The sequence below is a fragment of the Corvus hawaiiensis genome, chromosome 6, assembly GCF_020740725.1.
Source record: "Corvus hawaiiensis isolate bCorHaw1 chromosome 6, bCorHaw1.pri.cur, whole genome shotgun sequence".
In the NCBI taxonomy this organism is placed as follows: Eukaryota; Metazoa; Chordata; class Aves; order Passeriformes; family Corvidae; genus Corvus; species Corvus hawaiiensis.
In genome coordinates, this window is record NC_063218.1 from 63925696 (window position 1) to 64068913 (window position 143218).

At 42.9% G+C, this 143218-nt stretch overlaps 5 protein-coding genes across 18 annotated transcripts in view; all 5 read right to left on the reverse strand.

Moving 5' to 3' along the window:
- SHANK2 (SH3 and multiple ankyrin repeat domains 2) overlaps positions 1-23030 on the reverse strand; it is a 279072-nt gene extending 256042 nt beyond the window's left edge. For 5 of the 8 annotated variants that reach the window (XM_048308457.1, XM_048308455.1, XM_048308456.1 and 2 more), the window contains exons 1-3: positions 22927-23030; positions 15664-15781; positions 3982-4051 (exon numbers count right to left, since the gene is read on the reverse strand). The gene's annotated coding sequence lies outside the window, so the exon portion shown is untranslated. Of the gene's footprint in view, positions 1-3981; positions 4052-10192; positions 10349-15663; positions 15782-22926 lie in introns of all 8 variants that reach the window. The other 3 variants (XM_048308459.1, XM_048308458.1, XM_048308453.1) reach the window with 2 other exon arrangements.
- A 33131-nt stretch (positions 23031-56161) lies between these two features.
- Positions 56162-90354, reverse strand: LOC125326909 (golgin subfamily B member 1-like). Of its 5 annotated transcripts, none has more exons than XM_048305550.1 (29): positions 90306-90354; positions 87897-87954; positions 87095-87238; positions 86252-86398; positions 85048-85170; positions 84296-84463; positions 83879-84064; positions 83456-83578; positions 83199-83312; positions 82784-83105; positions 82321-82430; positions 81867-81984; positions 81682-81773; positions 81057-81207; positions 77470-77579; positions 76534-76657; positions 75553-75683; positions 74245-74354; positions 73810-73978; positions 73352-73456; positions 62367-73079; positions 61841-61992; positions 61602-61761; positions 60159-60311; positions 59455-59622; positions 58457-58554; positions 57967-58101; positions 57246-57360; positions 56162-56769 (listed from the first exon to the last, which is right to left on the reverse strand). In XM_048305550.1, the coding sequence occupies exons 2-29, from the start codon at positions 87939-87941 to the stop codon at positions 56611-56613; spliced, it is 14445 nt and encodes a 4814-aa protein (XP_048161507.1). In that variant the 5' UTR covers positions 87942-87954; positions 90306-90354; the 3' UTR covers positions 56162-56610. The 5 variants fall into 5 exon arrangements, with proteins under 5 accessions (XP_048161507.1, XP_048161505.1, XP_048161504.1 ...); XM_048305548.1 differs by having other exon boundaries at positions 62250-73079; XM_048305547.1 differs by having other exon boundaries at positions 62250-73079; positions 76567-76657; positions 77470-77623; positions 81056-81207.
- Positions 90355-94399: 4045 nt separating this feature from the next.
- On the reverse strand, positions 94400-100732 carry CD59 (CD59 molecule (CD59 blood group)). Of its 2 annotated transcripts, none has more exons than XM_048306473.1 (4): positions 100621-100732; positions 98325-98397; positions 97526-97627; positions 94400-96008 (listed from the first exon to the last, which is right to left on the reverse strand). In XM_048306473.1, the coding sequence occupies exons 2-4, from the start codon at positions 98386-98388 to the stop codon at positions 95815-95817; spliced, it is 360 nt and encodes a 119-aa protein (XP_048162430.1). In that variant the 5' UTR covers positions 98389-98397; positions 100621-100732; the 3' UTR covers positions 94400-95814. The 2 variants fall into 2 exon arrangements, with proteins under 2 accessions (XP_048162430.1, XP_048162429.1); XM_048306472.1 differs by lacking the exon at positions 100621-100732 and adding an exon at positions 98887-100191.
- A 3913-nt stretch (positions 100733-104645) lies between these two features.
- Positions 104646-115480, reverse strand: FBXO3 (F-box protein 3). Its single transcript, XM_048306471.1, has 11 exons — positions 115317-115480; positions 113312-113401; positions 112691-112854; positions 111011-111125; positions 109185-109389; positions 108850-108895; positions 107694-107778; positions 106910-107032; positions 106390-106505; positions 105867-106057; positions 104646-104793 (listed from the first exon to the last, which is right to left on the reverse strand). The coding sequence occupies exons 1-10, from the start codon at positions 115424-115426 to the stop codon at positions 105870-105872; spliced, it is 1242 nt and encodes a 413-aa protein (XP_048162428.1). The 5' UTR covers positions 115427-115480; the 3' UTR covers positions 104646-104793; positions 105867-105869.
- An 8641-nt stretch (positions 115481-124121) lies between these two features.
- LMO2 (LIM domain only 2) lies at positions 124122-131433 on the reverse strand. 2 transcript variants are annotated; one of them, XM_048308140.1, is made up of 4 exons: positions 131382-131433; positions 130802-130979; positions 127953-128168; positions 124122-125097 (listed from the first exon to the last, which is right to left on the reverse strand). In XM_048308140.1, the coding sequence occupies exons 1-4, from the start codon at positions 131416-131418 to the stop codon at positions 124878-124880; spliced, it is 651 nt and encodes a 216-aa protein (XP_048164097.1). In that variant the 5' UTR covers positions 131419-131433; the 3' UTR covers positions 124122-124877. The 2 variants fall into 2 exon arrangements, with proteins under 2 accessions (XP_048164097.1, XP_048164098.1); XM_048308141.1 differs by lacking the exon at positions 131382-131433 and adding an exon at positions 131077-131267.
- Positions 131434-143218: the final 11785 nt, after the last annotated feature.

Here is a 143218-nt window from a genome sequence, read left to right on the forward strand (position 1 = left end):
CCCAGCTATTTTCCAACCCAAGGTAAGCATATCTTGGGCTTTAATTTATACTCCAACCTGTGCTCATGGCACAACCAAGGACATTCTTTAGGGTTTTTTAGGTGAAGGATGGTGATGGCAGACCGGAGAAAATATCTACAGGCTTAAAAAGGTTATCTGCCAAACTGTGCCAAAAAGTGATCTGCCAAACTGACCCAGGCAGCACAGTAACTCTGCAGAATAACTGAGAAATACATTATTTTCTTGACCTCTGAGATTTTTGATTGAATTTATCACACAGATAAGAAACTCATTCTTATCAAATTATAGCCAACCAAAAATTAGGCAATCAACCCAATTAAACTGATTAAAAGAGCCAGTTTCCTCACTGAGTACCAAGGTTTAATTATTACCTTCAGTAAACAGCTTGAGAAATAAAATATCACTTCTTAGGCAAGAAGAAAACAGAATGAGATCCATCTTTGTGACCATTAGGAAAAAGAAGGGAAACAAAAAATAGAAAGTATGTTGTTGCCTGAAAATACAGATTCATAAACTCTTCCAGCTTTTGCTATTTAAATGCCAGGTTTAGTTTGGAATTTAATAGTAAAAATAAATAGCATGCTAAATCACCCTGGGTTATCTGCTCACAGTATTTTTGATTTAGAGAGAGTTTAGGATACCCACAAGGCTGTTTTTCCGAAGTATCCCTCTCTCAATGCAGAATCGAGATAAAATCAGCCTCCCTGAACACAGTGACCTGGAATCTTTGCTGTGCCTTAGACTCAGAGAATCACCAAGTCATGTTGGTACCAGGGGGCTCCAGCAGCCTTTATTTCAACCTCTTGCTCAGAGCAGGTCCAGCAATCTGCACAAGATCTGCTTGGGTTTCCCATGCTTTCATCCAGGCCTGCCTGGAAAATCTCCATGAAGCCAGCTCTTTTCCAGGCTTACCTCACCCCCTCCTTGCAGCATCACAAGTACTCCAGTCCCCTTTTTCCTGGTGGCCCTCCACAGAACCTGCTCCAGTTTGTCCATATCTTTCCTGTACTGCGATAGGTCCAAAACTGGACACGACGTGCGAGATGTGGTCTGCAGCCTGCCAAGTTACAGCTGGTACCATACCTTTTCTCCATCTGGTGACTTAGTTTATAAGGGAGATTAAGCCAAACCTCAGCATCACCAGAATTTCTGGATTCATTTATAGCCCTTACAGTGATTTCCTTACAAAGTGTATTTTCTACCTGTCTGCATAGGTCTCTAACTCAGTCCCAGGTAACATAAGGCCTCAAATGAGGCTGTTGGAGAACCAGAAATATTTTAAACAGATTTCTTTCTAATTGACTAGATTTCATGTTGATTGTACTCCTGGAAGTCCTGATTAAGTGAATTCATTACCATTTATAATTTCTTGACAGCACACTTAGGAGATTCCAGCCATGGAAATTATCACAGTCTAATCAAGATATGCAAACTGAATATAAAAGCACTTAAAAATACATATATCTTGATTGAATCAGGATAGAAAATAATCCTAATAAGAAAACCAGCATCACTTGCACTCCAGGCATACTACTATCAGTTTGTGCCACAGAGAAAGTATTCAGGAAAAGATCTTATTAAATGTTCCAAGAGAGCAGCTGCCAGTACAGGATTTGACAGAACCTTTGTGAAGGACACCCAGGTGTGACCGTGACTTCCTAGGAATGACAAGCAGTGATCCCGGAACACTGTGCCTGGAAGGCCTCCTGGGTTTCTATAAAACTGGGGGCTGGGGTGACCCTGTAAGAGGCACCCTCACGTTGCTGCTCCAGTGCCTCCAGGTGCACTGCTGCTGTGAACAATTGTGATGCAAAGCTCATTTCCCGATGCTGCTGCTGATGCCGCCAGAGCTACCTGTGCCTGTGCCTCGTCAGAGGGGAGGAACAGCATCCAGGCAGCTCTGCTTTCCCTGTAATGCAGCTGAGCAGGGAAGGCAATAATTAAGCCCATCATATGAACCAAATCCTTCAGGACATACCCATCAATGAGATTTACAAAACCCTCTCTCTGCTTTGGTGTTTGCAGGAACGAAGGAGGCAGAGCTGGCACGAGAAAAGCCCTTTTCAGCATTAACATAAAACTAGAAATACTTTTTTAAAAGAGATTTTCTGTTAGGCTTTATGTCTACTTAATGTTCTCCCACACCTTTTATTTAGTCTCCCTCACAGTTGGTTTTGGGGTTTTTTTCACACTTGCCATCATTAGCTGCCTCACCTCAAAAGTTTTCTGCAGTTCTTAATAAACCCAAACTTCTCTTCTCCCCTTGGTTTTTCAGTCACATGGAGAGTGACCATTTCTGCATATCAGCTGAATTTTCTTACATGCTTCTTAAAGGGGGCTTATATAAAAGAAGGGAGAGTGACTTTTTCCACAGGCAGCTACTGACAGGACGAGGGGGAACGGCTTTAAACTGAAAGAGGAGAGATTTAGATCAAGAAGAAATTCTTTACTCAGGAGGTGCTGAGGCCCTGGCACAGGGTGCCCAGAGAAGCTGTGGCTGACCCTGGATCCCTGGAAGTGTTCCAGGCCAGGTTGGACAGGGCTTGGAACACCCTGGGATAGTGGAAGGTGTCTCTGCAAACTTAAACCTTTCAGCCAATAGAACACAGTTATTCCCACCAACTCAACACATTGTCAAACACAACACTTAAAACCCAAATTTGCACACCTGTTTCTGCACCTCTCTCTTCAGATTGGTGTGTTTATCTTTGATAGTGGCCCTACCACAGAGGCAAACAGTCAATTATTAAATGCCCCGATAAGAGAGAAATTTGTTGGACTGAGCTTTGAGGCACACACATTTTTTACATCTCCTTCTCCTTTTTCCATTTTTACAGACTACTGCTCCAAATTATACTGCTCCATGTCACCACACACTTTACAGCAGTCCATCTTATGCATTTTACATAATTTTTGTATTTTCACTCTCCTTCCAGTGCTCATCCAAAGGCACTGCTAGGGTTCACTATCTAATCCTTGACCTGTGTTCATAAATGAACATTGACACAGGCACTTGCAGCAGCCAGTGCAAGAAAAGGCACCTTCAGTTCCTCTTATCACAGAGAAAATGAGGTTTTTAGTTTTCAGATCATACAGAAGCATCAGGCTTTACCAAAGGAAACCTAATTTTCAACCAGTGTCCTTTTTGTTCTAGTTTTCTGATTTCTGAGTTTCATGTTTCAATTAATTATTTTGTAATGATTGAACTGGAAGCCAAGAAAAAAACCTTACTTCAAGAAATTGTTTTGCATAAGAAGTTCTAAATCATCTCCAGGGTGCTGCCAAAACTTTTTGAACAGTGTTTTGAAACAATCAGAGAAAAGCAAAGATAAAGACATTTATAATAAATGTAGAGACTAGAAGTCTTTATTAACAGGAAACACTGAAAATGCAGCATTTAGGTAAGGTAAAAGAGATAAAAGAAGCATGATTGTGCTGTATCACAAGAGGCTCGAGTCCATCAGTTCTCACCTAACTGTGTGACAGTACAAAAGCCAAGAAATTCTTCATCCAGTTCTAATATCAGCTGCAAATTTGCAGGGACCTCATTAATAAATTGCTCCTAGATAAAAACAGGGGGGTTGTCACGTCTAACACAAGATGACTTCAGTCTACCTGCTAGTTCATATTTCAGCTACTTTGGGGAGGAGGAGGAGGATGATAAAAGTCAACAAGAGCTTCCAGCCACCTTCACTCCAGGCTGCAGTTCAGCTGCAAATTCCTCTGCTCGGAGATCATTTTTGTAACCCACCCAACACCATAAAGCAGAAGGAGGAACATTTTCCTTGCTGGAGATCAAGCAGATTTTTGAAGCATTTTTGACCATCTGTTTGTTGAAACACTCACCTTGCAGAATCCAGCACAACCGAGCACTGAGGTCCTGGGTTGTAACTGTAGGTTTGCCCACCTGACACAAATAATTTAAACATTTTCTCTCCAAAACCAGCTTGGCACACTTACTTGTCAACACAGGTGACAGTAACAATGTCAAGATGATCATCAGAATCTAGTTCTCTTTCATCTCAGATTCCTGAAAAAAACACAGAAAGATGTAAAGATTTAGAGAGGAAGAAAGAAATTAAGTGACCCAATGCCCAGCCTATTTAAATTCTATAAAGCAGAAACACTCAAGGAGATTTTTTTTTTTTTTTTTTTTTTTCACAAAGGAGATTTTGCTAGGAGAAGAAGAGAGGAAGTTTACTACGTTGCAAATTGGATTCCAAAGTATTCCTCATACTGTAACCTAAATATTATGCATATATTTGCACGGGCAGAGCCTGCCATGGCTTCACTCTCTCCAGAGTGCTTCTGGCAGCATGAAGTCAGTACTGAGACAAAAATAGGCTCTTCTGGTTATCAAGAACGACATCATTTCAGGCCAGATCTGACAGAAGGTGAAAGGTGCTCCTCGCTGTTTCCCACAAACATCTCCTTGATTTAAGTCTTGCCAAAGCTCTGAGCATCCCAGGAATGTGCATCTGCTGAACAGCCCAAGTACGAGCAGCAAGATGCTTGGTTTTGCTCCCCACAAGTCCAGCTGAGATCCTGAAATTAGGGTCTGCTGTCTGCAGGCCCCCAAAGGGATTCCCAAACCAGCAAACATGTGCTGAGCACCACAGTCCATCTCTGGGCATAGCATGGATCCAGGCATCCATATCCAGCTGTGCTCCCAAGTGTGCATGACTGGATTCGAATCTCCTTGCCTTTTTTGATGGCTAGAAGCTCATGCTGAACAAAATTCTTTCCTGTTCTGTATTTTCCTCTTTATGGAGATATAAATGGAAGGGAAAATCCAGGTATTTCCACTGCAACAGCAAGTTTGACAAACTCTTCTTCTTGTTGTGCTCTGCTGTATGGGTCTCCATCAGAAAATACTGCTGGATTGTTATACTTTCAGTGTATTTAAGCCCATTCGTTATTTTAAAGATAGACTTCAACATACTTCACTAAAAATAAACGTTCCTATCCAAAATGTTCCGAGTAGGAAGAAAATACTTGCAAATTTGTCTCCAGCACCTGGGTGATTCTGCTCCTTCAGCAGCAACAAAAGAACTATTGAAGGACATTTCCCACACTGAATTACTGTATTTTGTACCAGTGCCAGCTGCATTTGAGATTAAACCTGGTAGGTTTGGCATTTTTAGGGTGGGAGATAAAAATGTGATCTCCATGACCACTGGGGCTGCAGGAAAGGTAGGTAAAAAATTCAACAGCTGTTTCTCACAACGCAAAAACCAGAATCTGTGCAAGAAAAGAAGTCAGCAGACTGAAAGTAAAGCAAAATAAACTGACCTAACAGGTTTCTTAATCTCTGAGATGGGTTAAACTGCTTCTACTTTTGAACTCTCTTACACACACCAGCTTTCAGTTTCTAAATGGAACCAGAGAGAGGAAGAATAACCTGGGAGTGGATATATCAGAGATAAAACTTTCCAAATTTGCTCTCAAATGCTGACACATCAGCTCAACATATTCCAAGACCAGGCTTTGCTACATTTAAGGAAGATTTACAGCTTGGTCAATTTGGGACAGATATTGCTAAGACTGAATAAAGGTAAGGCCACAGCAACAGCTTGCACCTTAGGCAAATATTTTGGACATTGTTGGTAAACAACAAAAATAATGGAGGGAACATAAATGTTAAGTATTCAGCTACTAAATACCCTACACAAATAAATTCCTTGCACGGAATCTTTGCACTTGATTGTGGAAGAGAGGGAAATGCCAGCTGTTTCTTCTGAGTGGAGGCCAAACTCTTCTATTTACAAAAACTTACCCAGCTGCATGATTCCACTTTGCATTTTGGATGTTGACTTGTTTTTCACTGTGCTGTCCAGAGCTAACCCTAAGGATAAGCAAATCAACTTGTAAACCCATGTCTTGCCAAGAGCTGGGAAAAGCTCTTTAAATGAGAGTATTTACATACTGCAAATTCATAGGAAAAAATAAATTATGCCAATCCTGGCTTCTTAATGAGACTGGGTATGTTACACAGTGGAGAAAGACACTGCCACTGGAAGAGTGAGCAACTGCCCTCTCTGTTTCTGCAAAAGGATTCTCTTAACACCCATTGGCAGACAAAAACCAAGTCCCCTCCCAGATCCTGCTTTTCCCTCTCATCAAGCAAAGGATCAGCTGAGCAGAAGCTCCTCTTTGTCTCAGAGCCTCTGATGCATCCCTAAATAAATCTCTGTGCTGTGAAATCCTCAGTCACTGCACATCCCCAGCACTTCCTACTGCAGGAGGTTTCCCTTCCAGACATCGCTTCCATGTGTGGCTGGGCAAGGCAGCAGGGCCCATGCACAGGCTCATCCCTCAGGAAAAACACCAACCACGAAAGGCAACGTGCTTTTCCCTCCATGGGAGCTGCAGTGGGGTTCTCTCCTACACCTCATCACTCATTTCTAACATGTTTGTAGGAACAAACTTCAGGGATTTCTGATCCTTTAAAAACTTTGGCTGAAGTTCAGTAGTAAATTCCAGAGCCATTGGAAAGTGGAAGGAGATGGATAAGGAAGGGAGGAAAGGCTGACAGCACACTCCCACAAGCCGTTTTCCTGATCAAATCAATCGATAAAAAGCCAGGGTAACTCCAAGCCAACCCCAAAAAAGTGCAGTTGGTGATTTCCACACGGTTCAGTGCTGAGCAGTGAAGGGATGTGGCATTTTTGCAGAGTGCACTGTAGCAGTGGTAGCTTGGTTCAGGGAGCAGCAGAGCTGCAGCCGTGCCGTATTTATACGCCTCCCTCCTCAGCTCCTTGTCCCTGCTCTCTTCCCCCCGGCGAATCAGCCGGGACGCTGCCTCCCAAGCCCAGCTGCTGCCACTGCTGGAGGAAAGCCCGTGCTGTACCACTGCGGTGCAGAGGGAACATTCCCAAAAGATCTGACACAGGGCAAACCTTCCCCCAGATCTGGCAAATTGACAAAACGTTCCAAGAATTGGATGAATTTTAGCAAGCGGAATGAAAATGTCAAGATTTTCCCGTTCCTTTTTTCACAGTTCAAGGAATTTCCCGTGCAGGAAGGTAGCCCTGTTTGGGGGTGTTTCTCTAGGCCCAGGTGCACACCTAGGAAAGTAAAAGTTACTAACCAAAAATAAATTCAACTACATCATGCATTTATTCTGACTCACACAAGCCAAGAAAAATCATCATCGAAGAAAAATCACCTATCAGCAATCTCGAGTGGATATTTCTGCCTAACTTCTTAATTCCCTTCCAATGCCAGAGAATTCCCAGTTTCTGTTTCTGAGCTGGCTCCCAGCTGACCAGCCAGCTTATCAGCACAGATGCCTGCACAGCCACAGAGAAACATCCATCCCTGCTAATTTATGACGACGGCACAGAAAAGGGATACACTGTAACACTCAAAAATGAAGCTCTTGGGAGCATTCAGTGACAGGATGAGCACGCCTAAATTAATACAACTTCAAATGGCACATTTCATTCATTTAACCCTAACCTTTCTGAACACAAACACTATCAGAGCATCCTGTTTTCTCTGTCGTCAGGTACATAAAAATGCCATCCACCTTGAGGACCCTCTTAGTAGCACATTGGCTCATATTTTTCCTAGCAGCCTCTGAAATCAAAGGTAATTTATACCTGATGTCTGCAGAACATGAATACCAGCAGAGCTCATTGGACTACAGAACCCTTAACATGACCCATTTTAGCTAAAAACCTGCTAAAGCCAGGCCAGTTATGCTGCATGGAAGTCCTGACTGCTGCTCTAACAGAAAACTCATGTAATTTATAGGGAGCTGAAGGCACTTTGCACTGTCAGGCTGCAGGCAGTCCATTAGCTTAGCAATTCTCAGAGACTCCCAGATGTCTTTAGCACTAATAGACCCCCCACACACACACACACACTGAATTCTGCCCTTTCCCCCGAGTTAAACTGAGAGCTCAAATACTGAGGGAAGCACTAGACCAAGTCTTGTGTCTCCAGCACAAATCCTGCCTGGGAGAGCTGTAATAACCAAACCTGATTTGATTCCAGCTCAGCAAAGAACAAGGCAATGAGCTGAAAAATGAGCATAGCAAGGGAAGAGCTACCTGAGATTTTGGGAGGCTACCATCAGCTAATCCGGCCATTATGTAAAGCCAGAGCAAACAAAGACTGGTCACAAGGTGGAAATGCGAACAGAAACAGGAAAACTGTTCAAGGAAGTGGAAAAATAGTTATTGTATTCATCAGGAGACACCATATTTGGCCACATATTTAAAATTCCGAATAGAATTCCACACGGACCTTTTCAGAACTAAATATGAAGTCTACAGCTGCTCAAACACTTGCTGGAATGAACTCACATATTTGTGTCTCTCTTGGTGTTTTTGCTATGCTCCACTACTCTCATCTTTTTTTCCTCAGCAGCCTAAACATAATGGCCCAAATGCTTGTATATTGTGTGGTAGCAAAGAATGATCTTCAGAAGCGCCAGATGCTTTGTGCCTTCAGATTATTCACTGCTTATGGCAGCAAGCTCACGCTAGCAGCAAAAAACTAAATCCCAGAATGTAATTCCAGTCCAAATCCCAACAATATAAATATGCACTGCTAATTTTATATACATTAAAGACAGAGAATCTCCACAGTCCTCCACATTGCCTCTTTGAAGGCACTTAAAGACACAACATATAACTAATAATATAATTCCAGATAGGTTTAACATCAGATCTTGCATTTTGGCTGCCTGATCATAGTAGGTTAAACAAATATTCAGCTATGGAATGAAAAACCCCTCCTTCCTATGCTTATCTAAACATAAAATGGCAATATATTTAAAGTAGTAAGGACTACTGCAAATTATCAGCAATCAGTGATGAAAGAAAAATGTGGCCTCAATTCATGGCTCATAATTATTTCATTTCCCAAATACTGCAGAAATCCCTGATAACTGCTAAATAATAAAAGCTCTCCAAGGAGCCTGCAGGTGCTCGCCTTGGATGTAATTTTTCATGTAACTCCTCAGTTCTGTCCAACTCAATGAATTCAATCCTAATTTTTGCACTGAACATTTTCTGGTCTCTTGTTCTATGAGAAGGTGGAGAACTTTGAAACTCAGATTCACAGGAAAACTTGTACCCATTTCCTACCTATCCTGAAACTGGATGTTGAGCCTTAGCTCAAAGGAAAACCTGTTGACTATATGTACCCAAAAAAGGCGGGCTGGTAGTTTTTTAGACTTCAGCACTTTCCAAGGGTTGTAAATGTTACCAGCTGTTAACCAAAAGAAAAAATACCTCCAAGAAGTGAAAGAAATCCACAGATTCCAATTACCTAAAAGGGAGAAACAGCCTGAATCCACTCCCAGTAGCAGAATTCTGTTGTTTGCTGTGTTTTTAGCAGTCCAGATGGCTCTGTTTTATTTACATGTCCCATCTAAACAATCACTGCTGCGTTGTGGCAACACTTGTCACTGTTGTGACAACAGGAGGGAGATCTCTCCCCTCAGTTATAAATCACAAATCACTGAGGGCAGCTGCAGCCTCTGCTTCTTTATCATCCCCTTCAAGACAGGAATTTTAGTGAAAGATGGGAATCTATTAACTTTGCTGGCTGAGCTATGCTAAGTGGAGAGAGATGAAAGATGAAGTAATGAAAGGGGGAGAGAGCCCAGCATCGTGACTGACCTGTGCAAGGACAGCCCTGGTGACCTGCTCACAAATGAATTATTCAGCTGCCACGTCTTGCCTGCAGCTCCACTGGAGTGAACACACAGGTCAACCCAACCCCATCCTGTTCAGTTCCTTGGCAGCCCATTCAGGTTGGTGAAAGTGGACAGGATTGTTAGTATTTGGGGGCATTGGGTTAAAAAAGGGTTTATATCACTAGCAGTATTTAAGTGAAAGAGAAATGCAAGGTACTTTAAAGTGCAATATTTCAAATAATTTTCAAATAAGTGTATCAGTCTCTCCTGGAAGATTGAACCATTCTTACTAAAACTACGAGAGTCATCTCAGTAATAAAGAAAACATCTCTGCTAATCTAAAATTTGGTGAAGGTCTAGCAAGGAGAACACCACACACATAACAAGCCACAAAGGTTAAGAGCTGCAGCCGTGTGATCTCAAGAAAATCATCAGGCCTAATTAAGGTGATGGCACACAGGTTTTCCATGGAGAAAATTATAAGCAAAACGAGTAACACAAAGGGAAAAGCACACACACCTTAAAAATTGTAGGTTGCTTGTCAAAATACAGGTTGTTCAGCTTCTTTCAGATCAAAAGGATCTGGGACCTGGACTCCTAACCCAGTCCTAGATGAGATAGGATTCTGTTCTTTCCCTCAGGAGCACAGATAGCAACAACCAAGATTCAAGGAAGCTGGAAGCACAACAAATGGAAGAACATAGAAGCTTTCACAACTTAGAAATTAATAAGCGTATGTGCATTTTGGACAGCCACATTCAAGCAATGCATTAAGATAACAATCTTGGTTCAAAACAAGCAGGTACAAATTTTGAGTCTCCTTAACAACCCAGCATCCCCAGGGAAGCCACTGCTCCCAGGCAAATACATCCCTGGTAAAGGGGTGGGAGAAAAGAGAATAAAACTGACAGATGTACCCAAATCTCAAGGGAGAGCTCAAGCTGGACCAATAAAACCCATGCCAATCAAGCAAACTATGCACTACTTATTTACCTTTGCTGAAATGCTCATTACAGGAGAATTACAGCTGGAAAAGAAACGCCCAAGAAGGCAGCTCCTGACATTTCATGTAAAGGACACTTGAGTCCAGCTGTCTCCAGTGGAGCAGCCGTGAGACAGGGCCGTGTCACGCACACTGCCCCCCGCTGAGCACATCATCCCCCGAGAGTGTCACCTGCGCTGCTGTGACACCCCCAGTGCTGCGAGATGAGCTTGGCTCTGGTGTGCCAGCCCTGCCCTGGCTTCGCTCTGCACTGAGGCTCCTTGTTGTACTGGCTCTGGGTGCTGAATCAAAGTGCTGAATTTAAGGTCTGGGGAGAAGTGAAAAACGCTGTCCCTTCTCTGAATCACCACAGAGTGAGATTTCATTTACTAATACCAGCAGAGCATCTGAGCCACAGATATAAATTCCTTGCTCACATAACATATTGCAGCAGAGTTATGCCAGGCATCAATTTATTTGTTTGGATTTTCCAATAAGTATCTACTGCACAGAGCACCACCTATTCTTTCCACAGGGGGTTTATTTAGCACTGCATCCCTTCTCATCTGATCAATGCAATTTAAGGTCTTCCATTTGTACAAAGTTGGCACTGCCTAGAGTACACAAAGTACAATTAAAGAAAGCACATAGATTTTTCTGTCACTTTCAAATATGGGCCACTCTGTCTTTCGTCATGTGTTTCTTCTATTCAGTTTGTTCCCTTCCCTGGCACAGGTTAGTCAGTCTTGCCCACGTGACTTAGTTTTGTTATCCACAGAGTTGTTTGCTTAACCCCATAAAAACTGTGAAATAATGTAATACTAAGAAAATTTATGCCCCAAAAGTAAGGTATTGAAGAAGTCATACACACCTATAAAAAGACACTCAGCTATTAAAGATCACTAGAGCAGCTCTACAAACGTGGAGATTGCTGTGTGCAGAACTGACCTTCCATGCTGCAAAAATGTATGTTAATATGCCCCTAAGCAGTATATGGCCATGCAGCCTGGCAAGTGAACTCAAAAATTCAATATACAAAGGGTAGCTGCAGCCTCTGAGTGATCACTACCTTGAGAAACAGAGTATTTTTATTCAAATGCAACCTCAGAGAGAAACAGCCCTTCCTTTCCTCGCCCTGAAAAGACAAGGTGTGTGACTGTGAGGAACAAAGCAAAAGTAATGTGCACCATGTCACCCTGACCTGAGACACAATTCTAAGGTGCACCACAGAAAAAAAAATAAAAGAGAGAGAAAGTCCCTGGAACTTCAAAGAGCACATTTGTGTGTGTGAAATACAAAGACACTCATTTGCTGGAAGATGTATAAGGCTTCCATTAAGCAATTCTTTAATCTCCAGGTGACAGAGAATGCTTTCCTGGTTATGTGAAAGAAAGAAAGAACAGCAGGGAGCACAGAACAGTTGCAAAAGCCACTATTGGCAATAATCCAGAGTAAGATCTGAGCAGCCCAACCATCCTGAGCTATCCCAGGGGATTCCCACGAGTGCTCTTCCTCCAAAGAACAGCTCTGGGTCCCATTTCCTACAGGGAAGGAACCAGGGGTTGTCTGTGGAGCTGCAGCAAATAGCAAAGCTTAGGTCACTCTCCAAGTGTTTCCAGCTTAACTTTTGACAAGGTTTGGGAGAAAGCTGAAGGGAGGAGAGAAGCTGGTCACAGGCAGCAGCAGGAGAGAGAGGACTGGGAAAGGAAAAGGCATTTTGAATAGGAGGTTGATTAACATGAAGTGACATGGGCAAAACCAATTCCAAACACACAGCATTGGAAATGGAGCTAATTATTCCCAATCCAGAAAGACAGTGTTGTGCAAATGTCAGTTTTCCATGCTGCATTCACAAGAATAACTGGGATGTCGGGAAAGAAATAAAAACCAAAGTCAAATATATTAAATCATGCTATAAATATGTGAAACTCAGGCCCAGCCCTTTTCTTTTCCTGCCTGGACAGCAGCGTGGTGTGAGTGGCTGCATCTCCACAGCATCTCAGCTCCAACCAGCCCTATCTTTATAATTTTCCTATTGGCATCATGAACATGATGGCATTACCAACCCCAGACAAACTGGGAGATCCTTCAGAGGACAAATCACATGAGCATCTCGTGTGCCTCATTAATACTGCTAAACACAATAGGAAGCAACCTGAAACAAGTATCATCACTTAGCGCAAACAGGATCAGCTGTTAATAACCTGTTAGCAGCACAATTAGCAAATTGGTTATTCATGCTCATTATCCATCGTTCAATTTGCAAACAATGTTGTGAACAGATTAGAACACAACCTTATCAGTGGAAGTCCTACCTGAGATGTAATGTTTTCTATTAAGAGCTTACCAAGTTTCCCCACAATGCACTGAGGTTTATTTTTGGACTTCCTAGAAGCTCTGAAAACCTGGCATCCATCAAGGCATCATTTCATAGAGAGAAAATACAAAAAAAGTCAATTTCTCTTTCTCCCAAATAAAGCACAATTCCTAAGAGCCTTCCAACAGCCATTGTGCTGGCAGTGCTTTGTTGCCAGCTTTGCTGAGGTTTTCCTTCCACACTGAGCAGAGAACAGCAAGGCTGAGGTGGACACACTCCTCAGTTCAGCAGCTCTCAGGTGCAGCAGTCTGAGCTTACCCTGGTCCTGCTCAGAGAGCAGCAGTGGAAATCTCCTTGCACTGCTCCCAGAAGACTCTTACCCTTATCAAAAGCTTTGTCTTTGTAGTCACATTCTGCAAAGCCCACACAGTACAACATCCACTGTGCAAAAATGTACTTTATCCATTCTAAACCAAACCTTAAACCCAAATTCCAACTACAAATTCCAGCTTTCAGCTCTCATGGTGCAGAGCTCAATGAACAACGGTTCCCAACTTAATCCACGACCTCCGTGATATTGCAGCATATTTGCCCTGTTGGGAAAGTCCTTCCTTAAGCATCAGATACTCATCCAGTATAGACTTTAAAAAATAAAATCAGACCAATTTTCATTCATATTGACTGCACTTTATAAACTGCTTTATAAAGACCACTTAAAGTGGGTTGGGGTTTTTTCACTTGGGATAAATTGCATGTCAGTCCTGTGGGTAAGACAAACTAAAGCCTAACTTAAATATATATTTTTTTGCCATAATAAAATTTATCATTTATAGTTACTTACTGAGAGAGTACAGTAGAATAAACTGTTTACAAACAAATAAAAAAAAATCCAAATTTCAAACTGAAAAGCTAAAACTACCATGTAGTTCAAGCAGGTTTTTAATCTTAAAAAGAGACTAAGTAATTTTCAAAGCAGAAGCTGGCAGACTGGAGACAAGCTGAACCACTAAACAGCAATTTCATAAACAATTCAGCTGCAGCCAAATGCTGAGAGGGCTAAGAAGAAAACAAATGAAAACAGAAATTGCAACAACATTGTGGAGCAAGGCTTGGGTTAATGATTACACTCATACGGAGCATAAATTATGAAGTTTTTATTTAGATTACACTTCATAGGACCATTTCACACTTCTGGATGACCAGTAAGGGAATGTTGATATCTGAAGATCTCAGCAGGATATTCTTTTCAGTTTAGGTTAAAAATGATAGACTTTTAATACCAACAAATAGCAATTAAATGAATATACTACTGCACATGTCATTTTGGACTACACAATATTCTGCCACTCTGAATAAAAGACATAAACATGAGCAAACTGTACCAAAAAATTCAATATGTATTTTCTCCTAAAAGGGTATTAGTGAGAGCCAAGCTGCTGCATTCAGCATAATTTGCACTGTATTTTTATCCCATCTGGTTTGGCAAGTAAGGGAGCTTTGCAAAAAAAAGGGAAGCAATAAATAGTTTGATGAGTTTAATTTAATGAAGTTTTATATCTTCTTTGTCAATCTGAAGTCTCATGGGAGGAAAGTTTCAGAGTAATCCTCAAAGTTTTAGCCCAGCTTTGTTAACAAAAGAGAAAGCCATATCAAACAGGTGGGTTACCACAGGAGAGAAAATTTCAAGGAGATGTTCAAGTTTTCAGCTGAACTTTGAAAAGGCTCCTTTTTCTCTTTTCTGCTTTGAGACAGAAGAAGGTGTTTATTTCGGGAACTCATTAAAAATGAAGATCACGTCCTCTATAGAAGGGGAAGTGCAAAAGCCACCAGTCACCAACAGTGTGACATACACACATTTGGGATTAAAAATATCATCCCCTGGAAAACAAAGAAACAGAGTCCCATGACCCAGCTCCATGGGATATCAGGCACTGCACTGACATCACACAGCTGTGTGGGAAATACCACTCTCCTCAGGAGAAAAATGGGGAATACAGTGTAATTGGGATATCATAGGGAGGGAACAGAAAAAAGGAGAATAAAAAAGCAAAATACTACCTTGGACTACTTTTTTTTGGTTTGAATCTTTCGGGGACCTTGACATATTTTCTTCCATGTGGCATTTAAGGGCTGCTCTCTGCATTAACACTTGCAGTTTTGAAGTCTGAATATTGGCATAAATAACCAACTTCAGCAGAACTGCTGACACCAGCTGAGGGCCTCCAAGTAGGGAAAACAAACACTTTCATTCCTCAAGTGTTCTCCCTGGATTTTGAAGTGTAGAAATTTCACTTGGCTTTATCCTGAACATTCAGTTTCCTTGACTGACAGGGGAAGCAGCATTCACAGTGACACAATTTTCAGACCTGACTGTACAAGTGCAAAGGCCAGAGGAGAAAAGCAAAGTTTGCCAAAAGTTAAGCTGCTCCGTGATAACATTTTCAAATATTCATTTAGGGTGATCCTTACTACCAGGTAAACGTGACCCTGATGGCAAAGTGGTGCATGTTTGCCTTCCCTAACACCACGAAAAATGGTGAGCTCAGTTCAGTTTTGCAGAAAACAGGGAAAAACCAGCATCCACAGGTGTGAGACAGCTCCTGTGGGGTGAAAGGCCAGGAGCAATATGCAGTGCTGACCCTGAGATGGCTTTTTCCCCATGAGAAGCCTCTGTGCCCCCTGTGACCTCACCTTGTGTCCACAAGCGGAGCGGTTCCAAAGGCACCCACGAGCACGAGCCTGCTCCTCTGTCCTGGTGAGACGGTGCCTTCCAACAGTGAGAGAATGGATCCAAGGAGATGGAACAGAGCTGGAAGCAAAAAGCAGGAAAAGCATTACATTTCTGTGAAGTGGTGTCTTCCCAAGCAGCTTTCAGGCCCATTTCAGAGATATGATGATGGCAAGTGGAACAGTTCCATTTCTTCCCTCAGGATCCCACGGCTGGCACATCCTGCTTGTCCCAATAGGAATTACATCCTTGTAACCTGCAGCAGAGAGGCAGACAAGCCTGTCTACCAAAAAGCATTGCCATTCCACTTGAAACTTTTCATCTCTGCCAGGTCTAACCTGAAGAGGGTAACAAGGGTAGGTGAGCAGCAGCAGTAGGAATGGGTATCATCTGGCTTATGTTTTTCAGGCTGTAACAAGCTTCAGAAAACCATATCCCAGTATTTCCTGGAGAAGACAGAAATTGTCCGCTCCACCGCACTGATGGCAGCATCATTGAAGTAATGCACAGAAACAAAACTAACAGCAATGTACTACACCCAGTCAGGTCCTAGGAGAATGTTATCTACTTGGATAGAGATCATCTCAGAAGTCAGGATGTTTTTGTACAGCCAGAATCATTCGGATTGGGCTTCCAAAACTGCTGTCAGAAGCAATGGCCACAGACACGAACACATGCCAGGCTAAATTAAGGGGCCAAACTGCTGAGCTTGCTCCAGCAATGCCATGCTCTGAGGGGCATCCTAGAGGAAAGCAGCTGCTCTGAAGGACCTACTGGAAGATTTCCACAGGCCAGGCCACTTACCTGCCTGGTTAAAAATTACTCTCTCTGGAAATATCTAAGCTGTAAGGACATGCCCTGGGAGTAATCCAGAGGCTGGCACGTGGCACAGGTTTTATTACGCTTCCTTTTTGATCAGATCAGATCTTTTGAAAGTCCCTCTCTGGAGAGGAGGTGACCAGTAGGAGCAGGTGTCCCATTCTTCCCCATCTGCAGCGTGGCAGTGGGAAAGACTCAGGTGGGAATGTTCTGTGGCAGAGGAACTCAGTACACTGGGTTTTGATCAACTGAAAAACATCTCCCTGTGTGACAGTAAAACATCTGAAAATAGCAGGGAGACGAGAAAGTGTTGATACACATCAATTTTGATCAAAATGTGACTTAATCAAAACTCAGCATGGTTCTCAGTGACACACTCTATTCACATCACTTTCCTTCCCTGGAAAAGTTGCTTTCAAAATATATGAGGAACATCAACATAATTCACTACCAGGCCACTGCACATCACAGTTTCTGCCACCAGCCCTCATTTAATATTGGTTTCGTGGGATCTGTGCACAGGCTTTTCTCATTACTAAAACTTCTCCATGTACCCAGAAAAGTCTTATTTCAAATTCTTTCATTGCATGCTTTGCTTAATTGAAGATTTTGGTTAAAACATTCAGTTGGAGCTGGTGTATAAACACACCATCAGTGACACCTCAAGCTACCAAGACTTAGGTCCAGCTTTCTTACTAAAAAATTCTGAGACAAGACATTTAAATGCTCCCCAAGAAGGGGAGAATCCTTTACATCTAAGTCAACATCATAGATTTTCAGGGGCAAAACTGACTAACTGTGACTTTTACAGCTTAATGAAGAAACAGAGTACCAGTTCAATCAGAAATGCAGGAAGCCAAAGGGTGTATTGGGAGTAAAGCTAAATTTGGGAAAGCATTTTATATTTGCTACACGGTTGGGAAACCGAGACATCAGTTTTCACTAGAAACAGAGATTCTTTTACCAGCAGGATTAAATAAGTGGCATTTTAAGGACTTCTTCTAACACTTGTTGCCTTTTCCACTGCAAACACTTTCTCCCTGGTTATGACTAACTCTTGGTCATTTCTCTCCATCTCTACTTCTCTTTTTCTTTAACATCTGCCCTCTTTCTTCCTTTTCCGCCCCTACATTTTTCTGTCAGTACTCCAGTTGGGCTTCTTTCCAGCTGCTACAACCCATCAGACCACCAGCTATGAGAAATGACCCAGGAACAGACCCCACCCCTACCAGACACAGCAATGTGAAAGTATCAACTGCAGAATTCAAACTACTCAAGATGCACAGTCTCTTCTCACATCCCCAGGTAAAATTCATTAGAGTGGAATGGTTGGATGATTTGAAATATTTATATTGAAGCGATAACAGAAATTAAAGGAGGAATATCTTGATAATCTGATTAAGGACTAATGAATATATTCTCTGTTACACTCTGGTGATTGAACTCTAAATTTGAAGCTGCTGGTTTCACAGCTTCAGAGTTTAACTAACTGGTTTTCTGAGTTCACTTTCAAAATTTACTCAGACAGAGCAAACATCCCCTGTTTGTAACTGAAAGGATGTTAGTCCCAGAAGTGTACTTCCAACTGCCTCCTCATTACAATTCTCACATGTTGTCACCGCTGATATTTTGTCAGCAAAGTTTAATTAAACAAAAGCACTCGTGCACTGTGAGTCTGAAATGGCAGTGATGAGCTGGTGAAGTGCAATGGTGCTATCAAAACCCAAATCAGCGATATTTAGAATCCAAATATAGGAATTTAAAGGCTCCATTTCTGACAGTGAGTCTGGTCACTCCCACTCTTTTTTTTGGAGCCAGCCTGGTCAGTCCCACTCTGTTTTGGAGAGGAGCGAGCTCAGCACGTGGGAGGGAGCTGTGCCTTTTGGCCCTGGGGATGGAGCAGAGCCACTGGCCTATTTTACTGAATTGTGGAGGCAGTCACAGTCTCTGGTGCCTGTGAGGTGGTGCTGGCACAGCGCTGACTGCACAGCTCAGCACCCCCTCATTAGGCATCCCATTGCTCAACCATGCACAGCTACCAAGATCCTCCCCGGTGCTCCCAGTGTCCTGAGCACAATGCACATTCCTCACGCGCTACAGCAGGAGAATCCATGCTCCGGAGCGAACATGGGCACACCGCCCTCTCCTGCTTCTTCTCATCACAGTGTCCTAAGTGGTTTCTTAAAAAAGCATTGTTTGGGGTTGTTTTCAACATACACCTTTGACTTTTAATACAGAAATTCCTTAGAAGCAGTGTTGAGTGTGAACTTCATCTCAGGCATCAGACGGCTGTTTGTGTCCTAGCACAGAAACCAAAATCCTTTTCCAGATATCCCTGGAACTTCAGTCCAATCCACAGTTTGTCTTCCGTTTCATCTTGCTATTTAGCAGCAGATCTTTTATTTGTGTCACCAGAACTGCTGCACACTGGTTTGCCCTCCTTCCTGAAGAAGGGACACGTTAAAGCTGCTACACTGAGTAGCAGCGGCACTTTTGGTTCGCTCCCAAGGGGTCCCGACTTTGCGTTTGTAACCACGGTGTAGCACATCCAGCAGCACACGGGCCTTGCAGCACTGCTGCTAATCCTGTTTCCAAAGCTTTTCCAGAGAGGGAGAGCTGTTACACGCTCTGGCATCTGATGCAGGGCAACCCTGTGCTGGCTCCCAGACTCACTGACTTGAAGGCAGCCTATTAAAACAAGCCCCGAGTTCCGGGCAAGCCATGCATAGCAAAGGCACATTCCAGGCCCTGGCTTTTTAACGTGAGTTCAACCTCATCTGCTTATCCTTAAACGTGCAGCGGCTCCTCCGCCAAACACGCACACTCAGCCTCTCTGAGACGGCAGTGACAGCCCCTCCACAGCCGCGCCAGAACCCGGGAATTCTCATTCCCAGCACTCCTGTAAACTGCTGGCAAAGCGCCCGCGCCGTATCCCGGGCTGCTGACTGCTCCACACAGACACTCCCAGCCGGATCCTTCAGCTAACACACAAAGCTCTGTGCCAGGGAAACCGAAATCCCGGGGCAGCTACACTGCCAGCTGAGCTCAAAAGGACGTTATTTTCTCCCGGTTTCCCTGTATTCCTCGAAATCTGCAGGCTCCCATCCACATTTCCCTGGAATTTCTGGAATGTGTTAGACGCTCTGTTCACAAATGATCACGATGAGTTCAGTGCTGGCAAAACGACTCTGTAGTGAGAATATACCACGCCAACTTTGTTCATGTTTAATTTTGAAACTTTCTGTTGAAGTATGAAGACTGAAGAGAGAAAAATGGTTAGAAAAATCACTGTCATCATATTTTTCATTTATTGTTCTTCTCTGGATGAACTGGGGGGAAAAAAATAAAGCAAAAAGCAAAGAGCAGTGCTGAAAGCAGTTTATGTTCTCAGAATTCGTGGTTTGCTAATTCCAGGTGTAACTTCTCAGGCAGGCAGGAAAATTGGGTTTCAAAAATCATTGATTTTAGCATGAGGGTGTTTTTTGAAAGTTAATGACATGCAAATCATTATGCATAGATTTACATTTTTGATTAGGACGAGATTGAGAAGTTAGAAAATAGAGCAGTGATCCTCCTGCAGGTCTCAGCAAAGCTGTTTCAGGTCTGCCAGGGACATGAATAACTAACACAGAAAAAATAAGCAAAGGTCACAAAAAGAAAAGGATTAAAAGGCTGAAGATAAATAACTTGTCTCCACTATCCTCACCAAGGAGTTCAGGCTATCTAGGATGCCTACTTTTTTAATTAATGGAAAACTAGTTTGACGGGAAGACCTACGTCACGCTGGGGCTCTGAGGGGCTTCTCTGGAAACTCAGAGTTCTCTTACACTGAGAACACTCCTCCAGCCCCCAGCGGAACAGGCTGGCCTCAGGAGCCGTGAAACTCAAGTCTGCCACTGAAACCGGAGTCAGAAACTTGATCGAGCCAATGGAGTCTCTTGCATAATTCACTTTCTCTGGAGCGCTCCAGGCTGGGCTGGGAAGGAGCACCACAGTTCCCAGCCTTCCCCCAACAGACACTTCCTAAAGCTGCAGGACCTCTCCTCCAGGAGCACAGTGCAAGCAGCAGACCCTCAGATGTATTTTCATGGGCTCTTAATCCTAGTTTACTGCAGGACACCTAGAAAAGGTGTGCAGGAGTAACGCTGCATTGGGCCAGTCTTCGAGCCTCCCTACCTGAATTCAGCTGCTTTTTGCAGCTTTAATTCTTCTTCTGGGCCAACCCACTGCGGCTAGAGAAGAAACACCAAAGCTGTGCTGTAGGTTGGAGGGGCTGCAGAAAATTACTGCAAATACCTGATATATGTAAGTGCTTCTACCTGATAGATGTAAGAGCATATGGGCCATCAAATTTGGGACTGGGAACAAGTGGTGGCATGCAGCAACAAATCCAAAACCTTTACCAGCAGGTACTCCAGCTCACTGAGTGTAGCTGCAACTTTTAAACAGCACAGGAACTTGGAAAGAAAGGGTGGATCCATATTTCACCCTTTTCTTGCTGTCTTGTCATCTAAACCTGCGCATCATAGAATTATAGAATGGTCTGGCTTGAAAAGGACTTTAAAGATCATAGCTATATGCCTCAGGAAGAAAGTGGGAGAGATTGAAAACATTATCAGTTACCACCTCTACCCTGAAGAATTTCTTCAAATAACACACAAAAAGAAAAGCCCCACCACTAATTCCCTATTTGTTCGCCAGAGAGATGAGGTACTGTAAAATCTACATTAAGGTCTCACTCTGCTGAATTGCATTTCAGCCCAGTTACCTCCCCAGACTCGGATTGTTTTAATGTGTTATTGTGCTTTTAATGTAAGCAAAGGAGAGCCATTCTCTTTCACAGTTAAGTCACAACCTTGATCCACAAATAGCTTTAAACAAAGGTAGCATTTGTTTTTGAAGACTTTTTTTTTCCTCCCCTGACAGAAAGTCCCTTCAACAAGGCAGGTTATTCTGAGAGGACTTAAACAGAGCCAAGACCACAGGAAGAAGGGAAGATGTAAAAAAGGCAAGGATGTAAAAACTTTCAGGAGAAGAATCCATTCACCGGTGCATTCAGTCACGTGCAGGGAGGCTGTGTGACTTCTTCTGTGTTAAAAAGCAAGGCCTGATTCTATTTCCCACTGCTTTTACTACTGCGGGAAGCCCTTAGAAAGCACTTTGCCACTATCCACATTTATATTTCCCTCTCCTACATCATCCTGCCGCTCGCGGCCCTACGAACAGCGTGAGGGCAGCTCGCTCTGCGTTTGAGCGAGGATTTAGCCTTCCTCACATCCTCGCTTACTTCCTGCACTCTTCCCTCCTTGTGAAGAAGCCACGATGCCCTTGTGCCCCCCTCAGCCTTCCTGCCCTCCCCCCCCCCACCGTGAGCACCGGGTCCCCCGGCACCGGCCCGTCCGGCCCTCACCGCGCCCTCCTTCCCTCAGTATCCCCTGCCCATCCCCTCACCGCCCCATCCTCATCCCCTCACCGCCCCATCCTCATCCCCTCACCGCGCCCTCCTTCCCTCAGTATCCCCTGCCCATCCCCTCACCGCCCCATCCTCATCCCCTCACCGCGCCCTCCTTCCCTCAGTATCCCCTGCTCATCCCCTCAGCGCCTCATCCTCATCCCCTCACTGCCTCATCCTCATCCCCTCACTGCCTCATCCTCATCCCCTCACTGCCCCATCCTCCTTCCCTCAGCGCCCCCTGCCCATCCCCTCACCGCCCCATCCTCGTCCCCTCACTGCCTCATCCTCATCCCCTCACCGCTCCATCCCCATCTCCTCACCGCCCCCTTCCCATCCCCTCACCGCCCCATCCTCATCCCCTCACCGCCACCTGCCCATCCCCTCACCGCTCCATCCCCATCTCCTCACCGCCCCCTCCCACTCCTCTCACCGCCCCCTCCCCATCCCCTCACCGCCCCATCCCCATCCCCTCACCGCTCCATCCCCATCTCCTCACCGCCCCATCCCCACCCGGCAGCCGGAGCAGGAGGTGCCGCTCGCCTGGAAGGAGTAGCCGGACCTCCCGCCTCAGCCGCGGGCTGGGGATGCGCCTCCGAAACTCCGCCACCGAGCTCAGCGGAGCCCTTCAGGGGGTCCCGCGGCCGCGCCCCCTCCCCTCACGCCCCGGTTCACCTGCAAGAGGAGCACAGCGCCGGTCCCTCGGACGGGGCAGCGCCGCGATGCCCCCGGCACCAGCAGCCGCCGCCGCCGCCGCCTCCTCCGGCTCGCCGGGGCTCGCCGGGGCCGCGTTTCCCGGGGGGCCGGTCCGGGGAGCCGCCCCCCGGCTCGCCCGGCAGCGCCCGCCTCGCCGCCCGGGCCGCCCCCTGCGCCCGCCGCCCTCAGCGGCCGCTCCCGCCCAGGGCCGCGTCCCCGCCCCGGCTGTGCCCCCTCAGCGCCGCGGGGCCGGGGGTACCTGCGCGTCCGCGGGGCGCCGAGGGCTGTCCCCAGCTCGGCCCCTCAGCCAGCGCTGCTCCCCGCGTGCTCCATTTTCTGGCTTTTCTCTAATCCTGCTGCCCCGGGACCGGCCTGAGCACCCTCAGCTGGGCGGGAGCGTCCCGCGCATCCCGGCACGGGGCGGCTGTCCAGAGGCTCCGCTGGCAGCCCCGCACTCCGCTGCTGCTGCTGCGGCTGCTGGGGGTGAACGGCTCCGGCAGAAACTTCTCCCGACACGCCGGTTTCCTAAGGAGTGGAAGGCGCCAGGCTCAACGCAAGCGTGCGGAGGGCGCGGGGAGCACAGGTGTGGAGCTGGGGGCAATCCCGGCTGCAGATGTGGGCAGGGATGTGCTGGTCCCACGCGCTCCGACTGCGCCGCTGCTGCCGCTGCTGCCGCTGCTGCCGTCTCCTCACATCTTCCCAGCCATCCCGCACCTGCTTCCGGGGGCAGCCAGGGCTCGGCAGGGCATCCCAAAAGCACCGCACGCTGTCACGGCACACGCTGGATCTCGCACACTCATTCCGAGCTACGATCTCTGCCCAGGCACTGGAAGGACTGGGAGACGTGAGAACCACGGTCCGAGTCCTTGGTGGATGCAACAAAGTTGGGACCACGGTAAAATGTCATCCTCAAAACATCTTGGACTCTTTTATCTCCATATGACACCAGCTTTGAATCAATAATGCCATTTAGAGCAAATCTCAAGTTACTCCACACAACAATATGGATTTTAGACTACTTGAAGGTGCCAACCTGTAGGCACAATGACCCTCACGACATTTTTTTCTATAGAAGCCATTTCGAACTGCACAGAACAGAAAATGCACATAAATATTTTCAGTAACTCACTTTTGGACTTCCTGAACTGCTTTGTACAGCTACCAAACTTTTTACCACGGTAGCTGTTTTTCAAATAAGAAATGTCCTTGAAAAGGAGAGTATTGTTTAATATATCCAGAGCAACTCTGTTACCTCATGAATATTAATGAACACTCAACGGCGTGCCATGAAAATAATTTTCATGCAGGAGGACCTGTGCACATAGGTGCGTTCACTGGCAAAGTTCACACATCATTCTCCCTTCTGGTTGCAGCTCCCTGGTGAAACATGGACGTTTTAGATATAGTGAAGGATATTGGGAATGCCAACCTCTCAAAATGCAACATCCTGATGGGAAATTAAAAGCAAACAAAACCGAGGAGAATTAAGCAAGCAAACAAAGCAAAAGAAGACTATTTGGCTTCAATGGGAATTTCTTACCTCTTCTGAGCTAATTTATCCATCCCTACATTTTGCTCTTTAAATTTTAAAGCATCTGAACATTTGCTCTGTCAGTCGAGAAAAAATGGACTTACTTAAACTCATGTTAGATCCCCCGGGGATATCACGGGGAAAATAGGACAGCAGTGCTTAGGAGAAAAACTTCATCTACAGCATCTTTTACAATTAAAAACTTGCAAACAGTGAACAGCAACAAAAGAGAAAAAAAAAACATAAAAACCTAGAGTTTTTCATTCATTTTTATGCTTTATTTCAAAACTCAATATTGTAGTCAATGACCAGTGTACAAAAAGGGGAAACAAAAAATATTTTTATTGACATCTAATTCATCAAATTCCACATGAAAAGCCTCAAAGTATGGCCAAATTAAACAGCACATATTTTTGCCATGCCTGAGATGGAAGAGAAACTCAGCATCCTTCAAGTATGTTCTAAATACTGTTGGAAGCACAAATTTACATCCTCTAAATTTGGACTGTGATGTCGAAAACTTTTCCTCGTTAAGTCCTGCCAAAGCTTTATCCATAATTAAATAAATTTTCAGTTTCCAGATGTTTAGGTTTAGTCCTTTAAAAAAACATTAGGGTGACCCTCAGGAGCTTCTTGAGCCAAGAAAACCAGAGCAAAGCAGCTACTCCCAACTACGACCAGTTGCCTGAAAAACTTGGAAAGCTGGGACATGGTATTAGGAAATTTTGTCTGTGACATTTCATCCTTCAAAAATAGGAGGTGGAGCAAGAGCAAATCTCCATATTTCACAGAAATTACACAACTGTGCAGCTCCAGGGAACTTCCTTCCATGGGTACAGTTGATTATTAATTATACCAGAGAATGAACATTTTGTAGGCTGAGAGGGGCAGGTGAGATGAAACCCATGGTTCTTATTCATAGCAAAGGAAGTTTCAAGGACTTTTTAACCTCTCATTGTTTCAGATAAAGACCTGGTTTCAGTGCATTCTGGTAATTCTGAAGGCAAGCCCAGCATTTGGCTTATTATAAGATTTTTAAAACTCTGTCAAACAGAGCCTGCATCAGCTGAATGACAAGAAGTTGAGGTAGGACTAAAGCAATAATGTGCCTGACTCCAAATCCAGATTTCTTGTACAGGAGGTAAAAAGTGAAATATTTTGTTAAAAAAGAAATACCCCCTACATATTCCTTCGCATTTCATAAGTTCCCAAAATGCTCTAGTTGTATAAATTAGCTGGGAATTTTATTTAGCATTTTTTGCACCTTTTCTAAACCCTGTAAGAAGTACTCTCATGGCCAAATTAAATCTTTCAAATCATTATGAAGAATGCTTTTGCTTACAGACAAGGTCTCAACCCTCTCACTCGTAGGGCCCATATGACCTTGACCCCCGAATTCCCAATCCTTTTCTATGCTCTGTTCAGTACTCTGTGACCTCCTAAACTCTTTTTAGGTGGGATGTTTTGACATCTTTATCCCATTATTGTACTTTGCTTCCATACTTCTTCAGTAACTATTTTCCCCCTTCTATTCAGACATGGTTTATCAGTTGGCCTTAATAAGCCAGCTTGTTAAGCTTAAACCAATATAAAGTTAAATTAATGCAGAATTTTTTTTTCTTGGGTCTGTGAATAGATTCCTCCAGCAGTTCTTTATGTTCTTCAAGAATAATAGGAGTCATTAAAAGCACCAGTTAGACACAGAGCTGGAAGAGGTGTAAAATACACGACTGTCTGCTGATGTAAGATTATTGTGCCCTTTAAGATAATAAGGCATTTAAATATAAAAAACTTTGTGTCAATTTTTACTAGGTTCCTTGCGCTCCAAGATAAAATGCTTTTTTAAATTAATGACTGACAAGGAAAGAAATCTGTTCCCCTTCCATTACAGATAAAATACCATGGAGTCATTTGGTGCAAGTTTCTTGCTGTTTAAAAAAGAGAATAAAAGGCTTCCCTAACTTCTCCTCCTTACTTCATTCATGTTGAAGAAAACAATTCTTCTACAAATTAGTATAAAAGCAAAAACTGTTATTATGCAGCAAAAATTAAGCAATAAGCCATCTAAATTTCCTGTACCAAAAGTTTGGGTGCCTTTCTTTTTTCTTCTGATGGTTTTGTGATTTGGCTTTGCTGATTTCCTTGGTTAATTCGTTTCCTCCTCAGGTTACAAACACAATGACACAGTGACACAATGGTTTAAGAGCTTGTCTCTACTTGGCCTGCTGTGTTGGACATCACCACGACCCCCCAGACCACTGGTGCCTCTCCAGTGCCCACAGGGCTTTGATTGCTCCACTGCCACTCCTTTTCCAGGGACAACAAGCAACGGGAATTGGATTGGCTTTGCAATGTGTGTAAACTGGGAAAAAATGGGTTTTACACATCCGTATCAAAGGCATCTTGCTTAATGTGAAGCCCTGGAGGAGAAGTGTGGTTGAATCCAGAGCTGGGTCTCCCTCCTTCTCCTCCTCCTCTTCCCTGGAGCTCCCTCCTGAGCACGGGCCAGAGCAGCTGCACCCCAACCATCCCAACCATCCCTCCACATGAGCACAGCTTCCTCCAGCTCTAAACGCAGCTGTAAAATAATCTCCTCACTTTTATTGTTGTGTGCAGCAGATGTTGTGCTTCTGTGCCTCTGCATCGCTCGGAGCCCACGTTCCCTGAATGCCTCTAATCAACGGGATTTACTGTCTGAACTAATTGAAATCAATGAGAACAATAAAACAGAACACAGCAACGGAAAACTGGAATTTAAATATGGTACCTCTGGCTTTTGCTGAATGTTCCCCAACTTACCTCTGTTCTTTACAGTATCTGGGTACTAATAAAACTGGAAGCCAGCAGTCATCCACGCACTCAGAAATAATCAAAGCAGCTCATTTACCACATTTTTTGCTGAGGACAAAGCTGAGTGAGTGCAGTGAAAGAAGATTCATCAGAGGTGTGTGTCAGTCACAAATACAGTGGAAAACAAGTGTTGCTCACCCTGTTCAAACGCATAGAGTTTCCCTCCCTATAAAAATATTTTTTAAAAGTACATTCCTCTCAAGAGAATTTAGCATTTAACTCTCACAGGAGCTATGCCAAAATGAAGCATCTTACACAAAGTATAAATTACAGACTTGGACTGCAGGTATCTGAAGAAAAGAGTGAAACATACTGGAAGTTCTTCCTGTTTCCACACATTAGCAGGCCTGTCTTAGGAATTAACATAACAGACATGCAAGGTTAATTATGTTGGCACCCACAATTACCTCACCCTTACACCAAAGCCAACTGCAGATATCTGAGATTCAAAGGTGCTGGAAAGGACAGATCCCTTTTGAATCTGAGACATCCCTGCACAAGGTGAGTTCAGGAAAAAAGCAGGAGAGGTGTTTGGAGGCTATGGTCCCAAATTCAGACTGGCTCTGCAGCTCTCAAGACCAGACCTACAACAAAAGCTTAAAAGAATGCAAATTCCGTATTCTGGCTGATCTCGGCATTGCCTCAGCATAACCTGGGAAAATCTGTGTTTAAATTTGAGTTTGGGAGATGTGCTCAGTGCTCTGCATGGGCTTCTGTGCAAATTTCTGGGTAGGAATGGACAAGTGCTCACTGAAATGCTTTAATGAAAACCAGATCAAAGCAGGACATTTCATACACAGAGGTTTCAGTGGGGGTCTGTACTCATAGCTAAGCAGTCTCATGGCAGCAATTTCCAAAGATACCACGGAAAGACTCAAAAAGGAAAGTCAAGTGTCATGTTTTTGATGCTTTTAGAGGGATTTCAAACAACTTCAGATGACAAACATTTCTATCCACTGCACTCCTGTTCTCCTATCAAGCCATAGCTAATTAGCTGTAGGCTGCCCTGCTGCTAACTCAGGCGACAAACCACTCGTGACTTGAGCAGATGTTCTCCTTTTCCTGCCAGTAGGAATATTTACTAACTTTTTTGTGTGTGTGTTAAGGTTTTCTGTCTCAAAACTTACTCCTCAGGATCAGGAATGTGCCACATTTAACCACTCACAGCCATAAATCCCCATTTGCTAAGGCTGGTGTTTGCTTCAAAGTTACACAACGAGATTTTGACAGAGCTGAGTTATACAAAGCGGGGATTACATAGACCCCACGTCTTTAAAAATTAGAGTTTATTGAAGTTTGTTGTTAAAAGATGGAGTTCATCAAACCCATGAGGGCTCTGCTGTCAAGCTGAACATGCACTTGATCTTTATGGAGCTTGTCTCTGCCAAAAGAGGAGGCTGCTCAACAAGGGGAAGAGATGCTCGCTGCTAAAACCAGCTTTTATTATGCAGGAGTATCATCTCCAGTTTGTAAACAAAGCAAAGCACTGCCCTCTTCTACTCAGCAGTCACCAACCAGCACCTCAGGGACATCTCAGCAACCTTTGGTAAACAGGAGCAGGTAAATTACTTTCTTTAAGGTTAAATGTATTTACCAATCATTGATTACTTGGGTTTATTTACCTAGAATTTCCAAAGTTCATAAATACCTTCAGTGCCAAGTTCATTTTCCACACAGGTCTGGTAAAATAGAGAAGGAGAAACTTTCCCAAGGGCATGAGTTAGTCACAGTGAATGAAGAATTCATAAATCCTGCTTCTTGCTAAATCCAAATTATGTTCCCTCTTATTAGTTGGAAGTTTCTGAACTGTAGTTAATGCTACCAGGTGTTAGGTAAGCTTAGACTTTATTGCTTCTCAGCCTCTTGAAAACTGCAAATCAATTTCGAAAAGTGAAATATATGTGACTACTATCTGATGGCTGCCATGTCACAGGGACTCAGGGCAAAAAGAAAGGACACGAAACAGACATTTTTTTTCTCTCTTGATTTTTCTTTTGTCCTTCATTTGAATTGACAACACAGGCCACAGTGGCTGGTAGCAAGTCACTGAGCAAGAGTTCTGCCTGTGGATTACAAGGGTTAGGAGATCACAGGAACCTGTTTTCCTTCTCGTTGCAGTGGTGGAGGAATTCACACATGCTTACACACCTCACTTGAGGGGCAGGAAAACTCATTAATTTAAATAGCCATGTATTAAATATATAATTAGAACTTTATGGCTCGTCTGTTTCATTCGTTGCTGGGCAAGACTGGATGTGTGTAACCATAACTGGGCAGCAAGTCCCCCGAATTTGCTGATTTGTCACTTTGACTATCTGACTACAGACTGTTGCATAGATAAAAGTGCAAAACAGTGATACATTCAACAGCTGGGGATAAAAACACTCCACCTGTAGTCTCACATCTCTCAGAAGGCAAACAGAGCAGTCATTTCCAAGCCTTGTCATTTTTAGAAACTCAGATATAGCATCAGTACATCAGGCTGTCATCCAGTTCATGCAAATTTTACTGAAATCTAGAGGATTTTGTGTAGAAAGACATGATTGGTGCTGTGACCTGATTTTGAAAGACAGCGAGCACCCAGAGCTGCCTTTGGCTCCACAAACAGCTGTAGATGTTCATCATGTCAGAGAGGGAAGCCATCAGCCTTTCAGCATCCTGGTATTTCGGATCATTTAGACAGATTTACCCAGAGGAAATTACTGTAGCTATGAATTTATGTTCACTTCCTCACACGTAGGGAGAACAGATGAAAGTCAAGTCGTGTCTGCTGCTGACAATAAAAGCCATGCATTCAAAGATCAAGTACCTTGTGGTCTTGCTGGCCCGAGTCCTTCATGCCTTGTCAGCTCCCTGTCCTCAGTGGAAGACCACCAGTTAATGGATTTAACCTTTCCATCAGTGAAAAATAACAGATCAGCTTGTCAAAGATAAGTTACACTGAGGCCGTGGATGTCCCCTTTCTCCTTCACTTCTTTTTACAGTCATTACATCTAATTCCCTTCACCACTGCTTTCTTTGGTTTCATCAAAACCACAGTTATTCAAGCAAGTAAAAGGCAGCTTAAAGGAGCAAAGTTGCAGCTGCTCACAAGGCTCTCTGCCCTCTGAAACTGAGCTCCCACACATGCCAGCTTCAAAATGTCACCAACCATCTCCTGGAGACACCTTGACAACCTCTGCCAGCTCCTGGCTCCAGCAGCAGGTTAAGCCAAATGATCATTTAGTAACTTATTTTCCCAAGGTAATGTAAAGAAAGAGCAAAATCACTTGCTGTCAAGATAAATCTCTGGGCGTGAAATGACTGCAAAAAAAAAAAGGAAGGTGATTTCTCTGCATTCCATGCATTTCCTGCAATTCCAAGTGTTTGTACATAACATGAACAGTCCTATACTGGCAGAAAATATGGAGGTGTCAAAAGAGAGTCAGAGGTCTGCACTGAAAAATTCCAGGAGCAACAGCTCCACAATTTCAGCTTGGCTCAATTTCCAGGAAAACACCCAAAACAGTTCAGTGACAAAACAAAACCCCAACTGTAGGCAGTGAGAAACTAAAATATTTAGGAATTGAAGAAGTCAGAACAAGAAACTGCTAAAAACTTCCTTTTCCATGACACTCAGGCTCCAGGGACTATCCTAAACAGATGAAATTGTGAAATCTGAAATACAGGCAAGGCCAACTCAGTCAATGATTTCTGTAGGTTCAACAGTAGAAACACTGACATGAAATGAAGTATTTTATTTACAAACAAGTTTCCCCTGGAACAAGCAGAGTAGGAGTAGAAGTTTTCAGGTCCCTACACAGCATTCTGCTCCTGGTATTGTCAGCTGAGTTTCAGAGCTATGAAACAGAAACCCAGATGTCACAGGCTCCAGCCCTGCTCTGGGAATGGGACAATTCTCCACATCTAACAGAAGCTGAAGGCATTTGCCATAGCAGGCAAAAGTTTGATGCCACAACTGGCTGTAGAGTGGATTTGTATCCAGTTCAGCGACCCCTCCACAGACCCAAAGGTTTTGTTTAGTTGTTTATAGAGAATATTTCTCCTTTTCAGGAAAAGAAAGTCCCAGAGGAGGCTGGAAGGACAAACAATGCTAAAACCAAGGTTATGATGGGACTGCTAAGGATGTTATTCCATAATACAGCGAAGTAATGGACCTGTGTAAGAATTTTTCCAAAAGGGCAAACTGTAAATGAACTGACCTCTTAATGTTTATTTTACAGTCCTAAAGAGTGATTTACTACTGTTTAAAAAACCACATAGGAGCAGAGCCAGCACAGGATGAACCCGAAACTACCAAACCATCAGAACACCAATTCAATACTGCACATATTCAACAGAACAGAATCAGAGAATGGTTTGGGTGTCACTGAACTCCTTGGAATTAGTACAAGAAAAAGGAGCATGCTAGTGTTTCATGGATTTATTTTTTACCTAGTTTTGCACATCAGTTTTGTTGATCAGCCACTGCAGAGTCTCCATTTTTCATAGAATTCAACACTGACTCGCAGGAACCTGTTACGTTTTAGCCTCTTTGGTGGAAAATGCCAATATTAATTAGTACTTTGATACTAATTAGCATTTAAACTAAACTGCAAGTATTATGATACTAAAGGCAAGGTAGATTATTACAGTGTTTGTTTCAGGGATAGGGAAAGGCCTCAAGTTTAGTTTGGCTTTTAATTTTCCATAGGAGGTGACTTCAGTGCTAGGAAAAACATTCCTTCAGTCAGAGGCTGTCTGAGGACAAACTGATCCTCCCCTCATTTAGAGAACACCATCCTCCTCAACTGATGCAGAGCAGAGTAATATTTACAGCTTCCCATGGGGATTTCTTTACCTGACATCAATCCTTGGAGCCAGTGGTGCAGCAAATTCTTTGTGGGGTTTTGTTTTTACCACAAATCCTGTTATTTAAATTTTTTTTTGGGGGGGGGGGAGGTAGAAGTTGATTGGCTCTTAACTTTTCTATGTTTTGCATGATCACACATTCCACTCCTGGCTCTTCCCTGATTTAAAATGGTTTTTTTTCAAAGGCAATAAAATTGACCCTAGCTTCAGGGAGGACAGGAGTCAATCCAGGCTTCAGGAAACAGGGAAGGAGCAGTTGACAGAAGATTTCTCAGCACCAAAAGCCTACCAGTCTTCCAGAAGAATTGGGAACTGGAAAGCTGCCTGCTATCAAAACATGTCTACACTTATCAGCAACACCTTGAATTTTCTAATCTGAGATGCACAACATCTTCTCACAGAAAAAAAACATGCACAAAGCATGGGCAGCCCCAGCATTTTGCAAATCCTTTCACTATTCCTTTAAAAAAATGTATGTCAGCTCTCCCTAGCAATGTTTCCAGCAAGAAGCCAAACAAAACACAAAACACACGACCAGCACATTCAGAGGAATTCAACTTTTTGCTTTTCCACCACTCATCCACAATGGCAGTGACATGCAACTTGCAGAACTCCATCTGAATCACGGCATGTCATCTCTGGGCTTGTCACCGAGCATCTTCAGAGTGTCATTTTACATTCCATGGCAGTGCTGGGTTAGCAGCTGGACTTGGTGACCTTAGAGGTCTTTTCCAACCTGAACTGTTCTATGATTGCTGAAAATCCCACTGTCCTGGAAATAAGATGGAGTGAGTGAGTGGTGGAACACACCCAGGGAAACCTGGGAATGAGCAGCCTTTGACTTCAGTGAATTCCACCAGATATTTTACATCTTGAGTTTCCTGCTTGATTAGGGGATCTGAATGGGAGACCTTCTGCATTAACATTCCTAACCTCCTATTTGTTTGATTTAAAACATTTACAACCTGCTTAATGCCACTGCATAAATACATAACATTACTGCTAATTTTTTTCCCTGAGTCATGTTCTGAAGCTGAAGAACCTCCTCCTGGCCTGACTTCACAGTAATATGGTCTGAAAGCAGAAAGGGAGCATGAAAGAGGAAAACAATGTAGCTTTGCTCTAATGGTTGCTCCTGCTATAAAACATACATAAACCTTTTGCAATCTCATACAGTTTTTATTGCCCCCAGAAAAAAAAATCAACCTGTTACACATATTGGCTGTACTAGAACTGACAGTGCATGGAGCAGGCTGATTTCCCTTCCCCTTTAGGAATGCACTTGGTTGCTAGGAAAAGAAGGAAAACTAAGGAAGAAAACTTGAACTTGAGCACAGGATCATTTTACATCACACTGAGAGCAACCTGGCTTGTAACAAACTGCATAAGCCACGAATATTCTGTGATGCTGAGCATTCATCAGGTTTTTTGGGGAGCCTCGGCCCCCTGCTAGGCTCATTGGAGCAGGACAGCCAAGGGATTGCTGCAGAGACAGCTTCCCTGAAGCGCAGAGATCCCTACGTGGATCTGCCCCGGTGTGTGGCGAGCACAGGCACGGCCAAACACAGCCTGTGCACCACCCCTACTCTGCCCTCCAGGGACCAAGAGATGGCTGGGACAGCTCCACAGAGATTCTGGAGGACAGCAGAAAGCCCACAAGCGTCCCCCACACTGCTGGAGGCGAGGATCGTTAAGGGCAGGAACACGATCTCGCCTGGAGAGAGGATGGGAAATTCTGGTGGCACTGGCAGGACTTAATCCAAGTGTGACTAATGAAGTGGCAGGTGATTTCCAGTGCCATTTCACCTCCTGAGCCCGTGAATTTCCCCTTCTCAGCTCATCCAAGCTGAAACTGCAGCCTTGTCCCTAACTGAGGAGCCACAAACAGCCTGTCACACTCAGTGGGTGCTCCTTCCCTCCGTACAAAACCCCACGCACAGGCTGGCAGCAAGGCCAAAATATCCAGGCAAGAACAAAATGAAGCCTCAAAACAGCTCCTGAAACAAAAAGTTGCCCTGAATCTTCAATATTAGAGAAGGAAGAAATAAAGGAAGAGCAGGCCCCACCTCTGCAAGGCCAGCACTGCATGCATACATAGACATAGGGCATTTTTTAGGGGATTTCTTATTTTGCTTTGGGAGTCTTGGCGTGGGCAGAACTTCTCTGCCATGTTCTCCATAGGCACTGATCTTATTCCTGCTTTCCCCTTTCATGCTTCCAGGAATTTCTTGATCAAGAGGCTAGTCCAGCCCTGGCACAGCTGCCCAGGGCAGCGGTAGTCACCATTCCTGGAGGGAACTAAAATCCCTGTGGATGTGGCCCTTGGGGACGTGGCTTAAAGGTGGCCTTGGCAGTGCTGGGTTGGTGGTTGGATTTGATAATCTTAGAGGTCTTTTCCAACCTCAATGATTCCATGAATTCTGAGCTTAAAGACAAACCAGACACTGCAACTCATCAGCCATATTTGTGCCACTCATAAATCTGCTCTGCAAGTTCAACACTCTGTTAGCCCTCCAGGGAATTTTACTCCTGACTGGGTATCAGGCTATGTCATTACCACTTGAAATTCAAATGTATGAAGATTGTTTAAAAACAAATGGAAAATGTGTGGATGCAAATATTTGAACACAGAATCGCTCTGTTTTTCTCCAATCAAGAAGCAGGCACTACATGCAATGTATCTGGCCAAGTGCATTCAAATAATAGCTCAAGTCTTGAATATTCATGGCTAATGAATAATCAGCATGTTGGGAAAAAAATGATAGAATCCATTTCAGAGCAGTTCTGTAAAGTAAGAGCAAGAAAATTCAGCAGGGAGAAATTATATGTAACTTCCAGAGTTAGAGTTTTCTACACTGCAGCATTTCTCTGATTTGCTATTTGCAATCCAATTTAACAACTAACTGCCCTTTCCCTCACTTCAGGTTCCCAAGCAGTGGAATTTCCCGCTTTCCCTGTACTGTCCCCAGGGATCACTACCTTAATTAAAAGTAACTTGCACTATCTTCTCAGCAAAGGACAGTAATAGGTCAGTAAATAAAAGTACAGAGTTATATATAAGAACATACACAGCTTTTACAGCTTTCCCCTCTTTAGGGGATGCCTAAAACTGAGTACAGATTCACAAGGATTCCATTTCCATTACAAAATTATAAATAATAATTTAAAAATACCAGGGTTTCTGTTTTCATAAATAATATAATAATAAATAATATAATTCATAATTTCCATTCAGCTTCCTTCAGAACAAACTGAGTTTTAGCAACATCCTTTATTTTAAATTTAGTTCTGTTTTTCACTCCTAATCAGGGGGTTTTTGTGTCATTGCCCACTGCAGTTTGTTGTGAACAGCTTGAAAATGTGCTTTGACTTATTGCAGGGATATAGAAGATAAAACTAATTTAGCCATTAAAAAAACAATTATAACAATTCAATGTTGCTTTTGATCGTAAAGATTTTAACTGACTGACTGACCCTTGAAATCTCCAGCTGGAATCTGTAAGGGAGGCAGTGAAGAAGGGAAATCTGGTGATCAAGCAAATATCTCAGCATCAACAGGCAGCTAAATCAACCAGAAATTAACTCTGTTAAAGCTAATGAAGCATCTTCCTTGCAGTCTTTGAGGGTCTAAAACCAGATTTTAAAGACAACTTGCAGTTCACATTCAAACTGCCCTGTAGGTAACAAACTGAGAAACATCCTGAAAACCCAGCTCTGAGTATTTCTGTGTCTCATCAGATGTTCATCTGCACAAGTACTTGCCCAAGTAAAATATGGCAATGTTCAGGCATGTAAAAATATTCCATTAGTCAATTTAATCCAGCTGTCTTGCACATTTTCCCTAGTTACACATATTCCTTTATAAATCATGTTGGTATCATCTTGCACAACTATTTCATCCCAACTGGCAGACACAGCATTTAATTGAGAATATTTATGGGATGGTCAATGCTGGGTCTCAGATAATCAGGCAGCAGCAAAGCAGGGCATTTTTGTCTTAAGCCCAAGTTTTTTCTTGGAGGTCTTCACACAAAACCCCAGGATAAAACTTGTACAGTTGTCCCAACTAAGAAAGTAAATGCACTTTAATTTACTGTGGCGTTCATTCTGTGCAGGTGGCAGGTCCTTGAAGGGTCTAGGAGAGTCTGGCTCATACCAGCTGGGGCTTTTAGGGTCAGGATTCCAATGGGAACAGGACATATCCATCTCCTCCATCACCAAAGTTACTCAAGCTTCAGATCGAAAGCCTCATCTTAGTTATGATCTCATGTCAGAGTTTTCCTTCATCACCAGCACAGCAGAGTCCAGTTTTCTGGCTGTTTTAAAGCAATCATTTCTTGTTTGAAATGGTGCTGTAAAGACAAGGCCTGCATGGGAGGCTTTGCTTGCATGCTGCTCATAAAGTTTTACTTTTGGTAAAAGAAGCAAAAGCAGCAGAAAAAATAATTCCCAAAGAGTGCTGTTTGTTTCTGTAATTCACAATTTGTTGTACAGCACATCAACTCATGAAGTCAAACTGAATTGTATCTGTTCATTAATTTTACACGTTAGATCCAACTGTGGTTTCAAGTTCTATAGTTAAATTTGGTTACAAAGGCAGGATGTGTGACACCATTAAAACTGACACTAAATTCCTGTCAGCCCAACAGAAAATTTAAAATCTTGTCTAAATCTCATCAACATTGTCCTTGCAGTAAATTATACTGACGAGAGAAATGCAATCATATGGTTTGATTGCTAGAAGGCTCAGAGTACCTTTTTTCAATTTGTTGCTTTTTTAATAGCTGCATTTACTGCTAAAAATGTCAATAAATTGTCTTTTTGCTTAAAGAAAAAATCACAGTTAAAAAGATTAGAGCTTTCTCCCTACTGTAAAATTCTTACTGCCTGTCACAAAGAAGTTTTGAAGGCAGCCAACAAGACTGTTCTAATTCTTTTGTCCCCATTTCTCAAAATATCAAAATGATGTTACGTGCCTTGTTGTCCCAGATTGTCTGTCTGCAGATTGCAGGGCAGAAAAGCTCATTTTCTGATAACCCAGAAATAAGGAGCTAAACCCTCCCCTTGCTGTGATCCCCACGCTCCTGAGAGCAGCTGGGTTGTACTACCGTGACAGGGCCTGGGCTGGATGAGCTTTGGAGGAAATATGGGAAACATTTGCTGCACCTTTGATACTCACAGTGCCCCAAGAGTGCTGAGTATCACCCATCAGCATTAAGGATGAAGTGAATTCATGAGCAGTGGCACAGAAGTCTCTGGAAGGGCTGTACCAGACTGGGTTTCCTCAGGGTCTGACACAGCCCTGGCTATGTACAAGAACATCATTGTGTGTTATCTGTGCTTACCACAGCCTGCAGTGGAGTCACCCCTTCTGTCCTAATGCTGGGATTTTAAACCAGGTTTTGATTGTTTCAAGTGTCCTCTGCACGACAGCACACTGTCCAGCCACCTGCAGGTACTGAAATGCCATAGGTATATTCTATATTTTATATATATATTTAAATATCTGGATAGCCAGGCATTGGAGCAGGCTGCCCAAAGGAGTGGTGGAGTCCCCATGCCTGGTGGGATTTCAAATCCATGGGGATGTGGCACCTGGGGACATGGATTAGTGGTGGGCTTGGCAGTGCTGTGGGAATGCCTGGACTTGTTGATTTTAGAGGGTTTTTCCAACCTAAATGATTCTGTGAATATATCTGTAATATGTATTATGTTGTATTATGCTTTCCTATGCATTGCACCTATTTGAAAACAAACAAGGAAAGGCTTTTTACTGCCAGGCTGGATCCCTGGAACGTCTCACACCCTTAAATAATTCAGGGTCTCCACTTTCACATCCTCAGAGAGAGGGTTGGGATGTGGGTATCAGTTGCTTCATTGTGCTGTGAAACGTGAGCAGTGGAAAAGGGGGAGTTCAGACTCAGCCACCCATCCTCGGGTAAGAACTGAGCAATTTGGGCAGTCTGCCCCCAAATAAAAGCCTCTCCTGTAGGCACAACTCCTCCGTGCAAATTAAGAAGTTGAAGCCTGGTGACCCAGCACTTCTGACTTAAAGTTAAGTTTCCCCCAAGGCATAAAAGCAACAGAGGCAGGATAAGGCCGCAGACTTTGAGGGAAAGCATGACACAGTTATTTCCTGCAATGCCCCGAGTCAATGTGCTGCAAATGCCAACATCTGCTGAGCTGGTGACACTTGTGGAGCATGACCACACGTTATGTGCTTGGAGGCTTCCAAAGGGAACAAAAATTGAAGTAGAAGTGCCTTAAAAGTGCCATCAGGACCCCTACACTGCCCACTCCTCCCAGAAGCAAAGCCATAAACAAGGATCAATAAACAGGCTCATTTTAGAGCAGATTAAGTCACTACGAAGTATTTTTCAACCAAATTACCAACCATGTTTTTAAAGACTTCAAAGGGCCCAGTTAATTATTCCCTATCTCCTAGTGTCCCTTCACCCATCAAGTAACCTTTTAAGTGAGACACCCTTCCATTTGGCCACAGGGCCTCTGGGGATCCCTTTCCCATCTGTCCAAATCTTTTCCATGCTCCTGGGCTGGAAGTGTAGCTTGTTCTACTCTGATTTCTTCCACCACTCATCGGAATGCTAAACTTGCCTGCTGTGAGGAGGCCTGCTGATTCCAACCTTCCTTATTCCAGGGACACAGATGCATGTCCCCACCTCTGTGCTGCTCTTCCCCATTGATGTGAAGGGGGTACCACTCTTCTCACTTCCTAAGTATCAGAAAACAAATGCCCACGTGGCACTGGCTTGCTGAAGCAGCACAGTGATGGCACAAGTGCTGCAGCTCGCTTGACTCCCCGTTATTAGCGTGCCAAAGGATCAGTTCAGCAGGGATGATGCAGGCAGAAGAAGGGAAATCAGGCACCTCCCGCGGCTTTAAACTGAAACACGAGCGTAACACACAGGAAAGCATCAGTCTTAAAGTGCCTCTCTGTGGCTGGCACAGACAACAAGGAAGGGGATGCAAATGGGCTTAAATAGCTGCATCTAAAGCCAGAGTTGCTTTGATGTGGTTGAAACAAGCCAGTATTTTAAAGCTCATTCACACATCAAGTGGCAGGTGTGTGTTGCTGCTGCTTATTAGAAAAGCCCCCAGCTGCTTTCTGTGAATTCAGCCTGGGGAGCCGGCGCGTTCCAGTTCCAATCTGCTTCTGGGACAGGTAGCAGAGACCAATTAATCATGAGAACTCCCTCGGATGGTCTCACCTTCTTTTGTCTTTGAGCAGCACGAGGGAAAATAAAAATGGGTCATCAGTGCCTTAGCAAGAGGCTACAACATCCTTCCCTTGAAGAGATGTTACACTTTCAGCACAGACGTGAGGCGCAGGGAAAAGCAACCAGCTGCTCAGTGCCAGAGCACTTCATCTGTGGGTGGGCATTGCTTGTCTGTACAGGCAGCACCAAAACACCAGGACACTGGAGAAAAGGGGATTTGGGCAATCAAAGGTGAAGGCCAAACGTGACACAGCATGTGCTTCCAGGCTGGGAGCAACAGGTAGATGACAAAAGCAGGTTTGTGGATAAATAAATCATAAAAAAAGAGGTAGAAGTGGAAGAAAGTTGTCATAAGAGGCATAAAACTTCATTATCCTTCACTTGGTTGACATGAGGAGAGTGAGGAGTGGCTGCACACAAAACCAAGGGGGAGGAGAGGCAAAGAAATGACAACTCAAGTTTCTGAGTTGGCAGAAATCAGCCAAAGCTGTGCAGCTGGAACAGCAGGAACAGATTCCTTGGGATTGACAGAACAGTAGGATGCAGCCTGTGTTACATTTATTACAGAGATCAAGAAGAATGGGGGGGGGGGGGGGGGGGGGGTGGGGAAAGAGAGAGAAACCAGACAGCTCTACAAGCACGATTTGAATAATACAAATAGCAGGAAATAGTTGGCATGGAACACTTAGCAAATGATACCTAAATTGCAGCATGGATTTACTCACAGAGAGCTGGCCTAACAAATCTCCCACTGCCTCACTGAGGAAGCAGCAATAACAGGAAAGGTTTGGCAGAGAGAAAATCTGCAGGTATAATTACATGGCCTGCAGGAAACATTTTTATTTCTGTACATATTTATATCTATATGTGTATAAAACCAGCTGGAAATGAAACGTGAATAGGGGAGCAACCACCACAAACAAACTCCAGCCAGTACAATGGCAAAGAACAGGAACAAATTAAAAGAGATTTTTACATTACAGGACAGGAGTAAAGAGTCTTGAATGACAAGGCATACTCTGCACTATTCACAGGAAAACAGTGTGTGGGCAAGAATCCCAAGAGAGGAGATGTTTTGTGTTTCCCTCCAAACACTTAGAAGGAAAAAAAATAAAATAAAACGAGGTTTTGAGCAGATGACATTTGGAGCTTTAAATGTCAAGGCTGAAAGAGTATGTGATGAATTATCCTGACTTCAGACAGGAGGCAGTGCCAAGGAGTCTCACCCAGCAATTCCTGGATGAGCAACCACATATCTAGGAAAAATACTTGGTCTCAATTTAAATACTCCAACAAATTCACTATGTCCATAGGTTAATTGTTCTGATGGTTAATTACTTTCAGCCAGTCTTAAATGTACCCTGAACTGCTCTGTCTCCACTTCCCAAACTCTGGGGTTTGTTGCATTTTGCTTGATTTCAGAGCTCTCTGCAATCCTCTCCCTGAAGGTTCTGCAGCTTTTCTCCAAGTTCCCTTGTCTTGGAGTAGGTTGAACTTCTTTAGTTTCTCATTACTGACCATGATTTTGAGATTCCAAATCATTCCTGGAATCTCTTTTTTTTAATCTTTCCAAGTTTCTAATATTTCTTTTCTCTCCACATAAACTAGGTCTAATTTACTAGCAAATACCTAATCACACACAGTGATAAATCTTATTTAAAATAAATACAAATCAAAGTAATTGCATCTTAATATGGACCAGAAGTCAGGTCTGGATTCTACAGTCTGACTTCTAGTAGAGTTAACCCTGATTCAGGGGTTTTTTCCTGATTTTTGACGCTTAATCAGAAGAGAATCTGGGGCAACTACACAGTTCTGGTTAGAGCAAGGCAAAAAACAACACAGGAGGTTCAGGAGAGGATAACGGAGATGATAATGCCTCTAAATGACAGCAAAAGAAGGTTAAACGTGCTGTGGGAAAGAGAAAGTTAACAGAAGACCTCACTGAAATATCAAATACCCTTAGGGAACAGAAAGGATGAATTTTAGTAGACTGGCAATTTAATAGAGAACTATGCAAGCATGATTAATTAATTAACATCTGTATTAGTTAATGACGACCAAAAGCTCTGTGTTCATGCTGAGCTGTAGGAGGAGGGAAAACAAAAACAGCAGAGAACTTCCTATGTTTTAATGCAGAGGTTTAACAAGGGAGATTGATTTTTGATATAATAAAAGCAGGAGAGATAAAAAAGTTTAGTCTGACTAAACCTAGCAATTAATTAATATAACCATTATATATATATTAATATAACCATAATGACACCATTATGATTGATAAATGATGCATAATTGAGTAGACTTTAGCAGGATACCTCAGCAGGAAAGAAAGGTTGCTGCCAACCGTTTTTATTCCAATTCTACTGACCAAGACAAATCCCAGGGCTTTAGATACGATGCCAGTCTAATTTTAGCTTCTGAGAATCAGTTTCCAAGTGAGTGTCTTGGACAGCAAAGTCAATAGAAGTCATTTAGCCACAAATTCTTTTGTGTTTGAGGCTTTTCGGGTTTTTTGGCTTTTTTTTTTTTTTTTTTTAATCCATGCGATTTCAGCAATGACATTTAAAAAAATTTAAGAAAGAAAAATGGCTCAGTTTTCCTGGCAGCAGCCCAGGGTTCTCACAATGAACTCCTGCAGCTTTTGGTTAAGCCTCTTAAGTTTCCTGTGCCTCAGGGAATGGCAATAATCTCTCCAGCACTCAGAACTGTCTTTGGAAGCTACTTTTCGACACTTCACTTTTTGTAGGGAGTTCCATTTGAAGCAGTGCTCGTTCTGAAATGCTTCCCAGTTTAAGTACAACTCCCACAAGAACCTTGCCACCACTTTTGCCAGGGCACAGAAGTCCAGGAGCAGCAGCACCTCACTGCCTCGATGTTTTGCTGGGACAGAGCACAGAAAGTCACAATGAAAAGAATTAGAAGCAAATGCCAAGAGTGCATTGTCCTGATAATAAAATCATGATGAAACTGTTACTGTGACACCCATTTTTAGCTCTATTTACAACAGAATTGCCTTGCATGGATACAGCTCACTAATAAAACCAGGGAGAAAGCTTTTCTCACGGAGATTTGACAATTCCTCCCAGTAAAATCTCTCTCATCTGTTAGGAAGCTTTCAGTCCGGGTTCATAAAGCACAAAAGAAATCCTCACTGCATACACAGTCTGGGCTGAATTTTGTTCCCTTCCTCAGGCTACCCTCCTGCTGAACTCAAAGTTTTCCTGGAGAAGATTGTAAAGATTTAATGCAAGAGCACTTTTTTAGTGCAAGAAGTAGAAATTTGGCTCATTTATTGCTCCATTTTTGTGTAAGTGTGACATCCACTGGCAGGTAGTGGAGAGGAAAATTGATCCAGCAAGCAGCTCAATAAACTGCAGTGTCCCAGAGCTCTGAGTTTATGTAACCTCTTATTCCACCAAACTTTACCAATATATTTGCCCAACGTGAGCCTCAGAGTGATATTTGCCTAAGAAATAGTTTTGAGAGAGAAAAAGGTGTAATTCAAAGCAAGCAATAGTCAGAGGTGTTTACTGCTATTCCTTCTTCTCCTCATAAGCAGAACTGAAAGCAGCACTGGTCAAAGTCACCTTGCACTTGTAAAAGAGGCAAAGCAACCACAGATGAGGAAAAAAATTAGACTGGAAGAGACCTTTGGAGTTCATGTTCCTCGTGTGCCAGTGAAGAGTTTTCACGAGGAACTGCTCCATAATCTTCCTAAGGACTGGAGCAAGGCTTGGCTGACATGTGGTTCCCTTCCTCCTTTTTCCTGGCATATCAGTTAATTCATGAGAATTTATTGTAAAAGGTTATAAAATCCTCAGGTGGATGATGCAAGAGTCCCAGTCCAAGACTACAGAAAGAGGGGCTACTGAATTTTGGCCACAGATGAGAACTCCTGGTTCTCAGCACACACCGAATCCCCTCCCTTGATGCTGAAGCTCCGTGAAGCAGAAGGGCAATGCAATAAAATCCTGCCAGTGGAAGGGGCAGCCAACTCCCCCCTGGTCTCCCACTTTGCTTGGCATCAGCCTTGACGGTTGCCAGGACCATCCCTGAGACAATTCCACTCACTAACCCATCTGGAAGCTAATTAGTTAACGTGAAACAAAAGCAGAGCTTTTGTTTGGCCAGAGCAGGCCGAAGGAATGGCAGGGGAGCTGCTGAAGGGGGAGGAAAAGCCCCTGCCTTGCTGATGGCAGCAAGCCAACAGATCAGCTTGGAAGTCTGGGAAACTGCAGCCTCAAGACCTTTAGGATCCTAAAATAGTTCTCTAAAGCAATGGTTAGCCCAAAGGGCTATTGTTTTAAGCACAGAAAAATAATCTTTTACATCATTTAAAAATGGTCAGATGAGGGAAATTTAATCCTCCTCGAGCTGCTGATGCAGATGAATGATGCATCCAAGTTTTTAACCTGTTCTTCAGATGTGAACCACAGGGCTAGACACAAGCTGGTTTGTCAAGCTGATGCACAGAACTCTGTTGTCAGGAATGCAACTTAAATATTAACCAGAAGTCTGCAGCAGCCCTCCCACCGTGAGCACATCCAGAGCAGAGGAGAGATGGTTTATTTATCCTGCATGGAATTTGAAGTGAAACTTCACCCAAATGAAATTGTGTGTGTGGTGCCATCTGGGTTTATTCCAGCAGGATTCTCATTGTGGATTGTTTTATTTTGGGGAAAAAAGCTCGATAAGGCTTTAGCATGTAGAGACTTCAGGAGGTGGTGTACTTGTGTTTAAACTGCATTTCTTTACAAGGGATTTTTATTTCTGATACCCCAAGAGCTCTTTCCCAGACTTCAGAAGCAGGTCTCTCTGTTGAGTTTTATATTTTGTAAAAAACCTATAATTTTACTACTCAGATTTTTTTTCCCCTAAATTGATCCCTGCTCTTCATAAACTCCCCTTTCAGCCTCTCTACTTTCTCCCAGTTGCCAGTGACATCAGCTGTTGTCTAGGAAACCCATCTTTGTGTTCTCCCAAGCATCCCGGCCCCGATAATGAAAGAAATCCCTTTGCATCCCTGGGTCACATCATGTTAATTCAGCAGCTCTGGGGGAGAGCCAAGCAGCTGATTTAGGGAGCAACCTGCACAGCAAAATGCTCTTTACAGAACAACCAGAGTGAAGGAGCTTCCAGAAGGAAAACCTTCCTGACAATCCCCAGCAGAGGTTGGCTGGACAGGGAATTGCACACATTCAAGCTGATCTCTCATCTTGAGCATTTCACAGAGCAGTGGAAGCCAGGGCTGCTTGAAATTCTTCTCTGATTTAATTAGAGGCTTCCAAGTCCTTTAAGAACATCGTTTTCTCTGGGCCAGAGGGGAAATTGATTAAGAGTAAACCTGCTAAATCCAGAGCCTGATCACGAACAGCTCTCTAGAAAACTGCTCAATATCGGTGTCAGCTTCACTGAAACCACATGTTTCTTCATGACTAAGAAGGGTTATTTGCCAACAGAAATTTTGGTTTTGGCTGCAGGGCTGCAACAGTGCAGCAATCTAAGGTTTATACATATACATATATATGTATTTATATTACACACACGCACACACAAAATGTACAGGAGACACAGCTGGAAGAAGTCATGAGGAATAATCCGGCTACTCCCATCTCAAGGAATAATCAGCTTTGGTTCTGTCTCAGCCTGCTCTGAAAAATGGCCTTTAGGGGGGATGCTCTGTGAGGATCAGAAGTGGATTGTGTAAAAGCTAAAGGGGAACTGTTCATTCTATCCCAAAAGAGAGCAGATATCTGAAAAACATGGCAACAGAGAGCAGGAATGAATGGATTTCAAAGAACTCCTTTTAGCACAAGTAGATTATTTGTTGTCCATACCCACTGACACATCTCCATGATTTTTTAACGATCTAACACACTCCTGGTCCCTTGCTCCAGGGAAAGCAAGCCTGCATTAAAATGATAATAAAAAAAGCCCTAATCAAGCCCTAATCCTGGTGATTTATAGTCTCTTACTGAGCTGTGCAAATGATCCACTGTCCTCAGAATATTAAAGCCATTTGCCATTCAAACCCAGACTGGATTTTCACAGAGGACCTCTCCCATTACCTGAAGGTTAGATCAATATCACTATTTGTAGTGTGTTTGAAATACATGCCAGGAGACATTTCCATATTAAAATTCAACAACATATTACACTGACAAACTCCTTCTTGCCCAAGGCCAACCTCAAACAGGAGATATTTTACCCTGTTCATCTCATTCTCCTCCACAGCACCTTCTCACATCGCTGGGCTCGGCTTCTGCCTTCACAAATTTACTTCACCTCAAAGCTTGCAACTTTGGTTGCTTGTTGCCACCACGTCACAGTTCTGGCCTTCTTTGAGTCAGGACTGCTGTTTTCTGGACTGTCCTGTTAAACCAGCACAAAGGGATGTGGAATTTGGGTGGTTTTCTCTACTCTGTGCTTTGCACACTGGTCAATGTGATGGAGACTCGGCCACACTGTCACACTCTAGACAAGGCTCAGCAGCTCTCCCCAGAGTTTCTGGCTGTAGATTCGCAGAGAAATCAAAAGCTTTACCTAAAACCAAAGCAGGCAAACCAGAATTTTACCAATTTAGAGTTACAGCAAGTGCTAATCAATTAACTGGGACCCAAAGCTTGCTCTCACCTTGCCATTCACTGCAGTCAGCCACGTGTCTCAGCCAGCAGTGGGAGGGAAGACAGCCTGGATGACCTCAGCGGCCTTTTCTATCCCTCTTGGGAAGGGAAGTGCATTAGGAGTGGAATCAGAAATGTGAATGCTGGCCGCTATAACCTTTTAATTGTGTCAAGTGTATTTTCCACTCCTCTTGTTGGATGGGAATGCACAATCAGGAGGCCCAGGTAATGAGATCTGCAGGCTTTGCTTTTTACATGAAATCCTCATCAGGATCACCTATTATTAACCTCTGCAGCAAAAAGGTCACCAGGTCCTTTTCCTCTTTCATTAAAAGTTTGCCAGACAGGAAAAAGGGTCAGTTCATCCCAAGCATGGTGTCCTCAGTGACCTCAGGAAGTTTTCTACCAAGGTGATTTGCTTTCACCTTTATATATTTATCTCTCTTCCCTCCCTTTTCTGCACACATGAGGTAAAGCAGATGTCATTTGCCCATAACCCCCAATTAACATGACCAACAACCATTTTAATGCATGGCTAATGATTAGTTTCAGGATTTTCCATTTCCATCTTGTATCTCCAAGACACTGCTGTTTTTTGTAAAACGTGTTTTCCTGTATTTAGAGATTCTTACAATGTCAGCAAAGCCCTACTATAGAGTTCACCAATTCCAAGAAAATATTGCTTCACCACAGATGGAACATCTAACTTTGAAGCAAAAATGGAGGCAAACCCCCTCAAAAGAAACCTTCAAAATGCTCTTTGTATTTTGTGAGTGACCATCAAGATCTGTGACATAACTGATGACAAGTGTCTCCCTCAGATCTCGTATCACTTACCAGGAACACATCTCTGATGGGAAATGCAGACTTGAATTGCAGAGTTAGAGGAGGCTGAAGGCTCAGCAGTCCCTTTCAAGACTCCCATTTCAAATCTGACTGTCAAATATTCAGTGGATTTAATAAATTGCACCCACAGGAGCTGTTGCAGCTGGGCTGGTTTACATGTGAGGGAACCCTCATGTGGATGAATGTTTTCCCCTACAATTTACTCCTAAGAAAAGAAGGTGCTCCCCCTTGGAAAAAAAATGTCTGAGGGGAAATGCCTGCTTCTTCTAGTATGGGATAGATTTTTCTTCCATTTAGAAGGAGTAACATTTAAATGATGGTGACAATTTTTCTTTGTTAAAGCAATTCTGAGAATTCATGGAAGCTCATTACCAAACTAGAAAGAAGCAATGGTGGAAGTAAAAAAAAAAAGTTTGTATTAAACAAAAATTAAAAATTGAAAACCTAAAGAACATCCTTCACCTTTAATAGTCAAACAAGGACAAGTAAGTTCTTAGCAAATTGAATGGAATTTTGCTTTGATCCTACAGGGGACTGCAAATGCAACTCAGTTGCAGAGATCTGAGCTCCAGGGTTGGTGCTCTTCACCATCACACCTACGAGAGGTCAAGATTGAAATGTGTCTTATGTTGCTCAGGCAGGTGATAGGGCCAGTGAATAGTGCTATTCCTACATGTAAGGTAATTTATTATCAACCTGAGAAGTCACACAAACTGAAACCAGAATAATAAAGTCAAATTCATTCAGAGGCTGAGGAATTTATGGTTTCCACTGGCTTGACAAGACATGGATACTGGGAATTGGAACTGCCTGCTGTTCTAAAGTGGGAGTGAAGGTAAGATCAACCCCTCTCACTTTTATGTAGCTAGACAGAACTTTGAAAAGTCTCTTTTGACAGATTTTGCAGCTTTTACCATTAAGAGACCATTTGAATAAGGAAAAAATCACTTTAAGATGGAACTGGCAGCAGTAAAGTTGTTAAAAATCACCTTCATCTTCATTGTGCTTGGAGGCAAAGCTGTCCTCTCCTTCTGCAGATGACCCCAAATCCCAGGACACACTGTGGTTCCTCCAGAGACAACGTTTTTCCCACAGAGATCCTCATGGAACAACAACATGTTTGAAGTGGTTTCGTGGACACCTGCAGATTCCAGCCTTGAGTGGAAAGAAGTTTCAACACATTATCTCTCTCTTCATCCCCTTCTTCTTCCTACTGTGAAAATGAGAGGAAGGCTCACTAGTCCAAGCTGTCTCCCTAAGAAAATCCCAGGAAAAAAACAGCTGTGTGAGGCTAGGAGAGCAAGGACAAGGACAGAACCTGCCACTCACCTCCTTTGTAACCTCAGCATAGTCATTATACAAGCAAAATACTCCTGGGCATCAGCACCACTCATTCCCAATGGCAAATTCCTTCCCCTGTCCATCAGGAAGCTCCAAGCTCTTTCCAAGAGAGGAGGAGGAGGAAGAGGAGGCAGCAGTTGCTGTTTCCTGTTGCAAATCCAATGCCACATAGCATGAAGGACCCATTTTCCACTCAAAATGAATAAGGCATTTATGATACCAAACCTGCACACAAACAGCCAGATTTTAGACATAAACCAAGTATTTATGACAGTCATAATTCCTGTAAGGTGCCTATCTTTTTAGATGGGATTATGCAGTGCCATCAGGCTACAAAGGCAGGGGGTATTTTAATTTTCTTTCAAAGTATGTGAAGACTTGAGGGTTGCTAAGGAGTAATTTATGAGAGACCTCCATGCTCAGTCTACTGCTCCCTTACTGGCAGACAGCACCATGAGACTGAAATCCAGCACTTCAGTGAAATATTTTATTAGGGATTAAATGGGTTGGGTTGCAGAGGCACAGAGACAGCACTGCCTCAGCTGCTACACACACAGCTGGAACATGGAACATCTCCAACAGGATCTGGAACAAAGAGTTGGAAAAAACTTCAGGATCTACACTTAACACGATCTGAAGGGACAGCCAAATTTATTTTATTTAAATGAATACTGACAGTTACTGCTCCTGAGTCCCCTCTGAACCGTGGCTCTTCCGTGCACGGCCTGTCATGCTCTCTTTGAGATTTCATTTAAAAGGAAAATCACCAAGGCCAGTAGATATTTTTCCATTAACCCAGGTCAGGTTTTTACTGACAATATTAATTGGAGATGGCACCCTGGAATAATTTTTTTTACACTGATGGCAGGGCTGCAACAGTGCAGCAGTCTAAGGTTTATACATAAGCACATACACACAAAATGTACAGAAGACACAGCTGGAAGAAGCCAGGAGGAACAATCTGGCTACTCCCATCTCAAGGACTAGTCAGCTTTGGTTCTGCCTCAGAAATTCCTCTGCTGGAGCACCCACAGATTCCTCCAGGAAACAAACCCAGTGACAGACTATTAATACCATTTTCAGGGCTTTCTTGTCTGACCAAAACCTCACTTGGTCCAAGCTTCAATTCGTTCCATCTCATTCGTCTGCCACCCTCAGCAAAGACAAGAGTTTATCTCCTCTCTTCATGGCAACTTCAGACCACATTTCATGGAATCATTTAGCCTGGAAAAGCCCTCTAAGATCATTGAGCCCAACTGTAAACCCAGCACTGCCAAGGCCATGACTAAATCATGTCCCCCAGTGCCACATCCACACAGCTTCTAAATCCCTACAGCCTCTGACATGAGGGGGTTAAACTCCAGTTTTGAATTTCAGCAGTTAATGCCTTCACCAATAAAGTCAACTTGTAATGAAAAGTGTGCTTTCAATTAAAGAACACACGAATTACCAATAGTTCATAATCACTGTAATGAATTTAATGCCATCAGTAATAAACAGCAAGCCTTTAAACAGTCTGAAAACCCAGATTTATCATTCCAGTGTAATGACAGAGAAACAGCCCTAGGCACGTCTACTGTAGGAGCTCTACCTCCTGGTTGGTAGAGACTGGGCTGTTCTGATGGTCTGCTGGTGGTTTTTATCTCCCAGTTGAATTCTCTCCCAGTCATTCCTGCTGGCAAGCTCACAACTTAATTAATTTATTTACACTGTTGCTAAATGGATGCATAATCTTCCCACTAAATATATGCCAAAAGTGGGCACCAAGGGAAGTGCAGAGCCACATCTCCTTTTCCCCAGGTGATTCTACACCTATATTCTGCATTTAAATCACACTTACTTCTAGCCCTGGCTAAATTTACCATGTGGGCTTTTGGCCAAAAGCCGTAAGTTTTATTTTTTTAATACATTACAGCCTGAGTAATATATTTTTAACATATTACTTTCAGTAAGTCATATATTAAATTACATTAAACAATAATATATTTTAAATGCATGGAATATATTTCATAAAAATAATTACTTTAAAAAATTTTATTAGTATTTTTTCAGCCATATTAAAATGGACAGAAAGCATGCAACAGCAAATCTGCCAAATTCACATCTATTCACCAAATTTGACCAAATTCACTGGGTTGGGGGTTTATTCTCTTTTTAGCTCATTTTTTTTCTGACCCAACACACTTACTTCTGAAGCACAAAACATCAGGATAGTTTTACAGGTAAGTTTATTTGAGGAATATCCTAAAAGCAAGTATTATATCCTAGAAACAAGTATTATTATGCTCCAAAATGAACTTAAGTGGAAAAGAGATCCTCTCTAAATCTGAAGCACCTACAATGTTAACAGCTGTCCAGAGCTGGAGTTATTCATTAAAATCATCAGCTGTTTAAAAAAACTCAATTCTGCATCAATCCTCTAAGAAAAAGAAATAATCAGATGTTTCCAGAACTAGGCTTTGGGATGCCAGGCTGTCATTCATTTGAAGGTCTGGAATACAAATGCAGGGAGAAGTTGAATAAGCCAGAAAGGAATTGTGTAAAAGTTAAAAAAAAAAAAAAAAAAAGCAGATGTAAGAAGAAAATTACTGCTATTTCAGACAGGAAAGAAATAAGAGAAGGAAACCTCTGTGTTTGTATAATTCCCAAAGTACTGGTGGTTTCAGCAGTGAGGAGCAAACCTGGACTCATAAAGCAGGAGCCTGCCTAAATCTCTGGCAGTTTCCAGGTTTTCCCTCAAAACCAGGCACAACCAGGCCCTGCACAGCCCACGAAATTTGACCTAATGATAACCAGAATGTTAATGGATAGGGATACTCCACAAGAACCAAAACAATCCAGTGCTGATTTTACAGGTCACGAGAATTAAATGTGAGCAGCAAGCACACGAGCAAAGAGAAATTGCTGAGGAGGACTTATCCCAAATTATCCCAGCACTTATATGAAACATTAACGGTGTCACCAGAGCCAGAAAATGCTCGGTCCCGACGCCGTCCCTCCCATACATTGTCAGGTCAGCTCCTGGGAACAAAGGACCCGGGATGGACAATGGCTTTTGTGTTATTTTCCAGTCTGAATACTGTGACTTGAAGCACAGGAGAGCAGGAATGCTCCATTCCATGGCCTGCCTGGGCTCCTCCTCCACTGCCAGGCCCCCCGTGCATCCCGCACCATTCCTGCTCCCACTCCCCCTCACACACCCGGCCTCAGCCTTTGGGGACTCCCCCCTTTGGTACCCTGTGGATGGCTGGGCACTGCACTGCTGTGCCTTTGTCCCGATTTTGGCACATTACCCAGGAATTCTCTTGTTTCCTCTACACCCTGGTGCTTTCCGGAGTGGGATTTCCAAGCACTGGGAAGAAATTTGTGGCTCGGATCAAAATCACCCTTTTTTTCTTATTTGTAGGAATCACAACAGTTATCAACTCTGTTTCTTGTCTCTTCCCTACCAGTCTGGGCTTCGGAGCCACCTCCACAAGTAATTCCTGCACCCATCTAAGTGACAAAAAGAAGGGAAGCTCAAGCTGCAAGAACCCATTTAGTACCTGAGCGTTATTTGAGCCCTGCCTGAGGCCTCCATCATGTTATACCCTAAAATAATCACTCCAGCCAGGAGTTCACACTACAGGAAAGCACATCCCACCTTTTTAAGCTTCCCTAATTCCTTCTTCTAACTCAATTTTAGATGGTCTGCTCTTGCATGCAGCATGACCCAGGGAAGGAACACACACCAGTGTGTGCTGTGCACAGGACAACTGCCAGATGTGGATGAGGGAACATAAAATATGGGCCTACAATTTTAATTTTTTTTTTTTCCTACAGGAAAATGTTGTTTCTTGCTGAATGCAGACAGCAGGAAAATTACCAGGAAGAAAAACATAATAGGATGTACTTAGAAAAGTGTGCTTGCAGCAAGCAGGGAGAGAATGAAATCCAAGTACTGTGCTTCCATCTAGAGGAGCAGGTGGGCAATTTATTTCCAAATATCCACTGAGGAACTCCCACTGCTCCTGGATCAGCTTTGGTCTGTTCCTTTGGAACAGTCTGGGTCCATGGACATGGCACAGTAACTGAGTTCAGATATATGGGTTCTAACTGCCCCTCCTCCTACCAAGCAGAGTGCAGAACAATCCCAGCCCTGTATCTCCCTTTCAGCAGCATTTTCCTCAGGAAAACAGTACCAGGAGCATTTCCCTGTGGAGCTTCCCCCCAGACAGTACAGTATTTTCCACATACAGACCCAGATACTTCCCAAAGAGACCAGGACACATGGGATATTAAAGATACTTAGCAGCTTCTCCCATGAACACACCCTGTTGCCTGCACCTGGAACATGCTGGAACTGGCATTTCCCACAGAGCTCACTGCACAATGCCAAGGAAGTCGTGATGGATGGGGAATAGAGATGCCTTCTGACCACCCAGACATGAAAAGATAATTTTGCCAACAGAAAAAACATGCTGCAAGAAAAAAAAAATTAAAACCCCCTCTGAAAGGATCAGCATAGGGATAGGAAAGCCCAGTCTGTCCTTTCCTCTGGAACTGACAGCGAGAATGTCACATGGAATGAGAGATGTGGGCACCACCCATCCTCTTGCTCATGTAGGTCAGTTCTGAGGAGAGAAAATAACCCTCCCCTGCACCTCACAGCTTTTGTCCCCAGTTTCAATAATTTAGTATTTCTCCAATTCACCTCTGATGAGGTGCAACCTGTGGGGTTTTTTTAACTTTAGCTCCTTTCTGTCATTGTCAAATGTTTTGCTTCAAATGTTTTGCTTCAGTAGGAACTTCATGACTGATGAATGAGTGTGAAGAATAAAATAAAACAAAACAAAACAAAATAAAACAAAATAAACCACCCACCTTTCTCATGTCATCCCAGTTAGGGATGATTCCATGCTCAGTGGGATGTTCCAGTGCCAGGATCCCTCTTTTACTCTGTGCTTCATCCTCTGCATTGCTGTGTTTTTAACCCATTCCAACCCTGCAAAGGATATTATTCCAATATTAGTGCAGTTTGTCAGGAACTTCAGGGACAAAATACCATTTTTAAGTTAAAACTTCCTGGGAAATACTGTTCCTGCTGCTGCCCTCACAGAATGCACCCCCAAAACATGGAAGGAACTAAAATGTGAATTTGTGGGTAACCACTTTGTACCAACTCCTTCTATAAACCCCCCCAGAAAGACCAAGGCAGCTTCAGAAATGAAGGAAGTGCTGCTTATACCCACACAGGAGCCCAGCCAAGGTGGGCATCAGCAAACTCATGGTTCTCCACAAGGAATGGGTCCTTTGCCATTGCACAGAGGAATAAAGGGAAGGAAACAGGTAGAAAAGATACAATCTCTCCAGATTTACTCACTTGGTTGCTCTCTCTGTCTAAGCAGTTCCATTATTTTGCCTTTAAACAGTGAGGTTTCCCCCTTGCTGGAAGTCAAATGGTTGTGAAAAACATGTATTTTGCAACAACTCATTCATTAACATAAAGCAGAGACAGATTTTCTAGAAGAAAAATCACTTATTAAATACTGATTTTACTAAGTTTATCACTTTTGCATTAGGAAGCCTGTCATGATTGCCCCAAATAGTATCACAGCATATAAGGCAAAACATTATTCATCACACAGAACTTCAGGGGAAAGTTTTGACAGCCCAGAAAAAAAATCAAAATCTGACTCATGACATGAATAAAATCCAACAAGTAGGGCTTTTTTCTCATAAGACACCTTCATATCATTAAAACACAGCAATTTTGGGAAAGAATAAACCTAACCAGCAAAGTCAATGCTAAAACCCCGATTTTACCAAGCATGGGAAGTACCCACATAAATTCCCACTTGAATAGGATTGAACCAAGCAAATTAATCAGGACATTGGCAGCCTTTTGTTTCCTTTAAAGGGGAAAGAAATCTCCTGCTGCAGCCTCCAGGGCGCTGGGATACTCTGTTAATTGGCCTCGTGACCGTGGGCAAGCTCAGCTACAGGACACACACTTTGGCTCTCTACTGGGATGTAAGCAGAAATCCCACCTCTTCCAAGGGGGAATTGCCACCTGGAAAGTTCCTTTGTTTAAAATTAACTGCTTCTATGCACGTAGCAGCTGCAACATCAGTAGTTAATATAAATTAAACATCCATTACTTCAAAGTTTTTCCCTCCTGGAACGTTCAAATTAGCCCCTTTTTTTTTTTTTTTTTAGAGGGGGATCATCAATCTCAAATAAATGACTAAAAATAACCCGCAGCAAAAGTTCCAGGGAAGCATTTGCTGTGTTTCTTTAAGCCACTCTGTAATGTGGAGAGCTCACTCCAGGACCTATTCCATATTTGTAGGTGGCAAGCACTTCATGGAAGTGGTTATTCTGGGAAAAAGAACAAGGGGCAGCTGGCACAACTTCCCAGGAACACCTCAGCTTCAGGAGCTGGCCAACACCTCAAAGTCCTGCTCTGCCCAAAATTCATGGCAAAGCTCTCACCAAGGGCAGGCCTGATTTTGGGTCCCTGGGTTATTTTTAGGACTGGAAAAGTGCGTCTTCAGGCAGTCGAGGGAAGGATTTTATTTTTCCTTCTTTGGCATCTTCACTCAGTAAGGAATGGTTCTTCAGAAATGGGAAAGGAACGAAAAACAGCACTTGTCCAGCAAAGTTCTTGTCCCTGACAAGGCAAAAATGGATTATTTTATCGGGTAAATTTGGAAAGAGCTTTAATGTGGGAATGTTTATCCCTTAGTTCTAGTAGCTGGTGGTTTTGAACATTCATGCACATTGCCACGAATTGGTATTTTCTTCCAAAACCCTCAGGAAAAGGCTTTGGACTGCAATAAACCAATTATTTACCAGCAGTATCCAAGATTACAGCACTGCACCCAGCTTCTGGCTCCAACACCACAAACCAGAGGGAAACTCAGTTCTTAAATACATCAGGAATTACATCAGCTGAGACACTGGAATTTGAGGGTAGAGAATTTTAAACAATTTTCCTCAATTTCTCAGGCCAAGTGAAGCCAAGCATTTAAAGCATGAACACTCTCAGGGCAATACTCACCCAGGAAAAGCTGCTTCATTTTAAATGACATGAGCTCACCTCCCAATACATTTTGATCAGCTTCTGGAATGGACTTCACAGGATATCTACAATCAAACCATTTGGCTCCTTTTTTTCCAGTTTGTGCTTCTCACAGTGACAGCACGGAGGCCTAGATAAAGCAGGACAGAATTTCTAACGCCTCTGGATCCTTTCCCACTCACTAAGCCTCAGGACAGAGGGCTGTTTTCTCTCCCCTGAAGACAAAAATCCCTCACACTGGATGGACTGAAGGTCGTCCACTGTTGCCTTTGGAAAACATTCTGCTTCGTTATAACATAATTAGCTAAGAACAGCTCGTTACCATCCTGCTAACACCCATCTTCAGGCTGGGAAGGGAAAAGTCAGCCTGTTCAGTACTGGTGTTCCCACTGTACCTGGTGTTTAGGAGTTACCTCAGTACTTGGGTGACACCAGGGCTGAACACAGGGGCTGAATCAACCCCGCAAAGGAGATGAGCCATCGTTTAAAGAAAAAAAAAAACCAATTATAGCAGAATATATTGGATTTACATAAAAATCCAGACCTTTACCAGACTAAGAAATATGAAGGACCATCATAAGAAGGTGGTTTACAGTATTTACCTGCAGCAGTAACTACCTCTGAAGCAGATAAACCACTTCACTAAAATATCTCCAAGTCAACCTTGTTTCTGCTCATCAGTAAAACCGATGGAATCCTTCCTTTTCCGTATTCACTGGGGTCTCCTTTTCCCACAAGATTCTTTGTTGAATTTATTGATTTGTACCTTGTAGCTGAAACATGTAAAATACAGAAGGTTGTGTCTTGAGAAGCTTGAATTTTACGTGTTCTGCAGCTGAGGAATGTTTTGCCTCCAAGACAGGCAGTAACTAAACCCCACCAAGAAAAATGCAAGTAAATTTAAAAAAATACCAAACCCCCACAAGTTACAGAAAGAAAAAAATCACAAAAAAATGTAAGAAGTTGGAGATATTTCTGTCATCTCAATTGTGAATCTTTACTGAATCTTTAATCGTCAGCTTACCTCATTAACACACACAGACCTGTGCACCTTGATTTCTTTACAAACTGAATGGGAAAGAAGAAACTTCTTAATTCTTTTATTTTCAGAAAAAAAAAAAACCACCAAACCAACCAAAGAAAATCAAAAATCCAGTAGTTCTTCCTTTATTGCACTCTATAAAACTTCTTGTTATAATCAAGAAGCCAATATACAATAATAGCTTGATATTCCTTTAGAATTTATAGTTTAACTCTTAAAATAAAATTTGTATAGAAAAGATATCATTTACAACCCATTCAGTAGTAATCAACCATTATGTACCCACAAACAATATTAAATAACTTGTATGCAGCAGTTTCCTTCTAGGGCAGAGGGGAATATTTTCTCCTTAGCAAATATAATATCCCACTGCTAAAGGGTGATTCAAGTCAACTTTGGAGCAAGTGTGATATGCACAGATTTCACTGGAGAAGCTCAGGATTCCGTGTTTTGTACGACCGTGTCCAGTGCATAGCGGAACAGCAGCATGTGGGGAGTCTCCAGGCTGGGATTGGCACTGCCCACAGGCAAAGGAGCCCCCCAGGGAATACAGTGGATTCAGAGCACACCAGTGAGGCACAGGAGAACAACGAGGTGTAGTGTGACCAGGTAGGTGAGGAATAAATAGCGGGATTTGGCTCGGGCCGTCAGCAGCTTGGAGCAGTAAAGGCTTCGCCCTCGGAGCCAGCGGCGCACGGAAAGGGCTCCTCCTTTCATCTGGGGAAGAGACAGAAATTATCAGATGAAGAATCAGGAATACAAATCAAAACCAGCTCCACTGCAGCCTGGATTTGTGAGCTTCTACAAGCCTTCTGCCTCTAACACAGCAACTGACCCCAAAACACAACCCTGTTTGGCGATCCCAAACGCCAAAGCATAAATGATTTAAAGGCCCCAAACCCAGCATTAGTAAGAGGGGAAAGGAATGAATGCAAGCTGTGTATTATGCAACTCCACGCACATAAATATGCATTACTTCATTTTGGGCACGCACAATTAAATGCAGACACAGTTTATTTAACGGCCACATGTGCAGCATAAATTTGACTACATGCATTTTTTAATCTGGACATATACAGGGTGTTTTCTGACACAGTTTACACAGCTGCTGGTCTTGGACTCACAGCCCCCGAAAGGAATGAAGGGTGTTTCTCCACCACTTTTAAGGACCTTAAAGGCTTTCATTGCCTTACCTTTCTCACAACGATGTGTTCACTGGGATTGATGATTAAGGCTTCCCTCTCCTCCTCAGCTTCCATCTGGACAGCGTAGTCGCTGGGGACAGACCTGTAACTGCCTACTTCAAATCTAGAGAAAAATGCAAGGCACACAGACATGCAACTGCTGAATTACCTTCTCTTTTAAGTACTGCACTGACACAAAAACCATTATTTTGCATACTTATATTACTGAGAGAAGGTCCCCACAAAAAGCAGACTCACTTTGTGTTGCCCGGTCTTTTTCAGTCCCTATTTACAATCTACTCTCAAGGTGTTTCATTTATTCAGAATTAACCCCCACCATCACCAGCTGACTGAACAGTGATTTTCAGGTGATGGTAATGAGGGACACTTTATTTAGGCAGGTGGATAATGATATTTTCAATCTAACCAGTGGCTCTGCTAAAGCTGTTATATGGGAGATTTGTTTTCTAAAAAAGAAATAGCACTGACTACTGAGTCTAACAAATGAAATTAAACATAGAAAAAAAAAAATCCCAAAGCCTGTAACACTTTCTTGATCCAGAGTGTAACTTAGCTTTTTAACACATGGATTTTCATCATTTCAGGCACTGTGGGCTCACGAACAGGTTTGTTTATTATCAGTATTACTATCTCAAAAAAATCTAAGACCCACAGGAAAACTTCTCAATCTCACTAAAAATAAAAGGCAAATAAATAATCTGTGTTTTACCTGTTACTTCTCTCCTCAGAGAGTCCAAGAGCCTCTTCTGCAGCTTCTCTCCTCCTCTTCTCCTCTGCCAGTGTTTCTGTGAGCTGGGAGAGAGCCTGCTGCACTGACTCATGTTGCTGCTCAGTCTCTGCAAGCCTGGGACAAAATCAAACCTGAAATCAGTATTTAATGGACTCAAAGAACTACTTACTTGTTCTTTTTTTATTAGGAAATCTTCCCTTTTGTGACACACTTAATTATAATGAGATGCTTTAGCTTAAATATTGAGATAAAGTCACCAATTAGTATATTTATGTACAGAGACAAACCACAAGCATTACCAGATGATAACAATTCAAGAATATGGCTTATGATTCATTTAATCCACTGTAAATCCACTCCTTCCCCTTCTCCACACAAATGCCTCAGAGGGATAGAAAAGCATTACTTTCACACTCACAACACAGCTGTCAGGAAACCAATATTGCTAATACATGCTCTGAGTCCTGACCTTTTCCTGAGCTCATTTAGCTCCATATTGTCTATCTCCACAATAATCCCAGATCTCTCCCGTGGCGCTCCGGGGGGAACTTCTGCTCTGGTTTCATCCTAGAAAATATTAAGGGGGGAAAAAAACAAACCACCAAACAAGTGACTGTTTTTCTACTTGCCAAAAGTCTTTATTTCAATTACAGCACCACAAAACAGTGGAACAGATCATTCTTTGTGCCATTTAATGTTTTCATTTCCACCTCTCAGCAATGTCAGAGGGGAAAGAAAAATGCATCTACACATCCACACAGTAATACAGCACTGACCACAGTTCCAGAAGCAAGGCAGCTTTATTTTATTTCTAATTTATATCTAATTTACAGTTCTTGTTTGGATTTATTTCCATTTATGGAAGAGCAAGGGTTGTTTTCCATATGTACCCATATGCTATTTTAGGGTGTTCTATTAATGATTGTTAATGAATAACCAAGGCAGTGCAGGGAAGCGTTTTAAAAATAAAGGAATAATGATGAATCCTAAAGGACTGGGTTGGAAGGGGCTTTAGAGATCATGAAGTGCCAACCCCAAATAATAATCTTACAGATGTGTATGAGGGGTTGGCAGAGGGTACTGAAATGCTGAACTGGTGATGTAGATCTCACTTCTGAAAATACTACTCAAGCTTTGTAGAACAATCCAGGACTGATGTGAAATTATCACTAAACTTCCTGATCCACTGAGCAGTGATCACCCAGTTATCTCTGCCAGCTGTAGACCAACTCAAAAGAGATTTTTCAAAACAAAAATATATGTAGAACAGCTTCCTTAAATGAAAAGTCAAATTAATTTAAATTTAAATTTAAAAACACTAAAGACAGTTATCTTCAGCACATCATGGGCCAGCAAAAGTACTGAATCAGTACAACAAAAAATACTTATTTCATTTTTAGCAAGAAAACCAGGAAAGTGGAAGCACAGAAAGAAGAAACCTAAAAATATTTCCATGTATCTGTTTACCTGGACAGAGCCCTGGAAAGATGTCACTTGTATTGCCTGGTATTCCCTCTCCAGCCTTAAGTAACGATTTTGCAGATCGGTGTAGTGAAGCTGGTTGTCCCTCAGAGTCTGGGAAAGAGCCTTCAGCTGGGCAGACAGGACAGCATTCTCTTCTGCTGACTGCACAACCTGAGAGAAATTCACAATGAAGTCATTAAAAATTAGGGATTAGCTCTCCCAGGAAATCCCTGCAGATTTGAGACCTGCTGTTTCAAAATTGCATCCACTTTTTGGCAAGGTCACAGTTCAGCTGGGATTTAGATGTTTTATGAGCAGAGGAAATAATGAAAGCTGAGCAGTGATTTCCCCTGTCATCAGCACACCCAAACCAGAAGCTGAAATCTTGTTCCAGCTAAGACAGACCCCGTTTCTGTCTATAATGAAAAATATTTGACTGGGAGTAGAAGTTCAGAAGTTCATCAATGTCATCAGAACGCAGAGTCAAAGAAATCTCTCAGTCAAATACCAAGCCAGGAAAGCCTGGCAGAAAGATAAAACTGACATTTGATTTGCAGTTTCCAGGCTGAGTTGTTTTAAAACACCTAAGTTTGAAGGTAAAATACCATTCAGTCATGCAAGACACCACCACTTCAGCAATACTCCAACGTGATGCCAGCCCAGGTTCACGTGAGCTTTTCAGGATCAGAGCTGCTGCTCCAAGTTACCTTGGAATTGATCTGCTGGAAGTGCAGGTCCTTCTGCTGCATCTCCTGGAGGCAGCGCTGCAGCTCAGTCTGCAGCTGGTTCTTCTCAGCCAGGACACGTTTGATGTCCTCTGCTCCATCTGCACTTCCAGCAAGGGTGGCAGTTTCCAAAGCCTTAAAAATATCGGGATATTCAGGATAAATGATACAGAAGTCCTCGAAATAACCCACAACCCCAACACTAAAGACACCCTACAGAATTCCCTTTTCACAAGATTCTTTTCTCCTCACAACTTAATACCACATTTGAAAGACACTTCAAATAAAAGTTTGGGGTTTTTTAATATATCGTGTTAATACTTGCATTAAAAAAATAACAAAAAATTACCACAAAAAGGCAACCCAACCTAATTTTTAATTTGCAAATAATGTGAAGAATATAAGAATAATGTGAAAAAAAGGGGAAAAGTAGCAAAGGATTAATATAAGACACCTTTCACAAGTTATTTTCAAGCTAATAATGTATTGTATTCATGACTTGAAAAACTGTTTTGTAAATATCAATTTAAAGCTGAAAGAATCCATTTTGAAAAAAAAAAACCACCTGAATTTATTACCAATTTACAGCTTTGGCCTTCTTTATCTTTTGCAGCTCAACATTTTGGTATTAATCTCCAATAAAGGAGGGATATGTGCCATCTCTAATGCTTTATGGAATCTATTTACCCATATAGTCATGAAATAAAAGGTTTTTACCACATAAAACACTCCATTACCCACAGACATTACTTGTCAATAGCTCTTATTCATTATTGTAATCACAGAAAATGAACAGCATACAAACTTCAGCAGCTAAAATGCTGGTTTTAATGGAATTAAAATGAATACTGCTTCCTTCCTTTGGCACAGAAGAGGTAAATAAGAATATTATTCTAAAATAGCACTCTCCTTGAATCTTTCATGACAGTCTACAAAACAGCATTTGCCAGCCTGGGTGTCAGCTGCTGCCTTTCTAAATCCAGGATTTTGTTCCTGGCAGAAGCCAGCTCCAGCTGCTTCAAGGGAAGGACAAGAACACTTCCATTCCCCTCTCTCCCCCAGTGAGGTCCTAGTCTAATTAGACATTGATTTAAGCTCTGAAGAATGAACTTTATTAGGTGTTTAAAACTTCTCTGCATCAACTATACAAACTGTGAAGCCTGCTGTCCATGTAAACCACCAAGCTCTTTTTTGATCCTCTTAAAAACCACATCCCTGAAAATGGATTACAGCCATAATAAGTAATTTGATTTTTTTTTTTTTCAACTTCTCCCTTTTGTATTCTGGATTTAACTAACTTAAGACAGTAACTTACAGGATCACTGTAGAGTGCTGCATAGTTCTCTTTTAAGAAGCAGGCTGCTAATTTCACACAATAAACTGCTACCTTCCACTTTACATTCCTGCTACATTCCATTTCTTTACCTTGACTGCATAACTGCTGCCAGCAGGGAGGGCCTTCTTCCCAATCACGTCTTGCTGCAGCCTCTGGAGCTCTGCAATCTGCCGGTCTTTCTCAGCCACTGTGATCTGACACTGATTTCTCAGTGCCTGGGACTCGGAGAGGAGGAGGTTTTTTTCCATTCTGAACATAAAACATCAGACATTAAGCAATTATATATTCTCTACAAATCAATGAAGAGGATAAAGCTGTACTGTTATACCTTAGTCCAGCCAGCTCGTTCTGGTACGATGTGATCTCTCTCTCGGTTTCTGCCTGGAAGGCTTTTGTCTGATGCAAAGCCTTCTCCAAATCATCAACCTTGGCCTTCAGTTTGGATATTTCAACAGCTGCAAGGCTGGCTCCTTCTTTAGCCTAGTTTTAATAAACACCATTAGTGAACTGGAATGAAAAGTAGATGGGTGAAGTTTGATTAGTGCTAAAATTCTAATTACAGAATAAGGTTTTTCCCCATTTACCTTAACTCCCCCAACTGTAAACACACCTTTTCTCTGGGCACACAGTGCTATCTCAGCACTCTCACAAAGTTAAACTCCAGAACCCATCATGTGTCTGAGCATTCTCTGCACGAAGAGTAAAATTAGAGAGCCATGTGGCTAATTACAACTTACCCAAGTTTCCCCATTGTTCTGAGGCACATCCAAACTACTTTTACAAGAATTTCTCTCATTGATGCTGCTGCAATCAATGGGAAATGAAGCTGTGCCCTGCTTGGCTTCAGAAGTTACCTTCTGATGGCTGAGCTCCTGCAGCAATTTGTCTCGGTCATCCTGGAGACTGGCCATAGCCTTGGCAAACGCTTCAATCTGCTGGACATGACTGCCACACTGGGCTGAGAGCCTGCTCACCTCCAGCTCCCGACTGACTAAAGTCCTACAGACACTTCCAACGTCATCAGCCACCTGAGCAAGGGTAACCTCATCTGCAGCATCAAGGACAGCCCCGTGCAGAAGAGAGTTTTCTTTGAGGATACTCATGAGATGGGATTTAAACCCCTCCAATTCAGCTGCAAGTTCATCTCCTTTTTTTCTTTCACTCCTGAGCTCAGAGGTGTATTTGCTCTCAAGAACTTTAAAGTCCTCTATGATCCGATCTCTGTCGTTCTGCAGAGCAGTCATTGCTTTCCCAAAGGCCTCATTTTGGGATCTCAACTCACTGTTTTGAGACTGAACTTCGAGCAGCATCTTCTCTGCAGAAGCATCAGGTTTATTTCCATCCTCAAGTGTCGAAAGAGTCCCACTGCATTCCTCATCTGCATTTCTGCCTCTGGATTTCTGGAGTTCCTGAACCTTTTTCTGAAGCTTTCCTCCATGCTGCTCATTTGATTCTTTTTTCTGAATACTCTCACTACTTAGCAGCTTCTCTCCAGATTCAGAAACGAGTTTCTCTTTGTTTAGTGATGCAATTAGAGATTCTAAATCACTTACTTTAGATGCCAATTTTTTATTCTCATGTTCCAAAGCCACGGCAGCCCCCTTCTGCAGTTCACTGGAGAGCTGCATCTCTTTTATTTGTTTTTGAAGATCGTACTTTTCATGCTCAAGGCTTTTAATACAATCCAATTTCTGCTTAAGTAAGTCCTTCAGCTGATGGTCTTTCAGAGACAAAACCTGGTTAAGATCCTCCCTGTATTTTATGAGCTGTGCACTCAGCATTGCATTTTCAGAATGCAGATCATCTATCCTGTTGAGAAGGACCCTTAATTCCTGTTTCAAAGCATTAGTCTCACTCGCACTGCCAATGAGAAGACTGTCCCTCTGTTTTAAGACATCCTGGTGAAGATGTTCCAGCTCCTTGTATCTGGTAAAAAGATCATCCCGGTCGTTCTGGAGAGATGACATGGATTTTTTAAAGGCATCTATTTCACTGGCAATCGCAGCCTTATCCTGTCCTGCTTTTTCTGCTTTCACCTGGAGATTTCTCAGCTCGTTTTCCAGCCTCTGACGGGACTCCTCAGCTGCTTGTCTCTCCATCTGCAAAGACCTCACCTGAAGTTCATACTCTTTCATCTGATTCCTATGTTGAGTCTGTACCTGAATCAGATAGTCCGAAATTTCATCCCCTTTTGAAGAAATAAGTAAGGAAATTTCTTTGTCTTTATTATTTAGCATGATCTTCATTTGCTCAGAAATGGTCATCTGCTTTTGCAATTCAGCATTCATTTTTTCCTTCTCTGCTAGAAGCTCTTGCAATTCTTGCTCCTGTCTTGTAAAATTACTTTCCAGAGCTTTTATCTCTCTTCCTGCACTTTTACTATTCTCTATGAGATGATTAAGAGAATTATTTTCTTTCAGGAGTGCCTGCAAAGCTTCTTCTTTGGACTGAAGAACGCTCTCCAGCTCTTGCTGTCTGTTAAAAAAGAAGGTATTTTCTTCCTTTATCCTGCAAAGCTCTTCATAGCGCTGCATATCAACAGACTTTTGCCTCAAATACAGTTCATCCTTTGTTTCCTCTACCACAGAATATTTGATATTTAGTTCTTGAATCTGAGTCATTTTATCTTTCAATTCATCTTGCAAGGCTGCTATTCTTTTGCTACTGTCTTCCAGCTGTTTCTCCTTGTTTTGGATGGCCTCTTTGAACTGCATTTCCCAGGTTTTCATCTCAGTGATGACCCTGTCCCTGTCATCCTGAAGGGAGGACATGCACTTTGTGAAAGCAGCCAATCGTGCCAGAGCTGCGTTCAGATCTGCCTGCAGCTGCTTGTTCTGAGAGTCCTTTGTGCTGACTTCCTCTTGCAAACCCTGAACCTCACTCATCGCCCGATCTTTTTCTCTCTCAAGGGCACCATGTTTTTCATCCAGGTTCGAAAGTTCACTTTTGTGAAGCAATTTTAGCTGCTGGAGATGAAATTCCAATTCTCTCTCATATCCTCTCTTTTGAAGCTGCAGTTCCTCTCCTTTCTTCTGAAGTTCTTTCCTCCAGTTGAGATTCTCTTCTTTAAGCCTGTCCACTTCCCTCTTTGACTGGTCCAACAGGTTCAGCTGTGCAGAAAGCTTTCCCTTGAGATGAACTATTTCATCATTTGATTTTGCTAGCTTTTCTGATGCATTACTTAAGTCCTTTTCGAATTTTTCATTTTTTGACTGTGACAATTTCACAGATCTTTCCAAATCCAGGATCAGCTCCTGGAACCTTATAGAATCCTTTTGCAATTGGTTGATCTCCTGCTGTTTCTCCTTTAAGAGTTCTTGCAATTCTTTTGTTTTGTTTTTAGTCCCATTATTATCCCTCTGAGCACTTTTCACCTTCTCCTCAAACATCTTTACAAGATGGAGCTGCTGCTCTTCCTTTTCTCTAACCACGTTGCATTTTTCTGCCTTTAACTCCTCCAGCTGCTGTAACAGCAAGTTATTCTGTACCTGTGCTGATTTCATCCTATCAGTAAGATGATCAACTTTTTTAACATGATTAAGCAATTCTGTCTCAAGAAATTCTCTCTCATTCTTTACTTTGTAAGAACTTTCTTGTACATTTTCTAATTCTTCCTGTAACAGACATTTGTCATCCTCCAAAATCTTAACTTTTTCATTTAGACTAACGATTTCTTGTGTTAGACTTTTACATTCCATGTCCAGCTTTGTTAGACAATGAGTTTTGTGGAGCAAAGATTTCTCAGTTTCTTGTGCTTTTTCTGAAATAAACTTTCTTTCTTGTTCTAGGACAAGCACAGCTTGTTCTTTTTCAGCGAGTTTATCCTTTAACACAATAATGTCCTTTGACAGCGATTCATTCTCACATAATGCATCACTGATTTTAGACTGTGTATCATTTTGGTAGACTTCCATTTGAACCTGCAGCTCTCCCAAGGCTGCTTTAGTTACAGTGATGTTATTATGAAGGACATCATTCTCATTCTGAATTTTCTCTAAAGCCTGCTTTAGGTTTTCAGAAGTTTGTTTCAGCTGCTCGTTCTCCTCCATCAGCTGATGGTTCTGTTCAGTGAGCTCATGCAGATGATCCTGGTGTTCCTGCATCCTGGCCTCCTGCTCACGGATCTGCCTTTCTGCTTTGCTCTGTAACTCCTCAACCTCCATTTTCTTGGATTCACTGAGCTGCTTCAGCTGGTTCTTAACAACCTCATTTTCATCAAGGAGATTTTGTAAATGTTTCTCCAGAGCCTCCTTCTCAGACTGTCCTTCCCTGAGTCTTTGAACAGCCTCTTGCTTCTCCTTCCTACTGAGATCAATGACTTGCCTCATATCCGCCACTCTACTACTGATATTCTCGTACGCCTGAAGAAGCGATTCATACTCCTGCTTTAATTCGCTATGTTTAGCCTTCCAGCCTGTCAATTCAACTGTCTGAGAATCTTTTAAGGTATTTAATTGGAAAGAAAAGGCCTCTTTTTCCTGAACTATGGACTCCATGGTGGATTTCAGACTTTCACACGCCGCAGTGAGGTTTTCATTTTCGGTCAGCAGCCTCGCATTTTCCGAAGCAAGGCTCTCCTCTCCGGACAAGGGAGCCACAGCACTTGAACTCTGCTTTTCTTGGCCAAGCTCTAGCAAGTGCTCCAGCATTCCTGTCTTGTTCACCAGTTCTTCTCTTTCCAACACCAGCTGATCAATCTGTTCCTTTAGACACTTATTTTCTCTCAGGGCTTCTTTACGCGATATTAAAGCCGCCTGTAATTTCCTTTGGAGGCGCTCTCTGGATTTCTCTTCTGTTACAGCTCTTTGCTCTTGGGCTTTGGAATCATTTCCATTTGCAGGTTTTGCCAGTGGCTCTTCCATTGTTTGCATTTGTTTCTGGATTTCACATTCTGTTGCTTCTCTCAGTTTAGTTTTCCCAGAGCAATCAGTCTCTGACAGCTGAAAAGCTGTGACTTTTCCTTCAGAATTCCCTCGATGGCAATTACTTTCTGAACCAACCTCTCCTAACTCCTTTTCAGTCCCATTTTCTTCCTTAAGCTCTTTGCTGGACACCACAGGTTTACTCATCTCAGCCTTCTCATGCAGCACACACAGCTCTGCCACAAGATTTTTGTTTTCTTCACTGAAATGTTCTACCTCCTTTTTCACGTTAACTAGTTCCAAATTGGACTTTTCCAAAGAGCTGAGAAGTTCCTCTTTTTCACTCTTCAGGTCTTCAAATGCTGTTTTGTAATGGTGAGCTTCTTCCTGGGCCTCCTTTACGGCTTTGTTTAGTAACTCCTTTTCCAGACCGAGTTTATCTTTTAAATCCGTAAGTGAACATCTCAGTGCTTCTATTTCCTCATTCTTTTCTGCAACCTCCTGCTTAGCTTCAATTCTTGACCTCTGCAGTTCCTCCTGGCTCATCCTGTAATCCTCTTCACTTTTTTTAATAAGTGCTTTTTTCTCATTATTCACATGTTCAAGCATTGCCTTGAGCTCTACGGTTTCAGTCTCGTGTGCTTTCAGCTTTTTCTGTAGGTGCTTTATGTCCTCCAACAAGCTGCCCTGAAATTGCTCCTGCTGGCTCAAAGACTTTAAACTGATTGTTTCTTCTTTATCATCACCAAATTCAACCAGTATTTTTCTCAACTCTTTCCTTAACATCTCTGTTTCCTCTTGAAGTTTTGCATAATCACTTCTTAGTTCTTTTAGCTCAGTGTCTTCACTTGGCACTGAAGTGAACATGTTTTCTGACTCTTTCAAGGATGCAACCTCAGCCTTGTTTCTTGGTTTGTCTGATTCCAAATTCCTTAGGGCAGCTTGTTCTCCCAGCGGTGCCTTGGTTGGAGCCAGTTCCTTCCCTTCTAACTGGTTAAAGCCCAGCTCTTCACGTTTTGTTTGGAGAACTTCCCAGAGTGCTTTATGTTCTTGCCTGAGCTGTTCAAGGTCGGTTTTTTGTTCATCAAAATCTGCCGCCAGTTTCATGTGCTCTTCCCTTTCCTGCTGGAATTTTTTGGTATCTTCTTTCATGACCAAAAGCTCCCTCTGTAAAGCTTCTTTTTCTTTCTGTAACTGATTCATGGCATTAACATTGTTGGGATTCAGACACTCATTCCTGTCTCCAGCACCTGAACCAGGCTCTTCTAAACTGGAATTTTTCAACAATTCTTCCTTCTTTTTAAGTTCAGACTTCACCTCTTCAAGAGTCAAGAGCAACTGAGAATGCTCCTCTTGATATGCCCTTGCTTTTTCATCAAGCACAGATTGCAGATGAGCAAGCATACAGTCCTTTTCCCCTAAAGATTTTAGGTTCTGCTCACAAATATTTTGTTTTTCAGCTATGACATCATTTAGCTCTGCGATACTGTGCTGAAGTTCCTCTAAATAGGATGCTCTTGAAGATAAAGTTTTGGTCAAATCACTTATCTTGGCATCTTTTTCTACAAGTTGTTGCTTCAAAGTTCCAAGATGAGACTCAAAATCATTATTTTGTCCTTCAATTAGTTTCAGCTTGTCTCTTAACTCATTAACTTGCTTCAACAGCTCCTCTGCTTTTTTTTGCTCTTTTTCTATTTCTTCCTGTCCACTCTTTTCTAATTTCCCAACTTTTTGCATTAGATCTCTTCTTACTATCAATGCTGCTTGGAGTTTCTTCTTCAGATTCTCCTTTTCCTTGCCCATTTTCTCAAGATTACACTTCATCTCCTCTTTCTCGTTCATTAAACCTTTAAATTCAGCTTCTCTGCTGCTTAACATAATCTGGTTATGTTGCAGTTCTTTCTTACAATCCCCAAGTTCCCGCAATACTCGGTTTAGCTCTGCCACTGAACTATTATGAACAGCTTCAAGGTCTTGCAGTTTGGCATTTAATGTATTTCTCTCTTCCGAAAAATTCAGCATTTCATTAGACAATGATTCCATGACCTGGGTAACAGAACAGTCTTTTTCTTTCAGTTGCTGGCTTAGACCAGAAATTAAATCCTTCTGCTGATTGACCTGGGAAGTTAAGTTTTTGATGAGCTGATCTTTTTCCCCCATTTCTTCAAGGAGACTTGCTACTTTTTTACCTTCAGCCTGCAGCTTTTCTTGACTAGTTCTTACCATTTCTTCTGAGTTATTCATCCTGTCTTGAAGAAATTCCACCTGCTTATTTATTTCTGCCAAAGACTCCTCCCTTTCTTTCAGGAGAGACTGTTGTTTGCCTAATGTTTCCTTGAGTGAGACCACTTCTTCTGACAGACATTCAATTTCAGATGTGTATTTGCCCTTCATTTTTTCCATGTCACTCTGCAGCACCTCTGTCTGTTTCTCAAGCGACTCCATACTTCTTAATTCACCTTTCATGGTGTCTATTTCTTTCTGTTTTTCTAAAAGCACCAGTTGCAAATGTTCTCCTTCTGTTTCTTTGCTCAGAATAGCAGTTACCAGAGTGGAGAATTTTTCCAACTGAGTTTTAATATCGGTTGGCTGCAGTTCAGAATCTGAAGTCTGTGCCTTCTTTCCTTTACATAAAAGCCTGCTACTAAGTAATGGGGATAAGCTCTGAGTTAATTTCTCTTTTGTAAGATCCAGCTCTTGCTGCAAAGAGTGGATTTTGCTATCTTTTGATTTCATTTCACTTTCTAAACTGCTCAATTGCTCAGTAAGATCATTATTTTGTGAATTTGCCCTATCAAGTTCTGTCACCCATTTGTTTTCTGACTCAAGAAGGCTTTGTTCTAGAGTTTGACATTTAAATTCTAATTTAGAAAGTTCTTCACCCTTCACACTAACCTGCATCTGTAACTTCTCTTTTTCAGTCTTCATCTGCAGTTTGACAGCATCTATCTGCATCCTTGAGTAATTCTCACTGGTTTCTAGTTTTTCATGGATTTCCCGGAGCTCTTCCAATTTCTTTTGCAAATCAGCCTGAGATGCAGTAAGTTGCGTGTTTTCAGCCATCAGTTTACCAACATCATCTTGCAACAGGTTTTTTTCTTTCTCTAAAGACTCCACCTGACACTGCAGACTGTTTATTAAAAGCACGTTGTCATGGCAGTCCTGAGATGATTTGGAATTTATGTTGTTTAACTCCAACTGCAAACATTCCAATTTCTCTGCCTGTTCAGTGCACGTCACACGCAGAGACTCCACAGCCAAGTCTTTCTGCTGTAGTTCTTGTTCCCGGGTATTTATTTGGTCTAGTGCTTTTTGGTGCTCATTTTTAAGAGAGTCAAGTTCAACAGTCAAAGAAGCAATTTTTTTCTGATGATTATCAAGCTTCTCATTCCTTTCCTGAAATTCCTCAGTAAGGGTTTTCATGGCTGTTTGGCTTTCCTCTAATTTGGATCTGAGAATGTCAATCTCACTAGAAAGAGCACTAACACTGCTCTCTGCCAACTGTACACTGGCATCTTTCTCCTTTAACGAATTAAGCAGTCCTGCAATAACTTCTTCTTTTTGCCCAAGAGCCACGTTCAACTGAGTTCTCAGCTCATACTGTGCTTCAATTTTCTCCTGGAGAGATAGAAAGGCATTTTCTTTCTCATGGACTAGCTCTTTAGAGTTTTGTAGTTCTTGTGTTAGTTCATGGACCTGACTTTGGAGCTGAGAAATTAAATGTGTCTTCTCTTCATCTTTCCTTGCTTTCTCCTTCAGAGTTTCAAGCAGATTTTCATTTTCTGTAAGAGATGATTCCTTTTCTGATAAGGACTGGTCCATCTCAATTATTACATTCTTCTGATGCTCTATTTCTTTTTGGAAGTTCTCCTTCATTTCCTCCAGCTCCACCATCTGTTTCTTTAAGACACCACACTCAGTCTCTTTCTCTTGAAGTTGCATCTTTAAACTCTCACTGAATACTGAAATAGTGTTGATGGCTGATTCTTTTTCTGAAACAAGTACTTTTAACTGTTCTGCTTCAGAGGCTAAAAGCTGTAACTGTTTCTCCTGTACAACACAGGAATCCTGTACCTCAGAAAGCTGTGCTTTTATACTGATGTATTCATCTACCTTTTGTTTTAAAGATGCATCTTTCTGTACAATTGAATCATTCAACTGGGACGACTGTTCTGTCAAGTTTTTAAGCTGACTTTGAAGGTCAGAAATAACCTCCATATTCTCAGACAGTTGAACCCTAAGTACATCAGACTCTTCAGATTTATCTTTTAATAACTTTAATTCTTGGGCTTGCCTCTTAAATTCATTTTCTTTTTCCTTCATTGTGTGTCTATACTCATCAGTTTCAATACTCAGGGCTTGTATTTGGTTTCGCAGATCTGAAATGATTTCCACGTACTGCCCTTCTCCTGCCACTTTATCTTTCATTTCCTGAATCAAAGCCTCCTTTTCAGAAAGGAGAGTTTCTTTTTCCTCAAAGCCAATTTTTAAGTTTTCTTTCTCCATCAACAGGCTGTCAATTTGGTCCTTCAAATCTAAAATATTATGACTTTGTTGAGACAGGTGTGAAGTTAAAGCAGCTACTTCCTCTGACTTTTTCGTTACTGTAACATTAACTGTCTCCATGTCTGCTTTCAATTTTTCATTTTCTAGAGCTGCTGCTTGTGCCTGGTGCCTTGCTGAAGTAATTTCAGACTGGAGACATTCACATTCATGTGACTTCTCACTCAATAAGCTTGAAAAGTCCTCCTTTTCATGCCTAAGCACCTCCACTTCTTTGTTTAACAGCTGTAGCTGATTCTTTAACGCTGTATTTTCTTCCATTTTTTCAAAAATTTGCCTCTGAAACTTCTCAAGTTCTAAACCCTGACTTTTCACAGCCAGGTCTCTTTCCTCTACCAACTGAGATAATTTAGTTTTTTCATCTTTAAGATTTTTTATTTCATCCTGCAACTCTACAACACAAAGCTTACTCTCTTCCATTTCCTTATATAATGAATCATTTTGAAGATTTTTCTCTTCTAGAGACCTGCTTGCAGTTTCAAAATCCAAAGTTATGCTTTGAATTTGTTCCTGCAGGAGTAAATTCTTTTCCTTACTATGGCTGAGTTCTTGGATTAGACCACTGCATTCAGATAATTTATTATTTAACAATTCTTCTTTCTTTATTTCTTCATCTCTAATCTCCTGCAGCTGAATGAGCAGTGATTGCACTTGTTCATGCAACTGTTGGGTCTGTTCCTTGCTTTCAGACAACTGCTCAGCCAGCATATTACATTCCTTTGTTTTCTCCCCCAGCTGTTCTGCAACTGAACTTTCCTTTTGCTTGGCAACTGCTGAGAGTTGTTCAATCTCTTTTGCCAGCGTGTTTTTATCACAATTTAGTACTGAAAGAGTTTTTTCGTACTCAGCAGTACTAACAGATAACTTATTCTCTAATTCTGCCACAGCCTGGGTTTTCTTTAACAACTCACACTCTTTTACATCCAGGAGTTTGGACAAATTCTCATTTTCTCTGATTAGCTGCTCCTTCTCTTTTTCCATTGTACCTATACTGTTTTTCAGATGTTCATTTGCTTTTATTTGCTCTGCCAATTTTTCTTGTTTCCCTTCAAGATCTGCCTGCAATTGGTTATTAGCTGAAGCTTTCTCCTGTGTCTCTATCTCCAGTTTTTTAATTTGTTTATGCATTTCATTTAATTGGTCATTAAGATCTTTGCAACATGTCTCTTTGGCTTTCAGATCCCCAGTTAATTTAAGTTTAGTCTCTTCATTTTGCTTCTCCAAAGCCCCAAGTTTCTGCTCTAATGAATTAATGAGCTCTTGTTTCTCTTGCAATTCCTTTTTAGCTGTTTCCCCATGGTCAGTATGTTCTGTAAGCCTCCTGGATAACTCAGCCAACTCTTCATCTTTTTTAGTATTTTCCAAAACCAGCTTGTTGTATGAATCTTTAATTGACTTTAACTCATTTTCCAGTGTCTGTGCTTTGCTCTCTTTCTCTTTAAGCAAATTGTTCCATTTTTCCTTCAGAGCACTGTTTTCCTCAAGCTGAGATTTCAAATATTCCGTTTCTTTTCTTTGTTTATCCTCTGTTTCTTGCAGCTTTTCAGATGATTTAGCAATTTGCTCTTTCAGCAGAGTAATTTGTGACTCACACTCCGCAAGCTTGTTATGGTACGCGACGTTGTTGGCCTTGATTTCGGAGCGGAGATCCTTAATTGTCATGCTGTTCTCAGCACTCTGCCTTATTAATTCCTCGTTTTCTTTGGTTTTAGCTTCATTCTCAGCTCTAACTCTCTCCAGCTCCAGTCGCATGGTGTTACTCTGCTCAGAAAGGGCAGAGATCTTCATGCTGGCATCTCTCACATCAGCTGTCTGTACTTCCTTCAGCAAGTGCATTTCCCTTTCAGCCTTTGATAAAGCCTCTTCCAAACCTCGCATCTCCTCCTCTTTGCACTGCACTTGATGCTTCAGGATCATAACCTGCTCAGAATATTCTGTCATGCTCAGAGACAGGACAGACATTTCCCTGTCTTTCTCTGCCAGTGCTTCTTTCAGATTATCGATTTCTCTTTCACGTTTCTGCAGATCTTGAATGAGTTGAGACCTCTCCTCCAAATGGCTTGAATTCAATTTGTCAAGCTCTTCATTTGTCTGGTCCAGGTCCAGCTGCATGGACTCCACCACACTGTCTTGTTTCAAAGTCTAAACAGCAAAAAAATAATGTTATGAGAACACTCCGAACACCTGTTAGAGGGAGAACAGAAGTTACACCCTACACGCAGAACAAGCATTTAAGGTAATCAGCCTGCAACCAATGTAAAGTCACAAGATGTTCTTCTTTAGATTCTTTTAGCAAACAAAAAGCTCAGTGTATGAAATTTAAAGTAGCTCATGCTGTCGCTTTTGCTGACATTTAAATGGGCCACGAAAAATGAACATAAAATTCCTTCTCTTACATTATTTTTATAAATTACCTTTTCTTTCAGTGTAGCAACTCTTTCTGTGAGATCACTGATGGCTGTTTTCTGCTCAACATTCTCCACTTCATACACACCGCATTTCTTTAAGGCTTCATTCAGCTTATTAAAAGTAGAAGTTCATGTGATAGAAATACATAGAATTCTATTAAAATTGTGCTGTTACAAGTGATAATATAGACTTTACACAACAGTGAAGTTTATACTTTCAAATTAATAAACAATAACTTACCACTCCAATAAAATGTAAATACATTCATGCAAAGCTGTGTTGGGTCTAAGAACTCCTTACACCAAACTTAATGCAAAGCAATTAAATGAACAAAACTGTAAAGACTGAGCAAAAACTTTCAGACTGGGAAAACAGCAGTATTTCTGCTGGGACACAAATAGAAAGTTATGGTTAAAGCTCATCAGTTCTAACAAGTGAAATACTAACTATAAGTTTAACTTACTTTCTGCTCAGCATGCACAAACTTTTCACCAAGCTCTTTGTTCAAAACATCCTTTTCTTGAAGCAGTTTCCTCAAAGTTTCAATTTGTTCCAGCTTTTCTGTCGTGCTCACCAGTTTTTGTTCTCTTTCTCCAAGTGAGTTTTCAAGGAAACTATTTCTGTCACTTAATCTAAGAAGAAAATATAGATTTAGACATTTTGAAAACAAAGCTTGCGTTACGTTTCCTAAACTTACTAGCCCCAAACTAAGAGAATCACTATTTTTACACTTTCCACTTAAACTTCCAAGTATAAAAATAACACAACTGCAAACAGAAACATGAGTCAATTAATTGTCTTTTCAAGTGTTTTAAGAGATTATACTCCTCATTAGAAGTTGTAGTTTAAAGCAAAGAAAGCCAGTGGTGTGTGGAGTTGTAAAGAACCTTCATTTTACCCTTTAAGCTGCTCATTCAAGCCAGAGATCAGAATTTGATGCTTTTCCACATCTCGCATTTGTTGGTTTCGCAGTTGGGTGAGTTGTGTTTGCAAACGTTCATTTTCATTCTGCAACAAAGCAATGATAAAGAGCATTATCACACTCAGAGAAGCACGAGAGAACTGGAGAAGAAAGGAAGCAAGCTTCGTTCACACAGCTTTTTGGGGTTTTTAAACACAGTACAGATCTCCTACTCTAGTCAGAACCACTGCACCAACTCAAAAATAAAACGACAAAAAAAAAAAAAAAAAGAAAAAAGAAAAAAAGTTGTACAACAGCAACCAAAAACCAAAAGCAAAACACATCCAGAATCAACAGCAAGTAGGACAAACATGGCAAACTTGTCACCATTCATGAAAAGAAGGTGGCATTTTGGAGGAGGCAGAACACACCTGCACCGCCCTCAATAGCTGCCCTTCTTCCTCTACACCAAACGTTACCTGTATTGAAAGGCTTTGTTACAAGAGTCTCAATAATTAATGTAAGCTTGTCTCTCATCTTAAAACCAGTCATTCTTTTTTTACACTTATGCAATTTAACAGATAAAGAACTAAGAGTAATGCACCAAGAGTTTGAGCACATGATCAGTTGTGTCACTTAGTGAAAATACAATTCACGAATTATCACAGTAATTTGTCTGTCAGAAAATACTAAAAATAATTTTTCCTTTGAAAAGAACTTGACTGCTCTTTGTGGGGCCTTCATGGAATGGTTTTAAAATATAAATATATGTCTAGCTAATAGAATAGTTCAGATTGCATGTGTGTATATATATATAAAAAATTATTAATCATTTTTCTATACAGAATTTCTTTTTTATAAATGAGCAGATATATATAGATATAGATATATATATATATGAGAAATATTAAATATACACATACCCAGAAAAAAAACCCGAGGGATGTAAGAAGAGGGAGACTTAAGCCAGTCGTAACCAAAACCTAATTCTGGACCTTCCGGCAACGACCTCCACAAAGAATTATGAAAATCATGTTGTCTTTTACTATGTTTCTAACTCAAATAAAGCTTAATCCTAATCATGATTCTCCACGTGCTGAACAAAAGCAACAGGCTTCCACCTCAGAGCATAATATAGGATGTGCACACTCTCTGACAACAGAATTAGTGAGTGTAAATTGGGCTGCCACCATTTTTTGTCAGCTGCAAATTGATGGTTTTGGCTTACTGTAGGCTACGATAGAAAGAACATAAACTGAGAATGATTCTGTTGTATCATCAGGTTTACACAGCTCCAAAGCTCACCTGGAGAGCCTCCATTCTACCTTGAAGCTGGAATCTGTCTTCCAAATCCTGACAACGCTCTTCCAGAAAAAGTATTTGTTCCTGCAGTTGGTTTCTTTCCAATTCCAACTCTTCAACCACACTCCGTAAACCTACTCAGGTCAAAGAAGAAAAATTCTCTCAAGACAAGTCTACCAAAATTCCTGAAGTCTAGAAATGGTTGCAGCTCCTTATTCAAAGCTCTCATGAGTGTTGGGCACAATCAGATCTCACCCATTTTCTAGTGGAAATATCCAAGCCACTACATCCCCAAAATTTAGATGGCAAAAGTAGTCTTTAATGCTGGAAAACCAAAATAAAGTTGCAGAGCTCAAGAACTCAGAGGATCTGGCAGAAATATTCTAATACTGAGCCACCACTATTGTGGCTCAACCAATAGTGTTGCTCATGTTACATTAACCACAAGTTTATCAGGTACTTGCAGGATCGTATCTTAAGTAATTATTAATAAACTGATCTGGACTGACAATTTGTAAGAGCCTATTCCACCTTAACAATAAAACGTAGTTGCCATCTTTACCACTGATATAAAAACATCAGCATTAAAAACTGAGAACTGTATTTTTAAATTAAACAGCAATGGAATGGAATTCGGGTTTGCAACATAACCGTGATATAAACTGGAAACACATTCAAAGGAACAAGACTCATAACTTAAAAAAACCCCACATGATCTTGCCACATGGGATACTTGATGGGCATCAAAGCTCATCCAATTCCAGTGCTCAGCCATATTTATGCTGTACTTGTGAGCCAGAACTAGGCAGTTCATCCAGCACGCACATGCTCAGAAATGAAAAGGAAGAAAACACAAGCCAAAAAAATCCAACAAAGATTAGAATACACCACAAATGGGCTGTTAGCTGAATTTGAAAACAAAAATAGACACAAAATGCAGATGCCGTGTGCATGCTTTAATCAACTGTCTAGTCGCTATCACACCTGCATTAGGTGAAGGGTACTCTGGCCACCAACCTCCCATGTTTTCTCCTTCAGCTGAGTCAGTGCTATCCAAGGTGACATTCAGTTCTTGGAAGCATTGTTTGCCATCGAAGGGGAATTCTTCCTACACACAAAACATGAGAAGGAAGTTTAAATTAAAGAAGGAAGCAAGCAGGGGTAAGATAATTCTGCCACTAAAACCACAGTGTCAATCAAAAATCCCAAAATTCAGCATGTGATTCAGGTGACCAAATGCAACTATGTGGGATTGCTGTAGACTAGAATGGCCTGCCCAGCTCCCAGCTATTACTTCCAGAAAAGCCACATCTCCCACAGGTTTTTTAAGGTATCTGCCAGCCTTTAAAAACACCCTCAGCCATCTGAGAAGCCAATGGATAACTGTATTTGGATACCTTAATCAGTCCCCTGATTTCTACAGCTAAGAGTGCTCTGAAGTATCACTTTACTAATTATATTCTTCCAATGGTCTGCTAATGTGAAAATTACATCCTAATTCTTACAAAAGTTACCATTTTTTCATGCAAGGTTCAGCACTACCTACCTAGAAGTCCACCTGAATGAAGTGGCACTAATTATTCCATAAAGCTCCACCAGCAAATAGATTTGTGAAGATTTTATTGAAGCCAAAAACGGCCTTAACATCTGAAGCACGCACATGGCTTCAGGCATGGGAATTACTCCAGAGAGAAGCTTGTGATTTTTCAGTGGAAAGAAATAAGAGAGAGGTGCGATGCCATTGGAACTTCTCATCTTCTGGCTATGTACATGATCATTAAATTTATCAATGTTTTCAGTTCCAGTCTATGTTCTTAAGCTCCTAATGTTTTAAAGACTAAAGTACCACACAAATAACCGTACTTTCCATATTTTTATTAGCAGACAGGTAAAATTTAACTCACATCTCTTTGAACCCACCTGCAGCTTCCTGCTGGTCTGACTGCCTTTTCTTCTTGCCTGCTGCAGCCTGCCCATTCCTTGAACTGTGGCCAGTTCCTCCTCCAGCTCCTGCTGCCCTGAGACTATGGCTGGATCGGAGCAGCCAGGAAAGAACCAGTCATCCTCGATCAGTTTTGTGCCACAGGAAAGCATTTACATTTACATCAGACACTACTACATGAAAAGAGACCAGGGACAGGGTGAAGTCCCTATGAATGACTGACAGGAACAAGATTAAAGATTAAAATCCACTGCATTCACCTTGTGATTTCCCTCCAACATTGCTATGTGGAACATAAAGTCTGAGTATCTCACTAAGAAGAAGGAAACTGAAGTCTAACTTCACTTCTTCATCAGCTCTAGAGGAAGACTTTATACAGGAGAGTGGGAAGGGTGAGGTTATACTATACTAAGAAGAAAAGCCAATCAATTAAAATGCCAAATTACATCTCAATTCAATTTACTAGTTTCAAATATACCTAATTTGTATGATGAAAACACAGCTTTTTCAGCTGATGCCTTTTTAATCTCAACAATCCCATTCATTTTTATAAAACCTTTAATTTTAGTACGAGCTCTCAAGCCAGATCATTTGAGGAAGTCACAAGCACGTGTTACAATGCAAACTGGCACCAAACCATCTTATCATAAATTAGTAACATCATTCTTTTCAAGACAAATACAGAATCACTAGTAAATACACACACTGAATAAACTGAGAATATGAGTGCTTAGGTGTGCATCCTGTTCATTGTTAGAAATGATTTGTCATCTGAAGTGCATTCCCATCTGTTTTGTGATACGACAGGACACGTTTGGGGTAAAGATTAGGAAACAACACGTGCCATGCAAAGCAGACAAAACAGCACAGCCAGGGAAAGGGAGGGAAAGTAAAGGTGGCTCCATACTTTAATTGAGAGTTACATTAATTGGATAATTACAAATTTGGCTTCCAGCTTAATCACATGAATCCACAGTTGTCCTCACAGCACACAAAATCCAAAAAACTGATGTCGATGCATCTGTGAGGTCAACACCAGGAACGACCTGGAGATTCAGCCCTACAGGGAATGCTCTGCTTTCATCTGAGTTGGCCAAGGATTACTTATACCACAGATTTCCTTAACTCACAATTCTGTAGCACCTGCTAGATTTAAATTCTTCCTATAATATTTCAAAATTACACACCTAATGTCTTGTCAGAAAAGATTAGTGGGGAAAAAAGATAAAGGAAAAAATAATGACCCTTTTCAAGTGGGACTGATAAACCGGACTATACTTCTGATTTCAATTACACTTTAGCTTCTTGCACTGTCATTTTATCAGTGTTTTACACACCTTTGTGTATTTTCTAGATTCTACTTTTTTTTTTTTATCATTATACATACTTTTTCAAGGCTGTAAAATAAATGCCAAATTTTGATGACAGGTCTTAAACCTCTGCTCACAGGAACTGCCAGTTAAGGGGTTCAAAGAATAGGATTTATTCCAGGTAAAAATTTAACCCCTTCTCTGACACTGTCATGTAGGAACCCAATATATTCAGGCTCCTAAGTATCTGATAATGAAAAAAACAGTGAAATTACCATGGTCACAAGAAAAATGGAATTATAGAAATTGGGGCTTTAGAATGATTTAGCACACTCAGACAAGTGTTGAAACACCTCTAGTTAAATTGAGCATTGCTTAAATAACAATTACTAAATAAATACATTTTCTAATGTTTTACAGTAGCTTAGGAAGCTTTTCATTTGCAATTATCTAACACAAAAACCTGAAAAATCTCCCAGGACACCTTTTTTCCAGATACACACTGCATATAAACTGACTATGATGTGCCTGTATTTCCTTGTGTCACTCTTCATGCTACATATTACTTACATTGGTAAGTAATATTGGTAGCTAATACTAATGCATGCAAAGTTCAGCAATTTATGGAATGGATGGAATATCATTTTTTTTTAAATACTACGGAATTTCAGGTAGCACTAAGAATGAATTTGATTCTTACTTAGTCACAACCACTTGTGGCAAGCCAAGAAATTTGTCTCTAGATCAAGTTACAACACAAATATGGAGTCAGCTGTTACTACAGTGAAAAATGAAGATGATTTCATTAATATAAAAGAAGAAACAGGTATTGCAAGGCAGGAGAAACTCAAGTTAAAACCCAGCACTTGTTACATGTATTGCTAAAAACCACAAACCATCAATGGCAGACCTTACAAGGTACTGTTGGCAATTTTCTCCACAAGAAGCAAGAGCAGGAGAAATCGGCAACAGTACATTCCAAGGGGCCATTGCTGCAGGAACCTGCATGCACAAAACTGATGGGAAACTGTTCTCCCTGGCTGCCCAAATCACAGTGGAGGGTAGGAGTGGAGGGGGAAGGGACGCTCAGGGCTCACCAGGTGGAACGGCAGGAAAAAAAGAAACAGAAAGGTCATGCTATTCCCAAGGGGAAAAAAATGCAAAATTAAACCTGGACTGAGGGAGAGGAAATTTTGTAAGTGTTATTAATATTGCACGTGGCTCAGTGGCCAGCACAGATGAGCTAACAGGTAGATTTAATGAAGGGGTATTATTCCCTTTCAATCCCAAAGCATAAATCCTTTGAAAAGAAGAGACGTGATCCTTAGAACATTTCTGTGCTTACACACTGAACTTTCAAATGGATCATGGAAATGCAAAATAATTCAATCGCAGATTGAAAAGAGAAGACTCCAATTAACTAACTGGATTAATTATGATGGTAGGTCCTGTCCATTAAAATTTGCCATTATTCCTCACACAGTTAACTAAGGGGACAAAAATTGTAACTTAGTCCAGATGGCATGGAAAGAGCAGTAAAAACCATCTGAAATTTAACCAGACTTTTATAACTTTTAACAGAAGCTACTTCAGTTTCTCATCAGCTGATTAATTAATAATTTAGCAAGCTATAAAACCTGACATTACTTGAAATGCTATTTTCTGTAGGTAATCTGGTATTTTTAACCACCTCCAAGCCACTTAGCATTATTCAGCTGGCTTATACAAGTGGCACCTACTAACAGATCACTAAATACCCTAAACAGAATTAATGAGGAATTTCCTAAAGAGAAACTGCATGTCAGGTACATTTTGCTTAAGCACCATCTTCATTCCTCTAATTCAAACCAACAGTACAGTCCCCCACACCTTCACCAGTTGCTCTAGGCAGACAGCTTTAATATTTCAATGGGGAACATTTATCATTGATAAAATATGGCTTTTTATCTTTTTTATCATTTTTCATATGCAGAAATAAGCCTTTCAAGCAGTCTTACAGAACAGCAGCTCAAATGGCAAACAGAACAGCACATCTACTTATAAAAATTATATAAAACAAGATGAATGTATGAAAAACAAACTCGAGGGAATAGGAAAAAGCAGAAATTGCAAATTTCAGCAATTTCACTACCTATACATATTTTAAGACCACAGGAATGAGTTGTGGTGGTGTGCTATCAATTCGGTCTGAAGCACAGCAGACACACACAGATCTATAAAAACAGGATTGTTGTATTGGAAATGAAACAATTCACCTTCTCTCTCCTCCTCAATCTGAGCCATTCTCAAGGCCATGGCAGACTTCTCTTCTCGGACTTGGTCCCGGGACTCCTCTGACTCTGGGATATTTTCCTGCCATTCCAAGAGCTGACTCTGCAGTTCATCCACACTACCTGATTCACTGGCCTAACAAGAGAAATTCTGCATTAAAATATATTTACCACACCCCTCTGCAAATGTAAATACGTTGTAAGTTGGCAAACCATCATAATTCACCACTTTCCATAAATAAAAATCTATGAAATTGGTAAGTGCAGATTGTAAATATTGTAGATTATGTGAAAAACAATCCCCACGACTTCATAAAATATTACAAATACTTTGTCTACAAAATAACAACCACACTTTGATGACTCATGTTTAACATAGTTAAATAAATAGCAAACTGCTTGGAAAAATGTAATTTAAAGTGTGTGCATGGTAGGTAGAAATAAATCTTTATAATTCAAAACCTGTCATCTTGTTCTCCAACTGAACAGCCACTGACAATTCCACCTATCAGTAAATTAATTCTCAGCTCCAAAGTCCAGCTGACACACTTTTCAAAGTCTAATTAGCACCATTAATCAGTAAGTCATGCAAACCAATTTTCAAGTCAACCTGTGAAGCTGCTCTCTTTGTAACTTGGTCGAGATCAGCCTGCAGCTTCCTCTGCTGCTCTTCATAGAGCTCCAGCTTTTTCAGCAGTTCTTCTACAAAAACATAATACATTTGGTTCGTGAGGACACAAATAATTTATTTTTGTCTCTTTACTTCCGAATCATCTGCAAAAGACTTCCTTTTACCATTCTGAGTTCTGATTTCATGCAATGACTGCAGTTTTGACTGTAGTTCCTCATTTTCCACTTTTAATTCTGACACACGATTGTTTAAGGCAGATACATCACTGTTCTTTGAGGAAAACTGAAAGAAAACACAGTTATGGAGGTGTCAAACACAGTAAAATCCCAGCAAAGTCAATGCAACCTTTTTTTCTTATTCTTTAGTAGTATCTAGAATAGCTGTTTTTCTAATACTTAAAGTGCAGTACAGCAGCTCATCTCTAACAAATTTGTACTATTTTTTATTTAAACAACATCTTGTATCAGCACTTTATGTCCATTGCATTTTCATACATTAATTCATAAAGTAAACTATTTTAATATTCTATTTACTCCCCAGTTTACTTTTTCCCAATCAAATCTCCAAGCACAGCAGTTGGAGAAAGTCACAGAGTATTAAACATAAAGCTACACATACATTTTTCAGTTCATCCTCCAGCTGTTTGATTCTTGATTTGGACCAAGCCTTCATTTTCAAAAACTTGGCTTCAGATTTGCTGGCCTCTTCTGTTTTCAATTTCACTTGGACTGAGAAACAAGAAGCAGGAATTATTGAAAACCTTGGAAAGATTACTAATACAAGCCTTGTGTTCAATTTCTTTAGCATTTGGAAGTTACACAGTTACACAAGACAACAGCATTTACAGAAAAACATAAGAATTAGAAACACAGTGAGAAATTCATAGTTCATGTGATTATCTTGGTGATCCTCTAACCCTCATTATTATAGTACTTGATCACTTTAATTAGTGTGGCAATAACATTCCATCAAATTTCACGTAGTTCCAATTGCAACGGGTATTAAATTGGCTCAAAATACAAAAAAGTCTGGGGCAAAGAAACCTTTAATATTGTCAGTGACAACTGTTTAGACAGGATACCTTCCAAATCTTCCATCTTCTCTTTGGCTATAGATTCCAGATCTTTGACTTCTTTGGAGTTACTCTGTCCACCACCACTCAATTCTGCCACCTGTTTCTGAAGCTGAACCAGGGCCTGATCTTTCTCTTGCAGCTCAGTTTCGTGTTTCTCTTGAATTTCATGCAGTTCAGCATCGTATTTCTCCTTAACTTTTGTCATTTCGAGCTCATGTTTCTCCATCATGTCTCTTAATTGGGCTCTCATTACATGTTTCTCAGCATCCAGTTTAGACTGGAGGTTTTCTTTTTCAGACAGAAGATGTTTCAGGTTTTCATTAATCTCCTGTTAAAAAAAAAACCAGCAGCACAAAAAACATTTATAATTTTAATGCAAAGTGGTTTTCCTACCACTGTCAAACATTATGGCACTTCTTACTTTCAGTTGCTGGTCCTTGGCATCCAGCTCTTTTTGCAAGACGTCAATCACCTGTGTCCTTCCCAGCATGACTTCTTCCTTTTCATGGAGCTTCTGTTTCAAGGCCTTTAGCAGCTACCAAAAATAAGAAGTTAAATAATCAAGCAATCTATAGAAGACTTATTTTTATTCTCCCAAGCAGACATTTGAACTGTGTCACAGAGTTTAGTAATTACATGATTCCCAATTCAAGCTGCTGAGTTTCCAGAGCAACGTACCTGCTCTAGGTCAGCACTCGCATCAGATTTAGCAGCTAATCTAAAAAGCTCCTGCTCATGTTTTTCTCTCTGTGCTTCCAGCTCCTTCTCCTTCTCCTGAATAATATTTTGAAACATACGTACCTAAAAGCACAAAGAAAATAAATACGAAACGAGTCCATAAACTATAGTAAAACCACACTGAACTGTCTAATTAAAGGTACAGCAAGGTAACGGATTCCAAATTAAGCCTGAATCTTACTTCCAGTAACAGAAAATGCATTAATTAGTCAGTTATGTTCATTCCTAGCAAGTTTCTATCAATCAAGCCCAAACAGCAGTCTCCTCCTCAAACACCTGTATTCTACTTCCAACGTGGTTTGTAGCTCTCTGACCATTTTCATAAGAACTAGAAGTAACTTTCAGAACCCTGCATTTACTTACATTTTCCATATATGTAGCTTCTTTTCCTTGGAAACGCTCTCTTTCCTTGTTTTGAATATTTTTCAGACTCTCGATCTGTTCCTGGAACAAGCTGCATTTTTCTTCACTGTCTCCCACCTTCTTGGTAAGGTTCTGCACCAGAATCTCCATGCTTTGCAGTGATGACTCTTTAGCTGCCAGCTGCTTCTTTACAATGCAAACCAAAAGACAATTAGCAGAAAAATGATACGGCAATCATGAAGCCTTTCCCTGGTAGGGACAAAATAATGAAGTAAATACACATAAATTAAGATAGTAAAGAATTTTTATTCACATGAATTAACTGTGTTTCAGAGAGGGGCTGACCACATAACACATCAGAATTCACGGGTTCCTTGAAAACTCCACAGAGATTTTATAATTGAGCTGCTAATATACCTTCAGTTCTTCATTGGGCAGGAATATCTCATTGACAGCATCACTGGATCCACAGGCCACCTGCAAATCCCTGATGTAAGCATCCCTTTCAGCCAGCTTCTTCTCCTTCTCCACCAGCATGGCATCCATGTCAGCCCCGCGGCTGCGCTGGGCCTCCAGCTCAGCATCCTGAAGGTGAAAAGGCAAAATTGTTTGTGGTCTGTACTTCCATCTCCAGCACAGAAGAATGGTTTGCATCATTTCCTTACTGCCTGTGTTAGAGTACTCCAAAAATTACAGTCAGATGTATAACTGGTTCTGTTTGAAGTGTAATCTTTGTTTACTGGACCTTTCCCTCTGAAATTCTGCAGCATTCCCATTCCTGCCACCCTCCCCAGAGAAGTTATGTCCACGAAACACCACAACATGAACTCAGCCCTTGCCTACATTTATTCCTGTTATGCCCTACTTTTTCAATGAGAAAAATTGAAGCAAACCAGTCTTTTTGTTCAAAATGCAAGATTTAAATACAACATTGACCCACGGAGCTCATCTTTGTGTATCCTATTCCATTTATCCAGGATTCACTGCTCACTGAAGGCACAATGACAGAATTCCCACTGCCCTTGCTGAGGCTTAACATATCAATTCCTCCGCACAAAACTCCCAGAAGAGCTGTTCAGCAGCACAGAATTAAATACCCATTTAAATAAATATATTCCAACACAATCCTACACCACAAAGGTGAAAAGTCACATCATACAAAACACCACCTTCTTCTGTAACTCTTCATTCTTCTGTGTGATCTGGGATTCCAGCTCTTCAATTCTCCTTCTCAGCACTAATATTTTCCCTCGATTTGCTGCAGCATTTTCCTGGTCTCCATCTTTTGATGCCTACAAAAACAGGGAGGTTTGCATTCCATGAACAGGTAAGTCCTGGATTCTGTACCTCTACGTAGTCAGATAATATTGGTGAAAAAGCAGACTTTACTCATAGATTGTGTTTCAGTTGTCATATATTTTATATTCCATGTAGAAGACGGCACAGAATTTGTATTAAGCTTATAAAAGTCTTTGTATTTAAATTATTCATGATAATTACTGCTAAAAAGTGGACTGGATGTGCTGCAAGGAGATTCACTTCCTCTAGCAATTGAAACTCATAATCTGGCAAATGTAGTCCATATAACTCCAAGGGAAAACAGGACTATTGGGGGAAAACATGTAAAGTAAACCATTCCTAAGAATGTTTTTAATCAGAATTTCCACAGGTGTAATTGCTGTTTTATAGAAATTATCTGCCATTATCACAAATCAAGTGCAATTGCTAAGCACATGTTTTATTAGCCAAAAAAAAATCAGAAAAATACATTTTTACTGCACATTTTTGAGGACAACTGGGCACTGCAACAAATGGATAATTACTGTTTCCTTTCAGCACAGCTTTTAAATACAAATTGCCTTGAAAAACTAAAGCCTCACTAAAGTTATTTTATTTTAGAAGCTGTATGAAGTCCTACCCTGAAGAAATACTTGCACAACTGTGTTACTACAAACACATCTGAGACTCTCTTGTTAACAGTAAAACACCTGTCACTTTCCAACACTGCATTTACATTTTGCTAATAAGGACAGCTTTACATATCCTAAAGAACAAGACAGGTTTTGTTTTCATTTCTTCTCCAAACCTTATCTGCCTGAATTCACGTGTGTCAAAACTTCGCGCTGCTACTAGGATGAAGGAGTGAGAACTTTTTTACTAAAACAATTTGAAGGGAATGTGCAATTTTCTGATTTCTATTGAAAAATAAAAGAATTTAATAGAAACACAGATGAACTGACAGCACCCACACAGTCTACCCCAATCCTAACCTGACTCAACTCAAAATCTGAATTTCCCCATTGAGTCCAGCATGGAAAACTGCCTACAGCACCTCAGAAATTGTATCTGCTTTAAAATGTGAGGACACCTTACCTTTTTTGGTTCTGCTTTGGCCTCTGAGCCTCCTGCCGCTGGTAACTGCTTCTTAAGTTCTTCCAGCTGCGAGGTTAATGATGCAACCTTGGCTTTGTTCTGCAGCTTCAGCTTGGCAAGTTTGGCATCAGCAGATTCCTTCTCCTCCTACAAACACCAAAGTCATGACAGACTAAATTAGCTACAGGGACAACTGCCTGCTTCGATTCTTCCATTAAAAGAAAAAAAGAGAGAGGGAGTAACCTGAAGTGATTAACAAAAAACATCTTCCCTGAAAAGACATTACAATGTTTCATTTTCATTATTTAATTTTTCTTTTCTTTATTTAAACTTTCTGCACATGGTGGTTATTACTGTACAGAATTTAAAGCCTTATGATATAAATTTCCCTATTTTTTTTCATAGCAATACAAATTCTAGGCTTGATTTTTTAGTGAGAATGACTTATTTTTTTATTAAAAAATACAAAAAGACAGACACCTTCATAATTGTGTAAAAGCTTATTTCGTTTTGTTTAAAGAGAACTTGATTTACAGTGAGTTTTAAAATACACAGTATTTTAACATGTCTGTTCACACCCACAGGTAAAAAGGGCAGAAAGAATTTATATCTGATCTCCTGAAGGCTTTTAAAAAAATCATAAGGTTGATCTCTTCCTATGAGAGGCTTCTTTCTAGTTCAATCCTGGAACAGAACACATGCTGGGAAAAAGCAGCACTGTCCAGGCCCTAGAACAGCTGCTTGTGACCATCCTAGAGCTGCTGTAAGAGCTTGTAAAACATTACAAAAATGACTGAAGGGGGGTTTTAAACAATGGTTTTGACATGACCACATGCACAGTACCTTTAACTGAAGATCTTTGCTCCGGAGCTCAGCATCCTTCTCTCTGACAAGCTCCTTCAGCTGTGCCAGGAGCTGCTCGGTGCTTGTCAGCTGCTCCGTCAGATCCGTCACCGCCGCGCTTCCCACGTCCCGGGAGGCTGCAGCCTGCGGATATTCAGGGGAACACTCAGCCTGGGGATATTCAGGGTGCTTTCAAACAGCCAAATGGGGCACACAGCACTGCTCCTCAAATGCCTGCACATGGTGTCTCACTTCACTGCAACAGTCAGCAAATGCAAATACTAACACTTCCGTGGATTTTACATTCCCATAAGCAGACTGTTTTTACCAAGTCAAGTGGAATGCTAAACCTTATGAACTGCTTTAGGAATATTGGCTTCAAACACAGCAAAACCATCCAAGCATTCTAGGTATCAAAACCTGAATTTCCTCATTCACTGGATCTGTATTGTGACAGCCAGCAGTGCTACCAAATAAAATAAATACCCATAAAATATTGATACTGAACATACTCTAAAGTGTATCCAAAGATACACTGGGGATGGAGCTTATGTAACTCCTACAGATGTTTCCTTAAGGCAGGATAAGAAGAGCGAGGACAAGCACAGCAGCTGTGGTAGGCTGAGAGATTAAATATCAAGGACATAAGAAACAAGGACACAACCTGACTTTTAGAGCCCTAAAGCTGTCATGGTAAAACCAGTCAAACAACTGCTTTATGAAAGAGCAAATACATATGGTTAGCGTATGAAAAATGAAAGATACTAATAGTAGAAAGATTTAATAGTAATTCAGTACTTACTGCTGTTTTGGAAGGAGAATCATCTCCACTACCCCATTTCCACATAGTTCCACGATGGCTACGAAAACATAAATGAAATAATACCACAGTAAATATCAGGGACTCAAATAACTGTAATTAATTCACACTTCTATGTATCTCATTGTGAAGTGCTTGAGGGTGACAGCACCTCTGATCTCCACTACACCACCAGCTGCTGAGGAGTAACACTTCTCATTATATTCAAAACATACATAACGTGCCTTTTCTAAAAACTGCCAGTCAGTAAAATTGCCAATACTACCAAAAATAATCCAGAGAAGTCTTTAAAGAGTAAATGCCATGGAGTACTATTCAGCACAGCTGCTTCTCCAACATATAAATAGAAGATACAAACCACATATAGTTTGTTAATATTTAACCTGACCTTAACCACTGCCTGTCACTGCAGGAAAACAGGGATTACATCGATGCAGATTTCTAGAAAATCACACACTAAGGCTAAAAGCATTAAATGACATCAAACTGCTTTAATTGCTGCAACTGCTGCATATCTGAGAAGTACAACCAGCACTGCACCTGCTCAGTAATTGTCACTCTCCACTAGCAACGCCCAGAGGAAAATCATGTGTCGTTTCCACTCTGTATTACAGACTCCTGAACGAGGCATTCACGGACCAGGCCTGAGTTTGGAAAGCAGTTTATAGTAAGCATCAGCACACAGCTTCTCTTCAAAAGAATGCAGTCTGATAGCAGAGGCTGCTTTCAAAGCTGTTCATCACTTCAAAGCTAAACCCAAGAGTCACAGACTGCAACCTATGGCCCACATTACCTACAAGGCCAGACTGGATCTTCCTGAGGATCTCTCCTAACATTAAAATCAGCAAACAAGCCATGGGCGTGGGAATTACAGAACCTCTAAGTAAAACCCTCCTCTCATAACTACTCCAGACCTGTAACATCAAACCTACTCCTGGTGAAAAGCTCACTTCCAGACACATGAAAGGGTTACCCAGGCACCAAGAGGACAGAATGACTCACTAGATGGAACTCATCGGTGCATTTGTATTTCACTTGTAAATATTTCAGCTCACCTCCAGCTCTGACTGATGGAATCATTTTGCTTGTCTCACCTGCCAGCATTCCTACCTGAATACCTCAACCGCTCCCTTCCTGGTGTTTTTGGAACTCTGAGGAGTTTTCCAAACCAAGCCGGGAAACAAAACTGATTAGGCTTTTCCTACCCAGGATGAAATCAACCAAGGACGGTTTTTGCTTTTTTTTTCCTGAGGTACAGACAGCAAGTTAAAGCTGCAGTCTTTAACTAAAGCTGCAATCTCTCAACTCTTTATCTTCCACAAAACACAACAGACACCACTTCATTTTATAAAACATCTTCCTCTGATGCTCAAAGTACAAAGAGCTTCCAGCTCTTATCACAACAGGATGTTAGAAAAAGAGAAGTGGCAGCTTTGCCTTCCTAACTCATCCCCTACCAGCTGCAGCCAAATCAAGCTAAAAAAAACCTAATCATGGATTATTCATCTGGGCACTTTCCAGCCTCCTCAGTGCCCTGAGTCAGACCACAGGGCCCGGCTCAAGGGGCACATGACAGATTTGGGCAGCAGCTCATTCCAGCTCTCAGTACTGAGGAAGGTGATGGCAGTCCCCTCCCTCCTCTGTGCCACAGGACTACAGCAGACAAACAAACTGTGTAAAAACCCAGCTAAGCCTAATATTATTTTAACCCATTTCCTGAAACAATTCAGTGTTGGAAACACACCCACTAAAAAAAAAATCCATTTTTATTTAATTATTGTCTCCTTGTATGAGCACACTTTTGCTTTTACCCACCAAGATGTTGGTTCTTCTGCTGAACAACCTAAATTTGCTTTCAAAAGATCTGTGCCATATATGAACTAGAAGCTCCTGGACAAAATTTTGGCCAAAATCTGCATGAACATACAACACACAGCACAAACTGAAGCAGTGTTAACCAAACCAAACACTCTGTAAAAATATAATGGAAGATTTATATAGCTATTACCTGGACCTGTTATAAGCACGACCTCTTAGTCACACTGACCACATTTAAATATTAACATGAATTATTACTTATTTTCCATAATAAATATATCTATAACATACAAGGAAAGCACTATTTTGTAAGAGTGACCCAGTAGCGAAACAGCAGATCAGAGCAGTGCAGGTGCGCGTGGGGCGTACAGAACTCCAGGGATTCATTTCCACCCTCTCCCTCATTTCCAGCCCCTCCTGCCCGGCTCCACCGGCGCCTGGCAATGGGCGTGCACGACCCCCCCACCTCCGCCGCTCAGGGGCTCCGCGGGGCGGGCTCGCACCGGCCGACGCCCGGGCGGGCCTGACGGCGGAGGGCACGGCTTTTGCCGCGGCTGCGATGTCCGCACTCACCTGCGGGGCGGCGGAGGGGCGGCCGCGGCCCCCGAGCCCGCCGAGCCCCCTCAGCCCCGACGCGGCCCCGTCGCCGCCGCCTCTGCGGCCCCGCAGCCTCGGCCGCGCCCGCCGGGAGCGGCTCCGCCCCCGCCGCAGCGCCCCCTGGCGGCGCGGAGGACCGCCCGCCTCCCACACGGCGCTCTGGCGCGGGGGCCTGTTGATCTCCCGGTGTTCCTCAATTTTTTTCCCATTTTTCTGCGGGGGAGCAGGGACCTCCAAGCCAGACATATGTCTCCCTACACATTACGACGTATTTATTAACTGCTCACCTGTGCCAGTGCCTCACCACCGCCCTCACAGGAGAGAATTTCTTCCTAATACCGACTCTAAATTCATTCTCCTTCAATTTAAAGTCGTTACCCCAAAGCAAAGCCGTTCGTTCCAGGTTAGACTCTCCTTCAGTTTGTTATAGTTACACATGAGCAATGCCAAAGTCTCCAGTAAAATTCCACCACCTCAGTACATTGCAATGTATAGTGTAACTGAGAGATATTTATTAATAAAAACACTTTCATACTAGAAAAACTGGCTGCAGTATTATTAGGAAAGGGAATTTTCACAACAATAGTTACATTGATCTTTCAGGGAGAGAAGTGGATTGAAAATCCTTTTTCTAAGCAGAAAAAAAGAAAACCACCTCCAGCTTGCTATGGGGTAAAACACACAAGTACAAAAGGAAGATGTGCCTCATATCTGACAGCAGCAGCTTTCTTATTTTGCCTTCTGTAATCTTTTAGATAGTCATTTTATCTGTGTGCAAACTGCAGCTTTCTAGAGATACCTGGCACTGGATTCTGGCCTACAGCCCCACCATTCCCCAGACAAGCATCACTTTATCCCACAGAGCAGAGAATATACCTCGATTCACAGGAGCCTACAGCATAACCATGACTGGGAGCAGGAAGGAAGAAACCCATCAGACTTCTAAAGTCATTAGATTTCAAGATGTGGCCGTCGTTTTAATCGCTTTAATCTTTTCCTGGTGCAGCCTTCTTATCGTCATTCATTTCTGATGCGAGCTAAACGATGACACCGAGCTGTGCATGTTCTCACCCAAGCCTTGACCACTTAGTAACCATGACAGCTGATGGTGATGGATACCTGAAGTTCCCTGGAAGACTTTAGCATCTCTGGAAATAGGAATCTGAGTGTGGAATGAACTCCAGCATCGTGGGCTTGAATGAGGCGCAGAGCGTTCCTTGGAGAATCCTCTGGAGAATAAGGTTTCTGTGGTTTGCAGCAGTCTCCAGAACAAATTCCATAGTGAATCTCACCATATCCATCTACTCAACCTGTAACCTTTGTGACTTTATCCCCATCCTGCAGTGTCTCCATAGCTTTTCTCCAAACCTGCCCCACAGCAGCGTCTCCGAATATCTGTGAGAGAGGAGAACACGAGGATGCACATGCTTCAGTCTCATCCACCAAAATGGTGTAAGGGGCTGGTTTAAATTGGACTCACAAGGTGCCACGGTATGGATTCAGAAGCATCTAAAATCCACTCAAGACTCCTTATCCCTTAAATAGAACCAACACTGGATGACATGGAGAGATTTCATTATTTTGGAGGGGAACTTTGCTTCAAACACTTTTTTAAAATTCCTTCTACTTCGGAGGAAGAAACCAAAAGCATTTTCAATTTACCTTTTCCTAGGCTCCAGGACAGTTTTCCCTATGCTGTAAGTTGTCACACGCATAAAATTATTATCACCAGCAGGTCTTCATTTTATCCCAATGTATAAACCATTCTTGGAAAGACAGGAGTGGAGATGACAACGTACTTCTTTTGGGGATCTCACAGCCAATCAGCCGCTCCCTTCTCCCTCTCTAAAATGTGGAATGGTGTTAGCATTGTCGTGTTACATTCACCTTGCATATATCCTGTTATATCCTGTCCTGCAATATTCACCTTGTGTGGAGGCAGAAAGTGCAGTGTGCTCGTTTCTGCTTCAATAAACGTGGGGATCTCACAAACAACGCTTTCTTGGATGTTTAGGCATAGCCAAACTCCCCTGCTGTGATGCCAGCTTAGGACTGACTGTATTTACCAGTGAGATCCAAGCCCCTGGAGACACACAGAGCTTCAGACACATTAAACTCTCTTCCAGCTGGAGGAATGCTGCTGTTGTTAAATGCATTAAATATTTGTATAACAGCAGTATCCAGATGCCCCAGTTAGTGCAGCAGCAAGTTACTTAACGTGCAGCTCTCTGCTGGGATTGTTCTATTATTTTAGCAACTCCTTTTCACAAAATAAAGCTGCTCACTGGTCAGCCTCTTCATTCCTCTCACACCAAAAAGCAGTGGGAGGAAATTGCTTGCTCTGCCTGTCTGCTTTTCCCTGTGCATCTGCTTCCTTTCACAATTTCCTGCATCCTGAAATAACACAGAGACATCCCACCTCATCTTTGATGAGGGATGGTAAAACTAGAGAAGGATTTCACGCAGGATAAAGCCAAATTCCTCTCAACCAGGTATATCAGCCCCTTTCCTACCAGTACCAGGAGGCATCCAGGGTCTCTCCATGCCCAAGTTCAAGTCAAAGGACACCTGGTCATCACCATGAGGGCTTGGAGGAGGAATTGATTGTAAAAAGAGATCACAAGAATGAATTCCTGCTGTTGCTGCAGCTTCCATTTGTTACCTTGTCCTTCTTGTTCCTATATAACTTGTGTCCCACCCCCAAAAAAGAGACTGCTGGTTATGAGAGCAACTGTGAAGTACATGTAGGGAAGAATATTCTTGGAGGATCAGACGGCCCTTAGTACGTAAATGATATGTATTGGCATAAAAAGCACACTCAAAGGATGAGGTTTTAGTCGTGCCACTAATTCAGAACAGAGCAAACCACTCGGATAATTACAAAATAAAACCAAAACAACGCCGGCAACAGCGACAAGTTGCCCAGCACTCACTGCAGAGGGCAACAGACAGCTTTGCACAGCGGCACAGCCGCTCACCCCGAGTTTATCTTGCATTCTCCTGGCTCTGACAGGACACAGCTGAACCACACAAAGTATCTGGCTGATATTCTCACGGAGGGTGGCCGAAAGCTAGGAGTCCCCGCGTTTCAGGCACCACTTTGTCACACCCACCCCAAAGGCTGGGAATCACCCCAGGCACCAGCACAGGCTGGAGGCTGACCAGGGGGAAAACAGCTTTGCAGAGGACTTGGGGGTCCTGGTGGACTCAGAGTTGAACGGATTTTAATACTTCAATATTTGAGCCAAGGTTTTAATGGCTCTCTTGGTTTTACTGGTCCTCTTTGAGCAAATCTGGGCACAACACAGCAGCAGCAGGGGGAGAAGTGCCAAAACTCAAGGAGCAGTCACTGTTCAACACTCCGCAGGAGAGGGCTCAGCAGTCAGCACAGCCAGACTCAGAAAATGCAAACCTTACAGCAATTAAACCATGTTCTGGTTGATCTTTACAAAAAGAAAGTAACACATTTAAAACACAAGGACTTGTTGCTTAGGCTGCTTCTAGAAGAGAAACAAAAAAGTATGATAAATGAGACAAAGTGTTCAAGGCTATCAAAAAAGAAATAGTAAAAATGATTGCTTGAAGATTAGACACACGAAATACAGAGCTCCTTTTTGCACATATCAAAAAAGGAGAATATTTTATATATGCAAGCATACAGCAATAAAACAAGTTTAAAAGTGCCACCATCAAAAAAGAGACATTGACAACGTAATAGAGAAAAAATGCTGCCATCAGGATGATTTAAGCATAAGGAATCTATCATCTTGTCCAACAAAAGATACCTCTGTGTTAACAAACCTTCCCCCAATTTATATTGAGTCAGTGCTTTAATACTTCTTCACCTGAAATGAGCCTGAGTTTGACAAATGATGCTGCAGCAGTGGAAAAAGTCATTGTGCAGAAATTACTGTCTTCCAGTGTCTGTTTTTAATCAGGTGGGAAAAATATGAAAGAAGTCTACTTGGAACTTGCTGAGTCTCTGGATGGGAAGCATGGATGCACCTCCCATGGAAACAACTGGAGTTCCATCCAGCTGTAAATACCAATAAATCACCACACACACCACGTTTTTCTTTTTTGACATTTTTATTAATCAAAGACAGGACAACTTCCATACTTTGAGTGATGGGAGAGATCCCAGGACACTTTCATAGCTACAATAAGCTCAACCAAAAGGTACACTGTGGAATACATCAGGGATTCAGAACAACACCCTTGTTGTGACTGGTGGACTGGTGTCACTGGTGTCACGAGGGTCCTCAGGAAGAGGATATCCCATTGGCAATGGACACAACTCTGGCAGGGATATGCCAGCAGCTCCAGAAGAGAAAGAGGATTTGGCATCCTGCCTGACTGAGAGGGTCCCCATGTACCAGAGACGTCCCAAGGTCTGACTCCCACCACGGAGCAGAGCAACGTAAGTGTTTCAGTATTTGAGCTCCAGACCTCTCACACCTACAGACTGAGCAGGTTTTGTTCATGCTATATAAATACACACCTATACTGTGCATTGGCATTTATGGAAAGAAAGTTCTGCAAGATTTTAATACTCCTAGGTGGAAGCTTGAAGGGTTAAGTTTACACGTCACTGTTTTCAACAAAACCCAAAAGCTAACTAGGTGGGGAAGTAACCTACATGTGCCATTTCAACTCCTTAGCATTTTATAATCGATTTTCAGTATACCAATAAATACTCAGTGCAAAGCACATGCTCACTTAAAATCCTAGGCATGGATAATGTATGAGGAAAATAAAAAAAGAAGCTATCACAGGTTGTCTACATGCTCACAGAAATATATATATATAAAAAAAAAAAGAAGGAAAAGTGTTTCTCACTTATAGCAGTATTTTGGTTTTGGTTTAAGAAATGTAGATGCTTTCTCCCAAAATAATAGCACTTGACAAGGTTATATCATTGGCTTGTAAAAAAAAAAAAGGTACAGTGATGGGAACAAAGCGTTTACATGACTTGAAACTGAATATTTCAATATTCATCACAAAGACTGCAGCAAAGTGCACTTATGATCCAACACGTCTTGTGTTAAGGGCAAATCCACTGCTTGGTCTGTGACAAGGAGGATTCAAAGCAAAACAAATCAAAACCCACAGAAATGCCAATCAAAAATAATGAGAGTTTATGGGATGGTAAAAAAATGACAGTTTCCAGCAGAAAGGCTGTAGTGTTCCTTCTCCTTCACATCACCCACTGGAGTTTGCCCAGGTTCTCCACAAGATAACATGACTTCACAAGAACTTATCTTCCCCATGAACATGGGGACAGATCAAAACACCCAATAACTGATAACAATGCACATCTCCTTCCCATGGATGGAGACAATGATTTATCGGACAGAACCTTGGGAAACAAAATTACAAGGGAATGTTTCTGCCTACGGACAGGAGCTGAAAATATGCAATATAGAAAAGAGTTAATGGTTTTGTGTAATTTCATCTTGAAAGGACAGCTTACAAATGAGGATTGTTACAGGAGCATCCATAACATGGCCATTACAGAAGCAATACTGAAGGCTGCTTTGTTAACCCCAGTAATTGCACTCTCATTGCACAGGTCGTGTTGGCAACAAAAGAATTCAAAATTATCCAACTGGAAGAAATCAGCGATTTCATTCACACTGCACTGGGATGCCTTCCAGCAGGAGAAAGTTCTCAATTTACCTATGGAACAAAAAAATTAAACATATTAAGAGAGTATTGACAGTAACACCATTTTTGGTACAGAAAGAGAAGCACTGCTTGGACTGCCACTGTTAGAAGAATAAAACAGTGAGAAGAAGGCAAAGCTCCATCTGTGACAGGGCCCATGGTGTAAACACAGAAATTGGATGGAGGCCTTGTGGTCTGTGTTGCCATGGCATCGGGGGGCAGTGGGGGGAGGCAGAAGCCTCGTGGTCTGGTTCTTCGACCCCACACCCAGAAATGTGTTGTACAAACCCAGCACAAACCTCCTACCAAGAAATACTCTGTACACAAAGAGTGGAAGGTCTGACCACAGTCCCACCCACAGCATGCTGCACAGGAGTGGCTAATAAGGTAGAAAACATACCCCCAGATTTTGTATCAAAGTGGCAATGAGAACGCGACACAAACTTTCAGGGACAGATCACTGGGCTCGGCCTCTCACCCTCCCCAGAAGGGACACTTTTTGGTAAGTCTTGTGTCCTGTAGTTCATGGGCCATTTGTGCCCCCAGCATCAGCCCTATAGTTCTGGTTTTGCCACAGCCATGTACTTGCTTTTTAAGTACAAGTGTTTAGAAGTTTCCAAATTTGCTTTCACTAGGAATTCAGGAGCGTGTACCCAACTCAGTCCAAATGACCCACTGGGAGATATGGGGAGGAGCTTGAGTGATACCTGGCATCCCCAGCCAGCTCAGCCTGCACTCACAGAATCATTTAGGCTGAAAAAGACCTCCTGAGATCACCAGGTCCAACCTTTAACCCAGCACTGCCAAGCCCTCCATTAACCCATATCCCCAGGTGCCACATCCACACAGCTTTTAAATCCCTCCAGAGATGGGGACTCCAGCACTGCCCTAAGCAGCCTGAGCCAGCACTTGACAAGGCTTTCTGTGAAGAATGTGCAGAAGACAGAGCCTGAAGAGCAGATAAGGGTGGAAAAACACTGGTACAGTTTGTCCAGGGGGATGCTGGATGCCCCATCCCTGGAAACATTCAAGGCCAGACTCTGAGCAACCTGATCTAGTTGAAGATGTCCCTCCTAAAACACAGATCACTTCACCCTCAGGAAAAAAGAATTTATTTTAATAGTGTGAATTCAGAAATGACTGAGCCCTTCACCTGCAGGTTTATTTTGTGGGCTACACATCCTTTATCTGTTTTTAAAGAGTAACAAATTGTATTTTAAAGTCAACGCTGTCTTTATTTTTTTCCAGCTCCTTTGGGTAGGTTTTTGTTTGTTTGCTTGCTTGTTTATTTGTTAGTGTATTTTTTCCAATCTGGATATAAAGGTATCTATGTACATGCTTGTACAACTACAACTCACCTATCTAAATCATCCCATTATTGCTTGGATATAAGCATGACCTTCAGAAGTATTTGCAAGCTCCTTTTGGGTGAGGCTGAGAAATGCATGCTAGGGCCAGATTAGAGGTGTCCAGGCAATGAAAACTGATCCAAGTGGGTTTATTTTAGGTCTGTGGGACACTGTACATACCAAATTTAATCTGCAAGCAGGTGTCCTCAGTCGTTAAGCAGGTGCTGTTGGTCCTGCACACGGAAGGGCTGTTGTCACAGTGGTAACATCTTAAGGTATAACCTAAGACAACAAGGGTTTCTCTTTACTGAATAATAAACTACTGAGTTTATTAAAAGGAAAAGAAAAAAAACAAAAAAAGAAGAACCACTATCTGCATCTAATTGTCACAAAACAGATGCCCGGTGATTAAGATCAAGGCTTCAGCTAAAATTGTTAAACTCCAGACCTCAGTTAAAACTGACAAGCTTATGTCAGGATACCAATTGAGGCTGGCAATTTTGAAAGGCACATCTTGAAGCATGTATTTACGTCACTTTTTTAAAAACACCATTATGCGCCTGCAGAACAAGATATTAAATGTTTGCTCCTTTTATCTGCTCTTGAAGACTGCCTGTTCCAGGCAATGACAGACACTTGCTGCTGAGTTTTAGTCCATCCTTTTTTTTTAAATTCCATCTCCTTTCCCTCTCATTCTACTGGTTTCCAATTCACACAAGAGAAATCCCATTTTCTAGCAACAAAACACCCGTTTTTTACTGTGTTAAGCAGCACCACATCCTGTCCCCAACTCTCTCTCCTGACCCAAGACAGTCAGAACAGAAACTGAGCCCTGCTTTGATGGTTACTGACATTCCCCACAATGGTATTGAATAATCCAGGCCTTTCTCACTGTTTTTCCTCCCTCTGGCATTTCTTTCCATGATTTTCTCAGCCCCTGTCATAACATTAAACCACGAAGTCCCTCTCTTCTACTCACCAGAGCCGCAAAAAGCAATCAGAACAATGCAGGCAGTCAGCAGGATGTAGTTCATCTTGGTCATGCTTCTTCCCTAATTTGAGGGCAGAAAGAGAGATTACAAGTTTATTCTATTTAAAAGCAAAGTGCCCGGTGATGAACTGAGGTTCCAAGACTTGTTTCAGCATAAAACTGAAAGCACTGGCCAGGAAAAACAGGGAAACACAAGAGGGAAAAGTAACAGCACTTTCCAAGGGAGGATTTTTATTCTGAGAACAGGATTTTTATTCTCAGAACTGGTATTTGAGCCCTGACAGGCTCAGATGAGTCTCCTCTCTCCTCTCTGATTACACCATTCAACAGGCCTCCCAATTTCTCACAGCCACAAATGCACCTAGCAAAGAGAAAGGTCTCAAATGCTTTTTCTCTTTCAGCAATTCCCCAGTAACCCTGGAGCCAGACTGCTCTCCTTTCTCCTCTCTCATGGGGTTGCAAGAGGTTTGGCTGCTCTACAGGAGCTTTTGCCTCTCCTCTCCCAAAATTTCTCCCTCTCACTGAGGGACTGACACAGGCAATAACTCACCAAGTGCCTGCAGCAGTGGCTCAGGTCTCCATGGCTGCTGCAATCCGTAGGCAGCAGTGCGATGGGAAGGTCAGGAATTTTTTTTAACACAGGCAGCTCCAAAGCAGGAGTTCTCAGACAGATTTCTGCACACTGAACTACAATCACAGCTCCTACTGAAAAATCTTTGCTATTGCAGAGTAGGATATTCTGAGGAGGCATCAAGCAGACACAGCAGGGAGAGAAGGACCATACTTGCGCTAGGAGGGCATGATTTATGTTTGTCTTTAAAGCCCAAGTGGCACTGAAAGTTCCAAAATATTAAAGGTATTCAGATAACAAGTTTTTCATCTGATAAAAGTGTAGTGAAAGAGTCACTGCTCGTAATTCTGCCTGCAGCTGTAAGATTTTAGCATAGCATGCCTTAACCATGTTAGGATGGAGCTTTTTCCTCCCAGGACACTGACTGAGGACTTGAAAAGATGGGTTCACAGCAAAAAAAGTATTTAAATGCTTCTCAACCTTAAGTCTAGTTAATTTTTCTACTGACAAAAAAACCCAAACCTCACCTAACAAAAAAACCAAATCTATCCAAAAGAACCTAAAGAAACCCCACCCAATGATGAAAAAAACCAACCCACTTTCTTTTTTTTCTCCTTTCGGTATGACTTACTGTTGAGCAGAGGGAAACAATAAATAACAAACCCATAATGTGCAAGATTAGCTGATTGTCTGTGGTAAACAACTTTGCAAGAAGCTTTTCAAGGCCAGAGGCTCGTCCCACAGTGACATGGATCTGCAGGAGTGCTGTTAAATCTGGTGGTTACAGCAAGAGCCCTTCTGGACAGCAAAGAGAACCACCCTGGGAATCTCTCCATCTTCTGGGAGTCCTCAGTCACCCATGTGTCAGCAGACAAAAACAGCTTTGCCTTTTAGCAACACCAAGTCATGACCAGCATAAATGTCAGGCAGATGAATAAAAATCATCAGAGCCAGCCAAACAGTAGCAATTCAGTGCATCTATTTTCATGAAAATGAGTAATTGTTTCTGTGAGAGACATCAGGAAATTCTGGCCTTTGGAAAACAATGAATACATACATAAATAGCAATTCACAACGCAGCTTAAAAGAAATGAAAACAGAAAACATCTCCTAAGCTGAATTTTCTAAATTAGCCTTATAAGTCAAACGTCCGACCCATCTCAAGGACAAGAAACAGGAACTGCAACAGCACGGAAGGCTCAGTGCCTGCTTGTGAAACAGAATTTCTCTGCAGTCCCACCTGGGAGAAGGCAAGGGGACAGGACCTGCTCCTGCTGTCATCGTAAATGACCGCACGGGGGGAAAGGATGGGGGGAAGGGGAGCAGGAGCCGCCTCCCGCAGGGAGCAGCTCCCCGTCTCCCGTGCCCGCACACGGCGGGGCAGGTGCCGGCGCCTGCTGGCCCCGCTCCAGCGCCGTGCGCGGCCGCTCCGGCCCTCGGCCCCGCGCAGCGCAGCGCAGCGCACTGCGGTGCGGCCGCCGTGACTCAGGGCACGGCCACGGCCAGAGCACACCTGCCCCGGGCCAAGCACACAATCCCACCCAAACCCTCCCCCCGGCTCCCCGCAGCTCCCGGGAAAAGCCGCCTTTCTCCCCGCTTTCTGCCTCCTTCTTTCCCCCACGGCGGGGACCTGCGCGCTCCCCCCCGCGGCCACCGCTTGGCTTCGCCGGGCTCCCGCCGCTCCCGCCGCTGCTCCGGGCACGTCCCGCTCACCTTCCCCGGGCAAATCCTGGCGTGTGCGGGGAGCAGGGCTGCGCCGCTAATTCGCCCGTGCCTCCTGTCCCGGCGGTGCCGCCTCCGGGGCGGGGCGGCGGCCGGGAGCCGCTGACGGGAGCCGCTGGCGGGAGAAGCGCTCCCTCAGGCCGGGCGGCGGGAGGTCGCTGCGCGCTCCCTGCTCCCACAGGCCGGGGAGCTTCCAGGGAACGCGTGTGCCCCCCTCCCTCACGCGTCATGTGGGCATGCCTGTGGCCATCGCCACTTTGGTTAAATCCTGGGATGGCTGCGGTTGGAAGGGAACTTCAGGAACGAGAGTTCTTACCACGGACCTTCCACTAAACCAGGTTGCTCCACGCCCCACTGAACTTGGCCTTGAACACTAAGGGCATGGGGCAGTCACACCTTCTCTGGGAAACCCGTGCCAGGGCCTCACCCTGCTCTGATAAATAATTTCTTCCTAGTATTCCATCTAAACTTACCCCCTGTCATTTTAAATCCATTCCCCTTTGTCCTGTCATGCCAGGCCCTTATCCAAGGTCCTTCTCCACTTCTCTTGGAGGCCCTTTAGGTACTGGAAGGGGCTCTATGGTCTCCCCAGAGAGAGATACCTCATGGTATGAATTAATAGATTACAGAAAGCAGTGAAGAGTTTTAGAACACACAAAGGAACAACCAGGAATGGCAAGTGGCCGTTTCCTCCAGAGGTACCTGAATGTAGATTTAAACATTCACAACCCAGGAAAACATTGAACAGCAATAGAAATGAGGACCCCAAAAGTATTTTACTAATACTTAGATCCATGCTATCTAGAAAAAAAAAAGTTCAGTGCTGACTTGAGGACAATATGAAATACCTGTAAAACTACCAGTTGTATTTAAAAAGGACTCTTAGGTTTAATTTTGTTACCACACCAAAACTGCCGTTTTACTTACTAAACCTAAAGCAAACCCTAAATCACTCAGAACTTACATCAGATTCTCTGAGTGTGTTGATTACCAGTCAGCTCAGCATGTGATCTTCTGTCTCTTCTGTCTAAAAGATTTTACTTCTGTTTAAGCCATAAATAGAAGCAAAGGGATGTAAGATTCTTGTGGTTTATTGGATGTAACTTATTAAATGAGAATCCCTCAATTAATATGATAGAAAAAAACCCTGTATAATTCACTTAGATGAGGGACTGGAAACAAGGAACATCAGCCACAGCTGAACATTTACCTGTTTTCCTTTCCCAAAATCTGGCAACAGTCCCTCCAACAGAGCACACATTTATCTGTATCATCACACATAAATGGTATTTCAAACTTGACCTGAATTTTCCACCTTAAATTCTTTGCATAAATTTTGACAAATTAAACAGTGACAGGAAAAAATAAAACCAGCACCAGAATACTGGAATAACTTGCACAGCAACTTTCAGTTGGGTTTTCTTTATTTAACTGGCTGGCACACCATTTGTTTTTCTCTCTGTGGTGCAGCCATGGCAAAGAAATCGTGGCCAAAGGTCCTCTCCATGAAACCATTCAGCCAGCAAAATCCCACAAAAATGTTGAAAGAATCCTACAGAGCAATTATAAAGAGCCTGTCAGCATAGGGACAGAAAAAGAACCGGACCAGTTACATGTTTGTGTTGGATGTGCCAGGGTTTCAGCACAAGCTGAGTCCACAGGTGTTCAGCGAGGCGGGTTTTGCCTGGCCAGGTGAAGTCCTAACCAAGCCTCAGAGTCAGGTCTGAGTCAGGAGAAGGTGGCAGAGCTTCAGGCTGAGCCTGCAGGATGGTGGCCGATGGGAAGGACATTCCCATGATTCCAGTGACCACAGGAAGCGTTTGGCAGCTGCATGCACTGGAGTGACAGCTGCCCCACACCTGTGCCCAGCCAGAGCGGTGAGGTGCTGTCTGCGGCAGCGGGACCTCGACTCAATTCTCTGCTGCTGCTCAGTGAACATTCCCACAGGCCAGCAGTGCTGCCAAACATCACCAACTCCTTTGTTTCTGATTTCACATTGATCCCATGATTCCGTGATTCACGCTCCTGGAATAACCTTCTGTTTGGGAGGGGTGAGGAGAGCCACGGGTTTCAGCCCCACTTCAAATGCACATCATGAGGAGCTGCAGCACTTCTGGCAGCTCCAGGCAACACACCCTGTGCTAAAATAGCTGCCTGAAGCAAAGAAATACCCTTTGCCCTGCTAAAAACACATTCATGCTCAGAGCAGGAGCAGGATTCCCTCAACTCCCTCCTCACTCCAGACCCCTCTGCCACCAGCTGTGCCCAGAGCTGAGGCCTCAAACCCTGGCACCACAGCGCTCAGGGGCTGAAAGCACAGCACTGTCCTTCATCTCCCAAAGAAAGCAAGAATTCCAGCTCATCTGTAACAACCCAAGGGAGAACCACTCCCTAAAACAGTAGGGAAAAATAAGTGAAATTGCCAAGAGTTGGCAGTGTTTGTGTAGAGTCCCATGCCCTTGAGCTGATTCCACTGCACTAGAACATAGAGATCCTGGGAGGAATCCTCCCAAGAATGGCCTCCAACCATGAGGGTAATCTGTCCTTGAAAACACACAGCCCTGCAGCAAGTTCTAGTTCCACTAAAACCTTCTTTTACTGATCCTTGACAGAACTTTTGTGGAAATTTCTTGTCCCTCACAGGTAATACTGTGATAATCCTCAAAATGGCAACGTTTTGCAAGCACTCCAGCAATGCTCAGTGCTGTTCTGACTCCGGTGAGGGACAACACAAGCTGGTTTTGTTTCTGGAGATGTTTCACCTAAAAACTGTTGTAGGGATCAGACTCAGTGTTTGTTTTTCTACCTTGTGCCGCTGTGGAAAATGCACCAGGGGAAAGCTGAGCACATGGAGAATCCAATACCTGGGCTTGCAAAAAAAAAAAAAAAAAGAGAACTCTGCAATTAGTCAAGAATGGAAAATTTGAGCTGGAACCACAATATGCTGGTCTACCTCATAAAACCTACAAATTCCAGCTGTCAAAAAGAAGAACTGACTACCCCAGTGCTGGTCACAAAATTATTGCTCAAGTTTTGGCAAAAACAGTCCCATGTAGCACTTGAGAACAAAAAAGGCAGTTGTTTATTAATGACAACAGAAACAAAAATGATAAAGCAAACAGATACTTCTTTAAATATAAATTTTCTAGTCATCTGCTGTTCTGCCAGCCTCCTCTTTTTTTTTAATTTAATTTTTTATTCAGTTACAAAAATCCATCGAGGGCTCAGCAAAACATGATACATAACATAAATTTGTCACCTATGACAACAGCAAACATCATGTAAAGAAAAAAACCTCAAAACATATTTACAAATCCATACTCTGTAGTCATTGAGAAATTCCTTAAGTTAACGAGTGGCAGATTATGCATGGACACTACATTCCCAGAAGCATTATCCAATCAGAGTCACTTAGCATAAAATCAAGCTGACAAACAGATTGTCTAAAAATAAGGCCAGTTTCACTCCTAATTTACGCATTTTAATGACCAGAATTTTTTGCTGTTCCTATGTTAATAAAAAAAAAAAAAAATAGCATAAGAGCACCTAATCTCACCCAAATGGGATATTCAGACCAAACGGCAAGTTTCATTCTTAGCAGGAGCTATCCAGAGCAGAAACTCATGAGAAAGGACAACAGGATACAGCCTTTTTTGCCATCTTGTCTACTGCTAATTTTAAATGCTTGTATAGAACCAAATCCCCACACCGTATCTGCAGTATGATCATAAATAGGCAATACTTCAAAAATGTAAGATATGATTACCCTGGACTATCACGCTGTTTCACACTTCAGAAAAAAACAAACAAAGCCCAAACACCTTCCTCTTCCTCTCCCTCCCCCTGTCTTCCTCCCTCTTCCCCTCCTTCCAAACCAGGGAAACAGAAGTTATACTCCAATGAATATCAGAACTGGCACCAACATCCATGCTAGTTGCCCTGATGTGCAACAGAGTTCATTTACAATAGTGAGTAACATTCTTATGCACTAGCCCCAAAGGTTTCAGCTTCTGCAAATAGTTTGTTTGGGAAAAAACCCCATTAGTGTGGCATGGGCAGCATCCAGAGGGTGCAGGAAAGTCCAACGCTCTACGTCGATCTCGGGAGTCATCAGCCTGTGGAATCCTGGTCTTCATCCACTGCAGATTCATTACGATTTGCTATCTAATAAAAAACACACCCAGGTTTAATTAAAATCTTCCCTTCCAGTTAGTTGTAAGAAAGCACTAACAATTGCCTAGAAAAATCTGGGCTGCATTATCACACCCATTAGCTGAAGCAGACACTGTGATCTTTGTCCTAAAACCAAGTTTAATTTGCAGCAGAGGTCATTTTGCTGAACTACTTGACCTTTCACTCCCCAAGGATCCATTGGGTTTCAATATTCCATACCTACAATTATGGAAAGCCACAGCTCAGTACCTCAGCTGCACCCATTTTCTTGGTGGTTTAGGTTGTCTTTACTGAAGAAACTTAAAAACAAAAGGGTTATTACCCTTCTACCATTTAAAACAGGGGTGGAGCAACAGAGAAAAGGAAATTATTTTTCCAGTCAGCTGAAGGGAAGGAAGTTAGAGAGGAAGGCAAGTACAGATCCCAAAAATGTGAGAGTGAAGAGATGTCGTTTTCTGTTAGAAGCACGACATCTGCTGGCACCTGCTGTTAGAGCCACTGGGAATGAGTGTCTGGAATCCTGGGAAAAACCTGAGATAGTGTACAAGCAGCTGCCTGCTCCTGAGGAAAGCTCATGGCTCCTCAGTGCTTGCACAAAAACTAGGGATAAAATAAATCAAGAGCTTTTCTCTAAGTGTGCTAGAGAAAAGGGAGAAATGATATAATTAAGCCACAATCTCCAAACTAAAACTACGTTATAATTAACAGCAAGTGAAGTATCTTGGTGATTTGCGAAGTCATTAAGTGACTTTATGAAATGCACTTTCAGCAAGAACTAATGCACATCACAGACTCTACAGTTTTTAAACTGTCATTAACTGGAGCATGTGTGAATAGAGCAGATACATTATTATGGCTAAAATTAATGAGTGTGGTCCCACCAAGGAGGGAGCTGTGAAATCCAAGTAGCTCAGGCAATGCCACGTCTGCAGGCACAAACGAGGAGCTCTGAATCGTGGGGCATGTTTTGTATGGAATTAGCAATATGAACACTCTTCAGCACTGTAATTTTTGTCACTTTTATAATTTGGGCGTTTGTTTTGGCCAACTGCATCTCTGCTTACCGTTCATGCTGTAGACACCTTGAATGTTGGACACACCATATGAAACCTAGGGATTGTGACATTAAAGAATCTGTCCTTGTAGTAGAGGCAGTGGAAGGTGTAGTACCCCTCCATGTACCCAGAGGTTGTGGAAAACGTGGTACAGCTGGTGTACTCATAGACCTTCCCTGGGCCGATGACTGGGAACTCCCCTGTGGGTAAAATATTACATCACAATAGTAAGGACTGATGGAGAACTACAATTCAGCAGTTGCTAAAGGACTTGCACTCCACAACAGACTCAGGCAGATCAATTTGTATGCCAGTGGATGCATAAATTGATTCTCAGCAATTACTGATATTATAAAAAACTGGAGAGGGCTTAAGTAGCAGGATGTCCAGATACCCCTTACAAAACAACCTGTGTCCCTCTGCTTTGGCTTTCATCCCTTTTTCTCTGATTTTGATACAAACCACACAACCTGACAAACAGAATTTTAATAACAAGTACATTAAATACTCGCTCCAGTAATTTTTCACTTACCAACTACTCCAGGACCTTGGACTTCTTCCACATCACCCTTGGCATTTGTTATTCTCCAGTATCGACTGTCCAGCTGACAGGTCTTCTCAGGAAGAGCATCTTTGGACATTTCAATTCTAGAAGCCAGAGAACATACTTAATGCATTCCTTTCAAGAAATGCTGTAGTGCCCTTGGGATCACCAAGTGAACTGGGAAAAGAAAACACCCACTAAGGTAACCTCAGTAGCAGGATCCATCTCTATGCTTCACTGTCTGTTCTTTACCCTCTTCTAAATCACAAGAGCTGCTTGTAACTTCTTTCCCCCACCCACCACTGTATTTTAGCGATTACCAGCTTGACTGGTACTTCATGTAATGAATCATAACTTCAGGTAATGATTAGGATTATTTTATTAAAAAGTACAGCATGCTGTGCACATCCTGTTCATTTCAGAACATTTCCAAATGCTGTGCATAAATTTGCTGTGAACATTCCATAGGTCTATCCTGCATTCTAAGAATTAATTCAGTTATTTTTACCTGATTCTGTAAGTGAAGAAATAATGTGGTGGATGTACAGAACTGAGTTCAGGTAGAAAAGAGGTGGACACAGACACCGTAATATCTTCTGTGGTAGCAACACATTTTTTATCATGCACATACCTACGGAGAGGAGAGCATTATCTCTGCAAACAGCTTTGCACATTCGATACAGAAAACTAAACACACAAGGTAGTTATCAATAATTATTAATATTAATAAACACACTGTTTAAATAAGGCTGTGTCACTATGCTATTAAAAAAAAACCAACCTAAAAACTCTAGCAGCAAATTTATTTACAGATCCAAGAACTTGGTTCTGCAGCATCCCAGTTTAACAGAATTAAGGCTCTTGATTGTATTTAGAAGAAATTTCAAGTGCATGAAGATTCAGACACCAGAACAAGTCCTGCTTATTTACATATTCAAGAGACTAGTTAGCTGAAACATTTGTTTTTTTAGTAATTTTGAACAGTCCTGCAGCAAAAACACACTCATGGCCCAAAGAATAAACATCATGTTGTTTGCTAAACTTCAGATCACTTATAATGCAGAATTCCAGTCCCATAAACGCAGCTACAAGCTCTGAAGCTTCTGGTTAAAAAAACAAAGTTGCTTTAAGCATTCTGGTTTACATGTTTATTTTCAGTAGTTTCATGGGCTTTCTCCTCTCCCCACCACCAGCTTTTGTATCTGATGCCCAACACTACTTGGAAAGAGGTGAGCATGCTTAGAAGCAGCACCAAAACCTGGCACTGAGGTTACAAATCCCAGTCACAATACCTGAAAATCTGGTCTCTGATGATAGGATAACCTCCAGTTACAACCTCGTGTACATAGGATGTGAACCATTCCAAGTAAGATGTACCTAGATGCCAAGGAAGAAAAGCATTCCTAAGAATGGGGCAATTTACCACTAAGCACATTACAGTAGATACTTCAAGGAAGAAGTTTAAAGCTTGGATTATTTTTATAGCAAACTCTCAGGCTTACTGAGATGAGTCAATCTTCCAGTTCATTCTACCAATATGGATAATTTGGAGAAACCAATCAAGAACCAAAGAGTTAAGGGTGCATCCTCCAGAAATGACACAGCCAACAAAGAATCTCTTAGCTATGTATTTCACATCATAATCAGGGTCTTCAGTGGTGTGTCTCATCACTTGGATTCCATATGGAAAGCTTCTAAGAACACTGCAGAATTTCCTCTCCTTGAAGAGAGGGATAAATCATAGACACACTCTGCACTCCTCTACAACCTCAGAAGAATAAGGCTGTTTGTCATTCTGGGATTTTTATACACTTGCAGCCATTGTCTGAGAACAGCTTTTCATACACCCACAGCCATTATTTTGGAACAGCTTGATTGCTAAGCACACACTCAAACTGTCACATTTAATTCTCAAAGAAGAGCGTTTCACATAGCAGCTCTCTGCACAAGAATTTCTCAGCCATAAATCTTCCAAGCATTGCAATACAGAGTTCAATAGAAAAGTACAGAGTTCAACTGTTTGTCAATATTAGGGATTCAAAACTGGATTGAAGCTGAGCTAGCAAGAAATTATTATCCTTGCCTTCCCTGATGTGTAATCAAGTATTCCCACTCCTGTTAGATTAAGTGTACTTACCACTTCTTCCTTGGAGCACAAGCTCTGTGTGCTGTCCTTTGATCTTTTGGAATTCTAAGGGACTCCAAGTTTATTATACTCCTTTGTACCATTAATCCACAAAATGCAAACCTTGTATAAAGTAGCTCTGAATGGAGGAAGTGGATCTATTTACCTGCCACCTTCAAAATGCCAAGTGAAATCCTGTGTATGGAACTTCCCCTCCACCCCACGCTAAGCCAAGATTAACCCTTCCAGCCAAGTGGAATACTTCTAAATATGCTGGATGATCCCACACTATTTCATTTTGAGTATTTTATCTGAAGTGTTACCTGTAATGAACATAACAATAGCAGATGGTTTGCGAGCCATTTGGTCCTGAAAGAGAAAGAAGTTTAAGGATGTATCAGAAAGAGAGCACTGGACTTTCAGGGTTAAAATTCAAATAGCACAGGGAACACTTTCCCTGTATTCACCAAACCTGAAGTCTGGCTGCTTGACACATCACTGTAGTCCCAGTCAGATCCTCAGACATGTAAAACTCACACGCCTGTCCCCACGAGTGCTCCCATGGTAACTGAATTTACAGCTTCAACTTTCCACTAAGGCTCATGCACTACCAATCATCACAAAAGTACATTGGGGAACATAAACACATCTTCCTTACTGGACACTGGTAAAAGATCTCGTATTTATTCCGCCCCTCCACGCTCTCCAGAGCCATGTATTGACTGAGGCCAGTGTGGATGCAGAAGGTCAGGGGCAGGCACTGCTTGAGCCCCAGCCTCTGCTGGAAGCCTCCGGCCGCCGTGTCGATGTCCAGCAGGTCTTCGGAGCGGTAGTGGTTTGACAGGGCCATGCTTCCCATCAGACTTGGAACAACAAAAACAGGGAACATAAACAGGAGACACCACTCACAAGGCAAAGCTGGCTTTTAATCTTCTGGAAACTGCGTCTTTCAATGCTCTAGATGTATACTGGGCTTAGGTGAAATCCAAGTCAAATATCCATATGCTGAACTAGGTTATTAGTTCACATCATCATCCTAGCTTTGTGTAAGCATCACACTCAGCAGTCAGAGGAGCACACAAACCTGAGTGTACACTCCACACTCCCAGCTTGGGAACAACAGGGAAAGGCAAATGAGATGTAAATTCCTGCAGGTGCTGAGTTTCCACTGGTGTTATGAAAGCAGTGACTCAGGTGCAAGCTGCCACATGTCAGCATGCTAAAAGCTGATCCCATCCTGGCCAACAGGTTCCATTCCTCCTTCTCCTTAGGAAGTCTTGCCTGGAATTAGCACGTTCTACAGAAGCAGTGCCAGCATCCCAACAAAGAAACCTGAAGCATCTAACAAGGATGAGTCCCACATCGCTTCCATTTCTGATCTAACAACTTGCTGCACAAACTTCCACTGCCTACACCTGATCTTCCCAGTATTCATCCCCCACCACTGGGACCACACCTTCCCCTGGCAGCCTTTCTCCAGGCTGGAAGACTACCCCAGAGCCTTGTGTCTGCTCCTGCAGCCCTTCCATAGGCACACCATTACAGGAGAGGCTTCGTGGGAGTGAAACAGTAGGAAGAGAGGAAGCACACAACCTGCAGAGCACCATTTGAAATCTAAAGAACTAGGGCACCTATCTTCTCTCTAAAAAATTTTAAAGTCTCTCCTGGAAAAAAGAACTAGAAATCATCCTTATGGTTTCATAAAACAATTTCCTATGTCCCTTCTGCACATAAAACACTCAAATTGGAGAAAGCTGCACCTTCTTTATGAGTGAAGGTTTTGGCAGAGCAATATGAGTGCATTCCTCCCTACAGACATTGCAAAGATTTGCTGTAGTTTTCCATCTTTTGCTAATGTTTGCAGCACTTCATCAGGTGCTTCAAACACCTAATTTTTCTACAGCTGAAAGACCAGAAACTTTGTTTGGTCATCGGCCTTCTAAGCTTAATGTAAAAGGGAGATTTTCACTGCTGAAACTGCATGAAATCATAAAATCTTCTACTGAGAAAACTTAAGCACAACTGACAATTTGATTCTACCTTAAGATGACTAACTGGTTTTAAGTCATTCCCTAATCATTTTAAAGAATAAAGGAATTATTGAAGAACGAAGCCTGAAGAGTGCAAGGGGGTAATTTACTTCTGTAATACAAAGCCAAACTTCAGGGGAGCAACTTGCAGTGCTATGATTAAAAGTCTAACAGCTGGAAGTTTGAGTTGCTGCAAAAAACTGACAAGGGTTCTCACGAGGAAAAAGGGAAGTGTAAGAGTAAATTGAGCAATTAGAAATCCATGTTGGGCTTCCAATTACTTCCAAGATTAGAAGACGGCCAATTCTGCAAGCGTCACTTAAGCGGTGACTCAGTCACAATATATTTAAATGCTTCATTTATCCTGTTCAGGGGACATTTCACCTTTTAATAAGTGAAGTGCTGAAAAAATACAAAAGGAATTAATACTCGGTAAGTAGTTTTCAGTCCTTACCCTGGAACAACCAACTTCTGCCCATTGTGGATACGGAATGAACACCGATAGTCATCGGGGAGTTTGCAGCGGATTTGTGCTTCCACAGCATCCAGATCTTCCTCCCTTGCACTCTCTGGAAAAGAAAGGATAGTTCAGGTATTTCAAACACAAGGCATGGAATCTGTAAATGCCCTCATCCAACGTGGACTCAAGTCAGTATTTGGTGGCTTTATTGTATGCTGGGTGGTACACAATGAGTGCCACATAAATTCGAAAGGAAAATTATGACACTGATTATTTAATACAGCACCAAGCTCAGTCTGGTGAAACCTTAACAGGCCTGAAAGCAGCAAATGTTTATAATGTGAAATGAACCTTTTCCCCACAACACTGCCAGTAACAGTCCCAGTTATGGCTTCCAGGCAGCATTGATTTTAGTCTTTCATTACCCTAAGGGTTGCTTCTTTCAGTTTCCAGTTCGATCAGTGACACAGAAATGTTGGCTGCAGCCCGCATTCACTTGGAATCTGAACCAATAAATGGGCTGTAAAAGGGGGATTTTCAAATCAACAACAGAAAGGGGTGGAGAAGAACTATTCTTACATTTCCACGTGTACTTCAGGGGGGTTCCAGCACCCTCACTTCCAGCAAAAATCAACTGGGTGGCCTCTGTGGTCTGTTCCAAACAATTTTTTTAATACCCTTTTCATACTCATTATCTGTTTCATTAACAGGACATAAATTAACAATTCATTGAAACAACATCCCTTACAAATGGTATGAAAAAGGCCTAAATTTTATCTAAAACCTGCCATCATTATGTAAGTGTGGAAATTGGCCATTTGAAATCTGTTTTTGTCTTTCTGTACATAAATAAAAGCTTCACATTCTACCTTCAAAAATACTTAACAAAAAGTAAGAACCCAGCACTATCCAAGCAAACCAAGAAAATGCAAGATTTAAATAGGAAAGAGATAATCTGTCTCTTAATATTGTCTCTTAAGAGATCATTTGGCTCTTAATTTCACAGATCAAGTTGAATTAGACATCATGGTCTAAAAGTCAACTTCATACAGAAAACTGAAATGCAGCTGAAAATGTAAAAGCTTTTTTGTCCCCTATACCAGAAATCCCCAAACTGATTGTAGCTGTGATTTATGACCTAGAACACTGGAAGTACTTCAGGCATTAAAATACAAACTGAAGCTGAAAACAGAATCTTAGTGGGGATTAAAAAAAAGGAAAAACTATTGTTCCACCACTGGACTACAGTAAGACCTACAGAAAAAAAATAAAACCCAGCAACTTCCTTTTTGTTTGGTTTCAGATTAGAAGGTCTGCTTTCATGTGACACTGTTTTCATTAGGTCTTACAAAAACCTCACAAATAAAATCACACCAGCACGTCCTACAAGTAATGGAGCTGCTACACTAAAAAATAACAAACAATAGGTCATAGCAACCTAGAAGTGTGATAAAGACAGACTGGTCACTAGAAAAAAATATCATCTTGGTTTCAGAGAATCTATGGATCAGTAGGAACTGGGCAAGGACTCTGCCTGTGCTTCCAAGGGAGAGCACATCTACCCGACTTTCAGGACTCTGCTAATTAAGGCACACACCTTTCATGAAAGCAGCATGAGGCTTAATAACAGGCAGGGCTGGGTGAGCCAACCCACTCACAGGTGTGCCAGGGTACCTTTCAAAGAGCTGATCATGCGAGGACACCACTGCCCCAAGTATTTCTCCAGGTCATCCCAGGCTTTTTTCAGCGTGGCATAGTAGTGGATGTATCTTCCTAAATCAGCATAGGTGCTGGTGAAGATGGCTTTCCAGCTCTGATTCCGTCGGCTTTTCTCCTCCCTGAGGGGACACGAAGAAAATGCGTTCAAATGCCAGCTTCAACAGCCTTCTAAACCCGAGGAGTTGGTATTTGTTATTTGGCAGGAACAGGATGCATAACATTAACCCAGGAACACTATGTGCCATGTGAAGCTACACAAACTCAATTAATTCCAGCATCTATTCAACAGCAAGTTGGAACAGAATTAGGAAACATTTGGGGTACTTAGGGGAAAATTTAGAAACAATATTCCTTTACACAGAGTGCCTTCTGAACAGAGCTCTGTCTAGCAGTGAATCTTAGAGCTGGTGAAAAGCTAATTCACATCCTTCATTTACTCAGCTCTTCTTAGCTATGGAGAAGCTGAAAAAGTATCGGTTGGATAAGCAGACAGTGAGATGGACTGAACATCAGCTGAACAACATGTCTCAGAAATTCATCTTCACAGGAAAAAAGACTTAAAACAATCCCACTTACTCGGAAATGAGCCAGTATTTTTTGCAGTGTCTTTTCCACAGTGGATCATGGCTTGACAGCTGATTTAATCTTTGATTCAAATAGCAGCAACTATAAATATAAAATCATTACATTTGATTGCAGCAAAACAAACAGGGAGAAATGCTGTATCACACATCACACTATCATGAAATAAACACACAGTTTGAAAATGATTTAGCTGTCCTTTTAGAGTTGTGCTTACAATGGGTAAAACTCTTCATCACAGCTGTGTAAGTCATGAACTACTTTTCCACACACTTAGGAACTGGCAGCAATTAAGTACTTTTGTAAAGCAGGTCATGCTGTAGACCTACACCAAAGTAAACAGTGCCTGAAAGATTCCAGCATGACTCCACCAGTGGAAAGCATTCCAGTAGCACAGGCTAGCTATGATTTAAGTCCCTTTCTTACCTGGATGGTCAGGCTCTGCCTTATCTTTTCCACAGTAAGCTACAGAAACTATACAGTTTGAGTATATAAAACTTACTTTCTACTTTAAATTGTTTAAATAACAGACTCTGAAGGAAGTCTCCAAAAGGTACCATCAGTTTAGATGCGGCAACATCACTTTCTCTGGTAGCTCGTTCTAAAGTGACAAGTGTGTGTTTCAAAGGCTGTGATTAACACCTAAATACTCCACATGAGGGTACCAAACAAGGTGCCAGTTGCTGCTTTTTTGGGGCTTTACGCACTGTTTAAACTAGAATTGTGTTAGTATCTCAAAGTCAACCTCAACAAAGTGATTTCCCTGTACTCCCTGATATTACCCTTTCCATCCACACCCCCACAAACACATTCATTTCACACCTGGACATCTGGCTGTGCAAAAATTTCATGATATGGGGATTTTTTTATATTTTTGGGGGGTGGGGAACAGAAATATCCCAAAGTCAAAAAGCCCTTGCAGAAATCTATTGTATTGGTGTTTATCAATCAAGCCTGTAATTTCTGGAAGGGAGTAAGTCACCACAGCATCACAGGAACATGTGGCTTCAAACGTGATAAAAGTGCAATTAAAGCCATTCTCATTAATTACACAAACAATGGAAAAGTTGACACATGACCAAATATCTAAGGGCCACCGTAACAACTGTTACAGCTTTTGCTTATGCTTAAACTCTTTTTTGCTGATATCCTAACAGAATTCTCCCTGATGTCCTGTCATTCTTGACTAATATTTATTAGGGGGAATAGAAAAACCCAAACCAAACTCCCCACATTTTTGGTAATACTCTGTTTTCTTACACTTATTCCTCCCTCTTTGATTAAACATTGTGATTTCAACCACTGCCAAACCTTGCACTTGTCTGATGAGGTTTTACCTAAAACCACATTTTCATCTTCACTGTATGACTCACAACCCTTCAGCCACCGAGCCCAAGAAGCACCTGCCACTTTCATTCACGTTTTTCTCCTTGAAAAGTCACCGTATTTCATTTCGTTTGCTTTTCCTCCAACGGTGGAGTACATTTACTAGCAACAAGACCACCCTTTGTTTGCCCGTAGAAACACAAGTTTCGGGGAAATACTGGTCTTACAAATCTAGATACTGCTTCATTTAGGTACAAACAAAGCCAGCATATAATGGGGGGAAGAGAAAAACAGATTCATTGAATGGTTTGGGTTGGAAGTGACCTTAAAGATCAACCAGTTCTCCTGCCATAGGCGGGCACACCTTCCGCTAGACCGGGTTGCTCCAAACCCCGTCCAACCTGGCCTTGGATACTTCCAGGCGTGGGGCAGCCACAGCTTCTCTGGGAAATCTGCGCCAAGGCCTCACCACCCTCTCAGTAAAAAGGAACATTTCATTCAGTTATAAAAATGAAGGTAAAAGAGGGGAAAGCCCGCTGCTGCTGGAAGGGAAGGGTGCTCAGGCCGTGTCCTCCATACAGCGGCTCCTCCGCAAGCAGCCAAACCCTTTCCCCGCATACCCGGGGAGCGCTCCGCCCGCCGCGCCCGTGTCATCCCCCCGGGCCGCCCGTACCTCACCAGATCCCGGTAGTCGAGGAAGCTGAGGATGAGCAGCAGCGGGTCGGTGGGGAGCTGCTCCAGGCTGAGGGGTGAGGAGAGCTCCGCGTCCGGGGGCGCCGCCATCTTGCGAGACGTCCCCGGGACGCGCCGCCCATCGCGCCTCCCTCCGCCCCGCCGGGGTAGCGCCTCCCGCGGGCGGCGGCGCCGCGGCGTCCCCGGTACTCCGCGGTCTGCCCTCGGAGCTCCCAAATCTGCCCTCAGAACTCCCAAATCTGCCCTCAGAGCTCGAAACTCAGCCTTCAGAATTCAGAACTCCCAAGTCAGCCCTCAGAAATCCCAAATCAGCCTTCAGAACTCAGCCCTAGGAACTCCGAAGTCAGCCCTCAGAACTCGAAATCAGCCTTCAGAACTCCCAAGTCAGCCCTCAGAAATCCCAAATCAGCCTTCAGAACTCAGCCCTAGGAACTCCGAAGTCAGCCCTCAGAACTCGAAATCAGCCTTCAGAACTCCCAAGTCAGCCCTCAGAACTCAGCCCTAGGAACTCCAAAATCAGCCCTCGGAACTCGAAATCAGCCTTCAGAACTCAGAACTCCCAAATCAGCCCTCAGAATTCAGCCCTAGGAACTCCAAAATCAGCCCTCAGAACTCGAAATCAGCCTTCAGAGCTCAGAACTTCCAAATCAGCCCTCAGAACTCAGCCCTTGGTCTCCTGAAAATCAATTTATGTGCCAAGGGCTTTTGGTCAGGGAATGGTCTGCTTTTCACAGTATCAGCTTCTTAGTGATTTAAATGGACAATAATAAGTGGGCAAAACTGAGGCCTTGAGGGGAAGAGGTGGTTTGGGGAATTGGTAGTGAGAAAAAAGCTGAGGTCCAGAAAATGTGTGTTGTTATTATACTCAAATCTCAGCCCTCGGAATTCAGCCCTCAGAACTCGGCCCTTGGTCTCTTGAAATTCAGCTTATGTGCTAAGGGGTTTTGTTCAGGGAGTGGTCTATTTTTCACCAGATGGGCTTTTTAGTGCTGTAAATGGGCAGTAATAAGTGGGCAGAACTGAGGCAACTTGGGGAATTGGTAGTGAGAAGGAAGCTGAGGTTCAGATAATTTGTATTGTAGCTATACTTAGCCCTCAGAACTCAGCCCTCGGTCTCTTGAAATTCAACTAATGTGCTAAGGGTTTTTGTTCAGGGAATTTTTACTTTTCACAAGATCAGCTTGTTAATGCTCTAAAAAGGACAATAATAATGGGGCAAAAGTGAGACTCTGAGAAGAGGAGGCAGCTTGGGGAACTGGGAGTACAAAAAGCTGAGGTCCAGGAAATTTATATTATTATATTCAGCCCTCAGAACTTGACCCTCAGGACTTAGCCCTCAGTCTCCTGAAATTCAACTTACGTGCTAAGGTTTTTGGTCAGGGAATGGTCTACTTTCCACAAGATCAGCTTCGTAGTGCTCTAGATAGACAGCAATAAGTGGGCAAAACTGAGAATGGGAAAATAAACTTACTGAGTTGAATATAATAAAAACAAATGTGTTGCATCTTCAGGATCAGGTTTTATAGGAAAAAACCATGCAATGTGTGACAGCTGCACAGAAAAATAGACGCTACTCTTTTTATGCCCCTCATTTTCAGTGAGTTAAATATTCTTATGTGAAAGAGGGAATTATTTCTTCTGCGTGATTTTACACTAGAAATCCTTTTCTTTTCTGTCTTGTTTTTTGGGTAACAGTAGGATTTTAATGAATCAATTCATTGTTGTAGCAACACTGCTCAAATAAGTACTGGAAAAAGGAACAAGGAGGTGGTTTTATGACTGCACTATTGCTAGCTGTTGGGGAGATTTTTGTCCTGTATAATTTCTGTAATTGTAAAGTTCCCCGTAGAGAAGAAAACGCAATAGCAAAAGTATATTTTAAATGCTAATAAAATGATATTACTTGTGTTTCTCCTTGGGTTTGTAGCCCATGAAAATCTAGTAATGCAGAGCCAAGAGAAGGTCCATAATTCTTTATTTCTGTCAAGTTTTGCCAAAAGCCTGGGTAGTTTTGCTTTAGCACTTGCATAGATCCAAGGTGTTACTCGAGGGCTTAGGCAGTGGTGAAGATGGAGGTGGAGGAGCTATTGGAGTTAGTTATAAAAATTGATTATCACCCCTGGTCAGGCTAGAGGCTCCTCCAGTGCAGAAATGGCTGGCATTTTACTTTCCTAATGGATATCCTAACAATTATGAAAAAAGCATAGTAAAACAGAAATATCTCTTCCTGAGACTGAAGGAAAAAACCAAAAACAACAAAAGAAAAAGCAATCAACCAAACGAAACCCACAGAACCTAAACCAAACATAAACCCACATAAAATTGTAGTATTTCAATGTTTTACCCACAGCAGCCTTCGCATTCTCCATCAAATAACTGACAGCTACAGAAACTATGACACCAGTAAGTCATCATGGAATTTTCCCAGCTCGGCCTAGACATAAAGGTTCTTTTCCACTTTAATAATGGAGCCTAATTTTTCTTCCATTATCACCAGTCATGGAGCCCAAATGGCCAAATAGATCAGAGGTACTCGTCAGGCTGAAAATTTCTCAGATTGCTCAGTGCATGCCATGTTTAATCTGTGAGAGATGATGAGGCTTTTAGCATCCTTCATTTATTTTTACTTCTTGAAAATCTAATGAAACGACACACTGGGGATCTTCACCACCGGGTGCTGAGTCTCTGGATACTCGACTAATGTGCTAAGGTTTTTGGGAATGGTCTGCTGTTCACAAGATCAGCTTCTTAGTGCTCTAAATGGACATTAATACATGGGCAAAACTGAGGCTTCGAGGGGAGGAGGCAGCTTGGGGAATTGGTAGCAAGAAAGAAGCTGAAGTCCAGAAAATTTGTGTTGTTATGATACTGTTCTTATTGGGTTTGTTCTTTGCTGTAGCAAAGATGCAATAAGGTCAGGGCTTCACAGGAATAACCAGGCAGTGACCTTGGCTTGGAAATCTGATCATGTAAAATTAGCCAGAACACAAGGAGTGACTGTAATAAAGAACACGGAAGGGGCAGGGTAAGAAAATTAAAAATGGGAGCTGTACGATCCTGCGGTGACTCCAGTGAATCACACAAACATAAAGACAGTTCAGCAGTCCTTTGAACAGTGCGGGATTTACATATGAACTGTTAACAAATGGCATCTTTAGGCTTCACAAGAGCGAATCTCAGATGAGATGTGAGAGATGACAGGGAGGGATCAGAGCCAGAACTTCAGGGAAATGTCTACGTGAATAAACTAAGTATTGCATGGCAGCTTGTTGGACATTTTAGTAACAAATGGGATCTCTGACAGAGCACAGCTTCGAGCTGCCTGCTGACACAAGGAAACAACAGCTGAAAAAATCCCAGCCTTGTTAGGGCCACATAGACCCAGGATAAACCAACGCCGCCTCTCCCTAATTTCACACAGTGGTAAACTAGCCTTGGCAGCTCCACAGTCAAATGAAGTCCAAGGAATCTCCAAGAATCAACCAACGGACTTCATCTGGTGCTTACAAAGCAACTGGAGCCTGCTCCCAGCTTTCATCCTTCTGGGCCATCTCCCACGTGGATGCTTTTGCCTGCATCGGTTGCCTGAGGTTATCAAAAGGCCATGTCCGGTCCTCCCCGCTCTGAATCAAGGTGCTCTGTGGCTTCAGGCTTGTCTTTGGTTATTAGCAAATCTTTTTGCCTCAGATTCTTAGTTCCAAAACGGGCCTGAAATATTTATGTATGTCTGGAGAGTTTGGAATCCCACTTGGAGCGCAATGTTGATAGACTGGGCTTTTTTCCTCAGATCAAAGATTCCTTGTTGACACAAACTGGCATAGCCAAGTTTTATTCTTCCACAGCGTTGCTTAGCTCCAAGTTGGTTTTCTATTCATATCATCCTCTCACATAAATCAAATAGAAGATGCTACTACAAATGAAAACATTCACCTGGGAAAGTATAAAAAATAAAGTTTGTTTACTTTAGAGAGCATGGATGGCATAGAAAGGCACGATTCTTGCCTCAGGAGTATTTCTAATTTCACACACTTCCAGCGTTTTCACTGTGTGTGATTCACAATGTCATGAGATGTTTCATGGCCTAAGGGATGCGTGGAAGACTCTGCTGAAAGAGGCTGGAGGAATATTTCATGATCCCATGGAAAGTGCTGAGACCCTGCTTGCTTTGTGTGGGAGCTCAGGAGGTCTTCCTTTACCTGAGGAACATAGAGAATAATGAGGCACCCCTGGACAAAACTCCTGCTATTGAGTCTTTCCTGACCTGAAAAAACCCCACGTGTATGACCCAGACAGCAGCTCACTTTTCAACTCCACACACTGTCCTTAGGTCATTAGCTGAGATTGTTAACGAGGCGGGCAGTCAGTCACGGCTGCAGTGGTGGGGTTTTTTTGGCTCCCAACTCCTCGAGCCAGAGCACGTTCATCAGAGCGTGGCAGCAACAAATGACCGAAGTGCTGAGCTGGATTTGGAGAGGCAGCACACAGATAAAAGCCTCCAGAAGCCCTTTGCAATTCCCTTAGTCATCCATTCCCACTGAAAGCTTCTCTTTGGGACTTTCCAGGAGGCCTGGTGCGACCTTTGGTCATCCTTTTGGTCAGAGCTCTTATCTGTGTAGTGCAGACCCGGCCTCTTTCTGCTTGCACTCCTCCAAAGCAGTTTTGACTGGATAAACAAGCCGTATTTGCTGATGCACGTTTCCTTATCAGCTGGACAGCACGCTTCTCGTGCATGTTGGGTCACACTCGCTGCTGGGCCAGCTCCAAGAATTCCAGGGTGGCTGCATCACGGCTCGTTTGGCGCTTGCTCACAGCCATGGACTGCAAAAAATCACAGCCACATTGTGATGGAGCCTTATCTTAGAGCCCACCAAGAGTTTCCCGGCGTTGCAAAGCATCTTTAGGTTGATGATTGCAGGTCTTGGGTCTTTTTCATGAGATAGCAACATGGTAAGCACCAGTTCGGGGAGCTGTCACCATGCCAGACTGAAGACTACCTGCCTTACTGAAGGAGAATTTCACTTTATTGGGATTGTTTCTTTAAAATACAAGTAAATAAGTAAAGCATTTCTGTATCTCAAAACCAGCTCACAGCTGTTACGAAATACATTGGTGAAGTTGCCTGAGACAAGATGCAAGACACATCTGAGGAGGGGAGAAAACCAAAACCCTACGAATTTTTACCAACCAACCCAAGAAGTTGCAGACCTGAAGAGGAAACATCTCAGGAATCACATTAAATGTAGCTGGTACAGAGCTACTGGACTACAGAAGGAGTTATTTCTTTTGGGTCATGGCTTTCAAAAGTTATTTCTCTCTCAACACTGCAAAGCAACAGCTTTCCATCACCCTAGTCGCTCCTGTTGCAACATTCCTTGTTGCCTCTCCTCCAGTTCCAGCACCTCCACAGGAATCAACCTTCTTGCAGCCCGTTCCCCCTTGGTTACAGGTTTTTCTGCCTTATGCCCAGCTGTAAATGTAATCAGAATATGCCAGATACAGAGCAGAGGTGATCACAGAGCACTTAGTGAAAAGTGCACTCAATATTTTCATTAAAAAAAGAAAAATCTCTTCCCTGAAAATCTTCAAAAAATCGAAATTTGTCATGCATGGCTTGCTCTGGGGCAGGGCTTGTGGCTTAAAATGGGAGCAAGAAATACAATAACACATTAATTAATGCTTGCAAGGCACTTGAAAATGGCACGTGATGTATGCTCCTGCAAACCACATTGATTAATTACCATCAGAGATCTGCTGGTGTGTTAGGAACCTTTCCGAGATGTGCCTTCTCATTAGCCTGGTACAAAGCAACCCTCAGCAGGAGGGAACAAGTTGCTTCAAACACAGATCAACTTTCTGCCAGTTTAATCTTCATCATCTCACTGACAGACTTCTGAATCTTAATTTAATTATAGTGCCTTAAATGTTTTGCGATATGGTATCCCAATCTCTCTGTTCTGTGTCTTTTCATGTTTTTTTTAGTTGTTGTGGGACAGTGGAATAGATAATTTTTTCCAGTGTCCATTAAAATTCCCTTTGCCTGCAGTGCAGTATGTGCTCCATAAAAGAGATGAACCTGCTGCAAGTGAAATAAGCTGATGCTGCACTGTCTTTTTAGAGCAACAAAAATCTTTATAGATTATTTTCCCGAGTGCCATGAATCTCCTTCAAAGCCTTAAGTCACTGATACCAATTAATAAACGTAATAGTCTCATTTTCAATTCACATTCAGGCCGTACAGAGCGTGTGCTCTGGCAGATGCTTGAAAGCTTTGCCTTTCAGAGATAAAATGTTACCTTGTGTGTGATGGGGGTGCCAAAGGGGGGGTGATTCAGGAGCAGAAAGACCTGTTAAAGTGCAGCACCTGAGGCCTCCTTGTTTTCTGAATTTACAGTCTCAGGCTGGCAGTCGTATAAATGAGTGATGCTCTCTGATGTTCTCTTCCAAGCAGGCAACGAAATTGGCAGGGAGTCTTGGGTTTTGTGCTGATGTGTCCAGAATTCAAATAATTTCATTCTCGGCTATAATGACAATTGGAGGCAGAGTATTACCTTGAGAAAAGAGAAGGGGGAGACGGCTTCTGGATCCTGTATTGAATTAACAACCGATTCCCATTTACTCTCTCCACTGAAAACTCTATTATGCAGGGCTCTTATTGCCCTTATTCAAGGGCAGGGAATTAAAAAAGTGATATCGATGGTAATGCTCTCATCTTCCTGCCATGACACTGAATAATGGGGACAAAGAAGGGGAGTCTTGACGGATGATACGCCTTTTAAAATACTGCTGATAGTGAAAACACGGAAAGGACGACACATTTGAGTATCAGTGATGAAGTCATATTCAGATTTTTGTGCTTTTTGCTTAGGACTTCAAATCAGCTTTGCTTTCATTTCTGCAGTTGTTTTTGGAACATTTTATTTTCTTGTTGTTCCAGGAGAGCATCCTTACTGGGAGGAACATAACTGAGATGAGGTAAAGTGTTGCTTACGCTAATTCCAAGAGAAATCTGCTCTCTCTCCTCCTGGACTCAGAGAGCAAGCGTTGGGAATCTGTCAGGGAAAAGTCCAGCAACAGACTGGTATAATTGTTTGGGTAGAGCAATACTGCTGCTCAAGTGGAGGCTCTTCTGGCACTTTCCAGTTCAGCTTAAGCTCTTCCTGAAGTTACACAGACTGAATAAAACTGGTGGTCTTATAAAAAAAATGATCCCCACTGTGGACCCTCCTTTTACAAGTAGGTCTAAAAATACATTGCCCTGTGTAAACTAGACCTTACACAAAATAATGAGTGCGTTTGCATTAGGAAGTTTTATGGAATAAGTGAGAACATCTCCATTCTATAGGTGGGTAAATGAAAAGCAAAATATTGAACTGCCTTGCCAAAAGTCACTTTCTGAGGTGAGAACAAAACACAAGTCTTGGTCTACTTAGTGCAAAACTACAAGGTCTCCCTGAGCTATTGACACTCTTCCCTGATCTCGGCCCAGATGTGAATGATGCCCCCTGCATTAAATTTACAGTCAAAGTTTTCTGTGTGGTGGAATCATGAAAATCAGCCCTGTTACTGCTCACACTGTGTGTACGTGTGACACAACCTGAAGGACCATTGTGCACCTCCACCCTAGCTCAGCATCCTGGGCACACCCACCAAACTGTGTACATGAACTCATTAATTGTTTTAGGCTTTGTTTCTAGCTGGACCGAATATTTGCAAGGAGCCACTGTGAATGAAGAGAGCTGATAGCTGTGTTTCCCTTGTGCCTCTGCTGGCAGGAGTTTAGGCTAATAATTGTAATGATAACCAGCTGCCTGTGGCCTCCAGAGGTCAGCATATCACTGGAAAACAGCTAAATATCATCACCCTCAAACTATGCTTTCCAAGCATGGTCTTGTTAAGTGTAGTTTCCAGTTTCACTGGTAACAAGATTTAAAGGCTTTGTCCCCAGCTCTACTTGTGACAACAAAAGCAAGAAAAGAGCTCTCAGAATATCCATTGTAAAATGCAGAACATTGTCACTGATCAGTGGATGGGACATCCCCTGGGTGACAAGTTTATTGAGAGTAGTCAAGTAGATATGCATAGGTTTTGATGCTATTCCTGATGTGTCAGTAGTGATGGAGCGAATGGACCTGCCAAGCACCTTCTGCGTGGGTGCCAGACTTGCTCAGTTGTGGGAAAAGCTTTTAGTGCCTTTCAACACAACTTGCGGGTCTAGTCCCACTCTCGGAAAGAATAATGTAGAACCAGAGATGAGAAATAAGAGTTTATCAGAGGCATGAAACAGCTTTCAGGAAAGAAGAAACTTAGACTATTCACCTCAGGAAAAATAAGTTGGAGAGAATGTGATATAATAGAATGGTTTGGTTTGGAAGGGACCTTAAAGATGACTGAAATGAATTATTTCTAAATACATTTATTGGCTCTCCTGATATTATCCTGGATTCCATAATCCAGAGCAAAATCAGGATGAGCTACCTTTCTAAAAGACACAAGTCTTACACGATTCCCAAGATCAGACAGACTCAATCTGTTGCAAAACATCCAGAACCAGCCTCAAAACATTCTTATAAACACCAAGGAGCCTTAGTGTCACACAACACTAATTTGTCCTACAGCACAATCTAATTTCTTAGCGTGAAGAGCACAGGATTTACTGAGCCCTCAGTGTTCTCACATTTGTGCTTTGAAACAACCTGAAGTGGATCCAGGTGTAGACAAAAAAAGTAAAATTAATAATACAAAAAACCCAGCACAACTCAAAAAAAAAGAGAAAGAACAACAGTCAAATCTTTCATTATTTTTATTAAAGCTGCAGAGTCTTACTACACACAACAAATATTTTATTGATATAATCTAAGTTAATAAAATAGTTGAACAACTCTTTAGATTTATATTTGTATATAAATGATCTGGGGAACATCTCATCTTGAGACAGCAGTGCCCGAAAACAACTATTCAGCAGAGTTTTTAAAAGAAGAGTTTGGGACTAGAGGATGCACTGTTCATTCTCAAAGGAAAAAGAAAAATTCCATGCAAAAATAACCCCCACCCTTCTGCTGCTTCCTCTCCCACCCAAAGCGTGAGGCCATATGGAATGACCACGTGAGGGATGGCTCTTTCCTTCCAGCATTCCTCGTCACGCCTACTGTGGGAGCTTGTCATCTAAGCCCAGTAATTAAAACAAGACAAAAAGAAAACCGAATTGCACAATCCTAGTCTGCAGGTGACAACGTCATAACATCTCTTTACAGAAGTCCCTACTCTGTTCCAGTTGGGAGGATGGGTTATGGTGCTGTGTCTGTCCCCGACTGCCAGCTGATGTCAGTTACTGTCCGTACTGTGAACACAAGTCAGTCTAGCTACTATTGCTTTGCTCTCCCTCCTTCACCTGGGTGTAGTTTACATTCTACGGAGCACTGCCTGCCAAGGGCCGACTGCGTGGTGTTTCCCCCCTGTTCCAAAGCCCACAGCTCAAGGGATGACGTCCTCGGTGCAGCTGGGCCCGGGAGGTGTCTGTCACAGACCGCCAGGCACGTCCACGCTAGATCATGCCGTTGATCTTAGTCCACTCGTAGATGTCCTGCTCGCACACTATGTCCGAGTTGATGAGGAGGTACCTGTCCCCCACACAGAAGTGCTTCTGGCAGGCGGCGCACTTGAAGCACTCAAGGTGATACACCTTGTCCTTCACCCGCATGGTCATCTCGTAGGCTCGGATCCGCTTCTCACAGGAGGCGCACAGCCCGTCCTGGCCAAAGAGCCTGGAACGACAGGCAGAGAGGGAAAACCGAATCAAAACGAGAGCACAGCATCCTTGATCCATTAGGACCAGTGCTGAGTTAGAGGGAGTTCACATGGAAAGCTGCCAAGCAGAACTGGAAACTTTGCAACAACCAAAATTGAAACAGAAAATCCAAGGTCTTCACCTTGGATAAAATCACAGAATGGGTTGGAGGGAAATTTAAAGTCCATCCAGTTCCACCCCCTGCCACGGGCAGGGACGCCTTCCACCATCCCAGGTGGTTGCAAGCCCCATCCAACCTGGCCTTGAACATTTCCAGGAATAGGGCAGCCACAGCTTCTCTGGGCAACCTGTGCCAGGGCCTCACCATCCTCACAGGGAAAGATTTCTTCCTTAATATCCAATCTAAATCTACTCAAATCTATCAATATAATTGACTTCTCTGATCAGTGACCTTATCCTGAACTGGAGGAGCAAAGGTTCCCCAGAGCACTGCCTGAAGTTGTGCCATACTAACACTTCCACTTCTGTGATCAACAGAAATTACCTTTTGTTGATCATTTTTGCCTTTCTTAAGCTGTTGCTCTGTAGTTTACGGGAAGGAGTTGAGACAAGTCATGGTCTAAGGCTCTCCTGCCTTTTGTCTGTGCCTCCACACTGGAAATGCCTTCAATCATTTCTATATCCATGAAGGCATTCCTGATCCATGAAGCCGCTCCTGATGGGTTTCAGAAGGACACATTCTAAGACCTCCTAGATACCTATGCTAGCCCAAACAGTTTTATAATGTGGACTGCTCTTTAATCCACATGGAGAAACCCTCCTGAGGGCCTCATGATACTGTCCATGAAAAGGAGCCTCTAATGAATGCTCTGCAGAGTTTAAGTCAAGTCAGTAATAAAGAAGCATGAATATATTGGTATTTTTTTCTTAAAAGGGAGGAATGCTACAGGTGATGTGTTCAGTGTATACACCCATTGAGTTTGACTTCTGAACTTCCATACTAATTCTAGAAAGAGTTTTTCCACCTCCCACATGTCTCCTGCACGTGCTGGGCCTGATTTACATCATCTTCTGAACTGGAAAAAGGATGTCTGGTAAATTAAGAGACCTTCAAGGAGAAAGGACATAATTCCTTTTGTCTACCAGGAGATGTCAGTGTTTACTTCTGCCCAGGGAAAGTAATGCTAAGGTTACACAATGGTTGCCAAATTTTTCATTAATGAGGGAAGATATTATCTGTTGCATTATTAAATAAATAAAACCGTTGGATTTCACTGGAAGAAAATGCATTAACTGTATTGCCATATTTCCTGTTGCTTCCATTTTAAGATGAAAAGTATCTGGGAAGTGTAATTAACACCGGATCGTTGCTGGATTTACAAGTGGTCCCATTAGCAGAACTCAGTTCTTAATTTCTGCTCAGCAAAATTCCCATCAGCAAAGTTCAGGGACAGCATAATTAGGAAGTCCACTGAGATTTTGGTTTAGTTTTTATTGGCAGGTAAGTTAGCCTTCAGTAAAAAGGCTGGAAAAATACCAAATATCATTATTCTGTTCCACAAACCTCCCTGATACATTAGGGATCCATGAGAAGAAATGGAACACAACCAGCACAGCAAAGATCAATACATTTTAACCAGGAATGTAAAGATCCTTTGTTATCAGTTTTTGTGAAATATCTTAGTCCCCAATTAGTCCCTTACTTACAAACTTTGGCAAAACAGGCAGGCAGAGCGTTACTGATGAAAACACCCATAACAAGTGTATTTGTAGGATCTGGTTCTGCAAAATGTGCAAATTCTTGCTTATTCAGCACCAGGCTTAAGAATGCTAAAAACCCAAATGATCTTTCACCTCTTAACCTGGGTTTAAACACCTTTCAGCTCCATGGCAATGCTGGGAGAAGCACAGAACTCCTTAAAACCATTCAGGGGAACCAGTTCATTGCCAGCTCAGTGGGAGACTGCTGGAATTCAGCCCCTTTTCCCAGTTTCTGCTTGCCAGAATGCCACACTGACCCTGCATGGTTCACCTGGAGCTATGGGGTTAGGTCTGTGCAGAACGACAGATGCCAACAACTCTGAGTCCCAGGAGTTCTTTTGATATCCTTCACATTATCAAATAATTCTGCTTTGTCCACAACATGTTAGCACTGCTTTCATTTCCATTAAAAATGCTTTTTTTCCCCCCAATTTTTTAAAGATTTAGCTATAAACAACTCTAAGTTGTTTATCTAACCAGCACAGATAATCTCTAGTTTTATCCATCACTTACAGAAGAATCCCAGCAATACTATAAAGCATCTGCATATGAATCCCAAAAATACAAGGATGGGCTGAGGAAGGTGGGGCTGTGCACCCTGGAGAAGGCTCCGGGGAGACCTTAGAGCCCCTTCCAGTACCTAAAGGGGTTCCAGGAGAGCTGGAGAGAGACTTTGGACAAGAAATGGAGGGACAGGACGAGGGGGAATGGCTTTAAAGTGACAGAGGGGGTGTTTAGTTGGGATATTGGGAAGGAATTCTTCCCTGAGGTGAGGCCCTGGCACAGGTTGCCCAGAGAAGCTGCAGATGCCCCATCCCTGGAAGGCCAGGTTGGAGGGGAATTGGAGCAACCAATTCCCAATAGTGGAAGGTGTCCCTGCCTGTTGCAGGGGGGCTGAAACAAGAGGAGCTGTAAGGTCCCTTTCCAACCCAAACAATTCAGGGATTCCACGACAGGAGCCCATACTGCAAACCTGAGCTTGCAGATGCTGTTACACCCGTGACTGCTGCCAGGCTTTGAGAGCCATTCCAAATGAATTCCTTAGTCCTAGCTGTAGTCAGTAAACGATGGGAAGGAGGGGGGCGGGGGTGTGAGGAGGGGGATGCCTACCTGAGATAGTCCCTCCTGCAGAGCTTCCTGCCCAGTTTGTAGTAGAGGCGCCTGCCCACCTCGCCGAGCCGGCAGCCGCACAGGTCGCAGCTGAGGCAGTCCTCGTGCCAGTACTGGTCGATGGCCTTCAGGAAATAGCGGTCCCCGATGTTCTGCTGGCACCCCCCGCATGTCAGCAGCGACGGGGGGATCTGCAGCACCTCATCCACCGGCTCCCTGCGGGAATGAGACAACCGCTGGGCGAGGGAAAGCCACTCCAAGAGCGTCCGCGCAGGAAGGAGAAGGAAAAGCAAAACAAATCGCAAGGTCGGACACGTTAGGACAGGGATTGTGTCCTTGTTTTTGCTCATTTGCACCAGGACTAAGAAAGGCACCCAAGGGATTTCACACTTTCCGTTGGGAAACGGAAATTTGGAGACGAAGTTTGAGGGCGTCACTTCTCAGAACAGCACGAAATGAATAAATACAACAGTTGATTCTGTTGCCCGACTGGTTTAAGTTTCGCTGCTGGTTTTAATAAAGCCAAAATTTTACCTCATGTTGCTGCAGGATTTCTTTTTTCCCTTAGCCAAGGACATGAATCCCCTGGGATGGGTCTATGCCAACATCCCTCAATTATCTGGGATTTACACATCCATGAGTGAAAGGAGGCACAAATCTTTATTGTGATATTAGCACTGACTCTATGCACCTTATGTTGCTCCTTTTTCTAAAAAGCTTGGAGATCTAGGATAATTCTAATAAAAGAAGTGAGAATTTTCTTCAAAGCTATGCTCTTAAGGACTTCTGTGTCTTTTGGGGTAATGTGTCTTTTTTTACCAAAAAAAAAAAAAAAAAAAAGAACAGCAAACAATTAAAAGAATGGTGCCTGAACCCAGTTTTGCAATGTATTGGGCTTCACCCAAACCCCAGAGAAGTCAATCAAAAAAATCTACTGGATCCATCCCTTAAGTACTTGCTTCATTTCATTTCAAACCTGTGGCTAGTAGAGTGGACCCCAAATTTTTTCATATTATTGGATCAGTGCTCCAGCACAGAGTCCCCAAGCAATTTGCTTCTGTCATTGGTCTGTCCTCCCCTGGGCTGGTGGGGGCAGAGGAGACCTACACTGATGAAGAAGCTCTGCTCCCAGTTTCCAGCAGGCAACAGGAAAAAAATTGTATTACTCCTGCTTATTTACTGGATCAGCAGTTTTCTGGGCAAAAATTACCTTCTTCAGCAGGGAGGAACGACCTCTGGTCAAGAACTTCTGGGCTGAGAAAGTGATCCTGCAGTTTTTATTTAGGCAAGCTGAGCCCTGAGATATTATCTGGTTATATTCTGCTCTGGTTTCTCCCTTCTAAGTTTAAACTGCTGGGCCCTGCAAGTTATGTCGTAACACCCCTGTCCTGCCAGCTCTCCATCCTGTGAGTTTTCATTAAAATCACGGGGAACTTATGATTAGGCCCTACTTTTTCCAAATTTATCCTTTTGGGCCGCGTACTCCCTTTCCTAACACGTGGGCTCCACGCTGACAACTTCTGAGAGCTTTGCAGTTGAAGGAAGCACACATCATTATCCTTTATTATCCGTTATTTGAAACTCTGGAGCGTACCCCAAAATATTTCATCTGAGGGGTGTTTGGGAATCCCAAGCCAGGTTTCTCTGAGAGCCCTAAGCTCCGGAACAGCCCGACGGATGTTTATGCAGATCAGCATTCCTGGTTTATGCATTAGGCTTTTGATGTCTGTGGATTTCTAAGCCAGCACTTAAGCCACCAGAACACACGGCAGGTAAATAAATAAAGATTTAAAAAAACTTTGTAGTTGAAAGCTGGACATCATTAGGAGCTGGGATTAGCGTTTCTTAAAAAACAGCATAAAAGAAAATGTACCATGTAAAACATCATGGAATGAAGTGATTTAATGCCCAAAAGCAGCAGTTCCCATGTGCTCGCTCCGGGCTCCAAGCGATGGCATTTTTAGTATCTCACAGGAAACAAACCACGAATGACTCAATTTACTGAGAGCGATGTTTTAAGCGTTATCTGGAAACGGAGATTTTATAATTTATTTCTTTTTTCTTCTCTCTTATCGCCATCCCAGACAAGCCTAAGTGCAGTTAATTAGCACGTACGGGGCTGAAGTGACCCTGGCTCCGTGCTGAGCTACCATCCCTGGGTGTGCAGCACAGCCAGCGGGACAGCGGGAGCACAGCCCGGGAGAGAGCCTGGATCTGGGCACGGGAGCCGGTCCCTTCCCTGAGTGGGAAATCCAGGGAGGGAAATTCTCATCTTCTACACCCCGTCCATCAAGTCGGTCTACATGCCCTTAGCAGAACACCCAGCCCCCACCAAAGCTTTCTGCGAGCTCTTGGAAGTTGCATTATGAAAACGTGGAAGTTGGGCACCCGCAGACAACAGCCCTGACCTTTCACTGATCGGCTGCAGCGAGTTGGGCAGATCGGGGATGGGGTACAGAGGGTCCCTCGGGATGGAAAACCTTCAAGCTTGGGAAGCGGGATGCTCTCTCTCTCGCCGAGCATTCCCACCACCCCGCGGTGGGATGAGCGAGTGGGAGATGCCCTGCCCGGGGGTAATTGCGCCTCTCTGCTCCCGGCTGCTCCTTCCCACAACTTGGGGGGTTCTCCCCAAGCTCCCCCACACGGTCAGCCCCGCGGGGCCGGGGCAGCCAGGTGTCCCCGGTGCGACGGAAGGGGGCTCGGAGCGGCGGGGGCTGCCGCCGAAGCCCTCCGGGGCTGCCGGGCACACAATGCCGGCGGCGGCTCCGTCGGGGGGGGACGGGTGGCACCGGGAGGCGAGCGGGGACGATGGCGAGCGGGGTCACCGCGGAGAAAAAGCGCGCACTTACTCGGAAGGATCGAGGCTTTTCCTCTCGATGGCCGATGACATTGGCAGGGCCGGTTCCTTTGTGGCGTGCCGGTGGTGGGCTCTGCCCCCGCCGCCCCCGCAGAGGCTGTCTGCTCGCGGAGCCTTGTCGCCAGCCGCGCTGCCCCGCCGCCCCGCGATGACATTCACAGGATTTCCTCCTGCAGCACCGAGACAGAGAGAGAGACACAGGGGCTGGGGCTGCGCTCCGGCCCCGCACGGCCCCCCCCGGCCCCGCACGGCCCCCCCGGCGCTGACCTCCCATCCCCGCCGCGCTCCCCCCGCGCCCCGGCCGGCGGGGCCGCTCCCGCGGCGGGCGGGGGGCGGCGGCCGCGGCCGCCACCGCGGCTCCGCGCCCGGCGCTCAGCGGCTCTGCGCGGGCAGCTCCGCACACGCTCCGCGCCCGGGCGGCAGCGCTGCGAGCGGCGGCAGCCGCATCCCCGGGATTATTATTACTCCGTGGCTCAGCCCCGGCTCTCTGGTTTCATTTCCTTTTTCCTGATCACGATTCAAATACAATAGAAGGAAATCACACTTAAAGAGACAGCTGCCCGTTTCTTAACTGCACTCCTGGGGATTCGGCAATACAAACAGCAGCATCACGACTCGCTGGGTTCCTTAAAGAGACAGAGCGGGGCTCCCCAGAGCCAGGGCTGGGGGCTGCCGAGGCGTTCTCACGTTATTAATTCCTTACTAACGCTGTCTCTGTGGGCAGGCAGGTGGGCGACCTGAGAATGATCCCAAGGGCTGAAAAAAAATAAGCGCCTGGTTCCGGATTGTGCCGCCTTCTCAACTGCACACAGGAGCCGCACTCACCATCCCTCTCCTCGCCCTCTCCCTCTCTGACATGAGCACGCACATGCCCACACGCACACATGGGTTTGTACGGCACTTGGAGAGCCACAGGTAAGGATCCCAAGCATTATTTGTCCGCCCAGAGTTCAAACCGGTCAGCTCAGTTGTGTCTCATTTATAGCCCCGAGCGAGCATTTGCTTCCAGACACCCCCCGGTTCTTGGCAAGCTGTGTAACAAATTTACACCCTGACACCGTGTGATGCTAATGAGCTATAAAAGCCGGCGAGTACCAAGTATCGATCTGTAATTAATCCAAGAGAGGCTAAAGATGGGGAAAGTCTTGCCTGAATATGTCTGTTTTCCCTCCCGCCCTTCCTCCCCTCCATCGGCACAGCACATCCCGGAAAGGACTGATTTACAGCGCCGGAGTGAAAACTATTGCAGCAACCAGAGCCTTTGCCAGTCTCTGTGGCGTTAGACACTGGCCCTTGCTGGAGGCAGAGTTCTGGATGAGATGAACTGCTTGCCCTGTTAATTCCTTTAAAAACAGCAAAGAAATATCTGTAATAAAGCCCCGGAGAGCAGTAGTAGCAATATTTCGCGTCTATATTAATTCCCAGAAGAGAAATGTATTTGATGTCTATTTTTATGACTACATTCTCCTTTTTTTCCAGCTTTTTGGCAGCTGGGGATATAATATCTGCAATACATTAATGAGCCCGATCCAAAGATTAGTAGTGTCAGCAGAAGGACTGTTATTCCTTTCAAGGGGCTTTGAACCAAGCTCTTGAAATACTTTAGAGCTATCACTGGTCATTAGAACACATCTTTCTTATTCTTTAAACACATTATCTCCAATGTATTTTAAGCTATTACAGCAGGACAGTCACTCTCATTTCTGTTGAAGGAAAAGGCTCTTTTGTTAGGTTTTCACAGACAGGACTGAATTATATGATGACTATTTAATTTCTGGTGTGTTTACCCTGTGATCAGCAAAGTAAAATAAATGTAAAGCTTGCCAGAAGACTGAATAACTAAACTATTGCAAGACTCCACAAAAAAAAAAAAAAAAAAAAAAAAAAAAAAAAAAAAAAAAATCTGCCAGGAACTTCGCTTGGTTAAAAAAAGAATCAGAAATTGAATTAAAGGTGGCTCAAAAACATGCAGAAGAACATCAAACATGTTTTAAAAAACCCAAGACATTTCTATGAGCTTGGTTTCTCCTGTGTCTCGAGGTTTAATAAAATACAAACTCTTAAAATATAAAAGGCAAAAATTTCCCTGATGATTGGGGTACTCATATTCTGATAAACTCCTGATGGAATAATGTGAGCAATTCCATAATGCCAGTAAATGTTCTGGTCTCAGAAGTTGTGCACACACTGCAGATGCACTGGCCTGCTGCCCCACTTCTATTTATTTTCCCAAAATTCACAGGAAATTAATATATTTAAGACCTCTGTCCCTTTGTGTATCTAAAAGAGTTCAAAAGTTTTGGTGAGGGACAAAAGCATCAACATTGGTACATAAGGAATTACTTAATTCCTTAGAAAAACAACATCAAAATGAGGACTTACAATACACAGTGGTCAGAGGTTATTGGGAAAAACCATTTTTAAGGTTTTGCAATTCCTTGGTTTGCTCAGACCACCTCAGGTCTGGCAGATAATGAGATGTTTCTCATATTCATAGTTGAACTCGTGCACTGATGGACAGACCAGGATCATTCTCTGCTTTGCCAGGTCAATCCATTCACCTGCAGAGAGTTTTTCCCCATAAAAGCAGTGGAGCAATGTGCAGTGTAGAAGCTGAAGAGGACAATTTGCATGGGTTTCATTTTTTCAGTCAGATCCAGAACAAACTTTCCTCGCTGAAGTCAGATCTTTAAGCACAGAACTCGTGATAGTGCTGGGATCACTCCATGGGCCTGCAAGCACCATCTGTCTCCTCATCGAAAGTAATGGTAATTAAAACTGTGAGATTATTTCTTGTTTTCTCTCGGTCCTGTGAAGGAGAGATGCCAGGCAAAGTCGTGAGCAAAGAAAAGTGGGAAAAAAGCTGGATTTGCAGCAAAAAGCTCAGCAAGAAGGTCCTCAGAATGCTGACCAAGAGCTGCATCTTCAAATACCTCTGAGGAACAAATCCATACACCTTCTTGGGACAATTCCATTTTCATTCATTGGGTTTACGTATAATAAACTCTTGCTCTGGACAGTGAAATTTGGCCTTTCCAGCTGAGGGCTTTTTGTCCCACCAGAAGAGATGACCAGTAATCAAGAAGGACTTCTTTTTCTTCACCTTGAGCAAGTCCCTTAATACCTCTTTGCCTCAATTTTCCCATCTGCAAATGTTTACTTTCCTCAGCAGAATTGGCTGTTGATTTACTTTTGCCTCCTGCTGAATAACGTTCCCAAAGACAAAGCGTTATTCAGCGCTGGAATTAGTGGTGCCGCCATTTCCTGCCCAGGCACAAAAAGACCAGCACTATTTTTAGTGAGGGCTTTTCTTTCCATTGTTTCTTTCTCTGTGAAGCTGGATTTTCCAGTGCTCTTTAGTGTGGCTTTGTGTGTCTGTGTTCATTGATTGAAAATCCTGAGGGATGAGTTTTGGTTTCAATTAACTTTTATTAATAAACATCACACTATAGACTAATTATTGGAGCATGGCTGAGGTCAAATCTGCTGTTAGAGACTCCATTTGGCATTCAGGGCTTGGAATAATGGGCCATGAATAAGTCAGCTGGACTTTTCTAGATGTTTCTCAACAGGAATTTAATGTAAAGCCACATCATTTCTATGAGTGGTGTAATCTAAACAAACAGCTCAATGTGCCTGTTTCCAAAGAAACATCCTCTCTTGCACTCAGGGACTATTTTCAGCTTGGTTTTGGAAGGCCACAGTATCGTCGTCACCACCCAGCCTCAGGTTGTTCCTACCTTTATTCCTTTGGTATATCCCAGCTTTATCCCCCCCTATAGCTTATGGATACTATTGAGCTATTTCAGGTCACCCTCATTTAGAGAAGTCTGTGCTCAGTAAGATTAACTTTGCTGCCCTCAATAGCCAGTAATGCTGGTTGCCTAAAAATGCAGTTTATGAAGATTGAAGTCTCTGCATAGATGGAAGAATTAAATCTCGGTGACAGTGGCCTAGATTTTCTGTTAGTGCTTTCTGTGGGAGAGAAAAGTCAGGGCTGTGACAAAAGGTGAACAATTAACAGGAAAGGTGGCATAAAGGAATCAGGACTTCTGTAATTTGGGCTGTCTTCTGCTGCTGAGCCACCATTTGGTGATAGGAGCACTGCTGCACTCCAATCCACCTATTTGCCAGAACCCTCCTCTTTCCCACCTCACACTGGACTGAAGCCTTGACTTGCCAGCCTTTGGGATGAGGCTCTGAAGAAATGGAAATTTTGGGTTGATTTGGATTTCTTGAACACAAATTTGTACCCCACAGAACAAGAGCCTTGGTCTCTCTCTTAAAGAACACAGAATATTTGAGGAGGAATTTGGAGGTTGGAACTGAAGGATCCCTAAGGTCCCTTCCAAGCCAAACCATTCTGTGATTCTGTGATTCTGTAGAAACCAGATGCTGCCGAGGAGATGGGACTGTGCCACTGGAGAATCAATGCTGTATCAATAGTTACTCATATCACCACAGTGTCATATTAGTGGCATGAAGGGCACCACATAATTCACAGACCAAAAAAAAAAAAAAAAATTGTGTTTCTTCCCTTTTCATGAATCTGGAAATTTTCTTCCAGCCAGTAAGTTCTGTTCTGGTCTGTGTGCTCTCCACAGGAGCTGTTTTGATTTTGTTGGGTTCTTTTTTTTTCCATATCGAACTGTCCTCATCATTCTCTTAATTAGCAGATTTTCTAACCTCCCCGGGGACAGAGGTGGGTAGAGAGGATAAGGAGTTGTCACTGAGTGACGACCACATGCACTAACACGCTTTGGAGGCTTTTGGTGAAGTGTGACTCAGAGAACTTACAGACTCCTGACCAAGGACACACTTCTCTTTTTGGGGCTTAACCCTTCCTTTGAACTGGAAGAAAACAAACCAGAACAATAAAAACCACACTCAGGGTGAGGTTTGCCCTGGGACTGTGAGGTCCAGACGTTAGATAAGGATCCTGGTGCATAAAGAGGTCTGAGCAGTTACAAAGTTTGGGGTTGTTTTGCCTTATTTTCTCCCACAAGCAATAAAGATGAGAAAAAAACCCCCACCCAGCCCAGCAACTGTGGTTATAGCCCAGAGAAATCTTCAACTGCAGATCACATCAGGGATGATGAAAAGTAAGTTACAGGCAGTCAGATGAAGGGATATTTCACTGCAAAAACGTGAAAGGTTCCCCCTCCCCATTTCCTCCCTCTTCTTTTATTGATTTCTCTTGCAGCCTTGCACGCAAGCCAGATCCAATTACTCTGTCATGGTTTTCATAAGGCTACTGCTCTACAGTACAGTCCTTTCAAGTAATTCCTCCTTTTTCCATGGTAAATACTCTTGCCTATGCTGATGCATGGGAATGACCCCAGTAGGGCACTGGGGAGAGTTTTGACTTTGGCATTAAACATCTCCTCCCAACCCATTCATGTCAAGGGAGAGACACATCTGAACCAAAATGGGCTTTGAGCCGGACCCACAAATACTTCCAGTTTAGAAAATAAACGGCGACTTGGGAAAGCAATTGCCTCAGGGAAAATTTCAGAGGGAGTCACAGACAACCAGAGACTGTAGCTCAGGCTCTCCTGTGTATATACACAGACCCAGATATGTCTATATATTTATATGTTTATGTATTTATATATTTTTTTTTATTTTTACACATTTCTATGTAGTATGTATATAATTATGCATTTGTCAACACGGAGGCCCTTGCAGACTTGCAGGTCTTCATCTTTTGCTCCTTTCCAAGCTGTTTCACTACAAAAGCAGCTTTTCCAGATTACAGGCTCTAGTCAACACACTCCTTCATGTTATCACCTGGGAGAGTCACCAGGTAGATTCAACAACCGTGGCACTAACTAGCAAAATTACCAGGAAATCTGACATCGTCCCAGGAACCCATCAGTCCTCTCCATGGAACTTTGTTATTTCTGCTCTTAATTCCTTCTAGGGTTCAACGTGCAATGAAGCAATATTCCCTAATTAAGTGTATTAGGAGGTGGATCTAACGAGGAAGTCTGGTGTCACCTAGTTCACATGGACCAGGGAAACAGCGAGAACTCCTGCTGAGTGGCTGCCCCATCCCATTGAACAGGCAAATCCCCAGGAATACTTGGCCTGGGGGCTGTATAATCATAGAATCATGGAGTGGTTTGGCTTGGAAAGGACCTTGAAGGACCATCTCGTTCCAGCCCCCCTGCCATGCACAATAAGGTGCTGACACTTCATGTGCAAGCACCGTGGACCTTTGGAGAAAAACCAGCCAGAAGACAAACAAACAGCTCGATTCACTATTGTTCCACCAGCTCCAATTAAAGCTGCAGCGCAGAGGAGCCACGTTCACCCCTGCGCTCCAGAAGCTCGAGCTCAGCTTGCAATATCAGCGCTTGCTTTCCCACATTCCCTGTGGAAATTCGTCCGACGCCTTTCACGCCATGAGTCTGTCCAAGTTCCATCCACAGACCTGTGTGCTGGACCACTTCACATCCCCTAATTCACCCTCCTTCACTGGCTGGCCTTCCGCTGACGAAATTTCATCACTTGGGAATGCCTGATGCATCCTTTAAATTCCTTCTAATTTTTTTCCTGCCTAACAAGGCTCTGTCCCAAGCATACCAGCCACCTAATTACTAACCTTGACCTTGGGAAAAAAAAAAAACAGCAGAGTGCATTTAATAACAACCCCAGTGAGCTGAGGCGGCTTTACAATTATGTTGCATAATGTAGTCATGAGGAGAGGGTTACCAGGGAGATAATGGTAAACATCAGCCTTAATTCTGTCTGAAAAATAATTGGAGTGGTCTCCCTTTGTGGCTAGGGGAGATGAGAAAATTGGATGGGTAAATTTCCAGTTACTGCAGATGTTAGTGGAACATGCTGCCCTCCACCACTGAGGGAATTATTAGCTGCCTCTGGATGCCATGGGTATGAGCTGTCTGGCTCTCTCCCCACACACACAAGTCTGTGGAGAAGTGTCATTTCAGGGAGAAAAGAGCACTGGTACCAGCACAGCTGGGGTCTCTCCATGCTGTTAACTACATCTCTTTACAGTGACCCTATCAAAACCCTGTTTGATGGAGTATTCATCAATCCCGGCACATTTTTAAAAGAAGACAGTCTCTGTGAAGTCCTCCTGCTGCAATCCTTATGCCTTTTCTCTCTGCACCAGTCACCCCTGGAGCCCCTGGCCCGCCTCTGGAGCACTTCCACAGCTGCCAGCAGTGCCACGTCCCTGCTCTGGCAGGACATGTGCCAGAGGAGGAGAGCTGGGATGCTGAGCGGTTTGTGGGCAGAGCATCCCATCCTGTCCCACCCCATCTGCTCACCACCGTCCACCAACTGCTGAGTTTTCTTCTCTCGTGGTGCCACTGGGCCACTCTCAGGTGAAGAAAGATACCCACTTTGGAGTGCACCCTTCCCTGGAGCTCTCCTTTCTGGTTTCTTAGCCCCTTTGGGGACCTTTTGACTGATGCCATCACCCAGAAGTTTCAGCTTCTCCTCCTGGTCATCAGGAACAACAATGAAGCCTGGGGAAGCCTGGACGTGCTTCCCTGCATTTTCTACCCCAGCCAGAGCCTGCACGTGCAGCCAGGTGCCTCTCATCCTGCCTGTGCCACAGCTCTCTCCCAGATATTTTAGGCAGCGAGTCTGTCAGCCTTTATTTATATTTAGAGCAGGCATTTAATTCCAGAACCACAGGGGCTGAGCACTCTCAGATTAATTTGTGGTTTCAATTCCCCTTCGACTGTGCTGCAGAGTCACCTCAGCACAGTGACAGGTAGGTGCAGCAGCTCCTATCACACACTCCCTACCAGCCAGCCTTCCGTCGAAGTCTCAAGGTGGAATTATTCAGCAGCCCCTATTAATATTTAAGTGCAGGCAGTGTTACACGGCCACCTGTGTTTTTCAGCATGAAGTTTCTGCCAGCTCTGCTGCTGCTTTGCAGTGGATTTGGAGGAGCAGGGGCTGACACAGGAGGTCCTGGCTGCTGGATCCCAGCAGTGCAGCGGGCAGCACTGGGAGCACTGGTGGCTCTATAGGGTATGGAGCGAGAGAATCAGGACCAGTGGACAAACCCATGGTGGCCAAACGTTTTCCAGTGCTTGTGGCTCTCGCTCCTCCCATCTTCTGTGGTGTGTCAGGTGGTGGAACGAGATGGTCTTTAATGACCCTCCCAACACAAACTCTGTGCTTCTCTGGAGCTCAAAGGCACAGACAGCCGGTTTTGGCAGAGCAGCCAGGCCAACCACTCCTGATTGCACCGGAGCAATGTGTTCTGTGCTGGAGCTTTCCAGCACTAGAGCCAAGCTCAGCTCTGCTGGCTGAGAGACCCCAGCCCCGCCAGGCTCGGAGCGCATCCAGCGCTGCCGCGCTCCCCCCTCGGCTCCTCGGCAGATCTCTCTTGATGTCAAGCCACACTTGTTGGCACAAACACATCCTTTAGAGCTGCTTTCTACTACCCAATTAGAAGGCTGTCAGCAGCCTCCTGCATCTCTCCTCCTGCAGCTTCTGACAAGCCTGGACACCGCTATGCGGCTGCCGCCGAAGATTAAAGGAGTCTGTCCTTTGTGTTACCCAGCAGCTGTGTGCTGGTCAGAAACTAATTCCCCTTCCCAATGGATGTGCATGTGGAACAGCTAATGGGCTCTGTGAGCCTCTCTCCCTTCCTTGTGAAGAGGAGCACACGCACTAAAGAACTGAGTTGTTTAAGACACATTTCTCCTACCAAGCCGAGAGCGAGTTGCCATTCCTGAGAGCTGGAGACTGGCAGGGGTGGAGGCGTTCTCAGTAGTTACAACAGTTCAGGAATCCTCAATTCTTTTTAATGATTCATTTAGCGGCTCCACACATCCTCGGAGACCGAGGAACGGGTGGGTGATGTTCTCACCTCCAGACTGCTGGCTCAGAGCTGCTCTGGGCTCTTTGGTGTGAAATGGGTTGAGTGACAATCCCGTACATTAACTTTACCACCCAACATAAAGATTACTGGGTAGTACAAAAGAAATGTTGCTTTAATCTCCTGCAGCAGCACAGAAGAGCTCGGATTTGTCAGGTGCTGGCAGCAGGAGTGATGGTTTGGTGGGGGACCTGGTCTCAACAGCATCCCAGGCTACATCTGAGGCTGCACTTGGCCCATTAACTTCCAAATTCTGGCTGCATTACCTGAGTGATGGAATATGTAGAGCTGAAGCACAACCAAAATAATTGAGCACCCTTAAATCCCATCGAACTCCCCAAGAAGTGGAACAAGCACATACAGAGTACTCAAAGCCCATAAATTCATTTAGCACCAGTTAAAGTCCACCTACTTCCACTGGTGTAAATCTGGAGTAATTCCACTGAAGCATAATAAGGTCAGTGGAGTTGACTAGCATTAAACTGGCATCGTTGAAAATAAATTTTTAGCTGTAAAGAATGAAAGATAAATGTTCTTTGATTTCCTGACCCCACTGTGAAAATGAAATACAAGATGTGGGAACTCTTTGAAACCCATAGAAATGTCTCCGTCTCAGATCTCCCTCCGTTAATCAAAACAAGGCACTGTAATCAGCCCCGATTCTGGGTCTATCTGTAAGGAACAAAGTGAGCTCAGAGAATTAAATCATTTAACACATTATTTCCTTCCTCATTTCAGTGCCGATTGAGCTTCTTGCACAATTTCTGCCCACCCCCCCCACCCCCCCCCCCCCGGCCCCTGCAGCCGGGTTATGCTGCAGCTGCAGGGCTGCTGCAGGGCAAGACAGTCCCCAACATCCCTGTTGGGGGACACAGTCCTAAAAGGAGGGATTCCTGCTTTGGGAGCTTCTCCTTCAGGATCAGAGATGTCTTCTCTGCCTTCCTGAGGTTTGATTTCCTACTTCCTTTACTACCTTCTCAGTAGGAAACGTGGGACAGACCTAAATGGGGAATATTTGCCTGTGCTGTTACACCACCCCAGCAAAATCCTGACTCTGCAGCCACAGCTTAGATCTTGGAATAATTTAGGTTGGGAAAACCCTCCAAGACTGTTCCCCCAGCACTGCCAAGGCCACCACTAAACTGTGTCCCCAGGTGCCACATCCACATGGCTTTTAAATCCCTCCAGGGATGGGAACTCCAGCCCTGCCCTGGGAAGCCTGTTTGGGAGCATCTTCTCGAGGAGTTTCCTGCTGCCTTTCTCGGGTGAAACAAAACCCAGTGGTGTTCCCCACGGCAGAGTAGGGCAGAAATGACATGCTTTAAACTTACTCTAAGCTTATGTTTGGGGAAAGGCTGAATTATGATTTTTTTTTTTTTAAAAGACAGCACAAGTAGAATCACCAGACTCTTAGAATAACATTATCTACACTGAATTGATAAACCTTGTTTAGGTTTTTTTTTAGATTTTAGATTTGTTTTATAGATTTGCAGTTTCAACTGAAGATTTTTATCAATTGCTCAGAGAACATTCTGAAGATATTTTTGTTGTTTTACATAATAGAGATGTAATAATTGCATAACCAGTGGCCTGGGCAGAGAAAAAATATTTTCCAGGTGGGATTAGTGCCCTAATATTGCACTGACAATATGAACAATAGGATGGTTTCCAATCTCAGCAACATTTTCTGTGCTTTCTTCCCACCACCCTGTGGCTCTTTTAGAATGAATGGCCATTCTGGCAGAATGAATGGCTATTTCAGTCATTATTTAGCCGTGGAAAAAATCTAACTTTAATTTGAAAGGTGGGATTGGCTTTGCTTCCGGACGGGAGTGTCCACTGAGATCCTACAGGTGCATTCTGCACTCTTGCTTTTCTCTGACCTGTTGAAAGTTTTCATCAGGCTTTGTCCACTAATTGATTTTTTCCCCCCCCCGTTTCACAACTTTCTGTGTTTTTGAGAGCTCACCAAAACAGTGAGCAGGAATTTCTGGCCAGACCAAAATCACCCTTCTCAGCAGAACTTGGGTGGTTGGACTTGATGATCCAAAAGGTCTTTTCCAACCTAAACGATTCTGTGATGTTATGATTCTAAAAGCACCCACTGTAGCTTTCTAACTATTTCTATTTCCAATAGATTTCCTGTTAGCTGTGCCTACAGGAAATAAATGCCCAATAAATAGGCATGGGCTCTTAACTAAAGCACTCTGCATTCCGCGCCTGGGAACAAGCGATGACGCTCAATTGACAACTCGCTTCCTCCCCAGTGTCGTTTGGGGAAAGTGTCAAGGAGAAAAACTGCCAGGGAGGGAAATAATAATAAAAGCTGGGTGCTGGGCTGGCTGGGCTTCCTGCAGAGCACAGATGGCTTCCTGCGATAGCTCCTCCCGGCCACCACGGCCCGCTGGGTCCCCCCGACACACGGCGGCTCTGGAGGCTTCGTGGCTGAGCCTGCAGAAGAGAAGGCTCTGGGGAGACCTTAGAGCCCCCTCCAGTGCCTAAAAGGGCTCCAAGAGAGCTGGAGAGGGACTTGGGACAAGGGCCTGGAGGGACAGGAGAAGGGGAATGGCTTCACATGGACAGAGGGCAGGGTTAGGTGGGATATTGGGCAGAAATCCTTCCCTGTGAGAGTGGAGAGGCCCTGGCACAGGTTGCCCAGAGAAGCTGTGGATGCCAAGTGGGCGGGCTCAGAAACAAAAATTCTGGATGCTTAGATGGCTCATAAGCAATGTCTTGCAAGCCTTTCTGCCATGGGCAGGGACACCTTCCATAGCCCAGGTTGCTCAAGTTGCTGGTGAACATCTGACAGGACCATTATTTACCAATACTATTTCAGCTTTAATCAGTTTGGGGGGTTATTAAATTACTTCCTAGGTCAGTGTGGGCAAAATTCAGTGCCTAGGCTGGAAAAGTTGAGTTGTTCTCTCAGTTACTCCTCTGGTAACTCAGCCATAGAATTTATCTTGATATTCCTTCTGCAAGTGCCTTATGTTTCATTAACTTTAGGACAAGGTGTGGAATGAAAATACTGAAAAGCTTGAAAACTACTCTAAACCCAGGAAATCAACCTTGATTTTCATAGGGAAAGAAAAAAGCCTCAGTCTTGCTGAGCTTGGCTCTGGCAAGGGATATTTCATTCTGTATGAAAGCCTGATTTTTCCTTCATTCCAAAGCTTTATTTTGCGTGAGTATGAATGATTGTGTGATTGATTGACAGATGGAGACACAGACAGACAGAGACAGACATCTACCAGGGACAACCTCTCTGACTTGCCTTGGCCAACGTTTACCTCAATCACTTCTTGCCTGTACTGGCTCAAATCTCACCCAACTTACAAAAACTTGGAATTTCTGGCAGATATCACTAAGCACACATTTATAATAAATCAAAACACTCATTTTTTCCCTTCCTTTCCCTGAAATGTTTAATTTTCTACCAAGCTGCCCATTTCCCTTTAATTACACAGACAAACCTCCACCTCCAACATCCACACTGGACTCTTTTACAACCACAGTATTTATTGCCAACTGACCCATGGA

Coding starts and splice junctions, on each gene's coding strand:
- LMO2 (XM_048308140.1), bottom strand. CDS start 131,418: ATGCTGCTGTTTGTATTGCCGAATCCCCAGGAGTGCA. Junction 128,169..130,801: donor AAAAGCCTCGATCCTTCCGA/GTAAGTGCGCGC, acceptor TCATTCCCGCAG/GGAGCCGGTGGATGAGGTGC. Junction 125,098..127,952: donor TGCAGGAGGGACTATCTCAG/GTAGGCATCCCC, acceptor CTGTCGTTCCAG/GCTCTTTGGCCAGGACGGGC.
- FBXO3 (XM_048306471.1), bottom strand. CDS start 115,426: ATGGCGGCGCCCCCGGACGCGGAGCTCTCCTCACCCCTCAGCCTGGAG. Junction 107,033..107,693: donor ATCAGAGACCAGATTTTCAG/GTATTGTGACTG, acceptor TCCTCTCCGTAG/GTATGTGCATGATAAAAAAT. Junction 106,506..106,909: donor TTCTTCACTTACAGAATCAG/GTAAAAATAACT, acceptor TCTGGCTTCTAG/AATTGAAATGTCCAAAGATG.
- CD59 (XM_048306472.1), bottom strand. CDS start 99,087: ATGCCTCCTCAGAATATCCTACTCTGCAATAGCAAAGATTTTTCAGTA. Junction 97,628..98,324: donor GATTGCTTTTTGCGGCTCTG/GTGAGTAGAAGA, acceptor TTGTTGTCTTAG/GTTATACCTTAAGATGTTAC. Junction 96,009..97,525: donor CTGCTTGCAGATTAAATTTG/GTATGTACAGTG, acceptor TTTGTTCCATAG/GTAAATTGAGAACTTTCTCC.
- LOC125326909 (XM_048305546.1), bottom strand. CDS start 87,941: ATGTGGAAATGGGGTAGTGGAGATGATTCTCCTTCCAAAACAGCA. Junction 87,239..87,896: donor ATTCTCCTTCCAAAACAGCA/GTAAGTACTGAA, acceptor GAATATCCGCAG/GCTGCAGCCTCCCGGGACGT. Junction 60,312..61,601: donor GCAGCAGTTATGCAGTCAAG/GTAAAGAAATGG, acceptor GATATTTTTAAG/GCTTTGGAAACTGCCACCCT.